A 132843-nucleotide genomic window follows, 5' to 3' on the forward strand; every position below is an offset into this window, starting at 1 on the left:
CCATGTAAAAGTAACTGGAATTTAACATGGAATTACGTAAGAAAGAGATATAGAACAATATTTAAGTATTTAGCACAGAAGTTGGAATGTTCCTGGAATGTACATAAACGATGTGTTAAATATCTAATCACATTAGGGAGCCGTATGGATCATTTTCAAATGTTTAGAAAATGTAGGGTTTCGATATATTCGACCCTGCTGATTAAATAATAGCATTTTTACAGTACCTTGTACTTTTTTCACTGTTAATAATAATTTTTACTTGGTTGCACAATATAGGCCAAGCCTGAATCCAGGTTTGACTCATCGAGCTGTGTACAACCTGAGCCAGACTGGCTCACAACACAGGGGAAGTCCTTGGGGTTATTCTTACATATGCACACACAAACCATAATACTAGACCAGGCGAGGAGTTTGGAGGAGCTGGCTTGTGGACTCTTACACTTTTGTCTAACAGAGCTGAGCCAGGCATGAGGGTCAAGCCAAGTTCAAGCCAACTACAGCTCATCCAGCTATACTCATTACATCACCATGAGTTTTAGTGCCTGTTACTGTGTCTGTCCGCGTTAATACAGTGTAATGGCTAGCATTTCTCCCATATTAAATCAATGCCAAGGAAACAAGTGGTTTCTTTGTTGGTTCATGATCTTAATCAAATCTAACTCACTAAAATTATTAATGAATAGCACCATATGGAGACCAACACACTTCTCAAGTAGTTTGCGTAATTTTTTTGAACAGTGCCCAGGAAGCTGTAAATATTCATAAGTAAAAGGTTAATGCAAATAAACAAACGTGTGTGTGATACCTGCTTAGGTCCTTCTTTTATTATTCGACACAAGAACAAGATAGACAGACAGACAGATAGATAGATAGATAGATAGATAGATAGATAGATAGATAGATAGATAGATAGATGTGTGGAAATAGCCAGATATGTTACATCATACAATTACTGCTTTAATATAAGTCATTTATTTTAATTTTGTCCTGGGTATAATTTTCAGATAAAAATAAATCTTTTCGTAACCACTATGTTTATTCTATTTGGCACAAACAGAAGCCTAACACATAATTAAAGTGTTTAGTAAATGCACATTATTTAGATTGATGAATCAACACTATAACCCATCCATTTTTGACACATATAGCCTTGCTATTTATACCCAGTGGCATTATAATTTCTTTTTTTTTTAATTTGCATCTGTATTTTTTTTTTTTTTCCGCATTGAGACGCTGACTAGAAAATGAATGCAGCTGATAATTGATTAGAGCGGGTACACTTTGCAATTTCCTACTAATCTCACTTATTGTGCTTTCCATAAAATGACAGTCATGGATGAAGCCCAGTTAAAATCAATCTGCCAGAGTGCTAATCTTCCAGTTTTATTAAAGATGAAAATGTTACAAAGCTTCTGAGATGTTGGTGTTATTTTCATAATAAGCATACGACTGGAAAAATAAATTACACATTAACTGTTCTCTACAGAAATAGTATTTATTTGTTTTTAAACTACCGTAAAAAGTCAAACGTGTAATTATTGTCTTAAATGTCATATTGATAATTGATGTACTGTAAAGGCAGTGAAGCTGAACGTTATGTATGGACCAGCTAGACCATGCCATATAAGGTAAATAAATATTTAAATGTACATAACATATGTTGGTTAACCTATTTCCCTCTCTTGTCTTGTTACTATTCATTTCTGTTCTTCCACAATTAACTGCACTTTCCCTAGATTGTTTCTTCTCCCCTTCCTACTTTCGCCATGCATTCTTCCCAACCCTTTACCCTTTAATGACAATAAGCTTAATGTGCACTATACCACCTTATTCAAATACTTTTACACAAAAGGAGTAAAAATAAATATCCCAGCAAATGGAGCACACAAATGATCCAGTCGTGCTGCCTACAGTGTTTGTTACTCTGCATGTCCTGGTGGCTATGTTGGTGGCAAAAAATTGCCTTGTAATAGCCTTAAATTTTTAATACAGAGCAGCCAATGGACGTTAGCCAACTATCCCCTTGCAAGCCTTAAATTGGACTCTCTACCAATACCATTCCATTTTACATTGTTTTTCTCTTCCAACTTTATTTGGTTTTCCATTACATTACATGCTTTGCCTTTCTCAATATATGGACATTTCCATTTTTTTTTTTTTTATTTGGATACAAAAATCTACAAAAAACATATAAAAGACAATAACTTACTAATACTAATACCTTAGCAGCATATGATATTGATTATTGCTGGTCATCTATAGGTCTCTTTATATATAGAGGTCTATATGATCTTCTTAATTCAGTCTAGCTACAATTTAGCTATGCATGCATGTGACAGGTATGGACAACATTATGGACATAAATATAGCCTATGGTATCTGTAAGGTCTTTTCAGATATAGATTTCCAAAGTGGGTTAAAGTTCTTCTCCTCTGATTTGTAAGTATTTATAGGGTAAGTCTTCCCCATACGTCCCAAATTGATCCAATTTTTGTTGTACAAGTTCCTACTAAATACCAACCTCTTCTCTTTCTTCTAAATTGTATTTTCTTAAGAATATCTTATTTACGTTAAGTGTAAATTGTTATATGTGATCATTTTTTACTTGAGAAGTATAAAAAGAGAGATTTGTATAAAATTGAGGATTTTGCAGAATGGGTCACAAACTACACAGACAACAGGCATGGCAGTGCATTACCTTATTTACTTATAGACAAGAATTTTAGGTTAAAAAAAAAACATTCAAAATTTGGATTTGGCTTATCTGTGGATAAACATGGCTGGACACAGTGGGATGGGCAACGAGACAGACTAATTTAATTTAAATTTAAGGAGGAGGCGGGTCAATCAGGGTCACCTAAAGTTGGTTCTGAATCGGTAATGTGGACGAGAGATATGTCCCAAAATCTTCTTGCTTAATTATGATTTTGCTGCCTTTCCACATACATGTGTTATTGGGGGACTGTATATTAAGAGGTGCGATTTTGGAGAAAGGTCATGGGGGTTGCAACCAAGTCGTCTGCCTTAATGTAGCTATAGCTCACAGAGATGAAAGCCACAATTATAAAACTGTTAAGGATCAAAGACGTGATAGAGTGTTGGATGTAAGTATAGTATGGAAGAAGAAGAGAAGAAGAGAGATGGAATGTGATAGAAACATTTAAATACATAAAGGATCTTAACAAAGTAACATAGATTTGAAAGAAGAATAAATGTAAGTGCAATAGGTCATAGGTCTAAAAGAGCTCGGAGGCTTAGATCGCTTCTCCAGTTCTTTGGTTCTCCGGGTTGACACTCGAATCCTCTGGGTCACGGGAGCAGGGTCCTAAAACCCTCCACTCCCTTCCCATTTCCCGCTAAATGTGACGCCAGCGGGTAGTCCTGCCCGCATCCCGCAAGGGAGGTAACATTATAACATTATGGAAAAAATGTATAGATGGCTTTGTGGAATAGTGACCCAAAACTATTGAAATTTAAGTTGAAGGTGAACTCTACAGTATGAATATATAATCACTGAATGGAATGTAGTGGATAAAACGAATTGCGAGACTGCAAGCCCTTTTGTTCTGTGACAGATTTATGCATAAAAAGTGTGAAATACCATTGTATGAGTTCAGGTTTTCTGTCCCCATTTTAAGTTACAATAATGACTAGTTTTATTTACTTAAAGCGAAAAGAAGCATACCACTAGGCATTGTTCAACACATTTATCCAGGTAATCTCTGCTTTTCACATATACTTGGGGATATACAGGACACCAGAAGGGCCAGATCAATGTTGTGGGTCCATAGTTGTACAACAATCAGCAACAGTATATGTTTTTATATTAAAAAGTGTCCTTTACAATGATCATATCTCACAATGTTACCAAAAATGTTGTTTTTTTTTCTTACTGACGTGCTGCAGATGTGTACCAATAGAAAGCCATTAATGTATTCTTAAATGAGAACCAGTATTTTAGCATCACTAGTATCCAATTAAAATTTTTTTAAAAAAATGTTGTCCAGTTTCCGTTTTTAACAAACAGTTCTAGTTTTTCCATCTGTGTGTCATTATCTTACTGACAAATAGCCTGAATCCTCATCATACTGCCTGTGTTGAAACAACAGATTGGCTCGTTGATACTCGACCAGCCAGACACTCTGACTAATGAAAGCTTATGGAATGGACTTCATTAGCATTGCCATAAAGAATCAGCTCAGTGTGGTGTTTGAGCACCCAAAATATCACATGATTGACAACAACAATGGCAGCCTCCAGGTCTGTACATAAATTAAGTTTATTAGAGAAAAACAAATAAAACTAGGTTCTTGGAAGTGCTAACCGATATTACAGTACTGTATTTATTAAAAAAAGATATATATTTTTTTTGTGTGTAGGACTTTCCCTTTAATTACTTTTAGAGTAGTCTTCGGACGTTGTTCATGGCTTAATTGCCCTGTGATATATATCGCCCTTTAACACCCTTTATTCTCTCTTTGAATAATTGTAATCCACATACACTGATTTTTGTTGCACCTTTACAACTATATTCTGGGTGTTTGCATCACTTCTTTTGTTCTATTTATCTAATCATATGCTAAGAAACAGTGTATAATTTTTCTGCTATTGTGCTCTCTTGTGCTCCTTGTCTCCCACTTCACATTTTATCTGAGCAATTGTCCCCTGACTTAATCAGTGCTTCATGAAAGTGAACTTCAATGAAGGGTACACGTTTAATCTGATACCTTTAATTATATTCTACTGTATGATCATCAAGTAGTCTTTGCTTTTGCTCTGAGCTCTGTATTTTTTCACTAAATCAAAGTGTTTTCATAATGACCTTTTGATATTGTTATTTCCAGCTTATTAAATTGCCCTCGCTAAATTTTCTTTCTTTTTTTTCTCCAGATTTAATTTCGTACCTGAACTCTGACAGTATAGGAGTGTTTACCAGGAAGGGATTCAAATTTCCTGTGTATAATGTAAGCATAATATATACGCAAAGGCAGAGTTGTGAGCTGACATATTTTATATAATTTTTCATATTTCCTGAGCATCTAGCTCCCTCCTCTTCTTCTGCTTCACGCTATTTACTCTTTTGATTCCAGTACAATCAATATATAGGCCAGAGTTCCAACTGGTTTTTATGGGAGACAGTGGCTACATGTACTTCACATAGCGGCTGCTGGCCTTAAAGTGGCAGAGCTGCTTCTCACCCCAGCCCTAATTCAAACCACATCTCACCGGTAATCAGTCCTGATCATTTTTACTTCGGCTGACTACAAATACAATTATAGAAAAATTTAATATATACCAAAAACAGAGAAAATAGAAAAAATATCCCTCGAGTATGCCAGAACTCAAGGCCAGCTTTGGGTTGTGTTTAATAAATGTGTGTAGAGAATAGTTTTCTTCTTATTTTCACTTCCCTAATTCTGTACCAGAGGCCTGATAACATATATCTACAGCAGTTTGACAACACAATTACGAGAGAGCTTTGTGTTTGGGGGAAGAGTAGTACATTTTGGGATTGTTCATCCTCAGCACGTTCCCTGTTGAAGCCATGACACATAACCCGTTAATTGCTTTCCCATGACATCTGTCCCTCTGGCTCAAGCACATTTTATGCTGCCGATAACATTAATGGACCTTCATAATGTGAGTTGAGAAGAGGCACCTATAGCAGCATGACATATGATGTCACTTTATCAAACAAAATCACGTGAATATAGAAATGGTCATTCTATCATTCACTAGTGTTTTAGAGGAGCGTCATAAATATTTCTTCATAGGGCTCCAAACTCCAATGCACAGGTAATCTCTAGACGCTAATCTATTCTTCCAACAACAATTGTGGTTTATAGGGCTTATACCAAATAGTCTATATTTTTCAGAAGGAGAGACTATGTAAAATATTTGGATACTGCCTACTTTTCCCCGTCAGCTTCTTGCTTTCAGTTCTAGCCTTTCGCCATGCTCTGTCGGATACAAAGCTTCCCTTCCTAGGCTAAATATATGAGATTTGCTGTGGTGTAAATATAACAGTTAGGGTGAGTATGATTCTCAGATCAGATCATGGAAAACAAGACGCACCCAGACAGCCTCAACACACAGAAAGCGCTTACAGCAAATCTCCATGTTTCTAAAATAATGAAAATTATTGTTTTAAAAAAAAATAATAATAATAATAATTAGCATTGTGTCCTATGTGAGTATTTTTCAAATCTATGTCTCTTTGTAATGTTGTAACAATCATGAAACTAAATAAAGGGATATGATAAAGGAACACTTCAGCCATCATTTGAACTTTATTACATATGGTAGCCAAATGTAACCTTTGAGTTTTTTCCACAAAAAAATGCATGGAGGGACTGGCCAAAATACCCCCAAACTAGATCTGACTGGCCTGAGAATTCCAGAGGGTAAAACGAGATGTCCCTGTGAGCATGCGCAAGAAGCACTTTGATTGATTTCAATGGGAGCTCTTAATTGCTAGGGCATTACACTGTCCCTTTAAACAGTCATGAAGCATTGAGCTAAATGTGGAGCAATCACCATGGAAACCAATGCAATCTTAATGGTGACATGTTTAGCAATTTGACCCAAATCAACCTATCTCCAAATGGTGCTTATTGCACCATGAAGATATTTATATTCAATTCTCTTACAGAACAAAAAATGTTTTTGAGGTTAATACTTAAAAATGTGGGAAATGTTGATAATCCAATTATGAATTTCGAAAAAATATAGTTTTTTAAGTTAATTGTATCGGGGTTAAAAATGAGTCTCAAGGCAGACACATCTACTGCATGCACAGAATCTTCTCGAATGTAATGTATCTTAGGCAGGGTTATTTCCAATTCAATGCAGAAGCCGCAGATTTGCATATGAGGAAATTACAGCAGCCTGTACTTGATGAAGATCAAAAAACAAAATGTATTAATATTTATGTGGCAGAGGCATGCATGACTTTGTACTGGTCTCAATACAATTTGGTCGGTAACATCTGGAGAAATGGCACAAACTGACACCGGAGGGAAGACCGCAGTGCATACATGTTTCGTGTGTGATATTGGTTCATACGTCTACCGCGTGTGTTTAACATCATTGATTCCTGTGTTTGTTATAGAAACATAGACTTTGACGTCAGATAAGAACCATCTAGTCTGCTCATTTTTCCTGATATAAAGACTCAGACCCTAATCATTGGTCTCGTCCTAGTTTGATGATAGCCTAATGCCTATCCCATGTATGTTTACATTTTGTCGCTCTATTAGCCTCTACCACTTCTGCTGGGAGGCTGATCCACCTACCGACCACCCCCTTTTTAACACATTGGCTTATCGTAGATACGATGATCTAAATGAATAAAGGTATTTTACAGTGGGGGAAGGGTAAGGCAGCTTCTGGCTTAATGTGTGTTTTGCATATGAAATCATTAGCCGATAGCAAAGTAAATAGCAAGGGGGCTGTACTATTATTACCAGCGAAAAAAGCTGAAGGTTTTGCAAGTACAAGGAGGTTAATAATGATACCGTATAAAAGAACAAAGGCCTCCTAGTGCAGTCGTGGCTTACATGTAATTGATTTCTCTTACTAATTGATCACCGCCTTACTCCCTTGGAGATTCTGGAGAGTGATACACTTGATTGTTTTTCACCTACCAGCTCTTATAATTTACTTTCTGGGAATGGATTGGAAGGTCAAACGGTTTTCAAACTAGAACACAATCCCCAAATAAGAAACCAATTAAATAAGATCAAATCTTACATGGAGGAGTTAGATCTGCGCAGGTTATTACTCAAAGCAAGCCTGGAGGTGATTATCTCCCCGAACTGTTTCATATCTGAAGCCTGGGGCGTATGCCATGTTTGTTTCGATTTACCCCTTCTATTGTAACCCATTAGAGATCAAACATTTATATGTTTATAATAGTCATTTAATTTAAAGACTAAAGGTGGGAGAGTGGGGGGGGGCAACCTCTGGCTTTCCAGATGTAATAAAGGCAACTCCCATTATCCTCAGCCACAAATATGAGCATACTGTAGACTTGTTTCTACAGCAGCAAATAATGCAAATAGACTGAAATAGCAACATATCCACACATACATCATCCATGCATATGTTACAGAATAGTTTGATGTGATTGCACAGTTTTCTAGCAGTAGGTCTTTATTTTCAGCTATAATCTCATTGTTGAAAACACATCTCTGTATCTGTGCATTATGTTTAGGTGCATAAAATGACATCAGTTTGCTAACATTTTTTTTCCTTCCCTTGTGGGTTTTCCCTGACTGAGCAGCTCAGTTTGACAGTTCTGGAGCTGCTGAAGAAATGGAGGAATTCTCCAGGGTGCTGAATCAGGAAGCCAGTGGCTGGGCACTAATGAGCAGTTCTGACAAGGAGGTGTGGACACCCAGCCGAGCTCACACACACACCCATTGGCTGGGAACCCTCCACACGTGACCCAATTTGGTCCTGGCTTTAAGCCACAGATGAATTATAGATGAGGAGGAGCTGAGATGCAGATCTAGCATCACAAGTAGCCTCACATACACTGCTGTGCAACCTCAAAAGCAGAGTTGCAACACTGGAAGGAGAGATGCAGTAGGATAAAGCACCTTAGCCTGTTCCTTTAACCTCACTGCTCAGTCTTTTCTGCATACCTGTCATCTTATTTGCTTTTTAACCCTTTGCATCTCTCATTTGATTTGTTCACCTCTTTCTTTTCTTCTTCATTTCTATCCCATCTGCACCTTCAAAGACCAGTCAGTGAAAGATGAAAGGTTTAGTGACAGAGAGGATGATCGCTGGGCTCCTCCTGCTATGTACCAGTATTTTTGCCTTTTCTCAAAGACCTGTCCTCACTGATCATTTTTTGGTTGAGTTACATGAAGGGGGAGAAGAGATGGCCAACCAACTTGCAGAGGAATATGGCTTCAGTGGGTCCAGGAAGGTAATGTCTTATTTTAACCTTTTTTTTAAAAAAAAACAACTAATCTAATATACTTGCATACATGCCTGCATTGCTATGTTAGTATGTTCTTTGAATACAACATATGATTGTCTTTTGATTCATACAAAATGATTCAGAATTCTGCACACTTTGCTATTTGAGGTTCCAATAGTTAATAATTCCAGGAGGAAAATACCTTTGTATGTACTATCTGGCAGTGCAATCAATCAAAACTAAATGGTGCAAAGTCTAAATATTTATTGTTATATTCTGAGACATTATATAAATATTTCCACATGTTTGTGACAAAGTAACAATTATAGGCACTGAAACTGTGTGTTTAACTAGTTAGGGATACAACCAGCACGAGTGAGATATATTCTGTATCATCTGCTCCCTTTTAATATCTTATTACCTTTACTGTGTCATTCAAAGCAGTGAAGAACAGCTTGCGCAATAATGTTCTTTGTTAGGGTGATATTATAAAGAAATGTGATGTAAGCATCTAAGACTAACTTACTGTACTAAAGAATCTGGGTATTCAATTGCCATGGTATTTCAATTAGCAGAATATGATTCATTTATACTTCATGCAGAATATGGAAATTGGGTCATTTCCATTTTTTTATTATTTTTTTTACTGATTACAATCAAATGCAATGGGTTGTGTTGTAATCTGCATATTGCACCGCAATTCAGCTCACTTTGCTGTAAATGAAAATAAAGCAGGCCTAATTAAAGGGACAATTTACTCATTAGGAAACATTCACGTGTAAAGAGAAAATAACACATGCAAACAATCAGATTAATGCAGCCACCCTGGTCTAGATCACTGTGCCACTTAAGGCTGGATATAAAACCTTTTTCTTTAGAGAATCAGTACTTTGGGGTGGGGGTGTTTTTTTGTTTTGTTTAACTATTAGAGTGCCAGAGTCCTGAACATAATACCTATTGGGTCTTGCCCTCCTAACTTTCACCATACCTATTATTGCTCTTAAGCACTCAGTGAAATCATCCTGTTTATCCATCTCCTTATTCCTAATTATTAACAGTAGAGTCTATCAGGCTTTTTCACCATGACCTTTAATAAATTGGCTGAATTTGATTTTACTCAGGGCTGCATTATCTTCTTGTTGAAAATTGTAAAGATAAATATGTAGCTAGGGGTATATATATATATATATATATATATATATATATATATATATATATATATATATATATATATATATATATACTTATTCTCACGTAAATAGAAGGTAATAGCTCAAAGATTGTTATACAAAAGGCTCAAAATCTTTACAAAAAATACTTAAAACTATATTAAAATGATTTATTCTGTATAATCTGTCATGCATTTTAAGTCATTTTATTGATTGCATATTATTATTATTATTATTAATATTATTGTTGTTGTTGTTGTTCCAATACATTCTTCACTGGACTGTATTGGTTATTTGAAAAGACCAGGTTTTTGAAGTGCCTTCTCAAAGAGTGAGAAGGGGGCCAGTAGACAAATGTATATATGGTAATGCTAAAGTGTCTTTTTTGGGTTGGTTTCACTAGAAAGTATCATATAGAAAAAAAAGTTGTCACCCATCAGTCTTTAGACTACAGTTAACCTTATGCACGATACAGGAATGAAGTTAGTGACATGCTTACAAAATATAAGGATTTGTTTAAAGAAAACAAATTATATATGGATACCTCAGCTCTTTGTGTTTATGTCATCCATGAACCCATGTGAAATCAAGTAGTATCATTTAATTTCTGTTTGGAAATTTTTTTTCATCAATCAAGGTTTTTCTCATAATGTCAATGTGCAAATAATAATTAAAAATACTATGTAAAATAAGCAAAAAAAACCCATATATTTTTACTAGGTCATCAAGTATTTGTATGTACTATGCATTACTTTAAGTTTCTGTTTCAAGACCTTTATACTGTTACGACAAAACAGTACATAACGTACAGAAAATGCAGCTCTGGTGAATTAACATGAAATATCCCAGAATACTCAATAAACAGAAATGGTCTTTGTCCATCAACTAATAAAAAATAATATAGATTACTTTTCATAAGAATAACACTAGCTTTAGTTTGCATTCATAATATGATATCATTTATGGATTATATAAAAACTATAGTTAACATAACATACAAAACTGTACAAGAATATTTAATCAATAAGCATGTTGCTTGGGAATTCCATATAGAATAAATATTAACCTCAATAATTTATTACATGCTTATGGGAAAGAAAGAAAATATATTTTTATTAGGTTTATATTGTGTTTTTTTTTAATTCGGACTGTAGGAGTTGGTGTAGTTGGAGTATGTGTAGTGACTGCCCTCACTCTGTTTAATTGTACAATGTCACCATAAATAAATTACATTGAATTACCAAATCTGATGTTTGATTGCTTGAAGATAATACCAGTTGTATAATCTAATTTATCTAATATGGAAAAATGTGCAGCATTGTGACAATTGTAGTAGTAAGCATTTTAGACAATACACCAAACAGCAAATATGTGTGTGTATACAGTATATATATATATATATATATATATATATATATATATATATATATATATGTATGTATACATTATGCTAATTTTCTAAAATATACCAGGTCATCTGATTGTTGGCCATCACTCATCAGTGAAGCGGTGGCCTTAGGTTCCACTCTTGATCACTGATGCTCCTTGCACACTGAGGTCTGGTCCATGCTGGTGAACACGTGGGATTCTCCAGCAGGGTAACAGATAGAGTTGTCATCTATTTCACCTGGACAGTCCTGGAGGAAGAAAGGTATCTCGGGTCACAAATATTGAAATTGAAATACTGGGCTAGTGGCCTTTTTAGCCTGCATTTTGCAAGGGGTGAACTGAAGGCCCTTTGGACAAGTGAAAGTGACTATTTGGCACACTTAGCAGGACCCTATAACACATTTAACGGGATGGCATTCAGTGTGGATGGGGGAGGGAGTTGATGTGCTGTGCACACTTGCGTTCATCTGTGGTAGAAAAGTATTGAGTTGTGCATCTGCTGGAGATTTGTGGACTGAGGGGATGGCCCACAGTTCTGTCAATGCAGATACAGTAGAAGGAAGAGCATGACTGACACTATCTGGGTCACTAAAACTCCTGTTTTGCTCCTTTTTTCTAAATAGTACATTTTCTAGTTTACTGATGAAGCTGCTAAGAGCCCAGATGGCATCATTCTCAGTCAGTTAAAGGGTTTTCCTTTCTTTCTCTCTCCTCATCTCCTCTTTTTCTCCTCTTTCTACATCTTTTGCTTCTTTTCTCTCTTTTGTAATTTCTCTCTCTCTCTTGTCTTATATCTCCTTTCTCTTGTTTTCCCCCTTATTTTTCTCTATTTTTATTTTCTCCATTTTCTCACTTCAATCCCTTTCCTTTCTCTCTTTTTTCATTATCTTCTTTTCTTTATCTTTTTTTGTGCTTCTTTTTCTTCCCTTCTGTCTCCTGACCTTCTTCTCATTTTTGACCCACCCCTTTAATTTCCCCCCTTTGTGTGTTTATTTCTCTCATTCCTCTTAACTTCCTATTTGTTCTCTTTCCTTTTTTGTTTCTCCTTTGTTTCTACTCTCCATTGTCTCTACTAAACCAAATTTTAGCCACCTCTAACCATGCCCCAGCTACAACCCAAACTGAAACCTCTCAAAGAGTGGCCAGGAAATTACTTTGCAAAAGATGGAAACATAGTTACAGATTGGAAGACTGGAAGATTGGAAAAACCTTTCCACCCTGATGGGCAAAATACATTTTTAAGGAGGGATCCAGTTTATGTTTTTTTCTTATTATAAAATGCACATTAAATGTTAGTACTGGCTTGGATTATATGGACAAAACTATATCCAAGTCATGTTTATTCAAGAAACCCGTGTTTCAAGTGACTAAAGTGGTTATCTTTATAGTTTAACATGACAAATGTATTGGGAATCCACCGTATCTGTAAAAGTAGACATCTTTTCTGCTATAATGGTGGTTATTATTTAACTTATTCCTCCTCTATGGTTGTCTCTTTTTGATATCTATGTTGCATGTATACTGCTATTTCTTTCTGTCTCTCTTAAGGCGTCTTCATTTTGATGTATCAACCGTTTGTTCATTGCCATATCCTGTATTTGTGGCATTAGCATGTTTTAGTATTAGTGTATTTTTGTTTATAAAGATGTAGATGCTGCTAGAGGACTGCATCGTGATTGGAGTCCCGGGCGCGGGCGGTATCCGCGTGTTGTGGGCAGGAGCGGGCGGTTATACCTGCGTGTCCTAGTAGTCCCGCGTACTCCCGCAAGGCTGCCACGCTTTGTTTTTTCATCTTCACATTCAAATTCAGAGGCGGTCCTAGCCTCACTTTTATATTCAGCCTCGTTTATCTTATGGTTCGTTTAATGGTACGCAGTGTTTTATGTCTGCTATTCAGAACGTTTATGGTATTTTTTTTAATATTGAGAGCTATAGTATGTGAAAAAATATATATATTTATATACGTGACCACATTTTTAACAAGAAATGCTTGGTGAGGACTTGGAGTGTACATGTGAAAAAGAGGCAAAAAATACGCTGCACCTAATTGCCTTTGCCATGCCCATTTATTTTATTACATTTCAATAATTTTTATTCATTTTCTTCATTAACATTTCCAGAAGGCATGGTAATACAAATCGCGTAGGTGTTCCACACAGCACATATCACAGTTCTTAGACTAGTTCCATTTTGAAATACCCTATAACCAAATACATTTCAATAATATTGAAGTGTTCTACCCTTTCTTGGTCATGTCTCATGATACCTCTATGCCTAAAAACATTTTTAAATACAAAGGTGCCTCCAATAGTATCTATAGGGAATGTAAGACCATCTCTGAAAATATAACGATCAACCCGAATCACAACTAGTGTTTAAAAAAAAAATAATATATATATATATATATATATATATATATATATATATAGTGTGTGTGTGTATATATATATATATATATATATATTCTTATTTTCTTTCAAAAGATAAGCTCTAAACTAAGATATGTTGCTTAAATGATTGATATTTGTCTAGGCTATCTGCTTTCAACAAAAATATATTCCAAAGGACAGTAAAAGTTATACACAGATGACATTCTAATATATTTTTTGGGGGGAGAATCAAGTATATGTTGCGATATTGTGGAAAATTAACTAGTGGGAATATTTGAAGGTATGATTAGTGTCTCCAGGCAACAGACAACCACAGATGTACAAGAGCATTTTAGGAAAAAGGGATGCCTGCTTTTAGTTTTTTTTTTCAACATTACACTATATCCTTTCTCTGAATGTCTACCTTGAAAGGTCTGCATTTCAATGTTAATTAGAACATGACTGAAACCCTGGTCCATCGGAGCAGCAGCAGGAATTTCTGTTCTAAGTGTCTTTTAGCTGGCCTCGATTTTTGGATATTCCTAAAGATGAGCCCATGGATTAGTCATTCTGATTAACACAACTTGAAGAAACAAGTCAAAATAGGGATTTCCCCAAACTGTTGCATTTTGAGGTCTAAGAGTGTCAGTCTTAGGACCAAGGATTTAGAGTCCAGAATATGTTTCACAGTCAGATACATGAACTGGAGGTCTCCCTGCTAAGAGCAAACCTAAAGATGTCAAAACAGGTGACAGAACTTCCTTCAAAAGAACCTAACCCAACACTTACACAGCTATTCTACAGGTATTGTACCAGGGCCTTTGTACATTGTGAGCATGCTGGCATTTGAGCAGATGGCTATTTTCCAGATCTGATCCATTTTTGTCTAAACGGCATCTACATCATTTACTACATGCGTTAGTAAAATTTGCCTTGAGATACTCATTTAGGCATGTATCCAAATCCTGTAAGAGTCAGAAATGGCCTAATATATTTAATTTGCTAATAATAATTTGCTTTCTTTTCACTTCCACGACCTTGTAGGATAATGTTTTTTCTTCTGTGTTAACATTATCTGACATAAAATATATACTATTTTTGCACAGGATATCAACAGAAAACAATAAAAAAAATGTCAAGAGAACCACAATTGACATAAAAACTGTCAAACTAAAAATCAAAACCATACCACTGTGATATTGATGCACACTATCAATACTGCAACGTATTTCATTAAAACCACATTTTTAATGAAACAAAACAATTCCTAAAATATATGCTGATTAGTACTGGCCTTTATTTAGTTTCTGGGATGCAGCGTTGCCTGTTGTAAATACGATATAGATTTTGATTAGTGGTTTTCCAGTGCATTGGCTTTTTTGTTAAACAAATATATTTTTATCTAATAGAAGTATTCATACATATTTCTGGTCTTACGTACTTTCGCATTGCTTCCTTTCAAAACCTGTGATTTAAAAATCCAGTTTTGCACTGAATATTCTTAATCCTTGTAGGAAAAATAGTATGTCATGCATTATAAATTAACATAAATGTTATCCTGTAGCTCCTAGGTTTTAAATGGAAGGATTTCTGGACTAGTAGAAATTGGTACAGAAAAGGGTTAACTGTGGACCCAGAAGCACTTCATAAAAAATAAAGTAAGCATACATTCTTTATTTAGTTAATCAGGAGCAGTTCCACTTAAATGGTAAATCCATTCGTCAGAGACTGACATTTACTTCTTTATTTCCACATCAACTAATGTCAATTAAATCTGTGTATTCCTTGGCTCAATAGTGTATGGCATAAAAAATGTCATTGCAATCTGCTTAGTCCTTTTTAATGAACAAAACGTATCTAGAAATGCCAAATTCTATAGGGCCTTTTTATGGTTTTAATTATGATAAAAACAGACGGCACTCCTACAGGCATAGGCTAGATTCTTTTTTCTATTTTTTCTCTTAAATACTCAGATGTTATTTCATTGCCTTATCTCTAAAGACATCACTGTAATATAAAAAGCAGATGCTGTTTTCATTTTACATTAATTCACTTTAAACATACTTGTTTTATTGGTTTTGTAATTTGATGTATTTTGTATTAAAAATTGTTTTTGTTAAGAATATCATAGAAAGCAAAGATCTCTTGAATCACAGCTCATAATCATTTTTTTCTCTCTCTGTTTACATCAGATGCAGGAGCCTTTATCTTAATTATTTTCTGTGAACTGAGAAATTTTAGTACCCTCTTATGGCTTGCATGATTTCAATTACAACTAGTTCTACTTGGCATCTCTAACTCATGAGGTCCAAAAAAATTAGGCTCTTAGGATCTAGAATTTGCCATGTTTGTGCAGTGTTGTGTGCATTCACTGCTATTTCCTCTAGTGCTGTCAGCTGGTAAAATCAAGATCACATATATACAGATATTCCATTATGTTTTATTTTATTCTTCAGATATGGAACAGAAGCGTCCAACCTGTAGCTTGAGGGTCATAATAATGCCAAGTGTAAGTGAAAGTATTGTGTAATACTATAGTTTTCCCTTTGTGCCACCATTTGTATTTATCTACAACCTTAGCCCTCAAAAATATTTGACAGGCTCTCCATCTGCTTTCACCCTGAGAGTCCTTACTCTTAAAGCTAAACATGCTGGGAGCAAATAGGAAGAAAATTATAGACTTGATGGTCTTGCTACTTTAATAGGATGCAAACGGCATGGGCAAACCTGCCAGAGAGCCTAATTATATCTTTCCTATGCAGGGATGACCAAACCCTGTCTGTAGGTCAATATCTATCTTAATCAAACTGTGTCATGTGTACTTTGTCATTTGGAAAACAAGTTGTTTGCATCCCTCAAGGTCAACATTGGACAGCTAAAGGTGGAGTCATCACCACCGTTAAACAATCTCGACCACTAGAGTAATATCAATAGTTTAAGAAAAGAAATGTATATAGTCTATTTATATCAAGATAACTATTGTGATCTTACTGTCAAAAAACTGATTTACTATTAAGTTCACCCCACAATCTCAAAAGAACAGTGTAATAAGCTAAAAAGGAAACACAAAATGTGTGACACAGCATAGCCACTAGAAGCGTAATCAGCTAAGCATGATCTTCCTTGAGCTAACAAATGGATGGCTAACCTTTAAGAAACATATGATTACAGCTCAATATTACTACTGAGCACTGCTAAAAGGTTATAAATATAGAGTATACTTTAACCTATTTGTTCATCATTCACTTTGGGTTTGCCTCAGGTTACTTAAATGTCCTTACATCCATCTATATGTTTGTAAACTTTATTAAATTGATCATGAAAATGTAATTTCCTTCCAATTCAGATGTACTTTTCCACTGTTTTTCTACTGTAATGGGTTTTTTTGTGAAATTGAATAAGGATTTATAAGATATAACTATTGACAAAGATGAGGACTGGAAACTTTCAGCTAATGGGGCCAAGCCTACCTACATAGCCTTAAAACCCTACTCAGGTGCATACTAAGGTGGGTGAGTGGGTGCACTGCAGCCAGACCCTTACTTATCAAGGGTGCACACCAGGCCTCGCACTTCCCAAAGGGCCAGGTAAGGGAGATCATAAGATATTCCTTCACCTGCCCACATTGCAGGATCACAAGTGTGTAAGGCTGCAACAGGTCTCTCACAGTTCTATCAGAGCCACTAAATCTGATGTCACATTTGGCACTTCTGATACAGCCACGTGTGATCTGTTGTGGCTTCAAAACCAGACCACGAGGCAAGTTGAAAAGGGGATTATAGGTGCTGGTGGGGAGATGGCAGGGGCTGGTGGGGACATGCTAGATGCTTGGGGACCATAAAGGGGGCTAAGGGGACAACACAGGGGCTGGTGGGAGCAATACAGGGGGTGATGGGGAAAATACAGTTGACACATTGAGCTACTGCTCAAAGGGCTGCTGGACAATGGCGCCAGCTACTTCCCTTGCTGCCGCTGTAGTGGCAGATCAAAATGATTTCTGGATTTTTTTTGTGCTTTTGAAGACTTTTTAATGTTCAAGTGTTAGGTTTGCAAGAAGTCCAGGTTTAACTGGACAGTCCCATTTTCTGCTTTTTCTATTCTTTCCATTATATCTTCTTTTATTGTTTTTCTATTTTCTCTCCTACCTCTCTTTTCCTTTATTCTCTGATATATATTTTTCGCTTCCTTTTCTTCTCCGTCTTTCAATAGTAACGCTGTGCCCATGGCCACTCCCTGGACAATGCACCAGCCATACTTCAAAGTGCCACCTCCCAAATAGTATCCTGGAAGCCGTTTAGCAAAAGCTGTCAACCCTATTAACAGTTGCTGTAAATTGCATTGCTGTTTCATATAGGATGACAGTGTCTAGAGGTTTCTAAGAAGTTTATTCTTTTCATCTATATATTCCGGAAGTATATTTGCTGAGAGAAACACATATACGTTACTTTGAGTTTGATTCAGCTTCATTTGATTCATTTATTAAGTGAAATCCTTGTTTTATACACAGTTACAAAGCCAGCCCCTTGCTTACAAGGCATGTACATTGTAATAATCATCATATATTCAATCTATAAACATATGACATTCTTTTTTTAGAATGTTGAACCATTAATTAGATGGTTAGGTAGATCCTAAGGGGAGCACGCATAATAATGGCTATTTGTTAAATCTGGAGCATTTGGTTTTGGTTGACTGACAATTGTATTTTTTAAAGATAATTTTGACTTCCTTTAGTGGTTATTAAAGGGGAAGTTTTAGTTGCAATTTGATGACACTTCAGCAGTTACAGAAAATTGGCATTTGGAATGTTTGCATAGACAGCGGTAAAAATCCTGGAAATGCACTCTGTACTATTGTTTAATGAAGTGGTGATAAAGATTTTTTTCTAGATAATGAGCAAAAAGCAGAAGGTACAGAAATAGAAAAAACACACAGCCTTTTTCACAGGCAGTTGACAAATAAGTGTAAAAATGTTTATCATTTTTCATATTCATATTGCCTTTTAATCCCAAAACCACTTTACTTTCACCCAGTAAAACAACCTACAGAGGGTATTTCAAGAAACTCTGTTATATACTTGATGAGGAATTTTGCAGAATAACTTTTTTAGTCCCTATAAAGACTAGTTTTGTGTACACAGTGCCGACTACACAGCACCTTTCAATGTGTTATACATAAATATGACATAGTGAACAGATCTGCAACTGACTTTTTGAATTCTATCCAAAAAATGGGTGGATTTTTCCTTGTAAACAAGGCTAAAGTGAAAAAAAAAATACTTTTGTATTTTGGTTGGAAAGTTTAAAAACTCTGTAGAAACAAAACTGACAGTCGGCACAGGTATAGGGAATCCGGCCGAGATTTACTGTTTACTTCATGGTTTCACCTTGTAGTTTTAACAAAATCTTATTTGTGGAGTATGGAAGGAAAGAACGGTTTAATGTGTTGGGTCGATGCGATGTAGTATAATTAAAGAGACTGGTTGGAATACTAATTTTATTCTTCTAATAGAAGCACATCATCCAAAAGCCATTTAACTCTTATAATGAAGCTCGCTCACAAACCAGAAGTGTCTGTTTCCAGTGATCCATAATGTGACTTTGTGTTTCTTGGAACCCAAAGGAAACATATTGCTGCCTTGTAAGGTCCTAGAAATATTGTATATTCAGGGAGAATAACGTTCTTCTATCTTCTCCACCAGCTGCGTTTTTTAAAATTGCTGTTAAATAGCGGCTGAAGGGCTTACATGTGATCTGTCTGGAATGGGGAAGCCACGTAGCCCAGCAGAGTTTATCACAAAGAAGAGCTTTGCACTTGCAGAATGTTGGGAGTGGACTGTTATACTTCAAAGAGTTATGTTGAATCTAATATACATAACTGTTCCTTTAATATTAGTAATACGTATAATGTAAAAATAAATCAGCAGACTGCTATCTTTTTAAGAACAGATTATGAACAGATGGTAAGAAAAATTGTGAACCATGTTTTATTTTGCATAGCCAGTTTTTTAGAAATTGTAGTTTGTTTTAATTAGACCACGACACTATACCTGTACCCGTTGTCCTTTTTTTAATATGTCACAGTGGATGATTTGTCCAGAAAATGAACAGGACCTAGCAGTGGAGTATTCTAGGGTGGCCCAAGGGAGTAGCAGGTACTGGTTCACTTTATTAGGAGCAGATCACCCCCATTGGGTGGTCAGGCTCCCCAGCTTACCATAACTCTTGTAATGAGCAACGATCAATGATCTCCCTTCTATCAAGCTCATCTTTCACTTTCCACCAAATCCAAACCAGAATGGTGCAATTATATCAATTCTATTTTCCCTTTTCTTTTTTCCATTAAAATTTAAAAAGTAGGTTTAGAAAGTCCTCATGTTAGAAAAATAGAACGTATCTCTTTCTTTGAAGAGATTAAAATGTCATAAATATGAATGTAGAAAAATAAATAAAGTGCAACATCAGTGGATGTTGCCTAGTGACAGATTTGCAGATAGAAAGTGCTAAGGACTCTGTGTACAATTCACTTCTTGCAAATAAAAGAAACAAAGTCGAAATGTCCAGGGAGAAATATATCGCAATCATAAATGATTCTTCACTAAACACGTTCCATTTGAAGAAACTGTCTTACCATTTTTCCATGTGAAAAGATAACTCATACTCATTCATAATGGCCATTTTTGGGGTTTTTTTTAGCATAATTTGTGTTGTATGGTCCTATTCTTTTACATATTTGGATCTTCTTGCTCTTTGTACCCACTTTTTTACCTGATGGCATGCTGTTCCAGCATGACAGTAAGAAAGATGTTCAGGAAGCCACTTGTCCCTCTTCCCCCTATCCCCAAAGGTTCTCCAAGAGGATTACACTGAATCTGAAAACAGTTCCACTCTTCCATCCATCAAATTACCCCCTCGATACTTTACCTGAAACAAAATCCAGCAGCTGTCAGAAACTTTGTGACTCCCTGTGCCCCCCCCCTGGCATTTAATAAGACATTGTTTAATTCATATAAAGAAAATGAGTCAATTCCATCTCCTGGATGCAGTCTCTTGCACCTTCTAGAGGACTATAGGCAAGGTTGCTCAGGCTGTCAATGTTAAATAAGATATTATGGGGGTTTATAGTATAATAGATGAGTAATTTATTTAGCTGAACGTTTAGCTGAATAATGTTTTGCTTTTTAATTTACTATTATGATTTAAACTACAATAACGGGAACCAGGGGGGGTCTACTGCAACATCCCCGCACGTCGTTGCCGCCCACCTCATAGCGAAAGACGGCTACAAGATGGGTAGCCACTCCGACTCTCAGAGTTAAGGGTGCTCCTCCAGGGGCAAAAAAAGGGCCCCCCAGAGAACCGTAACACCAGTCAGGATGCAAAACAACATACTTTATTAGGACTGGGCATAGTTTTACTGGGGGAGGGGAAATTGACATATACAGGAAACAGGAAAGGATTAACATAATCAACACATAACACAATGGCATGGGATTATGCAAACAACATCTGTACCAGACTAATCTCATTCATTCAACAATGACAAATACACAACATACGTGAAGGGATTAACGAAATAACACTCAAACGTAGACTAGACAGTGAACCAACCTGAATACACATAGAAATAGGAAACGAGGCTGACAATACAAAGTATTACAATTTAATCTCATAAATGAATGTAAAATATTACAATTTAACCTTGTAAGTCAATGTAAAATTGCAGTCACAATAATTTCCATAAAATTAGGGTTTAGCATCTGTTATATCTATATGTATCATGTCCTTTTAATTGCAAGTTGTATTACATATTCATAGATAAAAGACCACGGTGCTCAGAAGGTGATATTTAATTTAGTTTTTGCCACGTTCAAGCAAATCATTTTTAAGTGCTCCAAGTTTATTACAGGATAAACAACAAAATAATGTGTCATACAAAAATGTGACTCATTCAAAAGTCAAATGTACAAGAAACCCTCCAAAACACTTAATTGCTTACGGACATTACTGATAAAACTGATTTCCTGAGTCGAACTTTATTGGGTGTAATGGTGACAGGCAATCCAATAGTATAGTAGTGTGATACGTTATAAATTGCCAATGCGCTAATATCAATATGACAAATACCATTTCCTGCTCTTTAGAATGGTTAGGGTTCCATTAATCAAAAAAGGGCGATTGTTCCCTTTTTACCATTTTACAATAAAATCGTTCTTTATCCATTACTGCCTTTGTTTCTTCGTAGTGAAAATTATATATATATACACAAATATATATTAAAGATGTGCATGAAATCATTAGAAAATGTTACATTCGTACATGTTTGTTTTGTTTTTAGCTCTCCTTTAGCCTATATTAGAACAAATCTTAGTACACACACATTATTTACATTGTTCCTCTTTTAAAATTAACTTTTGATCTTGAGACTTTGAAGCAGGATCTGTGCAAACAAGGCTAACCTTCTATATATGAGAACATCTAAAATGCCATTCATTGGGTATTTGGTTTAGCATCAAAGACATTGCTACGAGTACACAAAATCAATAAACTGTTTTTGTACTGTATTCGTTTTCACCTGAACATTTAGAAATCAGTTCTCGATGACCCAACGAGCTATTTATGGCTATGTAATTTAGCTAACCATTGACACAAAGAATGGTGTACATATTTATTAAAATAAAGTAAAATTTAGTATAAGAGAAATTAATAAATTGAAATCATGGTATGTATCTGAGTTTATTAAAAAAAACAGTTGCTTGCAAGCTAGTTAATATATTATAAAGACCAAACCCGAGTGAGTTTATCCAACAAATATGACATGGCTCTGCACAATGCATAGTTAACATTTACTATCCTCCTTGCAACTGATCCACCTTTCTTGCAGGAGAAGCTTACTGGAGACAATGTCCATAATATATATATTTTGTCCCACTGACAAAAACATACTAACCTTTAGAAGAAACTGCAGAACAACTGGCCCGTGGTCTGACATTTTGAACCACTTAATCCTTGATTTAGTGAAATTAGTTGGAGTGCTTTCTTCTTAACAGTGGGATCTTGAACCAGCATTCTTGCTGAGGTGATGCTGGGGCTAACTGGAGATAAGTATACCACATGCCAGGAGATATGTCATACGCATGTGGGCGAAACAAAACTTCAGGCTCTTTGAGATGCTGACTCAGAATTAAGAATTGGTTTATAATACCAGTCATTTTAAGTGACCAGGCAAAAATCTGGGGTGCTTGGTCACAAAATATCACTTTGCTATATATATTTTTGTACCCATCATCTTGAGGCAACCTTACTTATGTGGTTCAAAATCCAGGACAACACATAGAAAGGCAAATAATAAAACATTGTACTCAAATAATAAATTGAGCCACAATGACGAGCCCTTCCAAGCAAGGCATCTAGCTCCATAACATACTAACGCCCCAGCAATATTTATGATAATGTACCATGGTATGGGAGCTATATTCAAGAGAAAAAGTAATCCATATGATTCAGACATATTGTTATGTTCATGTTTTGTGTAGACTTGGGTTTTCCAGGAATAAAGTTTTCTTTATATTCGACAAATTTCATCCGTCTGCGTCATATGTCTTCTCCTCCTCTTAGTGCAGTTAAAATGGCAGCCGCGGCAATAAAAGAATGAACGAAGATTTTCGAAATCGCTCACGCTCCCTTTCCATTTCTTTTGTCAAGTTTTGCAAAATGGTAAAATGCATCACGAAAACGCATTCATGCGAAAACGAATGCCCAAGTCTAGTTTTGTGCAAGGGCCCTTTTGAAAAGTTACTTTTTTGTCACAACAAAATTTTTAACTGGTTTCATGGACTGACCGGTCCTGTTGAGGCAGTGGACGCTTCCTATTGCTTACTTTGATTTAATGCAATTTCATGTACCTTCAGTAATATCTACATGGTTTTTACATTCAACAATACACATACATCATTTTCTTTTCTCTTGTTGTAATATAGTTAAGCTTTTGGTCCCATGGAGACTGCACATCTAAATGCAACTGTGAGCGATCAATATTCACCCCCTGGCTATTTCTGCTAATCCAGCCTTCCCAACAAAAGATGAACAGTAATGCAACCAATTCCCTGTGGTCTTAAATGAGCATCATGGGGGGCAGAAGGAAAGTGCAAACAGATCATTAAAAATATGCCGAAGCTGAGGCATTTTAGTGAATGATGGTGAGGTACGGGTGATCCACAGTATAATGGAATCTAATACAGAAGATTGTCCTAGTTGTCTTGCCAGAGGGGTATACAAAGTAAATGAATAAAGTAAAATGATTTACCGCGTGTGCAGAGCCAAACCATTTGTGGCCTACAGAAGTGTTTTTTGTTTATAGCCAAGTAATCCAATTAATTTCAACCACCTGTCCCTGTTAGCTAACCCCTACAGCTTGTCATTACGGCATCAGATGAAATGAAGTTTATTGATGGAAATGAGTCAATAATTACTTAAATTGATTAATTGCTAAAAGTAATTGACATTTTGTGGGAGATCTGGTACTATGGCAACAAATTGTTAATTCATTGCACTGTTAACACATTTTGTTTGTTACGTAAGGTGTATGTACATTATATATATATATATATATATATATATATATATATAGATATGCCGTGCAAATTTAATTGACACGAGATAAATTTCCTAATACTTTTCACCTTCCTGGTAATAAATAATTACAAAATATCGTTTCTGACAGCAACCACTTCTGCACCAAGTAGCTTTAGCGGCACATTAGGGGACCTGGCGGCCCCCATGCACCACAGGGCCTTATGTTAGGCATATGGTTACACCAGTCCTGTGCTTGAAGGCCTGTCATTTGTTTGGCAATTACTATGAGGATGTTAGTCATAAAAAGTGCTGCAAATATTAGAATATTCAAGAAGCTCTCCCTGTTTAGGAGATTCTTTTGGATGTCTAAACAATGTCTAAATCATATTTATATAAATAAAACACAGTAGTCTTCTAAATGTTTTACAGATAGGCATCAGTCGGTCACAGTCACATGCAGAACCTCAGTAAAGCCATGACCCAAGATGCACATCTAACCAGATCCCTGTTTCTGTTTTTTTAGCTACCATTTGCTGATAATTTACATCATTTCTTTGGGAGTGGACCACCAAAATCTAGGAGAAGACGCAGTGTCAAAAACAGGGAGCATCTGGAAATTCATCCAAAGGTACAAATTTCACAAGAAAAAATAATTTCTAGAGTCTTTAAAGTGTTGATGGGTAACTTTGGGGATGCTATATATGTGTATTTACCGAACTTTGGTAAATTAGGCAAGGCCACTTAAAGGACTCCAGACCCCCCACGAATTGGACAAAAACTAAGCAAAAAGCTCAGAATTATTGGCTGAAATACATGACCTTCTGTTCTTATATTCTATGGTTTAATCTCTTCCAGCGCTGGCAAAGCGGCTGATACTGGCTGCTCGGATCCCGGGCAGACAAGTTTAAGCCAATCCAAGGTTCTTCTGTGGATGGTTTTTTTAATCAATCATAGGACGGAAGCTTTCAATAGACAAAGGACAAAGCCAATGTTAAGAAACATGAGCTGGAGAGGGACTGGAGAACAGTATAGTACATCATTATTTCATTAAAATTAATTAATTAATATTTTTATTAAATAAAATAGTTCTTACTATGCATATATAAATAAATAAATATATATATATATATATATATAAATATATGTAATATATAAATTCATACTACTAATACTACTGATTTTTTTCTAAAATACTATTGATTTTTTTAATTTAGGGTTAACATTTGATTTTTAATTAATAATATTATTATTAGATTATTAAAAGTATATTATTCAGATACTTCAGGTTTAGTTAGGGAATTTAGTTTATTATTGCATTAGTAAAATGGGGGTTAGGGTTACTTAGTATGACATTTTAGAGTTAGGGTCACTAAGTAGGGATATTAGGTTTAGGGTTACTTGTAAGTAAGCTGTGTTGGCGAGTTGGGAGGCATTAGGCCGCACCAACATCATCAGATCGGCACTGGACTTAAAGTGCCAAGGCCACGCCACCATCGCCTGCGTGGCCCCTCATTAGTAAGTAGGGAGTTTTATTACATTGATTTAATTTTAGTTACTAAGACTATTAAGTTAGTTTAGATAAGCAGCATGTTCCTTTAGTTAGCTTTGTAAGTTATGAGCTGTTGGTGTTTTGGGGAAGTTGCTGATTTTATTAATTTTATTTAGTTAGATTATTTGGTGGGTGGCTGATTAGATGGGTCGGTGATTTCTCAGGTGCTTGCCCAAGGAAGACTATCAGTATGAGAGATTTGATAAAATTTACCCCCAAACTAATTGTGTGGAATAAGTCTCTGAAACAAAATCTAAGGTTAAAATTGGAAATGTGCATTTTTCAATTTAGACCACACAATGTCCTTTAACAATGTCTTTATAGACCTTGCTTTGTCCACTGGGGCACAGTCAGGCTGGAATAATAAAGAGGCCTTCCCCAAACTGTTCCCACAAAGTTGGAAGCATAGCATTATCCAAAGTGTCTTGGTATGTCCTTTTTAGCAGGGTGGACCAACTACATAATGCCTGTGTATTTTGAATGCTATGTCATAAGAGTCCCTTTCGGTGTAATGGTCAGGTGTCCCAGTACTTTTGTCCATATAACTTAAGCATTTCTGTGTCTCTGCAAATGTATTTACCGTATTTGCTCGATTATAAGACGAGGTTTTTTCCAGAGAGCAAATGCTCTGAAAAATACCCCTCGTCTTATAATCGGGGTCGTCTTCTCAGACCCCCCAAAAAATGTCTGCTGGGGCCATGCTGCTTACCGGTCGCGAGCAGCGTCTCTTCTGTTAGAAGCAGGAGGACAGGAAGCTTGCAGCGTCCTCACAGAGCTCTATCTCCCCCTCCCTCCTCTGGGGGCGGGGCCAGAGAAGTTGCTCTACAGCCGGTCCCCTGCAGAAGTCTTCGAGTGAGAGATCTGCAGTTCAGGTAAGGGGGTGGGGGAGGGTTTTTGGGTAAGTATGTGTGATTAATGTGTGTTTAATGTGTGAAGTATGTGTGATTAATGGAATGAATGAGTATTTAAATGTGTTTGTGTGTGATAGCATGGATGTGTAAGGGGGGTGGGGGTTGTAGCATGGCATAGGGAGGCTGTAATCCCACTACTATCATCCCCAGGTTCCAGCATGTACTGGCTGCCTTGGCTTGATAGGAGTGTGATTGCTGTTAGCAGTTTGATATATATATATATATATATATATATATATATATATATATATATATATATATATATATATATCAAACTGCTAACAGCAATCACACTCCTATCAAGCCAAGGCAGCCAGTACATGCTGGGTTAAAAGGCATATCATGGGGCTGAGTGGCATATAGGGGGTTAAAATGCATTTCTGGACCTCCAGAAATGCATTTTAACCCCCTATATGCCACTCAGCCCCATGATATGCCTATATACCTCCAGAAATGCATTTTAACCCCCTATATGCCACTCAGCCCCATGATATGCCTTTTAACCCCCTATATGCCAGAGTGGCATATAGGGGTATAAGGCATATCATGGGGCAGAGTGGCAAATAGGGGGGTATAAAGCATTTCTGGGGGCAGAGTGGCATAACTGGGGGGGGCAGGTTGGCAAATAAAAGGAAATTTAAAAAATATATTTTTCTCAATCATAGCTTTTATTAAACATGAAAAAATAATTTACATGAATTAATATTTACTGGTAAAACTTTTTTCCTATAGGGTCGTCTTATATTCAGGCTTTTTGTTTTTTTCCTAAATTAATATTTTGATTTTGGGGGGTCGTCTTATAATCGGGGTCGTCTTATAATCGAGCAAATACGGTACTTTAGGAGAGGGAGCCATGAAGGGACGATATTATAGTCACATTTCCAGTTATACTGTGAAGACTTCTGCCCAATCACGTTTTTCTGTTAAGAGAATGCCTGGCAACCAGCGTTCACTTTTGAAAAATAAAATGTGAACAGTATTTTTTGTGAAAAGTGTTTATTCAGTTCACTGTGGCATTTCTTTTCCGAAAGCATTACATATTCCAAAATGAATATGAAAATATTACACCTCACATTCTTGATAATATATTGTGTCCACTTATGAGCTTGTTAGAAACAGTTGGAAATGTTTTCTTAAAAGGTATTTGCATTGTGCAAGGAAAATGATTGCATCTTACAGAAATCGTACAATAAATGCAAACAGAAGTCGAGAATAATGGATATATTTACTTGCAACTATTATGTGATTGTTCTGATTAGTATATTGTGAAGGTAACAAACAAGATTTAAAAAGAATTCAGCATGTGATTTGAAATAATCACATTATACAAAATAATAACTTGTTTTGTTTATTTGATGTCTCTTTCTCGTTCCACTCCCTATTGGACCGGGAGCGGGTCGGCTGGAGCTAGAGACAGGGTAGCCACAAACAAGGGTATTGCTCACCTTTAGTGTAAGCAGAAAGGCATGGTAAGTGGTTATTAAGTGGGGGAATTGAACATATATGTCATGTAATATGTAATATAAAGTAACAAAAATGTTAACATTCCCTTTTAGAGTATTTTTTTAACAAATGAATGGTAGAGCAAATAAATGCATAGAGCGGAAGATTATCTTTGACAGGTATATCCATTGACCGGAATAGGTAACGCAAGATTACAACAATCCCAGATTTGATACTTTATTTAATGGAGTGACAAGAAGAAGAACACACTACTGCTAACCAAAATGTTACAGAATCCCCAAAATGTAGGCCAAATGTAAAGCTTACTGGAGTGCATGCTAATCAAGAAAACTGCACGTCATCAGAAAACCTTTAGAGATTTCCACGACCCATAGTTTCATATATTTATTTCAATTTATCTGCACTGTTTTACTATATAAGTTTTCATATCCTGTACTTACTTTACATAGTGATTTTGACCCACTGGTGACAATGGTTATACTCTGTTATTCACATATATAGTGTTATACCATCTGAATACAAAAACATGATATAAGAGTAGTAGTTGTATCTGTTGTGGTTTTACCTTTCTTACTATGTACTAAGAAGGGCAAACATTGGCAAGTTTTTCCAGTGTGAAGTGCTGAGCACGTCACATACAATGCATAATTCAATGTGTAAGGAGACTGAAGACATTTCTTTGATTTGACTATACATTATACTGGGCCAGCGCAGTTGCAGCAGAAGTTTACTGGACCTTCTTCAGTTTCAGTTTATTGAAACTATAACTCTCCTACCAAACCCTCCCTGTACTAAATAAAACCCGTAAAATGATGAGTGGTTTATTCTGAGTGGAGTGATACTGGTTGACATGCTCTCAATTTAAAAAGCTCAGTATTATCATTTCTTCCAATTTATGAAATACAGCCAGGCCAAGAATGTCCAGGTAAACTGTGATTGTGGCAGCACCCTTATATTAGGGGCTTGTTCATTAAAGTTTAATTCAGTCAAAGAGGCAAGACTATCTATTCAACATAAGACCAATAAACAGTAAATGAATAGCATCTCATAAAAAAATCAAGCTACAAGTTAAACATTGCATATCTCATGTCACCTTTGTGTATAGTTCAGCTCAGTTGATGTTAAGCTGCTAGCTTTATATAAAGAGTTAACGGATCCAAGTATGGTGTTTATCCCGGTTTGATTTTACCATGTAAGTTATTGGTGAAGTCTAAGTTTGCAGTAGATTTGTTTGCAAGTTCTGTTGGTTAATCAGTATTGCTGAGTTCTAGGTCAGCTTGCCTTCTCTTGAGTTGACTTACCTGGAACCATGCTTTTAGATGTTGATGGGATTTTTTAAAAAATAGCTGTCAAAAGCAACAGTTCGAAATGAAAAATAAGTGTTTCTTTTCTTCATTTTTTTCCAATGCATTTTATAGACAGTAGTTTCCCTTCAAAGCTGTGCATTAGCTTGGTGATAGGAGCCTAGCATAAAACAGTTTGCAATGTAATTATTTTCAAATCTTATACAGCAGACTGTAACAATAAGAAAATTTTGGCAGTAGAATCAATGGACCAAAAAAACCTTTTAAATAAATGCCTGCACTTGAAAAATATAGATTTAGACAAAGATTGTCTTTGCATGATCAGAGTGGAATGCATATACTTTAGAAATAATAGGTTATGACCTATAACAAGTTTATTATCTTGCATATATTTCCAAATGCCTCTGTTTTTATTAGTTGTGCAGGAGAGTGTTTAAGGCAGGGGGCATAGGTGGGATTTTTGATGCTCAAACATGTTTTCCTACCTTCTGTTTGTACCCCCGGTAACTGGCATCCACACTGGCATATATTTTTTCACACTAGCACACATGCACACACATATACTTACTAAGGCACACGCTTACACCCTACACACTCATGTTGACACATACTCCCTCTCACACGCACTTGCACATACATATATATGCTCACAATCAAACATTTACACATTCATGCTCACACACACTTACACATCCATAAGGAGACATTGAGACAGAGTGTGAGAGGGAATGTGAGAGAGTGAGTAAGAGGGGACGACCATGAGTGAGTGTGACAGAGTGAGTGAGAATCTGAGAGAGTGTGAGGGAGACAAGCCCTCAGGCTTCGCTAGCTGTGCGGTGGTGCCGCAGATTGGAGGTCTGAATAAAAGAACCTTGATTATAGACAAGGTAGATGATTTTTTCTGAAAAAAAAACTTGTCTTATAATCGAGCAGATACACTTGTGTTAGTTTTGATTAGTTTTCTGCTGTGTTTTGCAGGAACTGGATTGCTGATTGCCAGTTATTTTCTTGACTGTCAGTAAAAAATCAGTTTTAACTGAACAAATAAGTAAACTTACCGTAAATAAGACTTGAGATGTATTCACTGAACTGGGAGTTTACTGGACTTTTTAACTGACTGATTTTGTGATTAATCATAAAGGACTGGCTATTATGACAATGATAGCAAGTCATGAGGGTGGGGACAACCAGCAGTTTTGTTAGCCACGTGATCGACGGGGCTAGCCATGGGAGGTGAAGGGGAAACATGTCACCTTGGGCTGCTCTGATGCAAACATATCAGACCATTACCAAAGCATGTTTTTCTCTTTAATTTGTTACTAAACCAAGGAAAAGAAAAAGAAACATTTACCCCATGGCTAGGTTTTTTCTGTATTTCATTCTATTACTTCATTCTCTTTGCAGTTAGTTAAAATGCATGGAACATTAACTAACAATATGGAACAATACGCATGGAAGTTTTTCCCAACTGTTATCTTGGATCAGTCTTTTTTTTAAAGAAAGATGTCTTGGTTGAAATAACCAAAAGACTCATTAATTCTGCAACCTTCATTCAGACGGTTATACTTTTAAAAGATGGTCTGAAGGGGGAGCAAATGGGAATGATAAAACCTGAAAGGTTCATTAAAAAGTCATAATCGTGCGCATATTCCACCTGAAAAATACAGTATTTTAACCAATTTCTTGTGTAGCAGTCAGAGAAAGACCATAATTTAAACCATCCACAAAGAAGTGTCAGTATAAGAAATGTTCTTTGCAGTGCAGTGACAGCACTTAAACTTTATGTTTTGACATTTTTCCTTGTAGCCATTTAGAGCTTTCCGTTTAAATCCAGCAAATAGAGCGCATTGCAAAAAGATGTTAAGGTCAAACAAAGTTTATATGCGTTACATAGCGTGTGTTTTGATGTCAGGAATGGAAAAACCTCTCTGATTGAGCACTTGTTACTGTATCATTATATTATATACTGGTCGAGTTTAAATTATGACCCTGCATGTTGGCTGAAAAAACAGGATTCTACAAACAAATATGGGAAAGATATTTATCAAATGATAAAAATAGATCCAAAGTGAGTATTGGGTCTATTTAAGTGCAATTGAATGCCTGTTGGCAGTGGAAGCGAGTTAGCACAAGTTGGACTACATTTCAACCTCACATATTCACTCATTCACACATATTCTCTTCCAATTTGCATTTACGCTTGCATCAAACTTTACCTGGCTTAGATCAACTCTAAGTTGTATTTAATAACTTTTAAGCTCCTTCTAAATTGTAAATGCCAGCTGGAATTGAGTTACAACTCATAAAGCCAAGCATTTATACAACAAAACAAAAAGTACATAAAATATACTATACTATACTATATATATATAACAGACGAATCCCAGACCCACTATTATTCAAGGTGGACTGTAGAGTAATCACCCTTCAGCAGGAGGGTTGGGTGTCGATAATTTACTCTTGGATGGCAATAGAGATAATTTAGACCCTCCCTCTCCATCTCATGGCCTATAATTCAATCTAAAAAGCTATGTGGGGTAGATGGAATTCATCGTCCTTACTTCCTTTATTGCTTAATGGTTAAATAACCTTTGTCAAGACATGTGCCCAACCATACCTAAATAAAAAATAAAATAAAACTTTTTTTAAGAAAGAGCCTACCTACTAGAACCCTGCGCGGGACTGCTATTTTAATCCCGCTCTCACTGATTTTTCACGCCCACCTCCTTACCTGAACTGCAGATTTCCTGTGCAGTCCTGCAAGGCTGCCTTCGTGTTGCTCCCTAACAGCCTCTCTTATATATATAGTTCATAAGGTTGAAAAAAGACCTAAGTCCATCAAGTTCAACCCTTCTCCGCCCAGGAACACAGCGGAGTCACAGGAAGTGACGTAAAATCACGTGACTCCACTGTGTTCCTGGGCGGAGCAAAAGAAGAGATGCTGTGAGGGAGCAGGCAGGGGTGGCCAAGTCCATTTGGCTCTCAGAAGGATGGAATCACTTTCTTTGGTAGCAAAAGGGCACAATCAATTAAAAAAATACCTTTTGATGCCAGTCATTGATGATCAATCATTAATAACTAATTTCCTGCTAATGGAAAGGGGTTATACCTGGAAAAAAACATAGTTAACATGAAAATCCACACCTAATGGAAGCAGAATAAAAGGCACCTCACCCAAGTGATCGGAAGGAATTCCAGTACAGCATTTTTCCTGCAAATTGAATCAAATACAGATTTTTATTTCTGACTTCCTGAGAATGTTTAAAAAGAAAAAGATGAAACTATTCCAAATATTTTTTTTTTACCTGAAACATGCAGTTGCAGTTTTCCACCTTTTACTCTTGTTACTTGGAAGCAGCCACTAACACTTACAATGTAACAACGGTTTATTTTATCTCTTGTGCTTCTCAATATACTTAATAATAATAATTTCACAAATTGTAAGGAAGAAAGTCTAACCTCATGCATGACTGGTAATATTACATGTTTTTATTTTCTCAATTATAATTACTAACGTGGCCCTGCATATACCGGTATCATTGATTATAAATAGTCTCATTACTGTTGTAACATATTCTCATAGAAACTTAACACCCTATTCACTTGAATGCAAAACCAACGGATTGGAGGAGCCAGTGGTGCACTCAAGAAGATAGCTGTTACTAAAATATGCCATTTTCTATTTTGGTTCATCGGGTTATTGTAATATATAATGGTAACTTGAGCGGGACATAGCAACTTGTAAAGCAGTATTGATTATTTGGCTGAATACCTTCTTCAGTCATCTTAAACACATTAATCATCAGACTCTTTTTACTCCGCAGTTTCTGAATGTCACTCATTTATAGAGCACATTAAGTGGACTGAAATATTGATCATTTTCTTCGTTTTGGGATCGATTTTGTTTACTTGTTGCTGAACCACACAAGGGCCATATGCAATGATAAATATGCCAGATGCTGTAGCCAAACAATAGTGTTTTGCATTATATGTATCTGTCTGGCTAAAACAAACACGTGGAGGCGTAGCCTCTTAATCTTCCTTGATTATACTTTAATAGTGGCTTTTAATGATATTTTACTAAGACAGTTAACCCTTTGAATATCAGAGGAGTGAGCACTGCTTTTTTTTCTTCAGTATACTGGATGAAGCTAGAAACAACAAAATTTACATCAAAGGGTAATGAAATCATATGCTTACATTAGTGTATATTATGGTTGTATCAGGATATGAAAATTGTGTAATACTCTGAAGGCCACTTTGACATTTGCTACTGCTGTACAAGAGCTGCACAAACTTAGGTTGATAAAAATTGAACTTAATATTTTTATTGTACTGTTCTCTTCAAAGATGTTTCCAAGAAGATCAAAAGGAATAAGGCCCACTCAAAAAGATTTTTTAAAAAAAACCCAAAAAACAAAACTAGAGATCAAATGTTGGCAGCCCTTTTGTTTCGCGTTTTGCTTCATGAGGATTGCTGATATGGTGCATGAGAATACACAATCCCTAGTTTGACTCTAAGATACAATATGTTAATTTGAAGTGAAATTTAAGTGGCTTTCTAGTAGAGTGTATGTTTTATTATTTTTAGGAACCTCAATAGAGAATATGTATGTATATATATATATATATATATATATATATATATCAGCAACATGTAAAGTTACAGGCTCCCCTTAATTTTTAATTAAATGTCCCAAATGTTTCAGATTTTTTTGCTTTCTTTGTTTTTCTTTTGTCTTTTTTTTAAACATAATTATTAAACGTATGTTTAAAGGGGTTACCAAGTTTCTTCAATGGTTCTGTTTCCAAGAAGAAGAAGCAAGTCAAGATGGTTGTCAAGTAGATTTTTGTTATCTACAACTGGTACACAATAAATAGAAATTGGTCCTATTAGTTAATAACATTAAGAGGTAAAACATTGGCTCCCGGTGCCTGTAAAAAAAACACAAACGTCTATTAGTGTACAACGTGTCCCTTTGTAACTGGGGATAATGTTATGTATACATCATTTTTGCCTGCAACGTGATCATGAGCTACACATGGACTGCAAAGGAGCAAATGACCTGTGCTAGATGTATAATCAAAGGAATCCGTTACCTAACCAGGTTAACTGTCTTCCTTCTGTTTAAATATCAGGGTTGACCTGATAAGTAACATGTAAAAATTGCATGCATACTATAAAGCCTTGGGCTGATTTTCAAGGTTTGGTCTAGGCCCCTTAGTTCCAGTGAATGGTAATGTTAATGCTACAGCACACAAAGATTGTGCCCCTGTACACAAAGAAAAGGTCCATAAAGATGTGGTTTGACGGGTCTGGTGTAGAGGAACTCGAATGGCCTGCAAAGATGAAATGCCCATAGTTTGGAATGGAATGTCCAACAGGCTCATATAGGTGTGATGGTCAGTTGTCCACATACTTTTGGTCATATCCTGTATATTTCACTGAAAGTGACTGGTTGCATAGTAAAGAGTTGAAAACTCATGGAGTTGTCTGCACTGCCCCAGTTGTATACATTTAGTGCAAGGTGCCTCATGATATATGGGGTTAGCAGAAAGTAGAGAGAGTAGAAAGTTGTTCCTTCAGCAGTAGAATCATGAGAGGGTTCTTGAGAAGTTTTGGTTTCCGGTCACCAACTTCATGATACATGGCCAACCCCAGTGAGCATCTATGTATGATGCAGAACTAGCAGAGCTGTCCTCGTAAAAGAAACTTGTGATGGTATTAGTGAATGTGGTGAGCTGAAACAAATTTCACTTGCAAACTCTCTTGGCAAACTCTCTCTAGAATATAGCATGTTATTTCAATATTCTGTCATTAAACATGTTTTTGTGTGTGGAAGTAATTTATGGTCTGTGTATAATGATACATTTACTGTCATAGTCTACAATATGTTTAATGATACTGTGAATCAATAACACTGTTAAGAGACATGTCTCTCTAAATATCTATAAAAGAATGCAAATGTTTCACTGTTTGATTATGATATGTATATGTACACATTTAATGAACATTCTGTGCAAACAGAAATATCTATCCTTCATTGATATACAATTAATGCAGGTCAAAGCTGATCCAGAACCTGTATGATAAATGCAAGGGTCCAAGATCCAGAACCTGGTCTCAGGAGGGGCACTCACACTAACACAACCAGACACTAACATACACACACTAACACAACCTATCACACCAACACACAGACTAACATGTGCACACTAAAATACACAAATTCACACTAACACACATGCACACAGACATTCACACACACCTGGACACTCACAATAATATATACAGACACCCATCTAACACTAACACACACACAGACATTCACACTAATCCATACATTCAGACACACACTAACACAACCAGGCACTAAACACTAACACACAAACTGACACACACAGCCAGACACTCACACTAACATGGATAACAGACACACACTAACATACTCAGACACACAGACAATAACATAGAGCTACCCAGACACTAACACTAACACAATGAGACACATTAACACACACACACACAGCTGGAGACATACACTAACGCACTCAGACACTAACATAGACACATTAACATAACCAGACACCCACACTAACATACCTGCACACACAGTAACATGCCCAGATATACACACACACATAAGCACACATACACTAACATACACAGAAAGCACACACATACTGTAAGCAGACACACACGACCATACCAAGCCAGACACACATACACTAACAAACACACAAACTAACATACCCACACACACACTAACATACTCAGAAACACACACAAGCAAACACATAAGGATACACAAACTAACACACGTACTAACATACCCAGACTCACACAGTCACCACACTATCATACCCAAACACACTAACATATCAACACACACACAATTACCACAGTAACATACCCACACACCCACGTCACACACAGCTCACTTACCGTTCTAAAGCCTCAGCCTGTCCTTAGTGCATACGTATAACCCATGGATATATCAACCCTTTTATCCTTATACTTAAGCAATCATTTAAAACAATATCTATCCACATGCCCTTAAATAGCTGCCTCATCCTAAAATATTTGTGATAATAGCTTTGTAGAGAAACTGTGGGGCTTTTAAATTCTTTAGTGCTAGATGATCATGGAAAGTGTGATGAGGAACATTACACATCCTAGGTGTGCTGAAAATAGAAGTGGAATGCTATCAAAAGGATTGTAAGATTACAAAGCGGGTCAAGAGAAAGAAATTTTGCATTACATTCCCTGGCTTTGCATAATAAGGCAAAACTGGATTAGTAAATACAAGTAATAGTAAGACAGGTAGTCGTCTTTCAATACTGGATTCAATTCTTTTTTCAGATTTGACAGCTTCTCTTTAAATAGAATATAAAGTAAGGTTAGAAGGCAGAATATTGCATACTATAGTGAAATAGAAAAGCTTATAAGAATATCTTGATGTCAGGAATGAGAGTTGGTAAACATAAATATGTTTACTAATGTTAACCAGGGATATGTAAAAAAATAAAAGTTTTATGGATTCCAAGTTGAAACCTAATAGTTGATATGGAGACCATGCTTCCTCTTTTAGTTTATTAAGTCTACAAGCTTTTCATTTATGGCTTACATTTCCTGAGAGTAACCCTGAGCTGCTTAAAGGACCCACTTGGCCCTTCTTGCGTGTGAAACGTTTTGATGTTTCTTACTATCTTTGAAACTGTCCAGTTCCATAAAAATGGAGTATCTGTGCTTAATTGACGTTAATTGACGTTATTGGAGACTCAAAGCCAGCATGACTCGTGTAATCCAAAGAATTGGTCACTAAATGGTGATCAATCACTCCCATTTGAGTTAACCAAAAGCTGTCATGAGTGGTTTATTTACTAAACAACATTGTAGTTGTGATTTTTACTCTCACTTTACTATTCATTATGAAGGGCCAACACTGGCAAGCTTCTCCAGCATTAAGTATCACTGATTTAACTATAGATTATAGAAGTCCAACTTGTCCTGCAGCAGAAGCACACATGGGTTGGCTCTTCATAGTAACATAAAGGTTGGTGATCTTTGCTTTGCTAGACAGAGACATCTCTAGGATATAATAGCTAAGTATACTTTCTTCATTAAATACTGTACATTTGCTTTCCTTTGTTGCATTTCATCATACTGTAAATAATAAAGAACAGTATAGTTAATCACTGACACAAGGCTGCAGGGTGCAAACAAAGTCTTTTTGTCCAATAGACCTCTAAATAAAACTTTGCCGCTGAGCATTTTCATTGGTAAATGAAAGCCACAGGAAACCTATTGTACTTGTTCAGTTTACATTAAGAGTGTGTCTAATGAAATGGTTATTTCTGGGACTTTATATGATTTTTAATCTTAGTGAAGCATAAAAGGTTTTCCCCCCTCTATTCTATGTTTAAATTATGTAACGCTATATGGCTTCTGCCCGCTGCACTCTGGAATAAAGGCAAAACGTTGGAAAAATCTATAGAAAATCTATATTTTAAATAGATCCTTGTAGCTACAAGAGCGGTAGATATCATCAACCCCATGCTTGCAGTAATAAGGTATTACTGGCGTAATATAGATTTGAAAGCAGAGGTTCATTTTCTTTGCTTGAGTACTTTTTTTTTTGTGCAAAGTCAATTGATTATTCAGTTAATTTGTTCTGCTTCAATGTTCTACTGCTGTAACATCATCCCGGGCACTTTAAAGTCCATGCTTAAGTGGAAGTGTATTACAAATCAATATATTTTGTATTTTTCTGTGTGTCTGTTTTGTTTTAAACGTCTTTTTTATTGTTTAGATTATAGATTTTTTCCCTGAACTAGTGCCTAATTTGAATCTTATTGGGCAGACCTTATCAACGGACACCTTAATGTCTATATTCTGTTTTCACAGGCAGTTTTATAGGATCTAATTTCACCTTTTTTATACAGGGGAGAAAACATCATCCATTTAGAAATTTTTTTATTTAATGTATAATACTCACATTTTTCCTATCTGAAGAATTGAAGGTTTCGATTTTAGCTAATGCAAAATTTTACCTAATGCAAAATAACTGTGCTAGTATAATTACTCGCGATTGATTATGGTTTTATGAAAGTACACTTGAAATTGGGAAAAAACTATAATATTTATAAATAGGACGTTACAGCTGTTGTAGCTAGTATCTTGAGTTCATAAAATATCCTGACCATAGAACAGAGAGGCCTAAAAAGGAAGCCAACTCGCTTAAAATGACATTTGTACTTGCATAAATTAACACTTGACTAGCATACACTCGACTGGAGTTGAGTTGATTGGATATATATTAAAAAAGCAAACATCTTGGCAGATTCATTAACACACAAGTCAATTAAGAGTTGGAAATTAAGAGTTATCTAAAACATCTGGCATGCAAATTTCACCTTGCATCCTTAGAGGAGTGCAAATTGAAGTGCAAGCCACCTACCCCTCCAGTTAGACTTTAAATGGATTTAACCCCCCCAACCCTTGTGTAGCTGGTAGTGAGTAATAAGTCTGGGGGGTATAGAGCAATTTTATACTGCCAACCCCCCATCTCTACTCAGTGGGAGGTATGGGCCTATCCTGTGCTCCCATCATGCCTTCATCTTACATCTGGTGGGGTTTTAAAAGGGTCAAAGCAGAAAAAGGAGCATAGAGCCAACCTATGGCCCTCATTCCCATCTGGTGACCATTGGGATGGTCCAATTATACAAATGGTAGGGCACAGATCCTTTGTAAGGATGGGTAAGTAGAAGTGAGATAACTTTACAAAAGGAAATGATTAGACCATGTTGGCTGTACCAGATCCTGCCAAGGATATCTGCTTCCAGGAGGGGGATCTTTTAAATAATATTTTTAATCATATATCTGAAGAACAATTATACTCATTGGAAAAAAATGCACAACCTATAAGTAGTGGTGATAAAGGAATTGGTTTAAAATCTGTAATAGTAGTAGTTCCCTTTAGTTTTCTCTACCCTGTGATGTCACTGGCCCCTGTTCTTAGTTCATTGAGCACCCAGAATGGGGTTATAGACCTTTATATTTATCATTCATTGTGCAATCCCACATTTTACTACTTTACCTGACAGATATGTCCGTATGAAACATTATACTATGGTTATACTATAGTGTGGCACTACATTTTAAACCAGTTTAGTTATAATTTGCTGACCCTAGGGCTTCGTGAATTCTGCAAATTACCCTTTTTTATTTGCAGTGTAAATCAGTATTTTATTTCTTTTGTATTCCTATTTGGGATCTAATAACACATGAAATTGTTCTCTCTGTGTTGTGTTTGTTCTGGCTACACAACAGTGAAGGTTTTAAGGATATCCTTGACATCAACACATCACAGATTAAATATTAACAAAGTCATTTTGATTAATATACCCCAGTTCTAATCCTGAAATGTCTACAAACCCAGTACTGCTGTGTGCCTTGGATTAGTGGGAAAACATTTTACATTTTTTTTTTTACATTTCTAAATTGAAAACTTAGAACCCACACCATTTATACTTATTTATGTCCTTTCTGTTCACTCCATAATATTTACAAGCATTTTAGTACTTGTTGCACTAATGTTCTGTAAATAAATATAATCAATAGTTGAGCAATGGGGTAAAGTTTTTTTAAAAAAAGGTAGGTATCGCTTGAAACTGATCATGAGCATGCACACCCTAAGATTTTATATACTGTATGCATTACAGGAAAGCATCTCCTTTTTTGTTTTAGGTAAAGAATGTTATTCAACAAGAGGGATTTGATAGAAAAAAACGAGGATACAGAGAAATCAATGATATTGATATAAACATGAACGATCCATTATTTACAAAACAGTGGTATCTGGTAAGTAAATAGATTTTCTGCAAACAGCGAGAACCATATTCTGGATTTGTTTTATGGTAGTGCAAAGCACAGATACTGCATTGAAAACCAATCATTTATAACATTCATTAAATTACATATCTTATCATATGAAGCCTACCAAGCTAACTGGAAGTTATGATCTAGAAATCCGACATGAAGCATATATTTTGTTACAAAAATAGTATTATCGAATTAGTATATAATAACGATACGTGGATAAGTTGGTCTTATTACCCCTCCAATCAGCAGGTCATATATACCGGTGTGTGTATATATATATATATATATATATATTTATATATATATACAGTATATTGACTTACGGATGACAAAGCTTTGACTGTATCCAGTGGTGTAGGATAATGCCTACAGTATATTAGTCAGTCTCTGCCCTTGGCCATTACAGAAAAGTGTGAGGGCATAGCGAAATAATGTGTATATTTGCCTGCTTCTATAAGGAAATATTTAAATGCAGACATATTTTTGCATGCATTTTTGCGTAGACCTCATTATTATAGATACTGACCTTTCTTGACAAAAGAGTGTGATTATTTTTTGTCTAAAAATCTCATTTTAGATCAATACAGGCCAAGCAGATGGGACTCCCGGACTTGATTTGAATGTAGCTGAAGCTTGGGAGCTGGGATATACAGGGAACGGAGTCACTATAGCAATTATGGATGATGGTAATTATTTCAATGAACATCTTTAAAACTTGTTCATTTTTTCCATGGCTCTAAGGGCTTAATTTTGAATAAAGGTTTGATATACATGTATATATACATATAATATTTATATTAGATATGTATAGTTTCTAAACATGTAAGTGTGTAAATAAAAGAGTTTTTTAATCCCAGTTTTATACCATTCATCATGGATATGTCTTTGTGTATCTTTTAATGTCTAAAAAGTGCCTTTCTATTCTAGGGATTGATTACCTGCACCCAGATCTTGCCTCAAACTATGTGAGTGTGACCTAAAGTTCATTTTTACAATCAAAGATTGCTAGTGTCTTACAGATAAAGATCTATATCAGACATGTCAGCGGATTTTCTAATTAAAGAATACAAAAATAGTGTGAACTTTATTGATGTTAAAGGTCAGGTTTAACACTAGAAGCAGCCAAATGATATCAATATAAACCCCCAAAACATGTATCTAAGATAGCAGGGACAAAGTCTCGTAACACAAGGCTCAGGTCTTTAAAAGCACAGTTTTTATGCAAATGCTGTAAAAAAAAGCATATTGCAAGAGCTCACATGAGAAATCCTTTCCGTGTCTAGACATTATTCCTGCCAGACAAATCTACAGAAAGAAAGAAAGAGACTACAATTTAACGGAAAACAAAAGCTTAATCCTATTTTCCATGCACCTTTGCACAGTCAATATTTATATATTCGTTCTATTGTGTATGAGCTAATAGATCCTTAATTTCACTGCAGCCATTAATAGACTTCAATGGAGCTGTATTTGTACTTTGCTCCTAATACCTTCATGTTTAGTGCATGGACAGTTTGCTTGTTTTATTTTAAAAAAAAGTGAATGGTGTTGCTTTTATTATGATTGACATTTTGATATTATTATTTTTTTTATATAGCGCCATCATATCTCACAGAGCTGTACAATGGCGTAATAATATTAGTGGTGTAGCTTTCATTATTATTGACAGTATTATTGCTATTAAAGCATTGTTTAGACAAAGATTTAAGTAATACCAAATATCTCTTATTCTCTCTCACATACCATACTAACTCAAAATTACTAATTATTCAGGCCATTTTGTGTGTGTGTTTTTTGAAAGAGGCTATTTTTATGGTTTTATGGCTATTGGTTGTATCATTTATATCTAGTAAATGTGATTTAATATCACTCCAGACAGTACAGGTAGTTAAATAAGGACAACAGAACAAAAGCTTGCAGTCCATACTTGATCCCCTTTCCTTATAACAAATATATTTTTATGATGTATTATTGCTAATGATTGATACTAGTCCTTGCTGAATATATATATATATATGATATCCATACCTGGGAATCCTCTGGCTCTGGCTATCCGAAGCCCTCCCTTAAGGGATGCGGGTAGGAGGTCCCACTGACATTGGTGGGTGGTCCCACAGATGTCATGGGTGGTCCCATTGAGTGGGCTTTTCCACTACGTCACTGAGCGATCCCACCAACATTGTGGGCGGTCCCGTTGACATCGGGTCACACACACCTTTGGCCCTGTCTATTTCTGGTGTTTGCCCTGCCCCTCCCCTCCTCTTGTGTCCCAATTTGGACACCTGAAATGTTTGAAGGTGTGATAAAGTCCTATTGTCTTTATGTCTTGCTGCGTTTTCTGTAGTGGGGTGATAATTACAAGGTTAACATCTGAAGCCCCCATACTGTCTAGACTAGAGGAATGTTAAATTTCATTTTATAAAAAATCAGTCTTTTGAGGGAATAATTGATGACAAAATCATCCGTCTTTTGTATATCTAACTGTTTACCACCTGCTGACGGTGACATCTGTATCTACGCTAGCATTTAATTGCAAATGCATCAATACACAAACTAAAATATTTATTAGTTTTTGATAAATCTAAATACATATCATTAAGTGGTATGTAATTAAAATATAGGTAATTAAGAATTAAATGAGGAAAATCTAAATGCATGATATTAAGTTGTATGTAATTAAAATGTAGGTAACAGAAAAAAACAAAACCATTAACAATTAATTAAGTCCAAGGAAATTAATATAGATCAGTGTTGAGGAGCTGTAGTAATTCCAGTATATCTTCGTGACTTGCCATGTATATTACCGTATTTGCTCGATTATAAGACGACCGCGATTATAAGACGACCCCCCAAAATCAAAATATTAATTTAGGAAAAAAACAAAAAGCCTGAATATAAGACGACCCTATAGGAAAAAAAGTTTTACCAGTAAATATTAATTCATGTAAATATATTTTTTAAATTTCCTTTTATTTGCCAACCTGCCCCCCCCAGTTATGCCACTCTGCCCCCAGAAATGCTTTATACCCCCCTATTTGCCACTCTGCCCCATGATATGCCTTATACCCCTATATGCCACTCTGGCATATAGGGGGTTAAAAGGCATATCATGGGGCTGAGTGGCATATAGGGGGTTAAAATGCATTTCTGGAGGTATATATGCATATCATGGGGCTGAGTGGCATATAGGGGGTTAAAATGCATTTCTGGAGGTCCAGAAATGCATTTTAACCCCCTATATGCCACTCAGCCCCATGATATGCCTTTTAACCCAGCATGTACTGGCTGCCTTGGCTTGATAGGAGTGTGATTGCTGCTAACAGCAATCACACTCCTATCAAGCCAAGGCAGCCAGTACATGCTGGAACCTGGGGATGATAGTAGTGGGATTACAGCCTCCCTATGCCATGCTACAACCCCCACCCCCCTTACACATCCATGCTATCACACACAAACACACATTCACAAACATTTAAATACTCATTCATTCCATTAATCACACATACTTCACACATTAATCACACATACTTACCCAAAAACTCTCCCCCACCCCCTTACCTGAACTGCAGATCTCTCACTCGAAGACTTCTGCAGGGGACCGGCTGTACCAGCAACTTCTCTGGCCCCGCCCCCAGAGGAGGGAGGGGGAGATAGAGTTCTGTGAGGAAGCTACAAGCTTCCTGTCCTCCTGCTTCTAACGGAAGAGACGCTGCTCGCGACCGGTAAGCAGCATGGCCCCAGCCATTTTTTTGGGGTCTGATTAGAAGACGACCCTGATTATAAGACGAGGGGTATTTTTCAGAGCATTTGCTCTGGAAAAAACCTCGTCTTATAATCGAGCAAATACGGTATATGACCACCATTTGCCTTCAAAACAGGATCAACACATCTAGGTACACTTGTGAGGGATTTTGTAGGCATATAGTTAGGTATATGATTAAATCATTATACAGATGGTAATGATCATGAATTTGATATGTGGGTTGAACTTGAAATCATTAACTGAAACAGAGACAGCAGGAGGAATAAAACTGGGTGAGGAACAGCCAAACCCCCTAACAAAGTGAGGTTGCTGAAGACAATTTCCTGTCAAAGTCATTCACCATGGCGGAGCACAGCAACAAGACATAAGGTAGTCATACTGCATCAGCTAAGTGTTTCCCAAGCAGAAATTTCAAGGTAGACTCTGGTTTCCAGATGTCCAAGCTCTTTTTAAGGAGCACAAAGAAACAGGCAGTGTTGAAGGCCTCAGTGGTCAGCCAAGGAAACTTAGTGTTGCAGATTACAGACTCATTCTTACTTTCCTTCACATTTGAAAGTTGTCCAGCAGGGCCATCAGCTCAGAATTGGCATAAAATAGTGAAACCCTGGAACAACATCTACTGTCCGGAGAAGTGTCCTCAGAAGTGGTCTTTATTAAAGACTTGTTGCTAAAAATCCATGCCTCTGACGTGAAAACATTATAAATAAATCAATGTAAATATATAAATGAGGAGCACGGGTTCTTTTCCACTAGCATATTTTATGTGATAACTCCATAAACATCATACTAAAAAGTTCCCCTCGTGAAAGCATGATTATTGTGGTAATATCCGTGTCATCAAGCATGTCTATATGTTAAACGTTAAACAAACTATCTCTACCTTTGTTCATTTTTGGACTTTAACTCCTATTTACTTTATGGTGGAGATAATGTTAGACAGGATGCATCAACAAGTCATATTGTGTAACTAATCTAGTATATATTGTGTAAATAGCCTAGAAAGACAAGCAATCTCTTGAAAGCTGACATAAAACACCAATATCTCAGTTTAAAAAATCAAACAATATCAAATTGCATATCGTTTATTACCTTAAATGTTACGCAATTTGTTATTAAATTATCATGTTAAATCCTATAATTCTTTTTTGTTATTAACTGAATTAGTAGTTCTATAGGAGGTAATTAAATAATTTTTATAATCTATCAAGTACGATACTAAAATCACGTATTAGGTCATTTTGGAGAGCATGACTACCCTCTGTAATAGTTGTCAATCATGTTTACTGATTTAATTCAGGATAGCCATGAAACAAAGTAAGTATTTGCATGAGAGGAGATGTGCTGCACACGATTATATTTTAAAATAACTTAGGGGGGAAACTGTGCTAAAGACTTCAGATGGGACAATATAAGAAAGCTAGAGTTCAATATGGTATGAAAATATAATTTAAACTAAACAACACAGAAACAACTGGTAAGAATCTGATATTTACACTGGGTTGCCTGCCATTGACACATTTGTACGCCTAATGTGTTTTGCGAGAGCGCACTTAATTGTAGACTCACACAGTGTATGTTATGCCGATAATGATGGTAAATTGTCTTTAATGTAATACTATTGCTGGGACCATGAAACCGGATCTCCCAGGCTGTTGGTTGCAGCAGGTACGATGGTAAACAATTATAGCTTTCCTGCCCATGAATAGAGTTATTGTACAGTACTATTGTTTTATGGGGAGGATAATGGCTAGATAACCATATGTATCAGTGAAACAATTGCTACAATCGTAAAAGAATTAGATTTTTTTTCTTTGCCACATCTTCTTATAACAGATGCGGTATGGAAATTGTTTTCCCTGGACTATTGTCACTTGTGATTAAGCTATTCATGCTACTCATTTTGGAGCTTAAGGAAATGGCATGTCCGAAAATTACATCTCTTCCAGCTGTATTGCTTAATAAGACGCAATAGCGGTTGCCGAATAACAAATATGCTATTTAGTTTACTAGGGAAACAAATTAATTTTTGAAGAACTCACTGAATAAAAGCATAGACTGCAAAGTAGTCACGGACATTAATATAAACAGAGCTAACACCACAAAGTATGTTTCCCGATCCTACAAGCAATGGATTTCCTTACATTATAAATGCTTTATATCTGTGATGATTATAAGGAATATTTACGCTCTAGGTTTCTTTCCCATTTGCCATGCTGTCTTATTAATTATGCAAGGAGGTAAAAAGGTCAGTTATGCTGCATTTCAGTAATGGAAGCCCAGAATAACAAACATAAAAAAAATAATATAGAAGGTTTCCCCTGTTGTTATGACTCAGACTTACATGAAACCATATACTCATTTTTCTTTTATCATTTAATCAAAGGTGATACTTTTTACTGGGTCAAGACAGAAAAAAGATGTAGAGTTTTTGGGACCTCAGAACCTACTGGTTTATCAATAAAAATCATAATTTAGTAATATATATAGTTTTATGGCATTTTGTAATTTCTAGAGCAGTGAGAGCAAAATATATCTATAATCTATAGGTTTCAAATCAGCCCTGATAACCAGACACTCTACGTTTAAATAACTTAAAATAGTAAAGAGTGAAGGCGTCATGATCTTAGCAATGTGTTTGTGACAGCGGCTGAGCATATCCAGCTGTTGGCCGCACTGGGGTCATCAGGTGGCCACCACCTTAACATACCTGGACATGGTAGATGTAAAACAAGACCATAGAACTGGCGCTTAGCCGAAGCTTGGGACCAACAGTCATCAGCATCCATCAAATCATGTGTTTCTCTAATATACTGTGAAAAAAAACATTGCAATGTTTGTAACATTTTTGTTAGACCAGATATATAATAGATCTTACACCACAGGTGTGAACTAGTGGAGGAAATAGCTGAAGGCTAAAAAAAGTTGGCATGCTACAAAGTGTCAGATCATGGTAAAATAAATAAAAAATGTTATAAAACATTACAATATGCAAATAGAGTTTCTACCGAACCAGTATTTAATTAGAACTATAAATTGTAAAATTCTCATGGTGATCTTTATCGCTTGGCTATGTCTCACAGTCTACTGCTAGAGTTTCCCTGAGTAAGCAGCTGCATTATGAATCAGTTTGCTTGTCAGTAATTTCGAATACACAGGTGTGCTTTCATTTTTCTCTCCTCGGCAGGCGAACTGCCAGTCAAATATCACAATGGGGCCCTGGTAGATAAGCAAAACAAAAAGATGAGGAACTTGTAAGCCTGCTGCTGTCGATCGGATTGCAATATATTTGCAAATACAAAAAAATTGAAATTGTTTACTGGGATGGTCCTGCTAAATGCAGAGCTAAATAATATAATATACATGAGACGCATCATTTTCTCTAATTAATTATACATTGTGTATGGCTATATTATCTCTTCTTGAAGGCGCTATTTGTAGTTGACCCTTTGTAATGCATAGTAAGGGCACACAGCTGAGAAGTTTTGGTTTGCATTTTGATAACTCATTATTTTGCTGAAAAGTACTACATATAGAATTGTCAGTAAACGATGCTCTACGTCATTATGCTTTAAAGGACATCTTTTATATTTACCTCCTCATTCACCATGACAAATATCCTTGTATCATTTCATGTTCCGTGCTGATGTGTACATATTTTCCCTTTCTGCTTTAATGCTGAATAGAACTTGTGGGATTTATCACTCAACATTTCAGAGAGGAACTCATTTGTTTTTCATAGACTTGCTAGAGTCATGGTTAGAGAGTTGGGCTATACCCAAACATTTTGTTGGGCTAAAAGAAGAGTTGTCAGGAGAGTTTGCAGGAGAGCTGTGGTTTAAACTCCTTCACTATTTATCAAGAAGGGTCAACATTGACTGGTTTCTCCGGCAAGAATGGCTGAACTGGTCCTGCGTAATGTGTTCGTCAATGAGGAGAAAAAAAAATCACTGATTTAACTATGTTTTATACATGGCCAGCCAACCTCTTCCAGCAGAAGCTCACTAGGGTTGGACCTTTATAATGTATGGAGAAGTCAAGGAGTTCTCCCTTTAGTGAATAGACTCTATTTACAGTAATTAATGAAATTACATTTAAGAGAAAGATAACATATTGTATATACAACATTTCATTGCTAACATAGTTCTTGAAGGACAGAGGATTTCGGGTCACAGAGAGTGACTGTCCCTCTTCAAAAGGGAAGCTTGGGTTATATGTTCTACTCTGCTATCTAAATTTAAGTGCAATTATTTTTTTTTCTCATAATACTTTCCTGTTTTAATTGCACCTACAATTCTTTTAATAGAATTATATTAGAATGTAACCACAGTTATATAACATTTAAACTACCCAACACCCGTTCATAAATTCCTAATACGTATTCCCCCTTTTTTCTTAGTCACTTAGAAAGGTTAAATGGTGCAGATTTCAAGAAAATATTTTCTTCTTAAATGCAAATTTACTAAACAAGATGAGAACAAGTACGCTGGAAGCTGAACTTTAAGAGGCTTATTTTTCACGTTCACCATACATGAGTAAAAGATATTTATGTGTCCCAGTACTTCCCAGTTCTTTCACTTCAGCGCCGAGAAAGATTACTTCACAGTACTGATAAAGCTTGGAGATTTTTTTATGCCGCTAGCTATAGCTTCAAGGCAAAGAGTTTTCTGGCTAACGAAGTAGAGCTGTGCATTCATCACTTTGATGTGACATTTTGTTTGGAGCCTAAACATCCAAGGTTTGTCACAAAGATGAATTTCTTCCATACATAAATGATCTGCTTGACTCATTTTCTCATTGAAATTGAATTTCAATTTTAATTTTATTGATGCCATTCTTTTCATTTTGAATTTTATTTATTACTGTGACTGGCCTACGTAGAATAATAGATTTTCCTAGAAAAAAAAATATTTTTTTCTTGGAAAATATATTATTCTATGAAGACCAGACACAGTAATAAATAAAAAAAATTGGTGCCTCTCTATACTAGTATTGGGCGGGATGGGGCAAGTCCTTGTGGGTTGGGGTAACAGTTAATAATTGGAAGGAAAAAAATATATATATAAAAAACTTTTTGATAATTGCAAAATTAACGTTAAAATTCACTGCTGCTTATGTGTATCAAATCCAGATAGATTGTGCTCATAGGGGTCTTTTCTGGATGTATCATACAGAGAATTGCCTTGTATTTGACACCTAAAACTTTTATATTGTATGGTACCGTGTTTCCTCAACTTTTGTTGCTAAAAAAATGTCTCCCGCATTTGTTCAGGATTTTTCTAAAGTGGGTCACATTCTTCTAAAATGGTAACTATGAATTATTTATAGTTAATATCACATTTTGTAAAGTATACAGATTCATATCCAAGAATGGTAACCATGGAAACATAAGCACTATCCCTGGAGATACAGTGATGTAAAGCAATTTTAACTCTTGAAGAGCTCACCCATTAAACAAATCAAATCTTATTAATTTACCAACGAAGCTCAAAAAATAAAAATGTAATTGTCGTTTACATTATAAGAACTGTATAATACCTGAAAATCACACAATACCTTCCACCTAATCATAGCTTAATACAGCGGGGGGGGGGGGACAACAAACACGCAATGGACAGACACATGATTAACCCTTTAAGGACAATGGGTGATGATGTCTATGTTTGTGTTGTGCTCTGCGTCCCAGAAGGCCTTGTATAGGAAATTTATGTCTAGTCTATGCATAGATTCCATCGAGCAATAGACAGAGGATAGAAAAAGGAAACAACAAGATTGTGTTTGCAGGAAGAGATCACAAGTTTTTACTGTATTAGCAAGACACCTTTAACAATTCATAAACTTTAGCATCAGATAAGCTTTCAAGACCTCAGTGGTAGTATCTTCATCACATGTAATTTCATCTGGTGACTGGACCGCTAAAGAGATAGTAATGTCCCTCAAAATGCCCCTTCACCTAGTGTCTGGAGATAAGAGTGCATTCAAAAACCCACACTACAGTTGAGAAGCTTTTGGTTTGAGATATTATTGTGTACAGTTTATGCAGAAAAATGGCTTGACATAAACTAAAACTTATTTTTTTCCATTTGTAAAAATGGGAAAAGATGTTTGTGGCAAATGTGTTTGGGCATATGTTAACCTTTGAGTGCTGCCAGGGAGAGGGTCTTAACGTTTATGAATGTTCTGAACACAACAAAAACGATTATATATAATATAGTGTTATACTTTTCTCATGCTGTTATTTTAAATGATTTTTTAAAATGTATAAAAATCTTTAAAAATACAGGCAGCATTTGTTTTATTTAGTTTTTTTAAAAACTAAATAATAAAAAATTAAAATGCCTTTGAGGTAGGCATCACCTAATAGCGGGTGTAGCTCTAAAGCTTTGGACAGCAAGAATGGGTTATTTCCCCTTTGGGTGACGATAGTAACAGCGACAGCCCACTCTTCCCCTGGGAATTATACATTTAAAAAGATTAATTAGTAAGAAATGAAACAAAGACAAAAGCCTATCATGTTTAAGTTATTTACAAGTCAACTCATTTTTATATCCTTGGTTTAATGTTCTACACAGTCTGTTTCTTTGTTTATTTTCTCAGTGAAAAGATTATGCCCGCACTTTGTCGCACTGCATATGTGTGGCCTAAAATCAGCCGTATTATTATTATTATTATATTGAGCAGAGAAATTCAAATATTTATACACATATTACCATAAACTACACACAAACATGTTAAATAATTATAAGCCAATAGAATTAGAAGAGTATAACATCATGTGCTATATGAGGTATATTGGCATGTAGTGGCCTATATATGTCAGTCGCTGTCCTTGGTCAGCGTCCTAGGACTTATCTGAAGCAGGTGCTTCTCCTCTTGCCTTGAAGGCCATGACGTGGTCATATCCTGGTGCCTCGGAAGGACTCTTAGTGCCCCCAGACTTAGCTTTAATGGGGTTATTTTAAGGAAGATCTCTGCTCTCCCATTGTAATGCAGCACAGGCCTTCCCCCGGTTGACATTGAGCACTGGTAATTTCCTACACATTTCCGATTGTTTTGCATTGTATTTTGCACATATAGTAGCAAAGTGCTCTTCCGTACTATTGTTACATTGCTAGCTATAAATATTGTTGGCTCTCATGTCACAATGGTTTTGATTTGCCTCATTTTTTGCAGTTTCCCAGGAGTGTATGCTAATGAGGATATTTTTAACATCAATTTATCTTTGTGCTCATGGATGAATTCAGATACAGCAACCTATCTTTGTAATACTATTTTCAGTTAATACATTTGGTTGAAGCAGCTGTTGTTTTTAACATAACATTACATTTTTATATATTCCCGTTGGTTAAAAACAGAATATAATAAACAAATTCATACAGTCATATAACAATAATAAAACATCAATCTGCAAGATTTCGACTTCTTTACCTTGTAATCTGCATTGTTAGTACGGAATATACAATAAACTAGCAGATTGGAAATTGGTTTGGCTAACTATCTTTCATCTATCCATCCATCCCATGTATCAATTTTCTAGTTCATTGTGTTTTATGCATTAACAATGTAAAAATATTCTATATTCAATATCACCTGTTATATATATTTGATATACACATTGATTTGGGTTCATTGTTGTTTCAGAATGCAGAGGCAAGCTATGATTTTAGCAGTAATGACCCTTTCCCATACCCCCGGTATACAGATGACTGGTTTAACAGGTAAGTGATATTCCTGTCATTTCAAGACATAACATCCATATTTGCGAATACTACTGTATAATTAAGTGTAAATATCAGTTTCTGTGTGCATTTGTTCATTCCTCAGGGAAGGCCGGGAAGATCATTTAATTATTACTTACCGTTCACATGTGAAATCAACGTTTCACTAAAAGATCTTACTCTTACTCTGGTTTCTGCTTTCAATGGGTTTTGTTTTATGTTTGATCTGGATTTGGATCTCAAAATATTGTCTCAGGGCTACAGGCACTGGAATCACTTACACTCTGTATTTCAACGTGAATCCGACCTCCTGCGTTACCCATATACTTATACCATAACTAGAAGCCAGGTCTAAAAGTATATGTTTCATATGTTCAATAACCGGGGTTAGACCCCTGGGGTCACTAGGCTATACAGAATTGGTATGCCAGGATATTGTGAACTGTAGAGTTATAACTGCAACTTGTACTCAATCGACTCTAAAGCTTATAAACATACATCCACTGAAGAATTAACTGTCGTTACCATAAGATGCAAAGCTGCTGACTGTGTAAGTAGGCCTCACGTGGCATGAGATGTTATAGAGCGGAGAGGAGTCGAGAGGGTCAATATCGAAAACATTATAGAAGAGAAAGCTTCATGTTTAGCAGGATTTACAAGATTAAACAAGTGGAATCCAGATACATCACTGTCCTACCAAACACATGAAAACTCTGACCATTTAAACCCTGGCCATGTTCCTTTTGTTCTTCTGTGGGAGACCATCCTTCACCTAACCTTTATTTCTTGTGCATAGGTAGCCTTAGGTCGCTAGCCATGGGGCATAGCCTCCAGAAACTTCTCTATACTTTTCTATGTGAAAACTCTATTTTTTGCCAGAGAACCAGCTCAGAAGACCATTACGTTTCTACGTCTCAATTCATTTGTACAGTGTTCTTACTAGCACATTAACTTCTGGACGGCCTTTCAGTTAAGACCTAGGATTTTTAAGGAAAACAGGCTGTCTAATGTAGAGTTCTCTTTACGACCCATCTTCTTCAAGTAAGCTATTCCCTCAATTTAAATAAGCTCAGCATTGTTCTGTTGCCCCTCTTAGAATATTATATTTCTAAGGCGGTTGTGGCTGTGCACCATTCTCGTTCTGTAAGGGTGGATTGCAATTTTCTAATTTTATACTGAAAATATTGAGGCTGCATTGGGAACTCAGTTGGCAATGAAAGCCCAAATTAATTAGAACTTCTCGTTCCTTGTTAATGCTGTGTCTCCTGAACCTCCAGGAAGGAAAAATGTAAAAAGCTATGGGAGCCCTTAGCTGATTTAATGTCATTATCACCAGCAGCTCGTGTTGAGCTGTTAATTGTTCCCATTATTCATATTCAGCTGGATCCCTCCGGATATATTTAGAAAAGTTCTAGACTTTTTAATAAAATCATTTTTTTCTTGTACACAGTTATGCTAACCTTATCTTGATATTGAGTTTTTTAAATCAATTTTATTTTACATAATTTTAAAAATAATACATATACCAATTGAGTACGTCCTGGGGGGGGCAGAGAATAATCAAATATCAGCATAAATTAGAAGCTAACACAATTTAGCAGGAAATAAATGTTGTCACTTAAAGCAATGGATGCAAGCATGTTCATTTCTTGGGGTCATGTACTGGCTTGATATACAATACTAACCCCACCGCCATTTATGTGCATCATGTTGTGGATCTAAATGACTATATATAGTTATTAATTTGTTACTCATCTGTGTTTACATTATGGAACAAATAAACTGCACCAAAATAAGCCAACATGACCTGATTGAGATATAAAAAGAGTATAGCACGTGGCTGTGTGTGTGTTCAGTAGGGTGAGAAGGGTTATTGGCCAATGGCTCATCAGGCCCCCAGTACCCAGTCTGGGACAGTGAGACTGCGTTATGATGACAGATGCCCTTTGAATTTCTGGTAGTAGATTCGTAAAAGTCTTTAGCCTTAGCCTAGGTCCTACTTATGCACCGAAAAGCCTTTAAGACCTGGGAACATAAACGGCATTATTGACTATAGATTTATAAGGCCTTGACAAAATCAGATCCACAATTCCCAAGGTTTGCAGGACAGTATATTTAAAGCAGGTCTGAACTTGATAATATTCAAAATTGTATTTGAAAAAATTATCCTGGCTTTGTTGGCGTTTCCAGGTGCTACAGATGTGCCATCTGTTATGCCACTCATTTTCTAGTTTTTATTTAATACCCCATTTTAGTTGATATTGATACATGTTATAAACAGTTGTAATCTATTCCAAAATATTAGTTTTCAGGAGTTTAGACAGCGCTAATCATCCTGTAGTTTTTTTTTCTATATAGAGGCCAGCTAGGTAGTATCTGGGTAATCCATTTTAATTTTATTTTTTCATTTTTCTATCTCCTTAGCTATTTTGATCATTGTTATGCTTGTTGAAAATGTGATTCCAATGCATATTACTTTCAATGGCACAAAGCCACCCTGTAGCATTTGTGCAGCAGTAATTGTGCACTGAAATGTGAGTTAATGTATTTCGAGTCAGTAGGGGTTCTGTTGCCATGCAGAGACATCTTATAAGTATAAGTATTCCTGAAGGCAACGGCGAGCTTCAGAAAGGCGGCGATTGCACACTGCCTTTGGCAAGTATAGGATTTCGAGCACGAAAGATAAAATTGTATTAGATACTATGTCTAAATCCATGCAGAAATGATTGATCGCTAGCAGAATAAAAGAGAAATGGCCAAATGTAAAAATGGTTTCTATTAAGCGACCCTTGACAGCTTTGGCTGAATCGTCTGTCATCTTGATGTTGCGAGAATTAAAATCTTTAGGATATTGCAATGTTAGAACACAGATAAATATCATCTGTACATTAAACAAGATTGTCTCTCCATGCTTTTATTGCCAGTGGCTTGGTTGCTCTATGGGTGCAAGAAAAAGAATGCCATTTACAGTTTAAAATACAATAGGCAGATTAAATATTAATGTTATTTTGGTATAACACATTGCAGTAAGACAAGGAGTGCCAGTTGTGTCTAGCATCTTAAGATACATCAGAATATTTATACCGACAAATAAATATAAAGCATTTCCAAACAATTTGTATGCAGTGGTATTTACTTTTGGCACCTAGGTCCGACCCAGTTCTTAATGCTGTGCTGCACAGGGTATAACTACACCACATATACCACTATCCACATGAACCAGTGACCTTCTTCCAAATGAAGATAGTATTTTTATTTATTTTGGTATAAAAGGTCTATTTATTACTCAACCCTGCTGGCCATCTAGGGTGTAGCTACAACATAACTGTTATGATAATTATGATAAAGCAGATAAAGTAAAGCTAAAGGTAATCATAGTTGGATTAACAGTTAAGGTACGACAAGGCTTCAACAATTTATAAGCGTTAAGTTGTGTTTGTCATAAAACCTACCTACAAATGAACCTTGAATGCATTGTTGTTTTAAATATGCTACAAATATCACAAGTCTGAATTCACCTCTGAAACAATTGATTTAAAAATAAAATGATTACGGTATATTTCTTGTGTAAATTACAGCCATGGGACACGCTGTGCAGGAGAAGTATCAGCTGCGGCAAATAATAATATCTGTGGTGTTGGAGTGGCTTATAACTCAAAAGTTGCAGGTATAATATGTTCATTTCACTGGTTTTTTATTTTAAATATGATACCATCATTTCTGGAACAAAGAGAAATCTAATGTGATTTCTGTAATAAATACTGAAAATCACTAATGTTTACAGCCCCACCTAGTGTTTAATTTGGGAACATTCCTAACATCTCTGTGTTGAGGAAGTTGCAAGTCCCTGGCAGTCATTTTATGAACATATTTGTTAAAGAGCCTAAAAGTTGTTGCTGTTCCTACTTTCTTCTTTTTATTACTATTAACTATTATTATTTTACTGTTGAAAAAAGTGCAATGTTGCCCATGTTAATAAAATATGAATTATTATTGTGACACATTTGCATAGGTTTATTGACTCCAAGGGAGTATGAAGTGGGGATTTATACTGCATTAAAAGGTAGAGCAGGCCTTTATTGTGGCTAATAAACAATATGGGGGCATTCAGAGGACTAAAGTCTTGGAGTTTAGAGGAAATTCTGAGTTAGAATTTTTTGATGGTTGTCGGCCATTTTAATATCGGGGTATATTTAACAACAGCTTCGTGCCAGGCATAAACCAGTATCATATTGCATCAAGCACATTGATTGTACCTTTTTCATGGGCTTAAAGCATGTACAATTGGGCTGTTTAAGAAAACATAGTGAAGTAAATGTAAAATATTATTCATGTACACAGTATACATTTTGTGTGCTAACAATGAATGCATTCACTTACACATTTGTACTTGTATAACTTGGTAGGAATACGCATGTTGGACCAGCCATTCATGACAGATATTATTGAAGCCTCATCAATCAGTCATATGCCACAAGTTATAGATATATACAGTGCCAGCTGGGGGCCTACAGATGATGGTAAAACAGTGGATGGACCAAGAGAACTGACTTTACAAGCCATGGCAGATGGTGTTAACAAGGTAAGCAGCACGGCAATAACCAACCACCACACTGAAATGTGAGGGTTTAAATTAATATACTTATCAGAGTGAACTTTGTGGGACATAATTATCTGACTGTATTAAATTCCCTTAGATTGTGGATTTTAATTTCATTAAATGTAATTCTTTATACTCCTGCTGCTATCCCTCCAACACACTATTGTCTTAAAGTAACAAGGCTGCAGTTACCTATTATTACACAACTAACACACAGAAAATAATAACATTCTATAGATGGAATCTAAGATAGATTTTTTAATAAATATATTTGAAAAGTAGCTTTAATTTATGGGAAAGTTATAGACTTTTGGTGCAGACAGTTTCATCTTGTGTGTGGCAAAGATGGCACAGATAAGCTGTTTGGGGGTTAGGATGGCACTGATAAGCTGCTTGGGGGCAAAGGGTTTGGAGCAAAGGTGGCACTCCCGGTTTGTTTAGAGCAAAGGTGGGGCATGTTGCTTGGTAAAGTTGGGAGGCCCTGGGGCAATTTTCGCACCAGGGCCCTGTGGTTTCTAGTTACGACCCTGTTTATACAGAAGCAGGAAGTGGATTTATTAATTAAAATGGGCAAAGTGCTTTACTTTACATAACTTTGACATAAATAGGTCACATAAAAGGTCCTGGTAAAGGCTCACCATCTGGCTACAGTATGTCCCCAACTACACCCCCTAAAATAAGTGGCCATTTCAAATGTTGGAAAGTATGGTATTAAAAGTGTTGTTTACATTTTCCACCTAAACAAGGCATGTTTTTTTTCATCTTATTACTTTTCCTCAAACCACCAGATTATGGATTTTCATCCAACACAATTTAAATGTGGATGTAGAATTGAGTTCTTGATTCTTGATTTTAGCCCACTTTGTTCCTGCTAGTTTAAAAAACTGCTCATTCTTTGTTCAAAATCAGAATTTAGTATGATTTAGTATATTTAGAAATTACACGGATCTATTAATGTGCAGTTGGTAAAGTGTTGCATTGCAGAAAAAGACTACTGTGGATTAAAGGTAGGCTTTTAGTTTCTGACTGTGAGAAATAAGCATGTCAACACAAATGATGTTTTGATTAACTTTACTGTTGTCGTGGGATTACAATATATTTTAATGGTTTTTTAGTATTGCTATAGTTTGCTTTCCCATTATACTGTGCTTTGAAATGTGTTGGCATAATAGCAAAAGAAACAGTTTATTTGCTTTCAAAATGTTAATGCATTATGTAAATATAATGTCAAAACCAGAGGCACACTATGCCCCTAAATAGAAAAAACCAGGGTAAGCTTGGTTAATATGGTAGCCAGGATCACAGACTTACTAGTACTTTTTGTAACAAGAGGCATAGCACAACAAATCTTGTAGTGTCTGCATGCGTTAATGTATATTTGTTATGTATGTGTTAACCCCCCCATTTAAATTTTACAGTGCTTCTTAATTTATTGACGCTTAATAAACAAAAGGTACTAATAATAATAGTAATAATAAAAATAATAGCTAGGATGAAGTGTATACCTCCAAAGTTTGAAGGACAGTCTCTCAAACCCCTCTATCCATCTTTCCTCTCCAGATGTCTATCTCCATACTTTATCATTATACAGTCTTTTATATGGGAGAATAATGTACAATGAGTTTTCCGGGAAGGTTTTGCCTCTGACTTACTCAGTGACTTCAGCCCATTGGCTATAACTATAGCTAGTACTTGACTTAAAGCAAATCTTCACAGGAGAACAGAGCTTCACCCCCTATGACACAAGAAATACTTACGATTGACATTTATAGTATAACATTGAACAGCATGACACTACCATTATTCTAAACAACTGGACAAGTGTAAAAAGGAATATCAAGTACAATCAATAAGTACGACTCTATCCTCTTATTATACACTTTATTTAGGAATCCTTTTACTTCTTTTTCCACCACAGGGTTAAGGTGCCCCCAATATATTTCTCCTAGACCTTACGCACGCTGCAGTGTATACGGGGTTTGCAGGGAATGACTCAGACCTGACTCCCACCATCCCAATATGCCTTTGTAATATCAAAATTCCTAACCTTTCATTTGTGGCTGTTTTATGCGGCATGGATGAGTAATTATGGTACAAAGCTCGATTCACTTGAGAGCAGCCCTCCAACCTCCCCCCAGCAGTTAAAGCAGTGTCCCCATCCTTTATTGCAAAAGCTGGTAGGTAATATTGAAGTGTCACTCACTACGCAGAAAGCTTTTACAGAATTTACTGTTAATTCAGTGGCCCTAGAAGAGCAAACTTTGTATATAACATGCTTTTCTTCCCGCCTTTTTAAACTCCTATGAAAAATAAATTTATAAAACCACATTTCCTCTCATGGTTTTATATAATAATACAGAATAATAATATAATAATACAGTATATAATTTGTACTTTTTTAATGGATTTTTTCCCCCTTGTTATATGAATATAAAGATCTACTCATACAACCTATTGTTTATAAAATCATGCTGGGATATGTGATTTTAAATAATTTGACATTTTCAGTTTTTGACATGCTCAAAAAAATACATTTAATACAACTTGAATTGTAAAAGACAGCTATCCAAATCACATGTTTATTAGGTAATAATATAAAAATTATTATTTTTTATATGACAGGGCCGAGGAGGAAAGGGAAGTATTTATGTCTGGGCGTCTGGCGATGGGGGAAGTTACGATGACTGCAACTGCGATGGTTATGCTTCAAGCATGTGGACGATCTCGATTAACTCGGCCATTAATGATGGTCGGACTGCACTTTACGATGAAAGCTGCTCCTCCACACTGGCTTCCACATTCAGCAATGGAAGAAAAAGTAATCCCGAAGCTGGCGTGGTAAGTACAAACATCATTAGACTGCAGCCTTCTGGAAGGCATTACAGAGAACCATTGTGTCTTTTGAAAAAAGCAGATGCTCCTTTGTTGAAACACATTTTAAATGATAAATTGCACAATGACAGCTCCATTGTCGGGTGATGGGAAATACATTAACACTGAACTGACCACAGCTTATTTGAAATTGCATTCATTCAACAACAAGCTAGTCCTGTATATATATGCCAGTCCATAAAACGTGCCAATATTCACTTGTGTTGAGAAGTTGTATTATTATTATTATTTATTGTTTTATATAGCGCCATAAAAATTCTGTAGCGCTGTCCAATGGGTAGACAGGACATAACAAGTAGCATAGTTGATAGTACAGGAGGAATTAATTTGAAAGTATTTGTATGCATTAAAAATTATACACTTTATAACACCTTCATCCATATAGTGAATTAAATGTGTAACATGCATTCTGTCTTTTTTTTCTAAAAGATAATTTGTCCTGATAATATATACATTACTAAAACTTTTCTTATTATTTTTTTTCATCTTAAACCTCTGATAACTGCTCCCGGCCTAGCATCTAGAGACACAAAGGAAAATAAATCTACTTCTGTGCTGAGCGAATTATATTTTTTATACTTATTAGTAGACTTGGGCACCAGGGGGCTCTTCGTGTTCGTCTTCGTGCTCGTCTTCGGGGAAAAAAAAATCTTCGTATTCCGCGAATATTCGCCCGTTCCTGTCTTCTCTTCGGGCGAATATTCGTTTTTTCTTCGTTTTTTCCGGTTAAGGGGTTAATACGGGGTTAACGCGGCTCTGGCGCCAGTACTTTAAATGTGTCTATCAGCAACTCCATTGGTCGCCAGCAGGGGGCCTCCTGCTGTCGACCAATGATCACAGTACCATATATAGCTAATATATTCTCGGGCAGAATATTCTGCTACTCAATGTAAAACCAACAGAGGGCAGCATTCTGTCCGATGATATATCAGCCATATGTGGCAGTGTGTTAATTTTCATTTATTAATTATTTAAATAAAATATATTTCCATGATCCGCTGGTCTCCCCACTGCAACAGTTAAATGTCCGCACTCGCGGACATTAATTTTGTCGAACTTACAAACTCTTTTTTTCTATTTATTTTGGGTTTTTTTGTATTAAACTGTTAGACGAAAGGATCATGGGAATAAATGCAAATGAGCACACGGCCCCATATGGCTTATATATCTTTGGACAGAATGCTGCCCTCTGTTGGTTTTACATTAAGTAGCATATGTTTGAAATCCAAAGTTATTCTGCTACTCGACGTAAAACCAACAGAGGGCAGCATTCTGTCCAAAGATATATAAGCCATATGGGGCCGTGTGCTCATTTGCATTTATTCCCATGATCCTTTCGTCTAACAGTTTAATACAAAAAAACCCCAAAATAAATAGAAAAAAAGAGTTTGGAAGTTCGACAAAATTAATGTCCGCGAGTGCGGACATTTAACTGTTGCAGCGGGGAGACCAGCGGATCATGGAAATATATTTTATTTAAATAATTAATAAATGAAAATGAACACACTGCCACATATGGCTAATATATCTTCGGACAGAATGCTGCCCTCTGTTGGTTTTACGTTGAGTAGCATAATAACTTTGGATTTCAAACATATGCTACTTAATGAAAAACCAACAGAGGGCAGCATTCTGTCCGAAGTTATAGTAAGCTATTTATACTAAGTTAAATGTCCGTACCGGCGACTTTGTTGGTCGCTGGCACTGACATTTAACTGACACAGTGGGGAGACCACTGGTGTCCCTGCTGTGTCAGTTAAATGTCCGTACCAGTGACTTTGTTGGTCACTGGCACGGACTTTTAAGTTAACTGGTGCAGCAGGGTCCCAGGTTGCTTTTTTTTTTTCTGCCTAGCAACTAGTGGTAAGGGGCCGTGCGAGTGAGCCTATTGGTCGCTTGCACAGCCCTTTACCCTACAGATTTCTGCTCCCGTTATCCAACGCAGCATTGCAGGGGTTAACGAGAGCGGAAATCAGGAATTAAAAAGGCTATGCAAGTGAGCCTATTGGTCACCTGCAGGGTCTTCCTCTGGCATCAACCAATTGTTTGATGCCAGAGGAAGACCCTGCAGGTGACCAATAGGCTCACTCACACTGCCCTGTAACCCCTGACGACGAACCTTCTGATTTCCACTTCAGTCAACTCCCGCGATGCTGTGAAGATAAGGTAAGTTAGATGGGGGAGGGACCGGGTAGATTAGTAGACGAAGGCGAAGATTCTTCGTGTGTGAGTCTTCGTCTTCGCCTACGTTTTACCTGCACTGTCTTCTCTTCTTCATGTCTTCGGAACGAACACGAAAACGCACTCTTCGTGTTCGTTTTCATGTTCGCCCGAAGACGAATGCACAAGTCTACTTATTAGTCTTACAAATTTAGTGGGCTATAAGAGTAATTCATAAGTGATTCTGGATCAATGTTTGCAAAAGTGGCCTTTTCGCCACGGAAACCATGAAAATGGTCCAGCTAGTAGCTAACTTTCATTAGTTGTTGGTGGTTGTAAGGCAACTTTTAAAACTTTGCAACAGAACAATTTCTTATACATAACCTACTATATTTCTCATGCAAAACAGGGTCAAGAAATGTTATTTCTCATTGGCTCCAAGTTAATGCATGTAGACCTAACGTACATTATACCCTGAACACTCAATGCTTGCAAACATTAAGTAAATGGAGTTAAATGAAAATTTTGCATGAATTTAAATACGTCTCCTTTTTCTCCTCCCCTTGGCTGCCTCAGCTGAAAGCGGGATGCGTACCTAAGTACATTTTCTGCACATGCGTTGCAGCACTCCCGTTTCAGCCAAAAGAAAGAGTAGCAGCAGCCAACATAGATGTGATTGGCTACTCATTGGATTTGGTGGTAGCGAATGACGTGCTCTGGCTGAATGCTATGATTGACTGCTTCTACACCCATTGATTTCCATGAGCCTACAAATGTGGGGTCTCTTTAAAGAACTTGGAGCAAAGTAATACACAAACAGTCAATTTATGATTTCTGGATTTAAAAAAAAACCCAGAATAATTCCCAAAATATTTAAAAGACTTCTTTAGTTTGAACAGCATTTCCAGCACATTTCTGAGGGTGTTGAGAAAGCATATAATCAATTTTTTTTTAAATGGCTTGAAAATAAGCCAATTAAACAATATAGCATCTTGTATATATTTTTTAAATTAACTTTATGATTTTGTCTGCCTCTGAAATGTGGCGTCGGCTGTATGAATCCTTCTTGACAACAAATACTCATTGTTTATTGATGATGTATGATCTTATATAACACTGTCAAATCTTCAAACCTTTGTGCAGAGCGTTTGCTAAATAAATATTTCAGTAACACATTCAGATCCATTTATGTAAAATACTGCTGTGACTGGAGTGTTTGACCCATAAATGTTTAATTTGTGCTTTCAGGCAACAACAGATTTATATGGGAACTGTACTTTGCGTCACTCTGGAACATCTGCAGCCGCACCGGAAGCAGCTGGCGTGTTCGCTTTAGCCCTGGAGGCCAAGTATGTTCCTATAACTATGTATACTGGCACTGTTTATGCTGTTCAACATTTTAAATGTTTTATACAAAAGACTGTATGATCCATGGTTACTTGTTTATTGCATAATTGCATAATAATCTTTCCTTATGAACATTATTGTAAAATAGGAACAATGTAACATAACACATTTTTACTTTTTGAGTATTAGGAGAACAAAACATTAAACATCTTTGGTTGGAGATGCATAGTATTATTAATAAAAAGAGTATGAGTTAAAACCAAAGAACCAAAGATATAAATTACACTTACATGAGAATGCGGCAGCTACATTTTAATTGTAATACGTTGATAAAAATAATACGCTTGGGTAATAAAAATCCCAAAGCAGCATACAGCATTAGCGACACGTACTGGGAGTAATTATTTATGAGGACTTATTTCAAAGGAGAAGACTTGGTGGGACAATAGTTTATATTCTAAAACTAGAGAGTCAGACTTTTAGATGTAATATATGGAAGTTTACTTCACCAAGAAGATGGTAGATACATTGGATAGCTTCCCATGAGAAGTTGTAGAGGATAATACAGTGAAACTATTTAAACATGCATGGGATAGGCATGAAGCCATCCTGAATCTATAGACAAAACCCACAAGTTATTATTATAAAGTCTATACTTCAGGAAAAAATAGTTAAACTAGATGGTACTTCTTCATGACAACTTCGTGACCAATATTGTAATTTGGATTTTGTGTTGAAATAGCCCAGGTCTAACTTGGAGGGATTTGCAGCACCTTACAGTACTTACATCCAAAAGGAACCAACTCCATGATGAAGTTCACAAGTGGCGAAGGAATGGAGTTGGCTTAGAATTCAATCACTTGTTTGGTTATGGTGTTCTGGATGCTGGCTCTATGGTTAAAATGGCGAAAGAATGGAAAACTGTTCCTGAGAGGTTTCATTGCATAGGAGGATCAATACAGGAGCCAAGGTGAGTAGGATACATAGAAGATGCAGCCTAGTTACTGAAAATCTAATACATCACTTTAAGAACAAAAGAAGTAAATAAAACCTTCGCTGTTTATGCATACATATACTACCATCAGGTATGTTTTATAGGGGCCAATTAGCACAGAGATCTCCTATTGGCTATTTGTATATTGACCGCACATCATGACCGCAGGTGTTCTATTTCACCAGCTCCAATTTGTCGTTTGTATTTAGTATATAAAACTGATTCCCATCCAAGAAAATATATTATCATATTGCATTCATAATAATAATCATCCTTGTTTAGATGCCAATCATGCACAGTCTATAGAGTTCTAGAAATAGCAATTTAACTTCTGTCAACCCAAGTTATTCTGAACCTGAACATTATTTTTTAACGCTGCCTGTATTATTTGCATGCTGAAAAATAAAACTAACAACATCAAGGACTTTGTAGTCACCATTACCATTTGATTCAGCCCTGGATAATTGCTTTTTCTTCCTTCTCATACACATTCTATATTTAGACTCACAAATGTACTGTGTAGTGCACCTTAGCAACCCTGCCAATTAGTGAAAACAAGCTGGGAAGAATTTGCAATTTATAACAATTGGAGTAAGGAAACTCCATTAGAATTTCAAATGATTGGCTTCATTATACATCTCTAAGCCATAGGAGAGGGATAGCATACTTTGAAAAGAAAAAATTACTGTAAAACCTAGAAAATCGACTCACAGAAGGTATTTGCAGCTGAGTGTTTTGTGGATATTTATTCATTCAGGTATTTGTATTATATATATATATCTCTCTCTATATATATATAATCTTATTATTTTATTTTTTCTGCTATAAATTAACTAGTTCACCAATGAATATTGTGCATTAGTGCTCAATCTTGCTCATCTCAGTTTAACTATGACCTTGTTTGCTTCTAGGATGTACATCTGGTTTCAAATAGATTGGGTTGGTGCTTCCATTGTGAAATTCATACCCACACTCTTAGAACATACTGTTCATCTGTTTTAAATTGAACGGTAAAGCATGCTAGTTGAGCTCAGAAATGCAGAACTGGCAATTTTAGCACCATTGTTGACAGGGCTGATTTTTGAGCACATCTTATACCTGACATTCAGGTTTATGTTCCTAATCCTTGGGAAAGAGGAAGACTTGTGCTTTTTGACTGATTTTAAAAAGTTTTTTTTTTTTTATTTAGTGCAAATTACGCCACGACAAAGCTGATATTCTCTACACTACTGAGTATGGAAAACCCTCAGGTGTAATGGCATTTCTTTATTTTTTTATCCGTAGGAAAATTCCTTCCAATGGAAAGCTGATTCTAACACTTACTACTGATGCCTGTGAAGGGAAGGAAAACTTTGTCCGTTATCTTGAACATGTTCAAGCAGTTATCACTGTGAATGCTACAAGGAGAGGAGACTTGAACCTCAACATGACTTCACCTATGGGAACCAAGTCTATCTTATTGAGTCGTCGTCCAAGGGATGACGACTCTAAGGTGGGCTTTGATAAATGGCCATTTATGACAACACATACATGGGGAGAGGACCCAAGGGGTACTTGGGTTCTTGAAATCGGGTTTGCTGGGAGTGTTCCTGAGAGAGGTGTTTTAAAAGAATGGACACTGATGCTGCATGGGACTCAAAGTGCCCCATATATAGACCAAATTGTTAGAGATTACCAGTCAAAATTAGCTATGTCTAAGAAAAAAGAGCTAGAAGAAGAGCTTGATGAAGCTGTTGAAAGAAGTCTCAAAAGTCTATTAAGTAAAAACTAGCACTCTCCTGCATGTTTGTCTAATGTTTTTCTCTCCAGTTTTTTTGCATAACTTTCTAACACCTAAAAGTCTGTATTAGATATAATTGTCTCTCTGTATGTTAAATTTTAAAACTTTATAGCCATCTATTCCTTTGTTAGGAATAAAAAAAATCTATATATTTTTTACAGAATAAACCCCTAATACATTTTATTGAAAATAAAGATGTACAGCATATATGTGCCCAACTATGTACCTATGTAAACAGGCTGGGGTCCATTGCGCACAGCCCTAGGGAATTAAAAGTTATAAAGAATATTTTTCATATTGATATTATTTTAAATCTATATAAAAATAAGCAGGGTCGTCTTTGATCATAGCTGGCTCTGAGGTTGTTTCTGGAGGTGTAGTGTGACGGAGGTGATGCACTTCGCATCCACTGGCACAGACTTCTAGACTACTAATTCCTCATTGGGGGTCTCTGCACCTTCTGATGCAGAACTTCTGGATATCATGTCTTATCCTGGAACGTTGTAGCATCAGACCAAACATAGAATGCCAAGGGGGAATCTAGAGTGTAGACTATCAGCTATTTATTACTTCTTACAGACCCAAGTAGGGGTAAGCCAGGCACTGGGGCAGTTGCCTCTTTTGCCTTGCTTTAAGCAGACCTCAAAATTATTAGGGAATATATCCTGGAAAAATACCATGTTGTGTTACCTAGTCAGATGTTGTAGCAATTATAAAGGCCAGATCTATGCACACAAGAAATAAGGTATTATTGACGTTATCAAATAATGTGTGTGATTACCTAATGTTAGTTTTGGATGTTGCTGAACTTTTACTAGTGTATTTTCCAGATTTATATTTCAGAAGCCCCTTGGGCATAAGGCCTCAACAGTACTTAAATATTGAACAATCTATGTAAATAATGACAGGAGAAATAAGACTTGCAAAATCCGTAACATACAGACCTGTATACTGCAACTTTTCCTGATATGTTCCCTTTAATCAACCAACTAAAATGTTTGCAATAAAAACACAACAATGGTTGACATTTTTTCCCTTTTTAAATTAACCTAGTAGAAATAAAATGGGCATACTGAAGCACAATATATTTTTTTTCTTATTTTTCCTAATTCTAAAAATATCTTTTTTTTTCCATTTCCATACATTTGTCACGGGAATTTTAATGATCTAAGCATTCTGATGCAGGGTATAACCTAGATGTTTTGTTACATGGATAATCATCATGTCTTATGTATTATGGTGTACTCAAATCCAGATTTTTAATTGTGGAAAAATATTTCACTTGGAGATTTATTAATAAACCAAAGGAAAATATGTATATGAATATATGTATATGAAGATATACATAGAAACACACGCAAATAGGATAATGTACAGTACACATAGACACGTCCTTCTGTATGTATTAATGAAGCAAAGATTGGTCATTTATAAAGTCATTGTGCTCCATATGATCAGCCTTCGGTCTTCATGCCACCTCTTGTGAAAATTTCAAATGACCATGTAAATGAATTTGCATTGCATTCTTGTAATCATGCAGTTCTATGTCAAAACATTAAATGTCTTATATAGCAGCAATTTTTAAAAATGTTTGTTTATATTTATTAGATATTATGGCTTTCTGGAATTTGAATAAACATGACTTCTAATTAATTTGCTACATATAAATGACATTGTTGACCTTTATGAAATAACATTTTGAAATGATTCATATGAAGAAGGTTGTTGCAAGTGTGTGCCAGTCTGGTTTTAATACAATGCCCAAATCTATCCTAATGCCAAATCACAACATTGGACAATATCTATAAGGAATTTGCTGGAGTTCAGTAAAATGAAAAATCATCTAATTTGAATGTTTTGCTTCTTTTTCCTGGGCTTGACATTTTCATGTAGTAGAAGTGCACAGTATGATACTATCGAGCTATATATCTATCATCTATTTATCTATCTAGCATGTATATCTTAAGAGCAAATTCAGTACAATCATTTATTATTTAAAGTCTTCTTGAACACTCTTAATCTCTTTATTCAAACAGATGTATTAAGAATATAAAGTAAAGAGGGACGTTGTTATGGAAGTCCACATGATGCGTTCTTATCTTAAGCAATATGCCCTATGGTGTTCCAGCTTGAACAGATAATAAAATTGTTTTTTTCAAGGCTGAAATTACATTGCATAGGCAATTGTGTTTATATTGCCAGACAGCATACAAGTTGCTTGCTGGCATTGAGACAATTGACAGAAAATAACAACACCATGTACATTCTATATCTAATGACTAAATGTCTGATAAACGGGGGGAAGCCTAAAGCTGAGAAATAGAGATCTTAATAAAAACACTAATCTTGGGTTTTTATGTCTGATCATAACAAAGGTTCGAACGTAGAAATATTAAAAAGACTTTTGATGTTTTGATAATACATTTGAACTCTTCCCTCTTTAGCATATTTGAAATATAATAACACTTTTGGTTTTGTGTTAGTAAATAATTCATCCAATGGAGTAAATCAAGGCGCATATTTATTTTCTGCAATTTCATACCATTGTAGATTTATGAATTCAATGACCCGCAAAAGAAATTTCTGCACACCAGAGGCAATGATTTTGTTACATAATTTAGCTGTGAAATGAAGGGAAAAAAATGCATACATTTGTAATTAATGCTCCAGAAAGTGAATCTTTATTTTAATGAAAATTAGCCAGATGTAGAACACTTCCATCTACATAAATTCAGTGAGCAGCGAAAGTATAATTTACATAATTGCTTAGTAAATATTAGCAAATGTGAAGCTTGGCCTGTCTTCACCGAATAATATAACTCAGCAGGGTCATCCCGTGGTATACTCATTTTAATCGTATTACAGCATACTGGTGACCAATGCTTAGAATTTTCACTAGTCCATTACCTATTAAACTAAATCCCACTGAGATACAGAGGAGGGTAGACTAAAAACCATTTCAAACCCCCACCAACTTGAAAGGTTAAATGATTTGACTTAAATCACATCTTACTGATGAAAATCAATACACTATGCTCTCAGAAACGGAAAATGTTTTACTTTGCTCACATCCTACTTTTTTCTTGTTTTCTCAATCGTGGTTTCCACAATCATTGCCGTTTCTTCGTAACTCCTTATTCTGTCATCTGAAAACTTCTCAATCGATTCTACCACTTCAACTTTCTCATAACTCATTGAACTTGGGAAATCTCTTCCTCTGAAAGATGTTAAACCGTCTTCTTTGTCATTGTTTCTGCTTCTGCTAGATCTTTGTGGCTTCACAGAATCCGAACTTGAACTTCCTTGGCCGTGTTTATTTGCGTCTCCTGGTTTTATATCACTGGGTGTCTTCTTAGCTTCTTCCTCTTTGCCTTCTGATTGTTTGCCATTTTCACCCGCTTTGTCTTCTGATTGTTTGCCCTTTTCATCCACTTTTTCCTCTTCACCCCGCTTTGTTTCATCTTTATCTTCTGGCTCATCTTCTTTCCGTTCTTCTGAGACACATTCATCTTCCCCACTTTCTGATGGCTCTGAAGGTTCAGGCAATTCAGGAATCGGTAGTACGATGTCATCCCCTGGAATTATGTCATGGCTAATGCTGACATTGATTCTCCCACCTGCTTGTGGTATGGATGAAATGAAGCAGGGGTCCACATAACTTGATTCTCCAGTTACAAGAACGTAGCGACCTTTGGTGAAAAAATCTGGAGATGGTTCTGGTTTTTTGTAACCTCTTATTCTGTCTCTTACAATATTACATAACTTATCAAATGCTTTACTTATTTGTGCTCCATCTGGGACATCCTCAGGGTATAAATCACGGTCACATATATCAAAATCTTTTCCAGTTTCCTCTTGTGAAGGAGAATCAAACATGAATTCTTGTTGACCCTTATCTGAACTATGTGTTTGGTCAATTACTTTGTCTTCAATACCAATATCACCCTTATCCATAGATATCTCTTTCCTTCTTGAGGTTTTCCGGACAGCACCCTTTTGCCTTGGTTTTGCAGTAGCAATATCTTGTATAGCCAGGGTAATATCTGTAATATACACATTGGATATTTAACATTGAAACTATATCACTGCATGTAACATAGAAATATCAGCAAAAAGTGTTCTCTAATATAAGGAACTAGTGGAAAAAACCTATTTATTATATATTTACATATAAATATAATGACCTAGCAGCAAACCACTTATGGGTGACATAGGTGAATGTGTATGTATCCTGTATTCATTCAAATCATATGCCCACCCTTGAGTTTTAACTTAACTTAAAATCTTAGTGTCACTGGAGTCACCTCCTGCTAATTCTATGCATGTGATGCCTAGTTTTTTTATGGTTAATCATTTACTATTTAGGAATAATAATGTCATTAGACGGGTTGTTAGCAAGATTGTGTATGCAGATGACTACATTACAGTACAGTACAGTATGAACACATTTGTGTGGATTTAAAACATGTTTAGAAGGTTAACCTAGAAAATGCCATCTATAAATGCATTTGTGCCATCTTGGATGCCTGTGGATTTTAATGTAGGAGACCTTTCTTTTAGTGTAAAACTTTCCCTGACAGATCCATACCTTATCAATTGATTCATATGGGAAACCATTGAAACAGTTCATATAATGAGCACCCAGTCAAGTCAAACATTTCCTAAAAACCGACTAGTTCTAGATGTTGCTAGTAAAGAAAAATCGGAATTGGAAGATGGTCAGTTTATCACTCTCCTTGGTGTCAGCAGTGAAGAATAAAGAACAGATGGCCACGCATTATAGACCAAGAAAGTATAAAGCTGCAGTCTGTGATATGAGTGAGCACTTGACGGCTCACTGTTCACAGTCAGTGCATCAATGAAACATCAAGTCCAGCAATGGTACTATAATATACAGTCGGTACCTTTTCTTATTGTGGGAGATATCTGAGAGCTTTTGTAGCTTTGCATGAAGAGTGTAATTGGAGTTCCAACTATTGCAGAGTTCAGTCTAGGAGAGAAAAGGGGAGGACACAAAATTACACTTTTAACATTAGAACTTTCTACAAAACATTGAAAGGCACAAAAATTGTATCAACCCATAATAGTTTGAAAAAATAATTCAGTGAATATCTCTTTTCTTAACTCTTGCATACATGCATACAGCCATTTTAGGCTCACATCCAGGTTCATACCAACACAAACCGGGCTGGACATATTATTTGTCAGGTCAGATGAAAAAGAGTTTATGGGCCTGTGGGTTTGGGTATTAAATACACACACACAGAAAACTAAGAGTCCTGGTTCAGCAACCCAGAGCTCTCTCTCTTCTCAGAAGGGACTTTATGAAGACATGGGTCTAGCCCCAGACAGCATTTAGCAGGTGGGGAGTTAAAATGATGGCCTAAAAGAAGAAGAAGCTGATCCAAGGCAAGTAGACCTCCACCAAGGCAAGGAGAGCAGCACCAGGGGGGGACACTGGGTCAGACCTGGAGACTATATAACATTTTATTGATAGAACACCAGCACATTTCATAGCAATATATATATATATATATATATATATATATATATATATATATATAGTTGTTATTCTGTCTCTCACTGTTCAAATAAACCTACCATTAAAATTATAGACTGATCATGTCTTTGTCAGTGGACAAAATCAGCAGGGGATCTAATATTTTTTTCCTTCACTGTATGTATATACATGATCATATATATATATATATATATACATACATACATACATACCCACACACACCACTGGACGTAACTAATTTAGCAAACAAGGTCTTTAAAAGGGGAAGTTCCATGGAAACATACTGACAGAAAAAAACATGTTCTTCTGTCATTTTATTTCAATAAACGTCCTTAATCTGCAGACCTGGAAGCTGCCATTGCTGTAAATCATGGGATATTTTGGGTGGCTTTCCCAGCTCAAACGTCACACTGACAATGCTAATGAAGCACATTTGTTCTTTGACTTCCATTAAGCCTTATTATTTACACAGTGCTGTACAATGGTCAAACAGGTTATAACAAGTAAAATAGAACATAACAACTTAACTTACTGGAACAACTGGTGAGGAGGGCCCTGCTCAAAAGAGCTTACGATCTAGAGGATTCTCTTAAGACTGAGCTATTTTTTTGTTTATCATAGGCAGTTGGACAAAAAGTCAATGTGTTTATCTTGTCTAAAATAACAGAGCTACAGTAATACACATACAAATGACTAATATGCAGCAGCCTGACATTATAAAATGTAAAAACTAGAACTATTTAAAAAAGGAAACAGCATGTTATTTTTAAAAACATATTTCTCATCTGACATTAGTAATAAAAAGTGACTTCCTCCTTATGGATATAACAATGACACCCCCCTACTTTTTTGTTTGTCTGGGATGCTAAGTTTAATTGCCTTTCCACAAGGCAGTGGTGGTGGTATGGACACAGCGCTAAATGCCAGCGTAGAGCACTCTCATCCCCAAATCTGTCTCAGTGTTACCTGTTATCCTCATTTTCAATGATACGCTTATATCTTTCCAATTCATTTTCCAAGGACTGTTGATATATTACAAGTTGACGGCAATCATTTGTGAACTTTTCTAAATTTCTCTCCGCTTCTTCTATACCCTTCCTCAGAACTTCAATCTGTTCATTGTACAGTTGGATCTCATCATCATAACTCTCCTGTGTGTTCTTAATTGCCTGTTCCAGCATGGAAGTCTGTGGAAAGAAAAATATGTAAGAATACAGTACTATATACTAGATTTGGGGCCGGCCAAGTCTTTGCGTTCGTCTTTGTGGGGAAAAAACCCTTCAGATTCCACAAATATTCGCTTGTTCTCATGTTCTTTTCGGGCGAATATTCATGTACGTTCTTCTGGTTCATTGTTTTGCAGGGGTTAATATGGGGTTAACGCATAACAATATGCAGTAGCTTTGCCGCCAGGATTTTAAAATTCCATAAGAGCTCCTCTGCCATCAACCAATGAAGGGCAGCCACTCTTAATTGGTTGATGCCAGACGAGCCCCCTGGTGGCAACCAATAGAGTTGCTCTTACAGACCTTTAACTCCTGACCGTGAAGCCATAAGTCTCCCCAGGCCAGGCTGTACCTTGCCCTGCGCTTTGCCAGGAGAACTAAAATCCAGATGCCAGAGGAGCTCCTTGCCGGCGACCAATAGAGTGGCACATACAGACCTTTAACTTCTGAGGCCGAAACTTGGCTTGGGGGGTTTCAGGAGTTAAAGGTACGTGTGATCGACTCTATTAGTTGCCGGCAGGGGCCTCCTCTGGCATCAACCAATGAAGGGTAGCTGTCCTGTGACTGTATTAAAAAACGTTGTGCACAGCGCACCGGGATGTGACAGGGGGCGCTGTCCTGGGTCAGACCTAGGGCAACACACAAGGCAAATACACTACTGGGTTAATATATCCATGCAGACGCAAACTACATTTTAATTTTGTCTGGCCTCCTTTTCTTGTAAAATGGCCTAAATTAATTGTGCAATGTGCATTACACAGAATATTACACAAGATGGCGCAAGAACACAGAAAACAGAAACATTCCAAATCTCATTCACTTAGGTTTTTCATTTACTTATATTTTAATCACAGTAACAACTGGCAAACAGCAAAATGCAGGTAATACCTACTTAAAGAAAAAAAAAAAAACTATTTTATTGTCACTTTTTGCAGTAAAAAAAAAGTTCTCAGTTGTTTGCAACAAACACAATAATAACACTTCCATGTGAATAGCCACCAACTTGGGACCATGCCTCCCCCTCAAGGATCTCTGGGTCTGGTCCTAAATATGCTGCTGGCTGCATGTTGAAATTTCTCAGCGTGCCTGGTACACAAATGATCTACATAGTTCTATCAAATTAATTCAAAGTCAATACTTGGTACCTTATTTTTTTATACCCCCAGATGTCATACCCTCACCATCCATGACGGCCATGGCTAAAGGTAGACAGGGTGGGGCTATTGGCAGGGGAGATCAGATGATATTCCCAATCATGATTACCACTAACTGGCTCAAAACATCTTAAGTAACCTTAAGTAACTTTTCCTTTACATTTATATTTGAACTGCAGACCTCAGTGGGGTAGCTTCAGCCAAGAAATTTCACTCCACCAACAGAATATTCCTGAAATGGTATTGGGGAAGACTAAGATTCCAATAAAAGTGCCAATACTTAGAACACAGAGAACAGATGGGCACCTGGAAGGAGTTGGATGCCTGTGGATTTTATCATCCAAGCACATAGAAAGACCTTAGAATGGTAAGCAGGTTAGAGCGGAGAGAGCTTCTTGCTTAGGAAAGGCCCACAAGAATTAATAAACTGAAAACCTTCCGAGACCAGAGCTTTATAGAGCACAAGTTAACCAGTTCCTCACCAAACTGGTTATACTGATTCAGGATTAGGTGACCGAACCATTTTGTTAAAATGTCAAAGGTGTTTTTTTATTATCCATTACTGTTTGCAAATCACATTATTAGACATCTTACCTCAGACTGTAGCTTAACCTTTTGAGCTTGTAGTTGACATAAGATACTCTTATATTCCTCTAGCTGGCATTGTAATATGGGGATTCTTCTTTCAGACATCAGCTTTTCCTGCAAAAAGCAAACACGTATAAAAATGTTTGCACACGTGGAACACCACAAGTTATATTGCTCATAATAAGCTTAGAATCCTTTCAAGGTTAAGCCCGCTTTGTGTAGCTATAGGAGGTCAAAAGTGACAAAAGCCATCCATAGTACAGATCACAGCAAGAAAAATGAATTACGCTGATGTGAACATAGACATGCACACAACATCGCAAGGTAAGCCACTTTTTGATCTCTTACCTTTGTTTACATTGGCATATGCCTGCTATAGGTGGATCACTTGGCTTATGGAATGCTAACCGCTAATGTGCTTAAAGGTTGTGTCTAAAACAGCAGACCTATGGAGGAGCCCATGGAACCATGCTTACTGTAACCCCTTGTGAGCTGGTGTGTCTACCACAATTAGCTAGCTACTAGAATAGATGATAATAATGGTGATAATAATAACAATGATAATAATACAAAGACAATTATAATCATTTGCTCTTGAAAGTGAAAGTACTAAGAAAGTTCTTGAAGCTACTCTTACCCATGAAGTCCCAGGTGTGCTTTATCACAGCGGATTAGACAACTCCTTAATGTACTTGGAAAACACCTTTATGATCAGATACTTGCTTGTCCTATGTAAATATCACTAAATAACTCTATTCAGTTTCAGAGCTGTTGTCTGGGACCACGTTTATATAGTGGACATTTTTACCAGTGGCCACCAACACTTAGGGCTTCTACTCCTATCCCCACATCTATGAGAATCAAGGACTTATGGCGCTGGGGGCACGCATTTCCAGACCCATATCTGGAAATTGTTGTGACTCCCTGACAAGTAGCAGCACCTACTGTCAGACCCATATCTGCATATCTGTAAATTATCAAGACTCCATGACAACAGACACCCACTGTCAGATCGATATCTATGAAGTCTAAATTATATTATATTGAGTATATGATCAAATATGTGGTTTCTTTATTTTACAGCTCATTAGTTCACCTAATTCACACCTTTCTCTAAAAATCAGTGGTCTTAAACCATACGTGACATTTGGAAGAATTTCTTAAGGCCTAGCTAGGAATGTATCTCTTATGTGATGTTCATGAAGATTGATCTCTATCTTTAGAAACCTGGGAAATCTTGGAGATGGCTGTTCTGAATAAAACATTAACCACCTCTTGAGAGCAGTCTACGTACCCTTCCCTCCATAGCTTACAATGTGTTAATTAATCCAACGATTTAATCAGTTTTTTTATTTCAACTACACAGGGTATGATGAGATGCAAGTAATGTGTTATACTTTCTGCATCTGTTATTGAAATGTTTATTGAGAATTGTAAGGTAAAACAGAAATAACATTGGAAGACAAAATCAAATATGATCTGTACAGTTACTTTATCACATGGAAGAAAGGGAAAATTATTGTATAGTAATAATATTTTGTCAGCTATATTAACTGGTTTTATTTTTTTTTAAAGGCAAATAATTTACATGCGTTATTGACAGTTGTTTACAACTAATATAAAATTATTAGTTATTGTATTATAATGTATAGAAGATCATAACAATTATGTTATGTATTATATTAGACATTTCTTTAGTTGTACTTTTATGTTACTTTATACACGATTTTGTATTTTCACTGTTTTCCATGCCACCTGAAGAATAGATTGCTAAGGTCCTTAAAAACTAATATGACTTTACAATAATAATAATAATAAAAATGTTTTGACAAAAGACTCCATTGTACAGTGTATTACAATTTAATAAAATGTATACACCGTCCAGAATTTCAGGTGTCCCTCTGTTGGGAGTTGTGGCTAGAGGAGGGAGTGAGTAGGGCCGTAGACAGTAGTAGGTAGAGTGGTGAGAAGATCTCCCCAACCAGCTCTTGATCCATGCTGTCCTACTTTAGCAGGGCAGCTATCTGGCACGTCCTTCTAATGCTTGAAAATCAGGACTGTCCCATTAAAACATGGACTATAAGGAGGTATGGTTATTTGATGGTAATATGTGCTTGCAAGAAAAACTGAAAACAATCATTTAAAGATTGAAAATATGCCAGAATCTCTTACCTCATGCATCCCACCAGTAATGGATGTCACAGGAGGAGTTGTTTGAATAATTTGTTGTAATATATTAACATACGTCTGAATTTCCAGGAGGTTCTGTTGACAAAGAAAGAGATTGTGTGTAACTGAAACATTCTAATAGATTTAAATAGGAAATAGAAGAAATCAAACAACCCCAATATATTTAAACGACAGACCTTAAATTGGTACACGGTAAGACATTTTGAAGCAGTTTAAACAATCAACACAGACTCCAAGACACGTTTCACAGAAAACAAATTTTGAATAATTTTATCTCAAATTTTTCAAGAATGCTGTTCATGATTTTATCAGATAGCCGCAGCCAATTGTGCTTTATTAAATTATTCTGGAGCACAATTTATAGGCAACCTGCGGTCATGAGGGGTGAGGAGATTAGAGGTTACACATGTATGAGGTTAAACATGGGCGCTGTATGCTGGAAGAGATGTCTAGGACAAATTTCAGGAATTAAGAAAGTCAGGGATAGAGGAGAAAGAAGAGCACACCAACTTCTGAGACTTTCAAAGAGACAGGGGTACACCGTACTAAGAGGTTGCGACTTTGAGACCTCTAGATCAGCATTTATAAGATTGAGAAGGGAATTTATATGAAAATAATTGTTTTTAGAGCACTGTGATACACCAATACCCGGCAAACACTATGAACTCTTAGGAAAGAGGCATAGAGCGATTTGGGTTCCAACAAAGAACTGCACCTGCTAAACTGGGACACTTGGCAGGCATGGGTGAAATCTAGATGAACAGAGAACGGAGTAAAATGTACTGAGCATGAGAGAGTAGAGAGAGAGAATGAAAATATATAAATATATAGATATAAATATCATGGAACCATAACTAATTTGCCAGTTTCTAAAACTGTCCCTATGCAGTGTACCTCTACAGGCCATTGCAGAAGTGTATTGCTGTGCGATATTCAGATAATGTATGTTTTCTTTCAGAGGCTTGGTCCTCATAGCTAGCAATCTGTCCATACTGTTTATATTTCTTTCACATTTTGGTCTGGTTAATTCTACTCTGCACTTACACTGACCAGTATAAAATAATTTGCACAATTTATTCTGTGCCAGTTGATATCTAAAACAAAAGCAATATTTATTGTACTACCTGGTTGATTTGATAAACAATACTTAAGTGATGTAAGCATTTATTTATTGAAAAATATAAAACCGGTCGGAATCTGTCTACGTAAGTATCATGAGTTACACATACCGACATCCTTTGTTTCGTAACACCTGTTCTCATACAATATGTTTGTATGAATTCTGTGTATTTTCCCAAATATGTGCTTGGTATTCGTTTCAGAAATTTTGTAAAATAACTACATGTGTACAGGGAGATAAGCATAAGAAACTACTGCTAGGTATAGCGAAAGTGTCCATACATGTGTATCTAGTTAAATGTAAGTCACAAATGTAAGTTCTTCTTAACCTTTTTGGTGTCACACCTCCCTTGTGAAAAATCTTATGACCCATGCCTCCCTGTTTTAACGGCCCAAAGTCAAGGCTTTGGAGGATGAGTTTGCATAAACAATTTATAGTTAAGAGGCTACTCACACTTCCCCTGGAGTCCGTCCAAACCTCCCCAGGGGAGGCATACCCCACAGGTTAAGGACCCCGGCTTCAAGACCTTCCTTTGGTGAAAGGATGTCTCCACCATGATCATTATACCATTTACACAGAGGCCTATACAGTCTTCTGGTCAGCTTCACTCACTGATCAATACAATTGCCTGGACAAATGTGAGATCAAGACTGACCCCCCCACCGCTAATTTGTGCCAAGTAGTTTGAAAGGGTTGCTGTTTGGGTTTGAATGTTCTTTTACCTTTTTTATGCATGTACCTTTGATAGAACCCATTTTATTACATTATGTTCATTATTTGAGTCCCATAGTATATGCTAGTATTATTTTCTCCAACTTTATCAGTTAACTTTAAACATATCTATTGTATGCATTAAATTTGATGGCAGATAAGAACCATTCAGCCCACCATTCTGCCCATTTTTCCTGGTGGAAAGACTCAGTCCTTGATCTCTTCTTAGATTCAGGAACGTTTCATGTCTATCCCATACATGTTTAAATTCCCTCACTGTATTAGCCTCTAACACTTCTACTGGGAGGGTAGACTGACTTACTTACATCTAAGTCTCTGGAAACAAATTTCCCTCCTGTATTATGTTAAATCCATTTAAGTAGTTAAAAGCTTCTATCACATCTCTCTTTTTTCCTCCAGCTATAGATATTGACATCAGTTAGTCTTTCTTGAGACATTTTATCCTAAAGACTATTCACCATTTTTGTAGCCCTGGCCAAGGCAGAACGATCTCCTTCTTCCTGCTACTAATGTCTGTAGCATATTGTTCCAAATAGAAAAACTAACATGTGCCAAGAGGAACAGACATTAGCAGGTTAATCATTCATGAAGCTGAACAACTTGCAGGAATGCTCAATGCATGGTTGTAAAACTTGCCAGTGTATCCTGCCACCTTGGCATCTTCCTGTTAGAAGGTCCTGAAAAGTGATAACTAAATTCCCTTAGGATGAGTTTAGGTTTTACGTAAGGCTATTCCATCACTAATGAGGCCCTTCTGAAATACGCTCCAAAATCTGTATCTGATACCTTTCTGTGAAGCTTGAAAGGCCATGTGGAACCCTGGATGCATTGCAAATGATCTGCTAGGTGACAGATTTTGTTAATAGACATCAGAGCACAGAGTTGTTTCCTATAGTTAGGATTTATTTTGTAAACGACCAGCAAAGAACTCAATGGTGCAAACAAAGATCATGAGTTTTACCTTCTTGTACCTGTCCTTTGCAGCATTAATGTCATCTTGCAGGAATTGAGATTCAATCTGTAGTTCAAGATTACTTAGTAAAGCTTCATCTGCTTCCTGGAACAAAATAAAATAACAATACAATGACATTAACCAAACAGCAATTAAACTAAACTGTTTGTAGACAGGCATAATGAATGTTTTGGTAGGCTGTGGATAAATCCAGTTTGCTCTTCAGCATTGCTTATCCAGTTTACAGACCAGTTTTAAATGTTTACAATAAAGTCTTGAGTCTATTTAGTGACTTTAATACAACTGTGATAGATTTATTATTTTGAGTATGATGTTCAAAAGTTTACTTTATATTAAAAAACAAAAACAATATTTTTTGTAAAAATTAAAATGGGAATGTGTGATATATTATAACATGTAACTTCAAAGCCATAAAGATTGCTTAAAAAGTCTGGAGGGTGAATTCATTAGAACGCAACTGCATATGGGGATACCTCATATGCCTCAATCTCAGAGTGAAGGGGCAAAACCGCAGGGTCAAACAGTGTCGAGCTGGCTCATTCATACTATACATTGATCCTATGATATCTAAGATGCCTTATTAGTGTTTTTGCTACTAGTATGTCACAGTTGTTATCCCTACTTGAATGCAGGTGACTGAATTAAGTGTATCTTTAAATGGCAAGTTGAGGTTTCCATGAGAACAGGTGTTAGAGCCATTGGTTAACACATTTGATGTAAAAAAAGGGTGAGCTGAGCCACCTCAGACTTCCCCTACACTTTTGGTCCTTGCGTGTGTCTTTAATTGAGGTATGGAAGTGCTGAGTATGACCCTGACAAGGCTTATGCAGTGCCAGCAACTGGGTTTCCCGCCTATAATCATGAGGCATAGATTACTAGTTCATGTGTATAACGGTACAATAAACCTTATTTTATCATCTAATTCTTACCCTATTTAGACGTTCCAGATTGTCTTTCAGAAGATGCTGATAATCACATTCATTTCTATATCTGCAAATTATACAAATTATATTATTATGAACAAATGTACATCATGTCACGTGCTGAAAAGGCATTATCTGACCTTTAAATTGTTTTAGTACATCATGATTGATGTTTAGCACTTTCAAAAAAAATAAAATAAAATCTTTAACCCAAAACAAACCAATTTTTTTAGGACAGAGTCGAGACATGAAACTTAAAGACATCGGACAATTACATCAAAAAATTATTATTAATCATTTTTTCTCACATATTATATGTTAATAATATATTAATTATACAATAACAATTAATAATAATATAATACAATTTCAATAATATGTTAATTAATAAATGTTAACACATAGTAGATTTCACTGTTAGTTGCATTTTTTGTAATGGAATACTTATTAATACAAGAGTAGATTCAGAATTCACATCTTAGCTTCATTTATGTCTACTTTTCACACCAAACTAAAAAAGTATTATTGTATATTTAAAGAGACAACTAAAAGTTGTAATGAGCTTGAGAATTAAATGAAAATGGTATTAAGTTCAGCTAATCGGGGGATTTTTTTTGTAAATCATAGAATACAACATTGGGACATTTGTCAACACTTCTATTGCAATTACATGAGCTACACCACCATTGACAATGAGAACAATGAATCATCTCTCATAAGTGTGTAGGTATATGGTGAAGGGGTCATGGGCTGAGTTAGGGGAGATGGGCTGGCAAATGAGAAACAAAGAGAGCTTCATAGGGCTAGAGGAAGAGATGAGACTTGGTGAAGGAGTGATTGTGCTCTGGTGACAGAAGGAAACACATCGTATTTACGTGTAATGTTGACTACATATTTACCCTAGGAGTAATATATCTCTGAAATCCTGACATGTCTGATTTCATGAAATAAAGTCTCCGCTGTCATGCGCAGTACATGGGTACTGTTGATAACATATGGGTTGTTGCGAAACCTCTTCATAATAAAGGAGCAACAAAATTATTGTTTCAATTGAATTAAGACATAAAAGCTGAAAGTTACTGCAAGCAGTACAAAAGCCAAAGTCCTACATTAATCATGTACCTATTTAAGTCATTTTTTTAAACCAAAGCTCTTATATGAAAATATATAAAATAATTATCACAGAGATAAATGCAAATATCTTAACATTTCCCTGAATTCTATAACGCATGTTGATTTTACCTAGTTACAGTTATCTGACTTATAAATAATGTAAAATGGATAAATATCTTACTTGTTTTTAAATTCATCAACTGTTCTTTGAGCATCTTTATATTCCCTCTCAAGCTTGGATCGATCAGAAGATAGCTCCCTAAGTCTTTGACAGTTGAGCTCTATCTGTTCAGCAAATGCTTCTTCCAAGCCAGAGATCTCATCCATTCGCTGGAAAGTCTCTAGTTGTTTCCTGAAGATGGCATTTCTTTGTTCCAGAACTCTTGCTCGGTTGATATAGTTTGCAAACCTTTCATTCAGGTCCTGCAAGTTTTCAAGGCCTTGAGCTTGCGATAAGCCAAGGCTGCTGAAATCTACTAGACTTTGTTCATCAAAACCATCAGATCTTTCATATTTTTCCTTGCGCACTTCACGCAAGTAACTCGTTTTGTACATTTTTCTTTCCTTCCTCAGTGGAACTTTGCTTTGCGCAAGCCAAGTCAATCTAAGCAAGCATCTAGTAGGCAAGAGACAGAAAATGCCCCTGGACCCTCTCTCCCGTGTATGGAATGCAATCTGTGATAAAGTAACTCAATGAACTACAGTTCAAAGCAGTTTGCCACAAGAGTATTGTTCTGTTGCTTTCCACTATTAGTCAGCATGTATTTTGTTCTAGATGCAATTGTTTGTTAAAAGCAGTGTTCTTTTTCTGTGTACAAAGGATCAGATTAACAAACACAAAAGAACTGCATTGCCATATAATTACTTCATAGAGAAGAGAGCATTTGCAGTTATTAGTTTTAATATGGCCATTTTTCAATTAAATATATATTTTCTTCTTTTTTTCCAGCTTTATATAGTGTAAACACTTGTCAACACCAAGCTCGCTTCCACAACGCAGCACATATGAAGGCCCGCTACAACACCCTATGGATCGTAGGAGGTTTAGGAGACCAGAATCTCATAATTTAATTATTCTGTCCATTCAATGCAGAAGAGGGAAGTGTTATATGATCACAAGGTGTTTTTTTAAATTGAGACCTGTCGAGTTGCCAAGTTGAACATGCGTGTGTTGATGTTTAATTTTAACCAGTTAATTAAATGAATCTGCATCTTGCAGTTTTCCAAACCAAAACAACTCAAACTCAACATCATCGTTGTTAAATAATTGAGCTGTGACTGTAGCTGATATTGAGGAGTTGCATCAAGCTAATCTTAGTTACGTAAGTATGATGATTAGTGACTCAATATCATCAATAAACAAGTAGTGTCGATGATGATAGTGTATATCTTGACAGGATTGGTCACAATAAACAAAATGCATGATATTTATGTATGGGGCCCAACAATATATCTTTGCCCACTGCCAAAATAGATTTCAAGATAGCCTTGTTTGAGTGTCCAACTTAATATGGCAGCCAAGATTAGATAATTCACTTGGAGAATCCCAGAACCATACAGGTAAGTAGATTTATTACAAACATCAACACATACTGATAAAGATAAGGAATAGGGACCTTTTTTGTGAGCTTCTCATCTATTATGATGTTGAGGGGTAATGAGGCAGAAGCTAAAGGACTGCCTGGTTGAGGATGATTTCCCTGTAGCAAAAGTCATGTAGAGAAGTCAGCGGAGTGGAGATCTCAAAGATGGAGAGAACAGATGGTGTCTTTCCAGATGCATGTTTTGGAGTGTTAAGGGGATGAGTTGTATGCTTCTCTAAACGAGTGGGTTTTTAGTAAGTGTGTATAGTGAGAATAAGTGAGGAAGAATCTGACAGAACAAGGAAGGGAATTCCAGATAATAGGCGTACAGCTGAAATCCGGCAGGCGTGAGTGGGCAGAATGGAAGAGATGCCACTCTACAAAAAGTACTTCTACGTACATGTAAAATAAACATGCAGCTGTCTTTTTATTTTTTGGTCAAGCATTACTTTGTAGTGGCAAAACCCCATACCTCAACTTTTACTTTTTTAATTAATTAATGATGTAATAAATGCATATTTGATTATAATGCGCTTTATTTTTTAAATAAACTATACTATTAGCTGAGGATGTCATGGTGGATGTTAACTTGTGACAGTGTTTTCAATTCTAATTCAGTCTTTCTGGAATCCTGAAAAGGCTTATCACATAATACCAATTGAAGTGGAATGGCTTTCAGTGCAATTTTTGTACTGATTCAGGTTTCTCACTGTTAGCAAACCCATGACATTTGCAAACCAGAGTCCTGTATAAACACATTGTGTCAAAGGATATACCTGTAAATGTATTTCTTTATAAAAAAAAAAAAGCATTGTAACAGTTAAATGCTATTTTGTTATGATTTCATGCAATGTATTAATAAGAATGCTATTTTAGTTTTGGAGTCAAAAAAGTGTGGATTACATGGTCCAAGGGAGGTAAGTATAACACATTCTATATACATATCGTGCAAATGAAATTGCTCTGCCAGTCCTAGGTCATGGGAATTCTCAACATGGCTGCCTAGATGCTATGTGCTCATGCATGTGTAGCAAACCCAGCAACCATAATTGATAGACAGGCCATTTGACGCTACTAGCAATATCATTTCCTACTATCACCTTCTATAACTATTTATTACTGGGAATTCTCATTTATAATATCACTGACAGAAATGGCACCTTGTGTTCACATGGACGCGAGTACTGACTTCAATGGCACATTCTGAAATACACACATTTAGATTTAGCTATTTTCTCAATTTATCTACATGAACAGGGGAGCCCAACAAGACTACCTGCAATTGGGACATCATTTTATGTTATACCACTGTGTATATTGCAATTCTATGTGTACTTTTTATAGGTTTATTGCATTTTGTTGTAACAGTTGTAATGTAGTGGAGTTGACCCTCCTTGATGCATTTCATGGTTCTGGCTGTTTCTGGTGGTGGGGGGTTTAGAAGGATTGGTGGAGTCAGGGAAGGGGCTGGAAGAGCCTTTAGAAGCTATAAGTAATTGGGCTTAGGCCTCTTTTTGAACCACATTTTCTAACAGCAATACCACCCTCCCACCCCTATGCTTGTTTTTGTGTTTTGGCTGGCAGGTCTCGGGACATTCTGCTCTTGTGTAAGGGCTGGTTATATGTGCACAGCCAGCCTGAGCTGCAAATAGGGGTCCTGGTTGTGGGGGGTATCCCTAAGATTGTCATGGTTATACACTGCTGCATCGGGGTACCTCAGCATGTCATAACCAATGGGTGAAGATAATTTGCGCCCTGAGCAGAACTCCTACAATGAGGACTGATGTTGTTTTAAGTGATTGATGCCATTTAAAGGTTATTCTAGATGAAATGTGAAACTGCTTACGTCAGCTTGTACACTGCCGTATGGAAGTGTGTCTCTTCCAAGTTCTGTACGTTCCCTCCTAAAGGGACAGAAACCTTTTTCCCTCCAAGTTGGAATTGCCAATGTAGGGACTGGGCTGGGAGCTTTGAGGCAGAATGTGTAGACACCAAGTAGCAGGCGGTCCAAATCAAGAAAATGGTAATATGCAGTCCAGAAGGTCAAGGGAAAGCAGCACAGGACCATCTCCACATCTCCTCCCACAGCTGCCTCCTTAAGACATGCAAGAGAATTGCTCGAAAATAGGTTTTGAATTTTAGAGGAAGCTATCCTTACGAAGTACCCTGCTATCTCCTGCTGTCTCGTGGCTTCATGTTATTGGAATTATGCACACTCTAGACTACCTGTCTGGGACTATACTATATCCATGTTCCTACATCTCTGGCCCATCAAGGGTGACACAGTGGTTGACATTGCATTTTAAATAAACTCTTTGGCCTTGTTAACTCCTCTGTTGTCCTCCAAGGGGTTATTTGGTTGCCAGGGGGATGCCTGTCTTGCCCCCCCCCTCCCTTGTCATGTGAGTTTACCCACCAAATACATGGCCACCAACAGAAGCTACAGATCTCAGACAAGTACGCTTTGATGCATCTATGGAAACTGACCATAATGCTGGGAGAAAACTTCAAGCTAAGATCCTCTAGGCCACATTCATATCAACTAAAGTGCTTTTGACAGTGCTTTATCGAATTATTATCAGGTTGTTATCACGTACACTATATAATACTGTTCAGCTTCAATATGTTTCCAGGGACACAAAATATACTTAACAGTTCCTGGAAGCAAGAAAACAAGGCAGCTATTTTAATGAGGAGAAAAAATTCTGTTCAATGTGTAGGACTCTCTGCAATTACAGATTTTTATATTTTTAACCCATTCACTATTGTTGCTTTTTTTACCGTCAAATGATGTGTGAAATGTGTTTGTTTTTTTATTTTAGTGATATTATATAAGTAGTTAAACATAATAAATTAGGTTGTAATTTGGCTATATAATAATGAGGTTGATATAGAACATGTGAATGTTTAACCAATTACCGTAGGAAATAAGTGTTATTTCTTTTACGCTATTCCATATTAAGTCAGTCCATACACAGGAAGGGTTGTAGAGGGTTAAGAGTTGGCAACTCGCTAAAAACCATGTTAATGACAGACTAAAAGAACATGAAGATTTTTGGCCAGCATCAGGCAGCTGGAACTGCATTTTTGGCAGCACAAAAGAGAGACGACAAAGAAACGTTAATTAATGTGAATCTGCATGACAAATAAAAGATACAACACACTCACATTGTTAATTGCTAAGCAATGGTTTTCTCACAGAAGAAAAAAACATTATACCTGATAATATGATAAAAGGAAAGACTGCACCTGACATCGGTATGACTGAAAAATGGATTATGACCAAATAATCGGATTCATTTTTTTGTTTTGTTTATGGTCCATTTGTTTTTAGACAACAAATTTTGTTTCTGCCCTTTTGGATAAAATTTGGAGAGCTGTTTCAATTCATAAATTAAATCCATTGTCACTGTCATTCACTTTCTCACACTCTCTCTCAAATGTCTCTTCTCCACAACTACTTCAAGTCCCTGTCTCATTTTCCACAGGTCTTGCCTTTTCTTGTTCTTCTGTCTTCTTTCCTTATCCGCTTCTACCCGTGTCTGCTTTCTTCGTGTGCTTCTATGTGAACGTGATCTTCCGGTGAACTTCTACAGAAGTGCTCTGAGTGGCAAGAATAATGAAGACGGAGTGTGAGAGGCGACAATTCTAAAAGGGATTAAGGGTCGTGTTACCAAGTTAGGTTGAAATCAGCAGGCACACAGCCTATTAAAGGAACAGTCAAGTCAGCCAAATTTTACTTTTATTTCCCCTATTCTAGTGTGCTTAGTTGCAGCTCAAGTTGACAGAAGAGAGGAGCATTTGAATATCAGGAGTCTTGAGAGATCCCAACGTGATCCTGTCTTTCTGATTTATACGAGTGCTTTGAGAGTCTTCAGGGCTTTTCAAGCTGTGCAGTTCTGTGTATTGAGTGCATTTTTTTATCAACAAAGCAGTGGACTGAACATAATTCATGTGTTATGTATAGCTGAATTGCCAAAAGCTTAGACATCAATTGCAAACTTAGTATATCAGTTAATAGATAAAACTAATGTCAGTCAGCCCAAGTAATGCACTCAGCACCAATACTACTAAATTAAACTACCCTCTAGTGTATTTGAAGAGATTCTGGAATGTTTTACTTCTTAGAGAAAGATTTATGACGTTTATTCTTTTCTTATTCTGCATGTATGTGTGTCAAAGAAAAGCTGTAAGATCTGGGTAATAGATATATTTCATCATAAGCTTACTGAACATTGGACAATTATTGCACACCCTAGACTACATTTAACTACTTAAATAATGGCACTGAAATAAAAAAAAATCATACTGCTTCGTCCTTAAAAAGCTATGTTTAGATACTGAAAGTGGACATGGTGGATAATGAAAGTGATGAGCAAGGCCTGCTAGAGCTCTCTGGTCATAGGTAGCAACATATTTTGGCCTAGTGGTCTAGGCCCAGGCCTAAGGTGTCAAGTCCAGGGGGTGGCAATCCTCAGCAGCAAACTCAACTGAGTTTTCTTAGCTTTATCTAAGCCACCACATTCAGATAGACAGTAGCTAAAAGTATTTTTCTAATAAGGTCAGGAACAAAGCTTTGGCACTTTCTATGTGTGGGACAACATCTATTGATTTGTCATATTATGTAAGGACTTTTTATCAATAAACCTTGTATCAGTATTCAAGATATTGTAAATAAAGTTTTGTTTTATTTTTCACTGTGGCCTCCTACTTATGATTTGTCATTAAAACAGTCATCACCCAAATAAAATATTTAGTGAATTTATTCATGCAAACACAGGCACCCCGCTAAAAGAGACACCCAGAAGAGTGCAAGCTGCACTAAAGATTAATGCACTGTGCGGGTAAAAGGGAGAGCTCTATTGTGGATTGGGACAATGGATGAAGAGGAGAGAAAAAGATGATAGAAGGGGTTAAAGAGGTAGAGAGGAAGAGGAGATTAGAGAAACAAAGTGAGTGGGTGAATATGTGTATGTATGCTTATGGTGTTTGTGTTAGCTTGCATATGAGCAATAGATAGGTGATAGAGTGTGCTAAAGTATGGTGTTAAGCATGAATGTGTGAGCTTATGATGTCAGGTGTGAGCATAGGGTTAGTGGTTTCTGGGAGAGGAAAAGAGGTAATGTGTTATTTACAGGAGTAGTGCTGAAGATATACTGTACCCACACTCCACTAACCCGAGGCTCTTCCTTAGATATTGCTTATTTTAAGGTTCATTCTGTGAGTAGCATTTAAAAATGTTCCTCTTAGGTGGTAGATTGGAATACATTCTTGAGGCTGCAGATTGGTCTCGAGATTTGGCCTATAGAGAATGTAATTTTAAACCTGTCACTCACGTTTCCTCTGCTGGTATCACTTAATTTCCTATAGCTTCACAGCTTATTCAAGACAGAAGGCAGATGTTATCTCTGCCTATTGAGAAAATGTTTAACATCCTGAAAACATGTTGTTGTGTCAAGTTTTCTAGTAGTTTTATGTTATTGTCAGTTATGAAGATTTGGAACGGACTATTTGGAAAGAGTTCTTATTGGTGGATTGAATATTCCCTAAACGTGTTATTTTTAACTATTTGCTGTTAAAAATATAGTTTGCTGCTATTGGGAGTAGTAAAGAAAGTGAATGCACAGTATTCAACAATTGCCTTTAATATGAACATAAATTAATGTTTTTTTTATTAGGCGTATTTGAGAACAATTTTCACTTTGGTGGAGTTTTTGCACTCCTTTTTAATGGGAACTACCTACACAACCTCCTATCCCCACCATCCATACATCACAGAACCTCCTTTTTTACTCAGTAGGAGGAAATAATACAGTAGTGAAAATAATTAGTGATAATACAGTTTTAAAGATGGTTTTACATGACTTTACAAATTATTTTAGTATTGTGAGAAATTCAACAAAATTTTGATTTTTTTCTCAGGGTAAAGCCTATGATGAAGGTATCATAAGCCAGGCATAATTGTAACTTGAAAACAGCAGATGGCACCAGTGCATTCAGTTCAACAGACAGATGCAGCATAGAGCTAGAAGGAAGGAGGTCCAAGGAGTTGGTAAGAACAGAAGCAAAATTTGAAAGCTCAGATTGCACAGCTGACAAGTGAAGGAAGCTTGATATTTAATACAAGGATTAAAAATATTGATATTATTTATTTAGAACAGGAGTTTGTTTTGAATGCCAGAAGAAAAGAATGTTCTTGCAGTGCTCCAAAGTACAGGTAATTTTGATCTATACGTCAATCACCGATGAATTTACTTTAATATTCCTTTTTAAAATGCTTGTAAATAGCCTTTACATAAAAAAATGTTAACATAGAATAAATATTTGTTATTCACTTGATTTAGTAGAAATTTGTATGAACTCTATATCATTTTAAAACATAATACATAGATTTATACGTAGGATGTAAATAATTTTAATAAATATTATAAATGTATAATCAGCAATGAGTTTGTTGAAATATGGGCTGAACTGCACACTTATACTAATTTAGTTTTTGCTATTTTGCTTTTTATCGTTATCAGAAAATGCAATTTTTTTGCACAGCTGTCCTCACAGTATATAAACAATAACACTTTGTAATATATATAATAATAATAATAATACTTTGTGATATACTCCTGCTTCCATTTACTGTTACCTGTTATAATGGCACTTTAAATATTCTTAGAATTGTTATTTAAATGTATTGCTAGCCTCTACAGCACTTAATAGATCATATCATATACAATTTTATTGTCCCTTAACCATATTGCTTTAAGATTCCAATAGCATTATAAAGTACAGATAATATTAATGATCTCGGTTACAAATTCTGTTATGGACAGCATATTTGCACATGATGTTTGATAAATTCAGCATGGTGTCTTACTGCGTTAAGCCGTATAACATGCTTGGAAATAAGGTCAGAAAGCCCAGAAGATGCAGGCATTGAAGATACAGAACAGGCATTCATTTAGCATACAACATTATGAGAAAATCATTTTGTAACCTGAAGGGCTTGTAACTGTATAATGAAATTTTCAACAAGGAGTACCTTAATACATTTGTGCCCTGCCGACAGATGTTACAATTAAACTGGTTGAAGAATAAGTTTTCCCCTTCCATTCACAATCTATAAGGAGCTAGCTGCAAGTATATCATTCTTAAAAAACCTTTTGCATATTGCAAATCACCTTTTCATTTTTACATGCGAATTATCTTGTTTGTGGCCAATTGAGGGTACCAGTTCTTGATATAATACAACCTCAGAACCTAAATAGCTACTCAGATTTTAATAAACTATTAACCCCTGGAAGACCATGAAAACTCAGTACTGTTTGGCATGTTCCATCCCCAGGGCAGTCAGTATAAACATTATGTATACTGATTCAATAGCAAACAGTCTGCATAAAGGCAAACTTTTAAAACCTGTACCGACCGCTTTTAAACTTTACAAAGGTTATTTTAATAGCCATCACATTTATAGATTCTGTGTGTCGCTATTTCCATAACCCACCATTATCATGAAATACGCTTGCAATATGATCAGTAAACATGCCAGTTGCCAGTTAGCCCACTGATGCCTGAAATAAAATATAGTAGAATAGTATTTTTTTTTTCATGCAGTGTTATTTACCAATTCTTAGTCCTTTTACGACCGCCATGCGCCCAATTATATATATGATTGCTGTGTTGTATTGGAAAGGAAAATAATTGTGTTCTTATGCAAGGAAAGGAGCACTGGATTTTATGACATGCTTTTACTTTGAAGTGTCCTCAAGAAAGCAGTAATTTGTGCCTCCAGTGCCAATTGTGAGATACCATTCTCTTTAATGAAAAATACAATACTAAAAAGACTGCTTTCTTTGGATGTCGATCTATTGTGATGCATTAATTCCCTCCTGAGTGCTTTTTATCAGGCTCAATTTATTTCTCTTGGATTGCATATGGTTAAATTGTGTTTGATTGTGGTTCGTAAAAAGCCCTAGGAACATTGCTACTTAGAGTATACAGATATGATCTTCGTTTGTAACAATATAATATAATAAATAAATGGAGTGGCTGTAAATAGGAAAAGCTTCTTGATTTTAACTTCAGTAGTTAAAAGCATTCTGTAGTATGAGTGTTATACAGAGGAATATAAAAATTGGTTTTATATAGTAGCTACTTAAAAATATGGCTTATCCAATGAGATTCTTGCGTTTAAAGATTCAATGAATATCTGATGTGAGCGCTGGTTCACAGTAAAGAAAAAGCTGAGTTACATATCTTAAGAAACAGTTAAAATAGCTGTAAGAAAACACTTCAATATTTAACAAACACTATAAAAAAATAGCTTTTAAAGAACCACTGTGTTCCACCTCCTGACAAGCAACCTAACGTGTTTCGCCCAAAGGGGCTTCTTCAGAGATGGATGTGTGACAAAGTCAGTAATAACACAGTAAAAGAACAGTAACTTTGGCTAAAAAGAAGCCAGCGATAATCCCTGAAAGGAAAGAAGATTTTGAAATACCCACCTGTACACATTCCCCATCCCCTAATTTAAAACAGGTAATCTAGGTTTGATTAAAGGAGATATTACATTTACAGTGTATTTTGTTAATGTTTTGCAGAACAGGTTTGGTTCGAGCGGTGCTTGTTTTCTATCTCACATGATCCAAAATGAAGAAACTATTTGGCATTTGAGGTCTCTCTTCCTCCCCTTTGACTGATCTCAAGAAGTGATTACGAAGACGTTTATTCCAAACACTACATCCTGAAGCTTCAGCCATGGTGGATAATAATGCACCTTCAATGGACAGTGACAATGAAGATTTCTATGCAAAGAACTTCTCATACTTTTTTAACTTCAATTACAGCGATTATGAGCATACCGAGGATGAAGACGTAACCAAAACTAGGACTTTCTACGCTGCAAAGATAGTGATAGGGGTAGCTCTTGCTTGCATAATGCTGATTTGTGGCATTGGGAACTTTATTTTCATTGCAGCTCTTGCCCGATACAAGAAATTGAGAAATTTAACCAACTTGCTCATCGCCAATTTGGCAATTTCGGATTTTATTGTAGCCATTGTATGTTGTCCCTTTGAACTGGACTATTACGTTGTGAAGCAGCTATCATGGGAGCATGGTCATGTCCTATGTGCTTCTGTAAATTATTTAAGAACAGTTTCTCTCTATGTGTCAACAAATGCTTTACTCGCTATAGCTGTGGACAGGTAAGAACTACATTCATGTATAGTATTTTTCATATGGTTTTACATGTAAAGGCAAGTCTTATTCATGGTTATCTAATGTTTGCAGTCTAGTGTTGAAAGCTCTGTGATATCAACATCATATTCCAGTGCTCAGTGTTTTAGCATGTAGTGTGGAAGAGAGCTAGAGTCATGGAGGTTTAGGCACAGTCCTTGTCTGGTACCAATAGACTACCCTGTAGACGTACCTCTTCTATGGCAAATAAGTTATGCAATTAATAGTGTTTCATAATATTAGAAGGGGCAGTAAAAGAAAAAAATGTGCATAGGTGACTGAGAGAGAGAAATCAGCAAGCAGGGTAGAGAGAGAGAGAGGAGGGACGGAGACGATAAAATAGATTTGATTAGAACACACTGGGAAAAGAGTAAAATAGAGAGCTTAGATACTATGGGGTAAAAAATGGCTACTATAGATGAGAGGGGTATATAAAATATATGCACTGACATTTACGTAATGTATCTATAAGCTACAGAATGCCATAGTTCATATATGATGTAGATTGAATGATACAACAAATAACGTCAGTACTGAATGCCAGTGTGCACAATAAGTGTAAGTTTATAGCAGTCACTGATATAATGCAGATTATATGCATATATATATAACATGTAGTGTTAAGGATATAATGTACAGGATATTATAGCATCTATAGGACAGATGGTCAACAGTGTACATTATGACTGTGATATAATATAAACTGCAATATTGCTTCAATGTCTAAGACTGTAATTAAGAGGGAAGAGTTTCTTAACGGGAGTTTAAATATAATATAATGTTTATCATATGTCGTATGTATTATGACAAACAGCAAAGGGTATGGCTGTAATACATGGGTGTCTATTGTCTTTCTAAAATGGGACTGAGATACAACAAAGTTTCTATAAAATTTAGTGTCCATATAGCTATAGTCGCCGCACTATGCAGTTATATTGATATAGCATTTTACAATGGGGGTAGTGTATATATGACAAAGATTATTTGGTTCTACAAGCTATTGAATCATAAGGTGTGCTTAGATTTTTTTTAACATGGCTTCTCCATTTTGGCTTTATTTTGTTGAATAAACCATGACACTGTGTACTGTGTTATGTTGTGTTGTACATGTGAGGTTGTATTTACCTAATTTTTAGACCGGCTAAGGAACAGATGATTGTTTTTTACACGACTTTATGTTCCAATGCTGTGCTTCCACTTCATAGGATGCAATTTGAGTAATTTTACATAGAAAGCCAGCATGGTTCAGTACAGTATATACTGCTGAATGTATTTATGCCCATGTTACAGGATATGCAGTATAGTCTCAATGTGCACATAGGATTCATATGCCTCATGTAATACAGAATATAAAAGTTTCCTTTGAGGTTTTTGAATGTATGTCTTTAATATAGTACCTATGTGTGTTTGCGCACTACAATACCCCTATTTTGAGTGATGTGCTATAGGTTTATATTTAGATGTAAAAACTGTGTGCAATCTTTCAATAATTGCAGTGTAACAGAGGTTCAATTGATTGACTGATTTCTACCTAAAAGCTGACTAAGCCACAACATCCCATTTGAATTAACCAGATATAATTTTGTTGATTTATGCCAGAAAAATTATTTTACATTATTCACTTTCTCTTGTCAGTTTTCTCATTTATTATGCACTTACTCAACATTATAATGCTCTAGTGGGAGAATCCATTTTTACGCAGTTATTTGTGGACTTTTGTGGATTGAAAACAATATCTAATTTCATCCTAAAATTCAACCTGTATGATTTTTTTTTTAACAAAATACTTGCGTCATTGCAGCATTCTTACTAAAGTGATACTAAATGGAATGAAAGCTATAATGGTTTTTTTAAAGAGTGGAAAATGATCACACATAAACACCATTTCCACAAACTATAAATCAAGGGTGTCCCCAGAGGTCTGGTAATTAATGTTCATACTAGAGGTAGAGTCAGACAGGGGGGTGGACTGAGTCAAAGGTGGAGCCACTTGCCCACCTCACCTAAGGAGCCAACATTGTCGGGAGCTAGCCATGGGGGAGTTGCAATAGAGATCTGTGCTGCAAAAACAACCATGTAGGATAGTGGGATAGTACATGAAACCTGTGACTGTCCCACAAAAGCCCAGAGGCTTGGGATGTGTGCTTAAGGCCTCCATTCCAAAGTCTGAGTGGTCCCGGGTTTAGGAGTTCCTCACAGATGTAGGTGCTTTGACCTATACTAAAAATGGTGCATTGTAATGAAGACAAAAAGAGACATAGAAACGTCATGGGCTACGTGCCTAAAGTGTAACACAATAAATATAAGTGACAGGTCCACACCATTTTATCTATGAAGTGGTTAGTACTACAGTAATTTGTATAACAGATATATATATATATATATATATATATATATATACATATATATATATATATATATATAAACGAATTATATTAAATATAAGTGAGACATAGAGCTTTCAAAAGATGATTAAAAAAAAATATATATATATATATATATATATATAAAACCCTCCTTATGTACTGGTGAAGCACAGTTACAGTTGCTGTGGGAACCCCCTTAAAAATAAATTACCTAAATATCTACTTCATGTGAGTCCTCCCTGGCCAAACACTATCCAATATCCCTTCAACTCCCCTGAACACAATACTATTTTGTGGAGGGAGCAAATATCCCCTCGAGAAAGACAATGTATTGTCCACGAGTAGGGATAAAGATGTCTCGAGTATGTTAGTGTGTGTCTGAGTATATTACGGTGTGTAGGTATGTTACTGTAAGTGTGCGTATGAAGGGCGTATGTTAGTGTGGTTGGGATATGTTAGAGTGTGTGTGTTAGCGTAAGTGTCCCTACCAAGATCAGGCTCTGAGTCCTCCCTGGGCTCTAGTTGAGTAATATGGAAGCCACAGCAGATGGACAGCCACATTTACTTATTTGCATACTGCGTCTCTAATCAAAAATGTGTAAAATACATGTGTTACTGCAGGTATTTCCCCTTAAAGAAACATATGTATGCTAATATATGTAGTAGGTGCTTGTGCTCTGTATTTAACTAGTGTCTTTATATTTTCCAGATATCTGGCAATTGTTCACCCACTGAAGCCTCGAATGAACTACCAGACTGCCTCTTTCCTCATTGCTTTGGTTTGGATAATCTCTTTACTGGTTGCCATCCCATCTGCTTATTTTGCTACAGAGTCAGTACTTTTTATTGTGAAAAAACAAGAAAAGATTTTCTGTGGTCAGATCTGGCCAGTAGATCAGCAGATATATTATAAGTCGTACTTCCTCTTCATTTTTGGCCTTGAGTTTGTTGGCCCGGTTGTAACAATGACACTATGTTATGCCAGGATCTCAAGAGAACTTTGGTTTAAGACAGTTCCTGGCTTTCAGACCGAGCAAATCCGTAAACGCCTGAGGTGTCGCAGGAAGACCGTCTTAGTGCTGATGTGCATCCTTACTGCTTATGTTCTCTGTTGGGCTCCATTTTACGGATTTGCCATTGTTAGGGACTTTTTCCCAACTGTGTTCGTGAAGGAGAAGCACTACCTTTCAGCTTTTTACATTGTAGAGTGTATTGCAATGAGCAACAGTATGATCAACACCATGTGTTTTGTGACTGTAAAAAATAATACCATGAAATATTTTAAAAAAATCATGCTACTTAGATGGAAGTCAACTTATAATGGAAGTAAGTGTAGTGGAGAACTAGATGTGAAGAGTAGCGCAATGCCTATCACCGAAGAGGTAGATTGTATTCGACTAAAATAAAAGGGAGTTTTGTACCATGAATCACACATGTTATAAGATATGAAACCACCCCCAGATTTTTACTTTTTTTTTAACAAAATTAAAGATTCAATGGATTTTAGACACAGCTACAAAAATATGACGTCTTTTTAAAACTTTCCCCAGCAATTGGCTTGAAAGGGCAACTGTTACATTCCTAATTATTGCTAATTCTAATACACCTATATAATATATTAATTGTGTATTCGTTTTTTACTTAAGTATTAACAAAGATTACCTCTCATATTGTTCATTGTGCTTTGTATGGGAGCTGCCGCCTTGGTGCTGTTACATGTTAAACGTATGCTTATGATGATGCTTTACAGATGAACTACACGGCTTTACGCAATCTCCCGTGAGCGAGACCCACGCACTTTATGATAAAACAATACAGGTCCAGAACAGTTCCTGTTTGGGCCAACAATATGATTCTAAAACAGTCATCATTAATAGATAAATTTGCATGAAATGCACTGGCTATGCCTTAACTAGATGTCAGACCTGAAAAACATAAATCAGAATAACAAAAATGGAACATTAAATAAAGATTGTAAAAAACATGGCATTCAGTGTTGTATTAATATCACATGGCAATTCACCTTATATTGCATAAAAGTGTTATACTTGTACTCAAGATTTTATGATATACATTTGCTGTACATTTTTCACATCAGTAAGTTACAGAATGTTATGCTATTTTTTATTTAAAAGGTGCATGTATAAGGTTTTATGCTATTTACAAACATCCTTATTTTACCAAATACACTATATTCCAGATTTGCCAAACAGATATGTGATAAGATTACCAAAAATATACATTACGTAACTGATTTAGCACTTTTCCATCAAATAATCTGATTTTCAAAATTCTTTATTAACTGGCAGTTTTTTTCCCCAATGTTAAAATGAAGCATCATATATGCAAATAACAACAATTTATTCGATCAAATTTTGCTCATAATCATTTGGAACTCACAAGAGAAAACAAATGTTTTTAATATAGTATACATGTTTTGGGTCTATGTGCTTTGTTTCAGGTTTTCTTAATTATTTTTTCATTGTTATATTTACTATATGAAGTGATGTATTTACATGTAAGGTGTTTTATAATAAAATTGCTAGACGTCTATTTTTTTTCATTATACGATATTATTATTATTTTTATTAAATTTCATGGATCCATACCATAATCACAACAAAGTTCTTTTCCACTAATCACCAATATTCTTCCAGCATTATTTTTTCAGTCAAAGCTAATAATATATAATATATATAATATATAATATACCGCTAACGAGTTAAAATGAAATACAGGTTCATAAAGACAAAAACCTAATTTGCTTCAAAAATAGAGTACATTTCTCACATAGTTACATATTTTGGTTAAATAATGATACATTTTCGTGGGCTCCCATCACAAAGAGCTATTTCATAGCAAATGACTAGGGTTTTTCTCAAACTCACCTACGCTTTTCCACTCTGCAGTGGCACATCTGGGAACATTTGGGACTCACCTTAAGTTTTGGGAGAAGCACTGCTTTTTTGAGTCACTGTGTTTGTACCTCAAAGCCCCACCTCGTACACTCCTACACTCTACCTACTTCCTGTCCCTCCAAAAATTAACTGGAGCTATCACTGGCCTAATCACTGAAGGGAAGGTCCAGGCATGCACCTCTGAAAACAATGAGCATTAGTGATTGAGGAAGCTAGGGAAAACCCGCTAGGCCAAAAATGTCATGAGGACGGAAGGTCAGAGCTTTTAATTCTACTTTGTGATCACTTGTTATGAAAAGAGTTGGGCTGGCACCATCTGGCCCGGGGTTCAGGAAACTTCCTGCCTGTGCCACCACTGCCCCTAAAACAACCTGCCTGTGCCACCGCTGCCCCTAAACCAGCCTGCCTGTGCCACCGCTGCCCCTAAACCAGCCTGCCTGTGCCACCGCTGCCCCTAAATCAGCCTCCCCGTGCCACAGCTGCCCCTGAAACAGCCTGCTAATGCCAACTCTGCCCCTACAGCAACCTGCCTTTGCCACTTCTGCCCCTCTAAACAGCCTGCCTGTCCCATTTCTGCCCCTTTTAGGTACGCTACTGGGTGACTGACAACATATTTCCTTCCAAATGGGAATTCCCCCTCCGATTTTCATCTGAACAAAAAAAGGGCAGAAAACTAAATTTGTTGTCTGAAAATGAATGTCTACTAGATATTAGTTATTTTATTACCCCTAAAAAAATTAAAATTCATTTAAATCTGTTTAGTTTAGAAAAATGGCACCTCAGAGGGGATATGATAGCGTTATATAAATATATTCAGGGCCATTGTGTGGAGATCTACACTATGCATAGGACATGTGGTCACGCGTTTAGACTGGAAGAAAGGAGATTTAGTCTAAGGCAGAGGAAAGGGTTTTTTTTTTTTTACAGTTAAGACGTTAAGGATGTGGAATTCTCTGCCTGCAGAGGTAGTTTTATCAGAGTCTGTACAGACGTTTAAACAACAATTGGATGGATACTTACAAAAACATAATATTCAGAGATATAATTTTTAAATCATGGGGAAATAGCTTCTTGATTCAAGGAGAGATCTGACTGCCATTCTGGCATCATGAAGGAATTTTGTCCCCCTAGTTTGTGCAAAATTGGAAAGAGCCACAGCTGGGTTTTTTGCCTTCTTTTGGATCAACAGCAAGAAATAAACAGATATGGGAAAGGCTGAACTTGATGGACGCATGTCTTTTTTCAGCCTATGTAACTATGTAACTATGTAATACAGAAAGGGGGTGGCGGGTGGCTGTTTACAATACACATGGGTATGGGGGGCATTACATTAACCAGTACAAAAGGGAGGGGGGCTGGCCAGGGGCATTACATAAAAATCAATACACAAGGGTGTGGGGGCACAAATACACAAGGGGCAATCACAAAAACAACAAAGCAGTGTGGAAAGCATTTTTTATGCTTTGTGTCGCTTAACCCATCCTGCTGCGGCTGTAGGTGTGACAGAGCCTGTCCTGTTGTGTGTGTGTGTGTGTTTGGTTGTCGGTGTGGCAGAGCCTGTGCTGTTGTGTGTGTCTGGGTGTTGGTGTGGCAGAGCCCGTCCTGGTGTGTATTTGGTCATCTGTTTCCTGGCACTTACTGTAGGAATAAATTGACCTATGTAATTTTTACTTATCCAGAGATAAAACGCCCTCCTGAATTTGTAGTCACTTTACAGGACAAAACTTTCTAGGCCCAGAAATCGAAAATAAAGGTTTACTATCTCAATCTACATACTTTATCAAAAAGAATCAGTGGTACTAAATTGTGGCTTTAGGCATCCCGTGTATGATTACTTTTTTTTAGTGTACTGATGGGCTCCCAATCCCATCACATAAGATTCTATCTTATACTATCTGCCTTGCACTGATGTAATCTTTATCCAGTACACATCAATGCCGAGGAGTAAAAATTCTATTTTATTTATTTCCATAAAAAGGCCACCAAAATGCTCTAAATCCAGCCCTGCCCCAGTCAGTACCCATAGTGTGTGCCAGCCAGCCTGAATCCAGCCTGTACTCACGGCGTGCTCCAGCATTGTGCAGTTTTATGTGGCTAAACTTGTTTTAAATGGTTTGTGGACTGACTTTGTTTTACTGTTAAAGTAATTTAGTATTGATAGAATGACATATAAAAGTTGATCAAAAAAACTGTTTGCCCGCTGCTTTTTTTTCATTATTGCCAAATTAACCCTGTTTTAAAATGCATTATAAAGCTAAAAGGCCATATTTTTTCTCAGTAAAAATGAGTGTGGCCCACCCGCACATACATTTCTGATGAAGTGGCCCACTGCAGAAAAAACTTGGACACCCCTGTCTTAGGGCATGCAACCTTAGTATACTCAAGTCAGTCAAGTTAACCCAGCTTTTTAATAAATGGACTCAAAAGACAGAACACACCACTTGGAGACAAGGAATATAGCATTGCACATTTACAACATCTTCAGAGTAACTCACTGTTATCTTAACATAGCTTTTAGACAAAGTATACGTACCCACATTTTCTCCTGGCCTGTGGGTATGGTGTGTGTGACTCCTATTGGAAGGCAGATTTAATAAGCTAAACATAACAAGAGAACATTCAGTACTTGTGGCAGACCATATCCTTCTGTAAATGTTTGCGGGTATATTTTGCTTTGTTTTGTTTTGCTTGGGTGTTCATTTCAAAACATCAGCTATTCTGTTTTTAATATCACATGCTTTCAATTTTTATGATTATTAAATAAAATAATTCAGGTTCAGTTGGTTATATCAAAAATATTTTGCCTTGCATGTCAGAAAAAGAAAATCCACCACTGTCAAGCGATAATACTAAGTTCATTATTTCACAAAGCAGCATGTCAGTACTTTATTTGCATTTTAATATATTTTTCTTTTTCACTATTTGTGGATGCCAGATCTAGATTACTTCGCTTGAACTCAGCTTGTAAGATCTTTTATATAATCTCATTATATAGGGCTATCCTTTGTCATAGTGGGGGCCAGAGAAAGTCTACCTTATTGGACCCCCAACTCAAATGTGAGATAGACAGAAGAGAATTTGAGAAGGTGTGGAAAAAATAATACATGTCTCTCAATGCACAAGTATGTATTGTAGAGTCCCATGTATGAGTTTCTATCAGAACTAAGGAATAGATCATGTCAATTAATTCTATGTAAGATAAAACTAAGATATTACAAATAAATGGCAGTATTAGAAATAATAAACATAGGATTCATACCCCGAAATGTCCAACAATTATATTCAAATGTTTCATCATTTAAAATAAACACATATAAACATGAATTGGAATTGATGCACTTTTATAAAAATGTACAAACAGCCTACACATCAAATTATCCCATACTGAGAATGAAATTGTTGGCTTAATAACGTTAACTAAAACCTGTTGTTTTTGTACATCTTACATTTCCTGAATTTCCTATTATTTCACAATGTAATATATGTCACTTATTCCTGTATTTTACTTGACTCAGACACCATCTATTGGGAGATAGCCACTCACCCAACCCCAACAACCCCAACGAAAGACATGACACCGGGTTGAAGATTGAAGAGGCCGTAGCATTTTATTTATGTAAAACACACTGTAACATAAAAACAGCGGGCATCTCAGAACTAAATGTTGTGTAACCGATAATGACTGGGAGAGATGAAGCCACAATATTATTAATAGCCTGAACCACTTGTGTCTTGTCACACTCAAACCTGACCTTTTGGTTGCTCAAATGGACCTCCCAACCAGGAAACTAGTTGTTGTATGGAACTAAGGAGGACAGCGCACATAGAGGTGTCAAGAGGACCAAAAAAAGAGGAAATCATCTAAATAGTGGATGACAGATCCAGAACCCCTCCTCCTTCAAAACCACCTATTCCAGGAATAAGCTAAACATCTAAAAATAGAAATATGAGATATATTGCATATTTTTCCCTCACTTACAACCCAGCAGGTGAGAACACACCTGGCTTAGCCATTAAGGCCCCCTTTGCCAATGGATCACCCGACCACACACATCCAATGGATCGCCCGGCACAGGTCCAGACCGATATCATTGTTCACCACATATTCAACCTGATCTCATTCAAGTGGACTCCGTCGTCCTGGAGCAAACCACACAGGTCTGCCGCAAAGGTGACAAACCAGGAAATGACCCTGTTCACGTTGCGTCTGGTTTGTTTGACTTGACCTTGCACCCCTCCAGGCCAAAAGCCAATAATCTCAGACCAAATGATCATCAGCCCCTGGTAAAAAGTTGTCCAGGCTAACGTTTGTATCCTGGATATGGCCCTTGTTAGGTATATTGCATAGATTGTTACCCTGGCATAGTACCAGGATCTTGGCACCCCATGCAGTCAGGGTGACCTAAAGTCACACTCAGGATGCGCTCCCATCTGTCTGAAGCTGCTTACCCCTCTGCTCAAGAGCCACTCACCGCCCAGTAGAAATAGGAGTGCCCCGGTATTCAGAGCAGACACTTCCCTGGAAAACAATTTAAACCAACAAGATCGATATTGTCGAATGAGACAAAATTAACTGACCGATGGGAAAAAAAAAGAGGCAACTGCAGGGCCCTCAATAACTAAGGAGACCAAACTGCAGCAATATTATAAGTCAATGACCCCCCACACACACTCGCAGCCTGACCAATTGCAGCCTGACCAGAGAAGGAGAGGAAACAGATACCCCTCAGAAACAGTATTATCAGAGTTTAAAGGAGGGAGAGAAGAGGAAAGAGGAGAAGAGACTTGCTCACACAAAAGCTGCACAAACTCCTTTCGGGTTCTGGAAGTTGAGTGGCCGCCCTCTTGAAACACGGGATGATCAGTGGTACCCAGATAAGGCATGATGTCTCATTGTTGATATCTAGTAAATAGTATTATACACCATTACTTCTTATTTTCTATATAATCTTTCAATAATGTATTCTTAAAAACAAGAAACATTGTGTAGACCTATCAGCATCACTCATTAACCTTTTAACGCTGGCAGGATACAGTTCTCTACTTTTGGCTGCTGCCTTCCTGAAAACGTACTCTCATTACTCATTTAACCTGTTACCTTGGGCACAATAAGATGACGCAAGCAGAAAGATAAAATACAGCCATCATTATGTTATTGATGCTTACAGCATAGACACCTCCCTTTTATTATTACAAATGCATATGACTGCCCTGGGAGATGTTATAATAATAATTAGTGCAAGTAACATTAAAGTGCACCAAATGCAAAAAAAAAAATGATAAGGGCTGTATTGTAACTCTTTCAGTGTAAACCCTTATGAGGTACATGGTTGGCAAAGCAGACATTAAGGACATGTATCCCATTTGTCGAAGCATAACCACCATCCCCCATACCTTTCTGCAGCAAAACAGAAGAGGATTATATCTGCTTGAATGAAGGAAAAGCATCCTTTTAACTGCAGGCCAGATAAAATGTACTTATCAGCGCTTATCTCTCTTTTCCCTTTTCTATGGTTCCCCACTGGATCTTGTTGAAATGACAAAACAATTAAACAAGTAACCTGCTCAGTCCCAATTAATACAGTCCTAAGTGTATGTCTTAAAATTAATGCAAATGATGAAACGATGAGGTAACGGGATTGCCCCCTCCTGCAAATGCATGGAGAGTAGCAAAAGAATCCATCCTATGCATTTGCTTATTTTCCTGCTGCTCAGTAAGGTCCAGCGCCGGCTCACACAAGAGTCTGAGGGAGCACTATCCTGGCACAGATCAGATGCATCAAGCAGCCAAGTGGTGGGACCACGGAGGGCACTGTGTGCTGTAGCATCTTTTTCTCCCAAAGGAAACCCATGCATATTAAGCTACTTTTGTACTAAACTATAATTGTAGTATTCCAAGTTTCTTCCAGTTGCTTGTTCCAGATGGCGTTCCACAGAACACAGTTACTAAAACCAACATATATACAATATTCTAGCCAATCATATGTGAGTCCATGCAAGAGCTAAATATGTGACAGGAACAGGAGAACTCCAGACATGCTGGTTTTGTGGTCCGGCACCACACGTAAAAAAATAGTGGGCAGGAAATTCTGCTTTAGGTGGCTGGGGCTGCCTTTTATGCTCCCCACTGTAAAATGGCACTTTACGCCTAGTTGGCCTAGGTAGAAATGCAACACTGACCTCTTCTTATTGTAAATCCAATTGTTATCTTATTTTCTACTCGCTATGCCATGTTTAGGGCACTGATACTTCTGGTGGGTCATTTTTATATTGATATTTTTAGAAATTGTTTTGGCCCAGAGGCTGGTTATTAAGTACACTGAGAAAAAAAGATCCTTCTTGGCTGTTCATGATGAGTACACCCTACTGATGCAGGAACATGATAAACCGAATTCTAGTGAAAAACCAACCATAATGAGTTTGCCTGACATTAAGTTCATTAAACAATACAAATGCGAAAGCTGTTTCAAGTGAGACACAAAAAGGGATGCAGTGTTATTGCCCAGAGTGTCTATGTGAACACTACATGCTTATGGGAGTTTTAAGAGTTATCACACATCAACAATTGATGCATGTTAAAATTGTGTGGCAATCTTGGCAATATGTTTTCACTTAAAAAAGAAAAAATGGTTCTGCACTCAACTCCCAGGAAGCTGGGTGCTAGCAGGAAAAAAGGGACAGCATAAACCCTCTTGAAGCACACGAACAAAGAAAAGGAATCCCAGCACTCCAGCTTCCAGTCTCTAGGACGCTTTATTAAGCGAGAGCAAACCAAAGCAACGTTTCGGCCAAACAGGGCCTTTGTCAAGGATGTTTTCACTTAGTGAGTGGTATGTAATTAGCATTTACCTCCAAGGCCCTACTGGGGATGACAAGGTGGCTGTGGGATTTTAAAGCCAGTGGTCACCAAATGACATATGTGTAGGCATTGGCAGGCTACATGTTACACTTTTACACTCATGCATGTGCGAGGCCACTCATAACCAGTGTGAGGCAGTATACTGAGAATCGAGTGCTGGCAGGGCAGTATACTTAGAATCGAGTGCTGTCGGTCAGTGGCCCACCGGGAAGGCCTGTTCACCACAGCTGTGGAGAGATATCCCTGCTGAAAACAGAACATAATATTTGCACATAATATATAATATATACATACAAAAATGTACACATTCATGAAACTATGAAGTACATAATAATTATTATAAAATATTTATGTACTTAATACTTTCAAACTTTATATATAAATTTATAATTTTTTTTAATGTGTTTGGTTATTTTGTTTTTAAAGTTCATGTTTAAGTGCTTCAGCCAGGACATCTTAGTAATACAAAGAAAAAATCTCAAAGCCGTCTCTGGTAAATAGGTAAATATATATTATTGACAAAATAACTACTTTCAGACTTTTGAACTTTGTGCTCTCTTAAAATGTTAATTTGTTTTTGAAGTTTTAAGTAGAATGATATTAAAGCCATCTTTTCAATTGTCTAACCATATGTTATTTACAAATTGATTGTGTTAAAACCCAACCAATTTATTTTGCTTTGTTTTGTTACCAAAGAATGCTTTCTTTTAAAATTGTTGAGTCATAATTTAACATCCAAGTGTGATTAGAATGACCTTTCGTCACTCAGCAATGTGGATTTTTAACACCTTCGATTTTCAAGAGAAATCCATAAACATTTGTGAAAAATAATGAAAAATCGTTGTGGGAGAACTAGAAAGCTAAGTGCATGGGCAGGGAATGCTAACCAATGAAAATGGCCCCTTATGCTTGCATTTCTGTACATATAATCGTTTTTGTGCTTGCCTATTTTGAATCCGTATACAAAGAAGTATCCCTCTTACCTCTCTTATCTCATTAGATACTCAACTGCATGTAGATTGCCTAATCTCCCCCGTCCCAGAGGGGAAAGGTACCTACTGGTTTACAAAGCCATAGGACTATAGCACTATATGAGTGAACAACTCGTCATAAATACATACTTATGAAAGTATTGTTCTGTATTATCCTCTCACTGCAATAATGTATGCAGGTGATGCTTCATGCCTTTAGGTGCCATAAAAGATAATTATGCCTACTTTTCTGCCTTGGATGAGATAGAATATATAAAAACTGTTAAAAAGAGTATCATGTGATGCCTAGATAGTCAGTTGTTTGTTTCCATGTCTCTACTGAATAAGATTAAGATCTGTGACTACACACATACAGGTCAAATCAAGCCCGCTGTGCTAGGTGAGTAGAGAAGAGGTTGGACCACGAGGCAAGCCTAGCTAAATAGTAGACTTGGGCGCCGGCCAACTCTTCGTGTTAGTCTTCGTTTTCGTCTTCGTGGGGGAAAAAATCTTTGTATTCCGTGAATATTTTTGCCCGTTCCTGTGTTTGGTTTGGGCGAATATTCGTGTACATTCTTCACGTTCGTTTTTTACTGTTTTTTGTAGAAGGGGCTAGTATGGGGTTAACGCAGTACGGACTATGCAGCAGCTTTGCACCAGGATTTTAAATGTCCAAACGATCAACACTATTGGTCGCCTGCAGGGGCCTCCTCTGCCATCAACCAATGGCAACCAATAGCGTCGCTCGTACAGACTTTTAAAATCCTGGTGCCGAAACTTGGCCGGCAGAGAACACTGGTCTCCCTGCTTCAACAGTTCGTACAAGTGACTTTACTGGTCGTTCGTACAGGCTTTTAACTGTTGGAGCACACACTCACTGGCCACTTTATTAGGTACACCCTGCTAGTTCTTCCAGTCTTCCATTGTCCAATTTTGGTGAGCCTGTGCAAATTGTAGCCTCAGTTTCCTGTTCTTAGCTGACAAGAGTGGCACCCGGTGTGGTCTTCTGCTGCTGTAGCCCATCTGCTTCAAGGTTCAATGTGTTGTGTGTTCAGATGGTATTCTGCATACCTTGGTTGTAACAAGTGGTTATATGAGTTACTGTTGCCTTTCTGCCATCTCGAACCAGTCTGCCCATTCTGACCTCTGCTATCAACAAGGCATTTTTGTCCACACAACTACTACTCACTGGATATTTTTTCTTTTTCAGACCATTCTTTGTAAACCCTAGTGATGGTTGTGGGTGAAGATCCCAGTAGATCAGAAGTTTCTGAAAACTCAGGCCAGCCCATCTGGCACCAACAACCATGCCACGTTCAAAGTCACTTAAATCCGCTTTCTTACCCATTCTGATGCTCGGTTTGAACTTCAGCAAGTTATCTTCACCACGTCTACATGCCTAAATGCATTGAGTTACTGTCATGTGACTGGCTGATTAGACAATAGAATTACTTTTATAAAGGACTTGCGATGCTTGACACGTGTTCCTTTACTGACAGTGAGGCTGGTTCAGTAACGAAGATGTATTATTAACATTATCCATCAGTCTGCTCAAATGTCTAAACAATAGCCTAATTAAGAATGATGCATGCTTACCTAAACCATCTTGCTGTTGAATTATTAAAATACACGTATGAGAACATGAATGTGACATTTTCAATTTAGCAACACTTTTATTTCTTGTACATATGGACTAATACAAAGTTTAACTAATAATACTGAGGAATGCATTAAGATGGGAATTAAAATGGAATTTTAGCAGAACTAAGCTCTTTTATCATACATGCCTATAGTTTGTGGATTCTGTTTTTCAACCAATGTAATTGAACCAGTTTCTTGATTTAATGAGCTATTTAAAAAATTTAAATGCTTAAACAATATTCACTGGAAAGTGATTCAATACCAAGGACATTTCAACAAGTAACAAATGCTAACCACTAAATCGTGCGTGCACGTTTAATCTGTAACATAATTTAAAATTTCCTCCTATCACTCTTCAATTTAGAATCATCATCTTTGGGTTGTGATTGTTTTGCATACATGTCAATAGTTCATTTAAATATGTGCATATGTGATTCTCGTATAATGAAATGTAACACTTTAACATTTGGTTTTAACATATCTTAACTACCTCTGAACAAGTAAAAAAGAGATGAAGGCAAAACAACCCTAATTTAAATCCTAATCCACAAGGCAAGGCAAGTAATATTCAATAACAGTTTGGTTTTATATTTAGAAGATTATGTGGGCTGGATTACACTACAAGATAGTTGCGCATAAACAAATGCCCAATAATAAGTCGGAAATGCTCCAGCCGTCTACAGTAAACTAATCATACAACGCTCCTCCGGGTGCTACAGTGTATTTGGACTCACCACAGGGCCGTGTTCTACAGCTAAGATCGTCAAGAAGGCAATACAACAGAAAAGTAAAATCAAAAGAAACTTTATTCTGTCCTTGGACGGGATTAAGCACAGGTATATGAAAGGGGTCAAGCGTGAAGTCTGGTCCTACTGGTTGATGTTGTTGGCTGTTGCTGTCCAAGAAGGGAAATAAAGTTTCTTTGATTTTATTCTTCTGTCATAATGAATTCTGTTGCTCCAGGACATGCTGAGAGACTGATCAAGTCATACAATAAGTTAGTGCTGCTAAAGGTGGTTCTACAAGCTATTGAATTAGGTGTACTTAGTTTTTCACACATGCCTTCTTCATTTTGGCTTCATTTTTGTTGAATAAATCATGACATGGTGTAAGATGTCAGGTGTTGTTGTTCATCTGATGTTGATTACCTCATGTCTCCCATGCAGCTTGCTTTTGCCTGCTCAGTGGTGTAGCACAACTCAGTGGTGTAGCAAAAATGCTGAGGGGGCCCTGGGAGATGTACGGTTGTGACCCACAAGCTCCTACTACCCACATTAACGTACTTACACACAAATTCTAATATACACACATAAAGTAACATTTTCATACACACTAACATACTTACACACATAGTAACAAACATATTCATACACACTAACATACTTATACACAAATTCTAACAGACTAACATCCTTACACACACACATTAACATACCTACACACATCATATTTTTACATCAACAGTAACATAGTTACACACATATACTAACATACAGTACATAGACATACAGTAACATACTTACAGGAACATCCTTACACACATGCTAACACACATATACTAACATACATGCATGCACACAGTAACATACTGCCCCCCAATAGCTCACACCCTAATGTAATTCAGTTAGATAATAAAGCTTGCACTGAAATGTAATTTGGTTAACCAATAAAGCTCACACAGTAATGTAATTCAATTCACCAATAAAGCTCACACTCTTGTAAGTCATTTTGCCAATTAATAATATAAATTCATTTCACCAGTTAAGCTTGCCAATAAAGCTCACACGCTAACGTAAATCAATTTGTCAATAAAGCTTGTAATGTAATTTAATTCAGTTTACCAATAAGCTCATACTCTAATGTAATTAGAGCCAAGCAGGTGAGAGAGCTGCCCCCCCCCCCCGTCCACCCAGGTCTGGTACACCATTATCAGGCGTACCCCTCAATGACAGCCCTGTTCACTTCCATTTGCCATTCACTGGGTTATTTTTATTTTCTTGCTGGGTTTTAATTTTTTAACAAGCGTTTTTTGAATAGTCCCGTTCCTTGGGTGGAAGATGAAGACTCAAGGGCATTGATGATTGTAGCTGGATTGCCACTAACAGGTGTCATCCCAAAGGACGGGTAGAAGGAGGGGAATAGGCACATGATGGGGTATGTGCTTCCCTAGTGGGTTTAACCTCCTATACCAGTGAACAAGGATGGAGGTCAAAATATACATGTTGTTTAGCAGACAAGGACATGGGATGGATTAACACTTAACTGACCACTGAACTTCTTAGTGAATGGATCCAATTAGTGAATGTTTTAAAATCCTTTGCTTTGTTGCCTGTGGGCTTGTGTATAGGCTAATGGACTTTTCTAACCCTTTCTCTGTGCTACTAATTCTTACATTTATTTTAACTTTGCTCTTTTTAATTGAATTTTGTTCTCATTTCAAACATTGTCGTTGTAGGTCAAATCAATTTTACCTCAACTAACACTATCATTACTTGTAGTCTTTATATTAGTTTAGACTTCAATATCACTTTACATGTATTATTATGTTTAGAAAAGCTTGAGTTTTGGGCAAAGCCGTAAATATCAAAAAGCTATTCTGCTGTCCTAAAAGAGCTAGCTGAAAAAAACCCAGAATGTAGTGCATTCATTGTCACAAATGGGATTACTCAGTATTGCCTGTTGTGTATTTGTAGGTCACTGGTTTCATATTACTGCACCCATTTTATATTGATTCTGTACAATTGCTGGATGAGAAATGACAAATGCCATTTTGTATGATAAGGCTACAACATCTGGTTGTTCCTGGAAGCAGAGAACAAAGGAGAATTGATCCCAATAATACAATATAGATGCCATCTCCTTGATTTGCAGGCACATTTGATCATCTGGAAATTGGGTGGCAGAAAGCTCGGGTGTGTATGTGTAGAGACTCAACTATAGCATTTTTTGTGTAATTAAATTATTATATAAACATCTATTACATTATTTTTATAATATAATGTATATATAATATAATATAAAGATTTGTGGAAAAAGGTGTCAGAAATGTATTAGCAATTTCCTACCATGTCTTAATTACAGAGAGAGAATAAAAAGTACATTGTAATAATCAAAGGGTCTCTGTCAGGTCTGTAGTCTCCTCTGATAAGTTTGTAGAGCAGCCGGAGGCATCTAAATTAGATTATTACATTCGTATTATCTGGTTTTCTGTCTGATGACAGCACATGCCTAATGTACTTTACAGCATCTCTGTCTTTGCTTACACCAGAGGTGCCTAGGCTTCATTGACAGGAAAACTTCTGTAAATTATTCTACTATGATCTCCTGTCGTACAATCATAGAGGTACCAGTCATGTTCCACAATATATTTATAACTATACACTCCCTTACAGAGAACTTGCTTATATTGTTTAAATAGTGAGGATGTATAGAAATATATCTTGGTGTACCCAAAATTATTTAGAGACTTACAAAACACGGATTGTTGGATCTGCTCAGATCAGTGCATGGTGATAACAGTCATTTACTTTGCTCCAATTCCAATGCAAGTTCCTCCAAGGGACTGCAAAGGCAAGAGAGGTATTTGCCCTGCCACCAGCTTAGGTTTGTAGCAAATGACCGCCTGAAGGCCTGAAGGCCATATGATTAAGCAGCATACCTTCTTCACCAGGGCTGGCCCAAGACATAATGCCGCCTGGGGCAAAGTTTAAAATGATGCCCCCCCAATAACTACCCTTCCTCTCCCTCTCCCTCTCCCCAATTATCTACCATTCCTCCCCCCCCATTATCTACCCTTCCTCTCCCTCCCTATTATCTACCCTTCCTCTCCCTCCCCCCATTATCTACCCTTCCTCTCCCTCCCTATTATCTACCCTTCCTCTCCCTCCCCCCATTATCTACCCTTCCTCTCCCCCCTCCTTGTACTTACCTTTCAGCAGTCCTGTGGCGAGTCTCCCTGCTTGGTCTCGGTGCTGGCTTGTAATGCTGAGCGCCGGAAATGACGTCATCTTCCGGCGCTCAGCATTACAAGCTGGCACTGAGACCGAGCTAGAGGGCTCGCAGAGGAGAGAGGGGTGCCGAGCGGGTACCGACAACTTGGTAAGCGAAAACCACTCGGCGCCCTCTCTCTCGCTTCCGCTTTAAAAAAAAAAAAAAAAGGGCAAAGTGCCGCCCCTTCAAAAGTGCCGCCTGGAGCAATTGCCCCAATAAATACACTACTCAAGCCATACACTTACAAAAACAATTATGCTCAGATACAAGAAACAAAAAGCTCCCTCTTCTGTAAAGGATCAGATCCCTAAAGGAGAAGGTCTTCAAAAAAGATGGTAGAATACATCACAATAACACAAGACAAAACCAACATTTTATGAACTACAGGTTTCATTTGACAAGACCATCAGAGACCTCTTCACAAACGCTTCTTCCTTTGTGGTCTGTGTGGTGCCCGCTGCATAGATCCTTCTAGGGCATCTTAATGTGCCTTAGTAACAGTGATTTCACTACAGTTTCATGTTGTTGACCAAGCATGGGGCTGAATTCAATCCTAAAGATAAATCTATGACAAGTAAGGAAATAGCAATATCCCTGTAGACCCCAATGAAAAATATTGGTAATTCATATTAATATTGTAATAGATCTATTACAAGATAAAATGTACCAATGTACAACTGTGTTTTCATTGATGCCCATAAAGTGATTGCAATTTAATTTTTCGCAATATATTTAACACTGGCATTGAATTCAGCCTTTGATGTTGTGAAAGCACGTGACGTTACACCTAGTATACATACATACATACTGCCCCAAATGTCCTAAGGTTTTATTATTAAAAAAAACACTACAGAACACATGGGATAGGAACCGTTGTTGGTCCTCTTGGTTAAAAGGGGTCTTAGAGTTCCATCTTAACTAAGGGAACCAACGAATCTGAGGTCATCCAAGTTTGTGAACAAAGTGAAAGTTTTAATTTTTTTTTTTTACTCAAATATAAATCCAATCCAAACAAGCTTACATTATGTACAAGCTTTAAACTCTACACCAGTAGGTGGCATCTTGTCTCATCCATTTTATCTTTGCTGGTATATTTCAGTCCAGCAAATCAAGACTATTTGTTAATGTTGGACAGTATCCATGCTTAAGCCAGACTCAAAAGCCAAAAATAATCTATCTTAAAGATTTATTAGGCAGGCTAAACCATAGAATGGGAGCTTACATTTGTAATCAGAAAAAGTTCCCATTTTAGGTTTAACTAAAAATAAGTTTTTTTTTTTTTAATAATTTATTATTCAGAAAGCCCCAGGTGAATGTATTAGGCTAAAGGGGCAGCCCTCCCTCTTCTTGTTTGTGTCGGAAAACAAAGGGGCTATCAGTTTCCACATGTTGGTCACATGGTATGTCACGTGCATTATCATGTGCATTGTCACGTAATGTCATACTTTATCATGTGTTTTAAAGTGTTGTATGTTTTATATGGTAATTAAAGTTACTATACTTCGACAGTGCAGAAGGCGAGAGCAGACTGCACCGTGGGCCAAAAATGTATCCATGGCTGACTTTAATAAAGAGCAATGTTTATGATTATTCCTGAGCATGTCGTCAGTTTTGGGGAGGGGGGGAGAAGGCACAGACATTGACGCTACCTCAGTCATGTAGAAAATCTGAATTCAATACAAAACTCTGTAAGCCTTGGGTTTTGCAATTATGTGAAGGATTAACTTCATTGATTATACCCATAAGTCTGATAGCTCAAGTGCCACTAATACATTGTCTAAAAGTACAGAACAGTTACAAATAGCATAATGATGTAAAGTAACATATTCAAGCTCTTGGGGTGGAAAATATTCAGGAAATATAGTTTACTTGAATGATCCTTGGGGGGTATTTCAATTATTTTTAAAAACTATTGTAGTCACAAACAGGGGGGATACATATTATTTCTGGTGATGCTGTTTATACATATCACTGTACAATTATATTATACAATTATTAATTTAGTCCACCTCAGATATGTTTGCAGTATCTTTATAAATCCCATAATCCTTTCGCTATGATAAGTAGACATGGGTGCCGGCCAACTCTTCGTGTTCGTGGGGAAAAATTCTTCGTATCCCACGAATATTCGCCCGTTCCTGTGTTTGGTTCGGGTGAATATTCGCATACATTCTTTGTGTTTGTTTTTTTTTTTTCTTCGCTTTTTCTAGAAGGGGTTAATACGGAGTTAGCGCGGTACGCACTACGCAGCAGCTTTGGTGCCAGGATTTTAAAGGTCCGTGCGAGCAACTCCATTGGTCGTCAGCAGGGGCCTCCTCTGCCATCAACCAATGAAGTGCACCTGGCAGACAATTTCCATTGTACCAGAAAGTCTAGTAAACAGGGACTGATGTCTCTTAAAGCTTGCGGTACAATTAAATCATCCATTGATACTACCTATTACGCGCTTGTCAATAAGAGAATTTGTTTTAGATATTTAATTTTAAATTGATTATATATAAATACATTTTAAAGTGATATATATGAATTATAGTGGTCCAAGTTTTTCTAAAAGAATTGTACTTAAGAGATATCAGAAAAACTATAAAATAAATAAAAAATGACTGGCCGTTTAAGTTAGCAGCCATTTTAAGTGCAAAAAATGTAACTTAATTCATTATGAATGAATTATAAAGTGTATGCAATAAAGATATGGCACGTCACTGAGAAGCCATGAAAGTACAGGATGAATAAATTTAATGGAACCCCAGGGCAACTTCGATTAACCTAATTATATTCAGTAATGTGTTCATTTTACTTTATAATATATGAATTTACGCAGTCTCCTTTAGAATTGGCTGACCAGACCGTGCTTTATCTGTATGTTCCTATCAATCTATCTTACTTTATATCTATTATCTTTAGAATTTGCCGTTTTGCTCTGTTAAGAAATGTTTATCAGATAAGTATTTCTCATTAAACTAGATTAGTTTAGATTAAAAAATAAAAAAAAAATAAAAAGCCAGAAGAGTTACATCACCATGCTTAGAAACTACAGTACCAATTTATAAAAGTATTTTATCAGGCCCATAGCTGTAGAACTGAGGCTTTGGGTGGGTAAAATTCTATCTAGATAGACATAAAGAAAAGGTTGAGCCAACAGGGTCAGACTCGTTGAGGCGACTGGCACCCCCTGGTAGCCCATGTTACGCGGCGCTGCACCAGCTTGCACAGGGAGTGCATGCTGCACAAAACATAAAGGCCCTGCATGTGCTTTAAGAAAGAAAGAGGAGGAAGAAGATATGTGAAGAACTTCAGTACAACTCTGAAGAGAGGTTGAGAGAGTGTGTGGGTGTATATGTCTAATTTCATTTTCAGGCAACAGATTAGTTGCCCAGTGGCCACATTCATTCTCATTCACCCTGACCGATACTCTCATTCTTGTTTGCTCTCTAAATGTTTCCCTACTTCCTCTGCCAACCATTTCCACTTCTGTATATCTTATTCTTCTTCATCTTCTCTCTTTCATTTTCGCTCAACTATGTTCTATCTTATCTCTTATTTTCGTCTGCATCTCCACGGACATAACCTGGCACAAACCTCTGCCAAAACGCTGGTGCTTTCGGCGACATCCTCTCCCCCGATTCTCTGGAGATGCGGATGAAGATAGGAGATAGAAGAGTAAGATGAAAGAGAGAAAATAAAGAGCAAGACGTTGCCGAAGTGGAATAAGAAGCGGAAGTTGTCACATTTAGAGAGCGTGAGAGAGTAAACAAGAATGAGGAGAGAGTGCTAGAGAGTGTGACAGTGTGAGAGTGAGAGGCCCCACTTATATATTGTGGAAAAACAAATCTGAGCTTTTGTTTCATTTTGGTCGATTTTTGTGGCTTCATGCGCATTGCCAAATTAGGGTACATTTGCAATTCACATGAATCTGAATGCACAAGTAGCAATTTACGCTTGGGAGACAAAATACACCAAAAAAAAAAGAGGTTCATCAAAACAGAAACTTGTAAAAATGTAAAATCAGCCACTGACATTTAACTGTACTAGTCCTTTACTAGCAGACGCTGTGCAAAATCTTGGATTTTTTTCAGGGAATTGAATCACAAACCATGCATGTTCCACGAAAATTTAGGTACGTCAATGAAACAAGCCCAGGAGGCGTTTCTGTACTCTACACTAGTATTTTCTCACATCGTATACTTTGTTACCTTTTCATAGTAATCTTAATAGCCAATTTATCCTTTTACAACAAGCGACATCATAACTCTCGTAGCAATATCAAATGCCTCAAACATAATGTAGCGTCAGGACAATTGTAGATAAAGTGAAACATTATATATGTATATATATATATATATATATATATATATATATATATATATATATATATATATGAAATGCTGTATTGTGGTGTAATTGATCATCCACACACATAATCCTAATTTAAAAATCTAAAATTGTGAAACTACATGTCAAATGACAATAGAATCATCAATTCATCAAGGCATGCCTTAGAGATTAATTCATTTTTTTTTTCAAAAATCCGTTCAGAGAGTATGCATACAAAACATATGATAAAAATGATATGAAATGGTTATTTGGTGTTTTTGGACTAACTATTTCCTCCAGTAACTTTCTTGGTTCCAAAGCATTAAAGCATTGTTCAGCAACAGCTGGGGTACCGATGTTACACATTTTTGCTTTATAATGCTAGCTACAAAAAAACCTAATGATATGTATACACAGAGTTTTGTATTAAACAATAGAACTGATGAATACTGTTACAATACCAGTATTAATATAATAAAAAAAAATTACATGATTTTCAAAAACTAAGTAAACCTTAAATACTGTTTAGTCAGTAAATACGAAATACCAGAGAGGTGGAATTATTGAACGAAAATAAATTAATTACTTGCATTACTAGATTTATTTTACCATTTAATAAGTTATGGTCTGCCTTAGACGTAACTTTGAATGTTAAAGAAACAAAAATGGGGTAAAATATTCAAAAACAATGACACAAACATGCTTGATCTTTAGAGTTCCCTGATCATGGGGATTTACTAACAAACCATCAAGATTAAAAAATTAAATAAGATAGCATTTTATAGAGAATGGAGAGGGACCCCAGATGTCTTTTTGGATTCTGTTCAGTCAAAAGCAGATTATTGTTCGTTTTAAAGCTTGGAATGCTATGTTATTATTTTAGATGGCAAAGATACAGGTTAGAAAAGCTTAAACATTCATTAATGTTTATCTAACAAGCCAATTGAATAAAGTGTTTCTGAGTGTTTTGTTATGTTTCCTAACCTTTGCCTCTCTTCTTATAAGATTTAGTTACGTTCGATGAAAGTTAATTTATATTCATCAGGACGAAGTCAGGTTACCCCAGTGGGTGTCCACTAACAATCAACGATATGGTCAATGCCCTTCCAGACATTTTATATCCTCCACTACCGAGGTTTTTAGTACCCTACCTACATTTGTTATGTCCATAGGATCAAGAAGGGGTTAAGAGACCGTAATGGAGGTCTACATTTGTGTTGGTGTTTTTCTTACGTTAAAGTGTTTAAGTGCTTTGTGCCAACTTTGTGGGGGTTTTTTGTTTGTTTTTTAAAAAATGTTCACAATATTGAACACTAACTTTAAAAGCAGCTATTCGTTTTCATCATGTTTGGCTAAAGTTCACTGTGCCCATTATTCGCGGTTTTTAAAAATTGTAGCCATTTAGAAACAAGACATTGTATAGCCTTTCATATTTGAAGATTAGAAATGATGAGCACATTATTAAATGGCAAGCATTGTATAGTATGAGACATTAATGGAAGAAGATTTTTTAACAAAGGAAAACGGTTCAAGCTCTATGTGCAGAATACATTTTTAACAATCTCATAATGAAGTCATTTCATGATACTTACAAAGTATGTTTATAGTAATTAATCTGAATATATCGATGATGTCTGAATTTCTGAATATGCATAGTATTATGTATATTTTCGATTGTCTATGTAATCGAAAAGCTCCTCTCCCAATCAGCCTACAAAGATGTTCTAAGCTTGATTTACATCAGAAATGGATTTGCAATAATTCTGAATCATGCAAACTTGTAAGAAGCAAAAGATCATTAATATATAGACAATGGGAAATATTCCTCACAAGACATGGTTTCATTGGAAGATTAGTTTTAAATTATTGTTCAATTTGAAACAAAATCTCTCAGGCTTATTAGTATTATAGAGGCACTCAAAAAAGTGTGAAGGATGGACTCCAGATACACTGTGACTTTCGTTATTTGACTAAACTGTATTTGATACTCATTTGCAGAACTGGACAGGGGAAGGGTGTACGTGCAGCTGCTGTTTCTGGAGTTGTACAATCCTGCACTTGGGGACATTGCTGGTCTTGTTCATAGCGTAACATAATATACTCTAAGTAATACTGGCACTGAACACTTGTTCTACTTAAAACGCTATTAGCAGTAGTGTTTATACTGTAAACACTTATTCCGTTAACAATATTTTACATTTTACAACACCTGGGAACCCTTTATTAAAATTCTTGACAAACAGACAAGACGCCACAATGGTGGAATATCAAACAACTTTACCAGGCGGGGACACCAGACATGTAGGTATATCAATCTAGGAGCGAGGTGGTTGGAGGGCACAAGATAACATAAGAAAATAACGACCTCAGGAGATTTGTGGCTGGAACACGGATGTCTGCTTTTGTAGATGGCCTAGAGAGGTAGTCATTACCAACTGTATACATCTGCAAGTAATCTTATACCCCGATATCAGTAGTGACAGATATCATAGCTAACTATTGTTGTAAAATGCAAAGGAAAGATTTCAATGTGATACCTCATGCTGCCAACCTATACGTGCACAACCTTTAGAAGCAGCTAGAGCTCCAGAGCTTCACTGCTCCATCTGGGGTCCGATTTCCATATATACACACACACAGTAACATACTTTTCCACACGGTAACACAGTACTTACAAATACACACATAGTAACATTCCTATAGACACATACACTAACAGTAACATATGCACGCAGATTTTCACACATGTAACATACTGTTGGACTGTGTTTGGTGTTAGTATACATTGTTAGAGTGAGAGCGTGGGGGATATCAGTGCACAGTGCTATTGCCCATGTGCAGTGTTAGAGTTAGTGTGTTAGTGCACATAGTTTCAGTGTCATTGTATGGTCGTAGAATGTGTTTGCCCCTGCGTAAGAAATAATTGATCTGCACCCTACTACTCTGTATAGCTTTTTCAGTACTTGATCCTGCTAGGCTTTAAAAATATTGCTCTCTATGTAAAGGAATGAGGAAAGCCCAAGACAATTTTCTTTCCTGGGATGTCAATTGGTCTAGCAACAGCCCTGAAATAGCTGATTCTCATGAGTCTCTCCATGCATGTTAAAGTGGGCATTTTATATGCATTAAATTGCATTTGATAGCAAGAGTGTCCCTTTAACTACCCGTTTCCTGTGCCTGCTACATTTTTCTTTTTTTGTTAGTGTAATCTTCTAACAGTAGGCAGTGGTTACCTTTAACTGGCTTCCACACTACCCAGCAGGTTTGAACATATTCCTATACCTCCCACTTATGCTTTTAAGTCTTCTTTATGATATTTGCTACTGGCTTCCCTGCTGAGCCCCATCTAGTGTATCCAAGACTTTGAGACACTAGGATTCTTTCTAGCCAAACATTTTTAAACCTGAAATTAGAGATTGTTGATTGTCCTTTTCTCTTCTTAGTTTCTCATGACCATGGAAACACACAATCTTTATGATTTCCTTATTGCTATAGAAACCTGATGCTCTATAGTACTAAGACATTATAAAGCAATACAGGCAGTGTTATTTTAGGTTCAGTGCAAGCATCTAATGCTACAGGCTAAAGTACATAAAAGAGAGCAAATAAAGTTAACTTACAGCAGTAAATGTATATGTATGGAACACACACACATAAACATATAATTATATTTTGTGATCATCTATCTAGGATTGTATCCTTGTAACAATCGGGTTATTATTATTACACCTTTTCTGCAATAATGCAGATGTGTACAACAAAAGTGATACTTTTTTTTCAAAGGTTCTAGAAGTACATGACTTTAGATACACAGAGCAATGTCTCAAAGTTTACTGATCAGTAATAAAAGTTATGAGTCAACTACAGCTGGTAACATTGATTTTCCCAATGCGGATTATTTCTTTTAATTGACAATGAAATATTATTGCAATAAATTCCTTTCCCTTCAGTTACTCGTTACAGACTTTATAATTTAGCATTCCATGCAAAAGAGCGAATATGCATCAGGAACAGTTTTGAAATGTTTCCTTTAGACCCTATGTAGAACAGGAAACAGCGTCAAAAACAAATTATTGAATTACAGAGCAAGTGGCACTTTATCTATATACTCATTCCCCAAATAACTATGACAGTGGAAGGTAGCAATGGTGTCTCCAGCAATTATTTTTGGGAGGGCACATGGGGAACTGGGACAAAAGTACTTTGGTGTATCAACATTGATCATTGCCTCCATTATATCATGGAAGATTTTTTTTAGCTCGAGCCAGTGCCCTTGCTGACTGTGCGGAAACCATGCAGAGAGTTACTGTGAATGATCTATACCTGCAGCTACTGAATATGGAAAAAACGGGAAATTGATCTGGATCTACATGGCTTATTCCTCTCGGACTACTTTCATGAGAAAAGAATTTTGAGCGGTTTCAGAATCAAAAATGTGTCAACAATAGACAAGAACAATCCAGAGTTTTGCCGTAAATGGATCATCTTCTCTTTTCAATCCTTAATCTGCTATTTTCTTCATCCGCATCACCTCGGATGCCAACTTCGACCAAAATTGGAGAAGATGTCACCACAAACGCCATTTTGGTGGAAGTTGCGGCCGGGGTACCCAAAGAGGAATTCTGCCTGTAAAACATACTGGATTTCATACTTTGAACTATCTTGAAAACAAATCTGTTTTTAAAATGTTAACTCAACAATGATAGTGCTTTAACCTTAGTAATTAAAGTCCATGTAATTTGTAACTGTAGGTATTACTACCAGAAATCATAGAAATACTGTAGAATGAATAACACAATGTCTTATAAAGTATAAATGTAATTTTCATTCATGCCCTTTGGGAAAACTATATTGAAGGAAAAAATATTTAATGTTCATTTAATTGTGAAAATGTAAAATTGGCCGATATTTGTATTCACTCACAATGAAATTACCCATTCTAGTAGCTAATTAAATGTATTCTCTTGAAAGAAATGCATTATGTTTAAAGTAAAATAGATGCAAGTTTTACCTTTTCTTTTAATCTGCATTACAAACTGTGTTTGAGCTGGTGCTTTAGTAAATATGTATTATATTTCATGTGGAAAATGTGCATAATAAAATATTTTGTTAGTGAGCAATTGCTAGATCGTTTTCGATACTCTGAACAATGAATCTATTTTTGAAAGATCCAGTTTACATTATAAAGTGAGAATGAATCAGAGGCACGCTTCAGTGATAATTGTAAATTTTATCATAATACGTGGGTGCGGAGATAATGTGTGTACCACGGTCATCTCCTTAAAGATGTTAAATGAGCAATGGCTTCCTTGTCAATTATTATTAGTGCTGAAAGTAGTTAATAATAACTTCCTCTCTGTCTGCAAAGAAAATCTACTTATTAGTTATAATGCCTGTGTATTCAAGACTTAAAAATTGCCAAACTGTACACAAGTTTTATATTTAATCTAGAGAGACCCAACGGAGATCTCTGTACCAGCGGCAGCACAAAAAATTAAAACATTAAAAAAAATGAAAGAGAGGAAAAAATGAAAGTGCCCCAACGCATTGTATCATTATTGATTATTAACAATAATTTTATTACTTTACTTTTTTGTATCGGGATGGAAGGGGTTTTTAGAGTGGTATCGAAATCCCTCATATTGAATATTTTTTACTAACATACCAGCTAGCTGATGCCTCTTATTTACATATTTTTTGCCTAATTCATTAACATGGTAGCAAGCAGACATACTACACTGCCTGCTCCTCAGATCTGATCAATGCCCAAAGCAAGCATTCAGACAGTACTTTTATTTATTTATTAGAAAAATTGTTGTCTGGACTGTGAATGATTTGCAGCATTCTATTTAATGTAGGGGAAGCATCTCCATTTAACTTAAAATGCAAATGTTTTCCTTTAAATGGACAATCATGTGTCCCAGTTAGCCTCTCACAAATAAATTTGTAAGTACTTCAATATTCATTATTCCAGCTGCTAAAAAAAAAAATCAATTATCTATAAAAGCTGCAGCGCAATGTCACAACCATGGTCTAGTTTTCACATTACTGATTGGCTGGAAATTAGACACCCCCAGGAACACTCACCAAGCCAATGCTGAAATATATGAATTCAGCTGGGGGAACGAGGAAAGAGACAAATGCATATGCAGAAATCATCTATTCATTTGCAAGGGGGAACCACATGAGGATTTTTATAGTGATGGGAAAGATTTGTGATTGAAAGATGTGATCATGTTTTATGTGTTACAGGTATAAGGGAGTCAGGTGTAACAAGAGTGATACGTGATATGCTATTTATGTAAGATGTTGTTGGGGCTGGGCAGGGACACTCAGTTTACCAGCTCTTGGACCAGTTGTAGTCTCTATGGGCTGCTACCTCTCTGGACTTGCTGGTCTAGGCCAGAATACATAGGTGGTCGTAGGATCCTTTATTATTAAAGAGTAATTTGTTACTGATCACTACAACTGCACCTTCATTTCCATGCCTTATCACAGGGACATTTTTTATTTGAATTTCCCATGCAATCAAGTGGCGTGGATGCAGATGACTTCCGTGCCTCCCGCAAGTGTATTTAATTAGACTTCAGGACACAATTAGACGCAACATGGACAAACATGACATTGTCCTATCATTATTTTTACAAAGAAGTATAGAATAAAATAAAAAAATCTAAAAATATTTGAAATGTTTCATGTTGAATATAAGCCCATTTATTAAACCTTATTTGCTGTGCCTCATGAAAACTAATGTTCTGAATACTGTATATCATACTTTCATTATTCAATAAGTAATACTATTGTTCACATTCTTTTATGATCGGTATTGCAATCCAATTTATTCGTTTCTTACAACTGTTTGGTTTGGAGTATAACACAAAGTAACATCGTTAAACTGAAAAACATATTAATGTGCTTATATTCTATTTTCTATTTTTTATTATTTTTTTATGAAAAATAAGGAAAAAAACGAAAAGTAGCTTGATATTTTATTTACTGGTTTATGAGAAACAATAAAAAAGTTAAAAACAAACTAACAAAAAAAAACATAAAACTTTGGAGTCAGCTTTTTAAATCAATGTGTTTATTATGTTGTCTAAAAACATCCCAATTATTGTGTCGAAATGCTTTTTTGCTTACAGAGTTAACAGAGAAACACAATACTAAAACTGATGTATGCTCAGCAGGAAGCTAAAACTTTGTAAGCACAAGTAAATGTATAAAGGTAACCTGTCATTATAATGAGCTGAGCAACAGTCACTTTGAGTCTATATAAAATAAATAAGATGCAGATTACAGAAAGTGTAATATTTGTCTTTCAGCGCTAACATTTAATAAAAGGGATAATTTAGAGTACCGGGGTCTCTGACTGCAAATTATTGTTGTTGTTCATTTCAAACATCTTTTTCCAATTTATGGAGGCTGACAAGTATTAGCTATTCACAAATGGAGACAAAAAAAATGTCATTAGCATGCTTTAGGAGAGATGCAAAAAACACATTAAACTCTTGCCTACAGATACAAAAAAATGTCAATTTTTTTTTTAGAAGATGCAAAAAGTATGAGACTGAATTTAGGGGCAATTCCAAACAATACAAGCGCACATTGAATCCATTTAGATTAGGATTCTGTTGGCTGCAATAAAATATTGATTTTAATTAGATCATATCAATGAATGGTTATGTTTAAAATATTGTAATATAATGAATGATATTTTTTTTTTAATAATGTGACCACATTTTCCGTTTCTGTCTAAAAATATGTCTTACATTTGGTTCTGTGTCAGAACTCTAAATGAAAAGTTACGTTTCCTAAATACCGGTAAATATGTCGTAGGAGATAATTTAGGTGACATTAAAATGTTGATGGCACAAATCCCCCCCCCCGAGGCCCAAAGACAGCTTAAAGATTTTAGGATCAAGGATTACCACCTGTATGTCACAACGTTCAACTCATCTCCCCCTTTGTTTCAATATTACTCTCCATAAGCTATGTTTTACTAGTTGGAGAATTTGCATTATCCTTTGTAATTGGTGTCACAAAATAATATTTTTAGTTGTTTCAACAAATTTGAGGTCAAAAGAGCAGATCATTTTGAAAGTTATAGGCAGTGCTTATGAATGTAACTGGTGAGCTGGATTTTGTTTTATTATAATTTGGTTTACAAGAATGTTACTATAGCTCTGGAAACATCTTTTGAAATATATTTGTCAATGTTACAACTCAGCGGAATTAAGTCATCTTCATGCTCTACGCTGGCCCGGAAACAGATTTTCTTAAGCAAGCAACATTAAACCATCACTTAATTTAGAATGACTGTTGGGAGGACTACCTTCCATGTGCATAATGTTCATAATATACAAAAAATAGAGACACACACTTGTTCAAAGTCCATGACAATTAGGATGGTGGCTCTTCTGTCCTCAAGAAAATCCATCGGATGGGGGCATAGAGCAAAATGTCAAGCCTGTCTGGCATATTGACATTTCTTTTTGTAAAACATAAATTATACATGCCCGCAGTCCTACACAAAAGGCCAAACCATAGTAAAGAGCGTAAAAACTGGGAAATTGAATGGGGCGAATGGGCACCTATTTAAAATGTGGTTGCTAGGTAATATACAAATAGCATACACATCCCTGCTTTAATAACATAAATCTCTCAAAAATCCACAGCGTAGATGCCATGTACAGATGGCTTTCATATTAATATTAAATTCTCAATTTTTAAAGACCTTTACAATGTAAATGTCACAAATCTAAAGTGTCATAACATTATAATTAACAAAGGATTACTGCATAATATAATTTAAAAACCTAAATCTAAATAGCCTAGGCAGCCTATGATAGAATCTCGGTCTATGGTAACATGTCTTAAACGGTTTGGAACATTCCAGACTCTCTAGTAATAAACCATTTTTCACTTATTTAGCACGCAATATATTTTCCACCTGAATGCCAATGCATAATGGCAAATGACCTGTCTTAAAGCAATAGAGTTTCTGGAAAATGCATGATACGGTCATGCTCTCTAGCAAGGGTTTCAACTCCCATAGCACAAATACAAGTGGTAAAGGGGGATACCACAGGAGTTAAAGCCCTTACTAGAGAGCATGACCTTAGCATGCATCGTCCAGAAACTGTATTGCTTTAAGACAGGTCACTTGTTCGGGTCAAAGAATTCCGCAGGGTCCGACGATGTTGCAGAAATAACATCCTGTTATGAAGAGCTCATGATACTTTAAATACATTTAACATTTACAATGTGTTCTAAAGTCTCCATCACTGCAAAGCTTAACTAGAAATTAAGGGAAGGTATAATAATGTAAACTTTTATTTTTGGTATTACTACTGATTGCTATATGGTCAATTTACATCAATAATTGATATAAGTTTCACATTCACACACTGCAAAAACCAAACAACACCAAGTAACCAACTAATACTAAAGTACTAAAGAGAAAACTACATTATGTAAGCAGTGGTGTATTTATGGAGGTTTACTGTCCTAATCCTGATTTAGGCAGCTGCCATCCCTTGCATTGAGTAGTTGATGAGCTCTGGTACATGACATTATGGTTTATTGTGGCTATTCGTGATGATAGCATGCACCGTAGTAAAACAGAGGTGGGTCTCTACACTGTGCAAGACCAACAGAAAATGGCAAATATAGCTGAAGTGGACGTTTAGGTTACCCAACAAAAGGAAATTCAACAGTATTTTACTGTATTTTTTAAATTCATTCAGATTTCCAAAGCTTGGAGAGTATCTGGCAAACAATCCTGGAAATCAAACCTTTTGTGCTGAGAGAGACATTTCACTATATATTTAGTCAATGCAGCAACCGATCATGTCAACTACTTCAGTTACAATGTAGGTGTAGGCAGTTACTTTGAGGTCTTTCAACTTAATTCCTAGGCTGTAGAACAACAAAATATATGTATGAGGATTGGAAACATCCTGCATTACTTTGTACGCTTATGAAAATTGTCAAGTAATTCCTTGTCAATTTGCAACACTAGTGCATAAATAGTTAGAAAATAGATATGAACCTATTTTTTAAGGTGTTACCACATATGTATGCCTCAAATATGCCTCTAACGGATTTTGGTAGGGTCTTCTGTCTCTACATCTGTAACTACTGGCCTGCCTCCCTTTATCCTTCTGCCTTCCAAACTGGAACATTTAATCTAGAATTTACATAAAGCACTTTCCTTCTTTTAACTCTCTAATATGATTTTCATTTACAATACTCTTCTGAGAAAGCAGTCACCAAAAATAACCATCCCCCATTGCTAAAACAAAAGGTCACTTACCTTTACATACCGTGGACCTCTCAGCAACCTTTGGCACTGTTGACCACCGCCCTCTCCTGCAATTTTTAGGGAATCTATGACATGGCTCCTTCCTGGCGCTAATCCTAATCTTTTTGACTGTAACCCTTAGTGCTTCCTTTACTGGCATATGCTCATTTCCTCTACTATTCTCAGTTGTGACTTGGGGCTCAGTTTTAGAGCTTCTACTCTTCGCTATCTATACTTCCTCTCTTGGAAAACAAATCTTTTTATTTGGATTCCAGTGCCACCATTGTTGCATCCATTATCTCCCTGAAATTGCATCCTGAAGCTCAACATCACAGAGACTGAGCATCTGGTATACTTCCTTCTTCTCTATCTCTAGTTCTACTCAACAGCCCTAATTTGCTGCCTTGGCATTACACTTGACTCCCCTCTGCTTCATCCCTCACATCCAGTCGCCAATCAAACCATGTTGCCTTCACTTTGTGAAATATGTCTCAAATCCGCCCTTACCTTACAGAAGGCACTAGTTTATTCCCTTGTGATATCTCATCTGGATTATTACAATTCCTCTCTCCCACCTTTCATCATTCTAATCCATTCTGAATCCTTCTGCCAGACTAATTTTCTTTCCCTGTTACTTTTACCTGCTTACCCACTATGGCATTGCCTTCACTCGCTCCCCAGTCGTATTAAACCCACCCCTAGAGCCCTTAACAACACTGTGCCCCTTATATAGCTGATCATATTTCCATATATAATAATCAGGGGAAATTAGACAGCTTCCATGCTTCTAAGAGCAGGGTCCTCATATCCATCTGCATCAACATGTCTTAAGGTGTGTTAGTGTTACCTTTCACTCAACCCTCTTGTAATGGTGCCACAGAACCTGCTGGCATTCTATAAATATAATGTAATGTAATAAAATGTACATACCCCATACCATGTGCCATTTGTCTTGATTTATCTTTTTAGCTAAAAAAAAAAACCCTTTAATTATCCTTTTCCTTCTAACGGTGTCTCTCAGTCATTACTGCATAACCATTATCCAGTATCTCGAAATGTGTCAACGTTATTAGATAAATAGATGAAAACACAGCACCAATATAATCACATCATCACAGAATGAATAATTATGACACACAGCATATGGAGAGAGATTCCAAATATAGCCGCACAGCCCGGTAACAAACTCAGAGGAAAGAAAAATAATAATATTGAACCTAAATATTTGTTGATAGTTGATTTGGAATGGGAATAAGATTCCATAAAAAAGATAAAAAGAACCTGAAATCATTAGCCTCATGCAGTGAAATGTAAAAAACAGCATTATGCAAACCCTTTTCGATGGTTTCATAATTTTTTTCCAAGGATAACCACTCCAAAGTGTAAAACAATTTTTCTGTTCTATACTCACTATCAAAAGTGTTCTAATTATGTTTGCATTTTATTAAGTTGTATATTTTGAAACAATTTCAAAGTACAGAAACTTCTTCCTTCTGAAGGCTATATGTATTAATATTCACAATAAATACCGTATTGGCTCGGATATAGGCCACACCCTAAAAGTTAGGTGCTTTTTTAAAGAAAACGTTTTGTAATAGATATGCTGCCACCCCCCCCCGAGATATGCTACCACTCTGCCCCCCCCGGAGATATGTTGCCACTCTGTCCTCCCCCCCTCAAGATATGCTGCCACTCTCCCCTCCCCCCGAGATACACTGCCACTATGTCCTCCCCCTCCGGGATATGCTGCCACTCTGTCCTCCCCCCTCGAGATATGCTGCCACTCTGTCCTCCCCCCTCGAGATATGCTGCAACTCTGTCCTCCCCCCTCGAGATATGCTGCCACTCTGCCCCCCCCGACTTACCAGAGCAGATTTTCCCTGATACAATAAAAAAAACCCTCCCCTAGTGCAGTCTACAAAGAAATGTTATCTTCTAAACTATAACATTAGAAAAGTTAAGCATTCTTAAAATCACATTGCTGTTTATGGATGGAGGAGGTTTAAATGTATTAATCAAGGCAGCTAGGAATGTAGTTGTAGCTTACAATTCCCATACGATAATGTACATTGATGGAAAGTACATCCCACGCTAATGAGGCTTTTTAGGAGTATTAGAACAAAAACAGTACATCAGAAAAACAAGTTAGCAAAATAAAGCACAAAGGCACGCACATCGGTCTTATCTATAAAAAACAAAATATATTCTAGTGCAAGGTTTTAAAATTGGTCTTTAATGATACGTCAACCAGTGATATGTGGCTGCCGACTGGACCATGCTGTTAAATTGCTCTTTATGCATAAAACATGGCATTTTCATGACACATCCCACAAAGTAGATATATGTATCTAGACCTAAGGAAATGTTTCTTCTTAGAAAACTTGAGAATCGTGCAATGTCTCTATGACCTTGGCAATAATGTTCTATAAAATAAAAATGGATTCTCACACTTGGATCAGAAGCTAATTAGTTTTCTTTGATATTTTATTTTAACAACAGACAAAATTATTTTAAACAAGAAAAAGACTTCAAACTATAATAGGAAGAACAACGCTTTAGCTACATAAAGAAAGGTAACAATGTTATCTTGAAATATAAAGGTTGCCGAGGTCACAAGACTGTCCTATAATAAGTATCATCCTTAACATCACACATAACATTTTCACTGCATTCAGAAAATCTCATTACCCACGGAGAAATGAATAACAGGTTTGCAAAAACCCTATGTTTAAAATATGAACTCATAATATTAATACTACCATATCATAATGCTTTTTCAGATTCTGTATTGGTTACATAAACAGCCAATCTAGTCCGCAACTCATAGAGCTACCTTTATTCACATAGATTTATATAGTGTATCTACAGAGTGTGCATAACTCCGGTCCAGGGTCATAAACATGGCAGAAATGTGGTGCATCCTTAACTGAAAATAAGTTTTCAATTGAAATGTCAGTGTAGATGCTGGGATATCCATAAATGATGGACAGCTTTGTGAAGAACAAAAAAATTAAATCGCTGGTCAACAACTAAGGAAGCTGAAAATTCTATTGGTGAATATCATATCCTTATTGGCTAACTGAACTATAATATATCACAAGCGTTTAATACTATCGGTTTCTTCTACAGGCATATCACCATTGAGACATCTGCAAGAATTGCTACGCAATGTGTATTTTAGGGACTGAGCTACACGGATCAAATCTGATTCATTAGCTACCACTTTTCTATTAAAATGGTCAGAAATATATCATATGCAAAAGCAAAAAGAGGACAAATTGAGTCCAGCATCTAATGGATGGCTATAGGATGCTATAGGTAGAAACTTCAGCCATATTTGATGCTGCAAAAACATTACCAGGGCACAAACCCTAACCCATAACCCAATACCACGCGTATTAAACTTCATTACTATATTATATCCAATATCCTCACTTCTATTTGAAAGCATACAAAACAGTGCATACATAATGTGAAGCAGTTGGAGGATTTTACTTCTTCCAATACACCCATCACTATACACTTAATGTACAAATTATAAGTCTGGGAACTGTTAACACACATTAATGCTCATAGAACATTGGCTATAAAGTGGAAAACTTGAAGAAATATATATATGCATGCACACACACAATCACAAAGCTATAATGTGTTGTGATATCCCCAAGAAACTCATATTCAAATATCAGTTAAATATGGTTATCTTCATCTATAGACATTAATGACATCTGCTTTGTATCCATCTACCATTCCAATTCCTACATTCAAAAAGTTATTGCGAAATGTATCATGGAAAAAACACTTTGAATCAAATTTCACTAATATATTATGTCTTAAATAGTAAAGAAAAGAAACAGAAATTGTGGACACATGTGAACAGGACACAATTTAAATTTGATTGAGTAAATGCTCCCTGTAAGAAGAATTATATTTTCATCAAAAAGTAATCACGGTTTAGAATTTGATTACACATGGAATAGAGAAGGCATTTTGAAAAAGAATATTTAAAATGAAAGCGGCTTCTGTCCTTAATACACATTATATAAATGCATCTGAGAATTCTACTGCCCAAGCAATCTATGGAAATGGTGACTAAGCTACCAAAATAACGCACTTGTACATATCTAAGACCTATGCTTTGTTACAAGACCCAACAAAACCATTATACTCAATAAAACAAAGTAACAATTTTAATAATAGTAACCATAAATTGCCATAACTGCCATAACATTTATTTCACTGTGGTGGGCACCGCTAACAAAGACAATTATGGATGCATCTTCTCTTCACATAATTGCACACTTAAAATGATGCATATTTTCCTTAATCTATAGAATATTTGAAATGAAGATTATTCCATTAATGTAAAAGTCCTTGTTTTCATAAGTCAAACTATTATGATTACCAGTATTTATTTTGCATCATCATTAAAATGAGGAAGCCCACTTGGGATTGTAGAGTGGAATGGTCTATATATGGTATTTCATATATGTACATAGTGTAAGGGTTTTTTTTAATTTCCTTAAACGAGTAACTTTTGTAAGACTATTCTGTAAATCTAAGATGCAGTTTTATAAAATTGGACCCTTACATTATCCAAACTCAATTTTAATACTTATTATGCTGTTACTTAAATATGATAGAAAATCTAGCATTCATGTCTGAAATTCCAACAATCCAATTTACATATGAATACAATTAGTAAAATATAAGACCAGTTTCATTACTGAATAGCGACAAAAAACTTAACGCCAAGGTGAGGGCTAAAAGGGTTGCCTCACTTACTTTATCAAGATCAGGTAGTATTTGTTCTAGGCAGACAGCCATCGGATAACACCTAGAACAGTAATGGTGAATGTTTTTGGGCCGGAGTGTCCAATTGTCTGCATGAAACCAAGTCGTAGACCTCAAAGTGCCAACGCTGCATATTAAACACGGAGAGGAAGTTTTTCTTCCGGTACAAAATTACTATACACAATACACAACAGCTTGCATCAATTTGCCCATATAAAGTATGTTTTATTTTTTAAGCATGTCTGTGTCAGCAGATACTATTTGGTCCATCTATCTGCCCAAGCATAAAAACACGTGAAAAGAGGGTCTATTCGTGAAAAGGATTTCATTAAACATTAGCATGTGCACTAAAAATGATATCTGTGTATTACAAAAATAAATGTTACTCACTCTTTCATTGACACAATCATTAATTATCGTACTCAATCACACAAATCATTTACACATATTCATGAATGCATTTTCAAAAATCATTCAAGCAATTCATCCACACATTAATTCATTGTCTCATTCATAGACAATCAATTTACAAGTTAATTCATTAATTCTTTCATTGACACAATTCACCCACACATTAATTATTAATTCTCACTCTTTATTTCAATCTATTTACTATCTCCCCTTCTCACTATCTATCCCCCTTCCTTCATAGTTCACTTATTCTGCTGAAGTCCTGCAGTGGGAGGGCGAGGCTACTGCCTCACTGCTGTGCCGCAGCGTTCGCTGCTTCACTGCTGAGCACCGGAATATGTCATGTTCCGGCGCTCAGCATACAATGCTGGCACAGCAACCAAGACAGAGGCGGGTGGTGGCAGAGAAACATCTTCTGTACCCACAATAATACTGTATATCAAACAACACACTTCATTATAACAATATGTTTATTTATGTGAATATGCAACCTTTGTGACAATAATAAACATACCACCCTCTTTGGTTAAAAAGAAATAGTAATGCATGGTTCTTGAGAGCAGGCAAGCTGATGCTTGGAACAGGTTACATAAATGATGAAAAATTAACCTCATAATAACATCAGAAAGTAAACTAAAATATGATTATATGACATTATGCAGGTTTAAGTTTATATATGACTTCAATTGAAATGTTTCATATTGTGTCTCCATGTTGTTTTTTGCAAGCTGTGTTACATATAAGATAACAACTGTACAATTAGAAAATATACAAGGAAACTGCATCTTCAAAATAATATTATTGTATTAGTGTATTTTCCCACAGCATTTTCTTTCATTTGTTATTTGTTGTTTGTTGTTTTATATAGCGCCATCTTGTTCCACGGTGCTGTACAATGGGTTTTGCAACGTAAATAGTTCCTTAAACCTAAACAATAGCCACTATAACAATCCATATTAGCAAGCTAATAGAACATTGTAACCAAAAAAAATACTTACATTATCTTACCTAGAAGATCTGATTCTCTAATTAAGCATATTTTACTAAGTGCCAGATAAATGCGCCCAAGGCCATAACAAGAAAATGAACAGATTATGTATGAATTATTTCAAAACATTATGAATCCAGTATGAAAGATTCAAAGTGCTCGAATCTTGACGGTTCTCATTAAAGAAATGAATATGCTATGACTTAAACTGAATTTATCAGAATTCGCATACAGCGTTCCAATAACATACCTATTGTATATGAGAATAATGTATTTAATAAAAGGGATTGCTTGGATGGTGCATTAGTAATATGAACTACAAACCATTCATACAGCATTCCAGACAATGCAACCTCTTATATTCTCATTTTCTGGGTGTTTGTAATAGCTTTAGGTTACCTTATTTATGGCTAAACCCAGAAACATTTATATAAATCTATAAGGACAAGTAGTTTTTCATGACAGATTTATCATATTTTATCCATCGTCAAAGGGTTTGCAGTGCCACAACATACCCATATCTGTATACTCGGCACTGTGATACATTCATTAAAAGTTAACATCACATTTTAGTTCTCCTCCATCCTAAGGATTGTAAGATTTACTTGTAGATAATGCAAGTTATGTACATTACAAAAAAATTAAGGCCCCTTGGCTTTGGTGCAACATGCAGAACACTCATTTTAGATCCTCATTTCAGGTCCCTGGCACTCCAGCCTATCTTGCATGCTAATGACACTAACATATATGCTTATATATTGTAAAAAAAAAAAAAAATTTTTTTTTTTTTTTATTATGAATGGACTGTGTCCTTTTGTTCTAACTAAGCCCTTTTATTATGTTCTTATATTTTCATAGGCAAACCAGCAATACAGAAAACTGTACATTGTGGCCCCAATTTCTTGTGTTAGGTTGATCATTAATCATTCCCTTAAACCGCAAGAATATTTGTTTCCTGATGTCAGTGAATTATTATTGCAGTCTATAATGTCAACGGCAAAAAAAGAATATTCCTGGCAATTACCAACAAAACAAGATACTTGCAGAATAAAAAAATGGCATTTGTAGAGTGAAGCCTTATGATTTCTATACCCTGTTCAGATATATCAGTATTATTAAATTGCATTCTTACCA

At 36.3% G+C, this 132843-nt stretch overlaps 3 protein-coding genes across 3 annotated transcripts; 2 read left to right on the forward strand and 1 right to left on the reverse strand.

Moving 5' to 3' along the window:
* The first annotated feature begins 8506 nt into the window (after window positions 1-8506).
* On the forward strand, window positions 8507-66544 carry PCSK2 (proprotein convertase subtilisin/kexin type 2). Its single transcript, XM_053458586.1, has 12 exons — window positions 8507-8941; window positions 24960-25064; window positions 40415-40528; window positions 41127-41235; window positions 41477-41514; window positions 51951-52027; window positions 55606-55694; window positions 56434-56609; window positions 59250-59465; window positions 62928-63028; window positions 63769-63996; window positions 65305-66544. The coding sequence occupies exons 1-12, from the start codon at window positions 8765-8767 to the stop codon at window positions 65789-65791; spliced, it is 1917 nt and encodes a 638-aa protein (XP_053314561.1). The 5' UTR covers window positions 8507-8764; the 3' UTR covers window positions 65792-66544.
* Window positions 66545-68451: 1907 nt separating this feature from the next.
* Window positions 68452-82008, reverse strand: BFSP1 (beaded filament structural protein 1). Its single transcript, XM_053460936.1, has 8 exons — window positions 81522-82008; window positions 80234-80294; window positions 79293-79388; window positions 76462-76554; window positions 74296-74403; window positions 72288-72508; window positions 70705-70790; window positions 68452-69843 (listed from the first exon to the last, which is right to left on the reverse strand). The coding sequence occupies exons 1-8, from the start codon at window positions 81893-81895 to the stop codon at window positions 68873-68875; spliced, it is 2010 nt and encodes a 669-aa protein (XP_053316911.1). The 5' UTR covers window positions 81896-82008; the 3' UTR covers window positions 68452-68872.
* A 6949-nt stretch (window positions 82009-88957) lies between these two features.
* On the forward strand, window positions 88958-95961 carry PROKR1 (prokineticin receptor 1). Its single transcript, XM_053460133.1, has 3 exons — window positions 88958-89140; window positions 91518-92123; window positions 95230-95961. The coding sequence occupies exons 2-3, from the start codon at window positions 91675-91677 to the stop codon at window positions 95924-95926; spliced, it is 1146 nt and encodes a 381-aa protein (XP_053316108.1). The 5' UTR covers window positions 88958-89140; window positions 91518-91674; the 3' UTR covers window positions 95927-95961.
* The last annotated feature ends 36882 nt before the right edge of the window (window positions 95962-132843 follow it).

Source organism: Spea bombifrons, chromosome 3, assembly GCF_027358695.1.
Source record: "Spea bombifrons isolate aSpeBom1 chromosome 3, aSpeBom1.2.pri, whole genome shotgun sequence".
In the NCBI taxonomy this organism is placed as follows: domain Eukaryota; kingdom Metazoa; phylum Chordata; class Amphibia; order Anura; family Pelobatidae; genus Spea; species Spea bombifrons.

What these genes read in the sequence shown, in the direction of transcription:
- PCSK2 (XM_053458586.1), top strand. Translation starts at nt 8,765, where the DNA reads ATGAAAGGTTTAGTGACAGAGAGGATGATCGCTGGGCTCCTCCTGCTA. An exon ending in TTACAAAACAGTGGTATCTG is followed by an intron (nt 40,529 to 41,126) that starts GTAAGTAAATAG and finishes ATCTCATTTTAG; the next exon opens with ATCAATACAGGCCAAGCAGA. An exon ending in TGGCAGATGGTGTTAACAAG is followed by an intron (nt 56,610 to 59,249) that starts GTAAGCAGCACG and finishes TTTATATGACAG; the next exon opens with GGCCGAGGAGGAAAGGGAAG.
- BFSP1 (XM_053460936.1), bottom strand. Translation starts at nt 81,895, where the DNA reads ATGTACAAAACGAGTTACTTGCGTGAAGTGCGCAAGGAAAAATATGAA. An exon ending in AGGTTAAGCTACAGTCTGAG is followed by an intron (nt 72,509 to 74,295) that starts GTAAGATGTCTA and finishes TTCTTTCCACAG; the next exon opens with ACTTCCATGCTGGAACAGGC. An exon ending in ATCTCCCACAATAAGAAAAG is followed by an intron (nt 69,844 to 70,704) that starts GTACCGACTGTA and finishes TGTATATTACAG; the next exon opens with ATATTACCCTGGCTATACAA.
- PROKR1 (XM_053460133.1), top strand. Translation starts at nt 91,675, where the DNA reads ATGGTGGATAATAATGCACCTTCAATGGACAGTGACAATGAAGATTTC. An exon ending in CTCGCTATAGCTGTGGACAG is followed by an intron (nt 92,124 to 95,229) that starts GTAAGAACTACA and finishes TATATTTTCCAG; the next exon opens with ATATCTGGCAATTGTTCACC.